The following is a 144,179-nucleotide window of genomic DNA, read 5'->3' on the forward strand; positions in this document are numbered from 1 at the left end:
CAGTGGGGTGTGCATCCTGGCAGTTGGTTCGCATCCATCTTGCTGGTGGCTGAAGAGCCGTCTTCAGAGAATAATCCAGAAGAAGGAGAGAGAATGGAACTTTGAAAAGCTGTTCTTTTCGCCAAAAGCAGAACAGCTCTGTCCTCCCGAGTTCCCGTGAGGGACCGGACCTCGGTCTTGCCAAATAGGGACTTGACCTTCACCTGGGAACCTGGCTGTCATAAGCCGCAGAGGGAATCCTGGGTCCAGGGATGGGAATGGGCTGCAGAAGTCCTGCGCGGTGAGCGGGAAACGGGCAGCTCTTACTCAGCGTCACTCAGCTGCTGTAAGTTGCACTTCCAGTTCTCCCCAAAGCCTCCTCGGACCTTCAAATATGTCCTTTCTGTTCATGCCTCTCGGGCTATCAATTTATTCTAAGTGCAGGGGAGGAGCAAATACTGAATGAAGTGTATTATCAACCAATGGAACCCCCAAAGAGCCTCCACAGATCCGCCAAAGCCTACCCAAGGGAGCGCGTCGCTAGGCTGGCCCCGGGAGCTGCGGTTCTGAGCCGCGAGGCATTCCTGGGCAACGGATGTAACATGCAGGTCTTACTGATTATTTGCATCAACGCTTCATCAAAACGAGTCGTCTGCATCTGTGGGTTTGTTCTGCTCCTGGGTGCTCACTGCGCCCTGGGAATGTTGGGGAATGGACGTGCTATGCTTCCCCTCGTTACTACCGACAGGCTATCCTGTTGTGTTGTCTCCTGGCCCCGCTGCAGAGTCAGTCCTACCGTTTTGGTTACTACCACTACAAGGGACTGATCCTCCCACTGCTCTCCCTCCAAGACCCCAAACCTGAGCTGGAGGAAGTTCTGCTCTCTATGGCCAAGAAAAAAATAGTAAATAAAATAAATCGGCTCAAAGCATTTTCTCATCTGACATACTTTAATATTGTAGAACCTATGCACTGTGGTAAGTAGCTGGACCAAAACCATCCTGTCCGAGTCCTGCAAAAGCACGAAACACTCTGGGGGATAAAACAGCGACTGGGCTAAGAGACTCACAGAGTTACAGAGGCATGACCTAGAGATCAAGCAGTGCTCTCGTTCCCGTGGAGGAAGCAGACCTGCTTCAGTAACTCAGGGAAGTGAATTACTTTGACCACGGTAACAAAACCAGTGGGCAGAACCTGGCCTAAATTATAGTCTCTGGAAAGCGAGCCCAAAGGGGTCATTACTACACCCGCTGTACCAGCAGTCTCTCTTCTCCAAGAGTTCTGAATGGATTACAAGTTGCATGATGATGATACCCATGCCCTTTTTTGCAGAGCTAACCCCTGACCCCTCCGTTCATCACGAAATAGTGGTAGTATTCCCAGCTCACTTGGCTAATTTCATCATGTTTAACTGGAGATGGAAAAATTCCCTTCTTTCTTTTGGTTGGCGGCCATTCCAACCAAAAGACTTTCATCATCAGAGCCCTGCTGGGGAGTGAAGGTGCTTTACCCACTTACATTCATCTCTAAAGGCCACTGGAGACCTGCCGCCCATCACTTTACCTGCTCCTGTCTGGGCTGCTGTGGAGGGACCACCGCTTCCTGTGGAATGCGGACATGGCTTTGTCTCTCAGGATTTCCAAATGTGATGTTACCCGTGCGCCCCCAAAACTGTCAGTGCCAGTGGCTGCCACAGGTCTCTCATTCATTCACAGGCACTGAATAGCTGCTAAGACCCGTATTTGCTATTGAAATCTACAGCACATATGTGATGCCTGCCACCCAGAAGGTGCTCACTCAGTAGTGTTTTTTGAATGAATGTTTTGATGACAAAGCAGGGGGTAAACAATTGGAAACATTGTTTCAACACAGTGCACTCTATCACAAAACATGCCCATTAACTTTCCTGTGCAGTTTGCCTAATTACTGATTGCTTCCAAGAGTTATTTATTACAAAGAGAAAATCATGAAACATAAGACGGGGAAGATAACAGAGATTTCATGTTGTTTAAATAGAAGCAAGAAATGGGGTTGGTTGATTTTACAGAAAAAGTAATAATATTATGGGGCTGTGATAAAAAGAGAATTGATGGCTTGAGGGAAGAAAGAAGGCGGGGAAGCTGTATTTAGAAAATAACCGTGGCTGAAGATATCCTTAGCCAAGAAAATGTGGGAAAATACACAATCCAAATGTCAATCAATGATCTAGAACTTGACGGCAACATAATTTTTAGGTATAAACTCAGCTCCTTTCCGGCTGTGTGTGTGTGTGTGTGTGTGTGTGTGTGTGTCTATTCCAGGAGAGATGAACAAGGCACACAGGAACCGCGGGTGTGATCACAAGGCCGGGAAAGCCAAGTATTTGGAGGGCTGGTTTTTCAGGAGCCACGTTCTGAAGCCGCACAAACAAGTCCCTGTCAGCTCCCTGATAATGCACTGATTACAAATGTGACCAAGTGGAAAAACCTCCCTGCTGCCAAACCAGTCATTGGAACTTTGATAAGAAGGTGACAATTTAGCAGTGGATACAAGTTCAGAGATGCATTAAAATTAAAAGGGGGAAAAACTGAGGAGGAGGAGCAGGTGGTGGCTTGCTCCATCAGTCTCCTTAACACAGTAAGATGGTGCACAAGCTCGAGAGGCTCTGTCCTCTCTCCTCCTCCCACCCTGTGTATATATTCTAATGAGATGCTATCCCCCCTCTGACTCAAGGTACCATTTTTATGCTGGTGACTCTCAAACCTATTTCTAGCCAAGATCTCGCAGCCCTGGAGACCCACGTGCTCGCTGGCTGACTTCACATGAATGAGCACCGGGAACCTACAACCCTACAGCCCAAGCCACTCACCGGCCTCCCTCCACTCCTGCCTGTGTCTGGTCGGGCTTTGCTGTGTGCAGGCAAACGGAGCCCTTCGGTCCGATGACACCTGGTGTCTGAAGACTCCCCTAAGGAACCCAAGCCCCTTCCTCAGCCCAGCACACTGTCCCACACATAATTAGCATGCAGTAGATGTTCCCTGAATGAGTAAGTTGCCCGACGAGGATACAAATAAACTTTTACACGCTATGCATTAAAAAAGATTGCAAGCCTCTACCATCAAATATTAAGCAGCCGAAAAGACCAGCATGGTTAACATTGAGCACCATCCAAGCCTAGATGCAGAAACGCAGCAAAAGGGTATTCCACATTTCCCCCAACTGTTTACTTGACAAAGCAAGGGTAATGCAACCAAACCCATCTGTTTCCTCTTGCCCAGGGATTTTCAACGGTGATTAAAACAAACAAACAAACTTTATGCTGACCTTCTAATGACTCCCGACTTACCTGTTCTTTGTCAGAAACACGTTTAAAGTTTTAATACGTAAGAATAAATTACTAGGACACGACCTGGAATAAGCATCGAGTTCTTATATAAAAGTCAACAGCTTTGAGACAAAGAGATCATCTGTTTTCCTGACATGTGAATAGCTGAGCTGCCTAAAACCCTGTACTTTTATTATGCTTTTAAAGAACTGGATGTTAACCAGGAAATATATAATAGGGTGTAGGGCTAAATAGGACCCAGTAAGTTATTTATTTTATTATCTAGTTTTCAGAAAAGATCTCAAAGACCTGCAATTTTGAAGTTTAAAAACTGGATAAAGATTTACATTTATCTGTTCACAACACTACTGTGGGCCATTTCTGTAAATGACATGGCTTATTCAAGGTCAGCTAGTGTTATCTACCCTGACACTCAAAACCTTCCTATCTCAAGCCTCCTTTTCCAACTTATAGAGATCATTTTATTCCCTTCTGCAAGCTGGGGCAGTCTGTCTTACCTGCACTGCACATAACCACTTCATGACACCTGTACACTCCTATGCATTTATACATTTATCTTGTTATTACCTCAGATAATTCCCACTGGACTAAAACTGTAGGCTTGTCATTATTAAACATCATCATCTTCTAGCAAATCTAGGCCAAAGCTATAAAACTATTTTGCTTCAACAGTTTGCTTAAATAATACATTTTAGAACAACCACGTAACTGAGTTTTTTGTAAAGCGTCCTCTTTCAAAAAGGGTTAGTAAAAAGATGGTCAACATCATTTGTCTTAGGGAAATGCAAATAAAAGCCACAAGACATAAATCCACTCCCACCAATACACCGGCATCAAAAAGGCAGACAGCAACAAGTGCTGGTGAGGATGGGGAGAGATTGGAACCCTCTCACGCTGCCCGTGGGAATGAAAAATGGTACAGTCCTTTGGGAAAACAATTTGGCAGCCCCTTGAAAACTTTAAACAGAGTTACCATGTGACCCTGCCATTCCACTTCTAGGTGTATGTTCAAGAGAAATAAAAATATATATCCATAAAAAAATTTGTATGGAAATGTGAAAACAGTATTATCATAATAGCCAAAAAGTGCAAACAACCCACATACCCACCAGCAGATGGATGGATGAGCAAAATGTGGGATTTTTGAACACTGGAATATTATTGGGCTGTAAAAAGGAATGAAGTACTAAAACGTGCTAAACAGGGGTGAAAGTTGACAACACTGTTAAGTCAAAAAAGTCAATCATAAGAGACCACACGTTATGTTCCATTGATAGGAAATGTCCAGAATAAGTAAATCTATAGTCACAAAGACTAGTTGTTGCCTAAGGAAAGAGGTAGGTTGGTGGAGGGAGGAGAGGGCTAGGAAATACCTAGTAAAGGGTATGGAATTTCTTTTGGGGTGACAAAAGTAACCTAAAATTGATTATGAGGATGGTTGCACAACTCTACATGCTGAAAACCGCTGTACTGCACAATGCGTGACTTGTAAGTTGCGTGAAATTTTACCTCAATAAGGCTATTAAAAAAGTTCGGCACCCTTTCCATGAATAAAAGACACTAATAAAATAATTGGCTCATTCAGCAAAACAGGGATGTGTGGCCTTTATTCCCCTTCCAGATACTGTTGCTTTTAGTTCATTTACAATTTTATCTGCTTATCCCATGGATACGTAATCAGCCCTCAGAGCCACAACAGGAAGTCCAAAACAGTTATTTCAAACAAACTTAAAAAGACAGCTTAATAACATTATCTAACAGTGTATTAAAGCACTGCTTTGATGCCATTTTATGATCTTAAGCTCTTGCTTTCCAATTTGCAATAACAAAAGGGCTTATCCAGATACCAATTTTGACTTTATGAAAATTTTTTCCTCAATAAAAACATCTGTTATATTTAGGACAAAGCAAACAGTGTGCTTAGGTGTTTTTAAACCCCCACGACACCAGGAACAGTGTCGGGCACAGAGTAGCTAATCAGTAAGTAGTACGTTCCCAAAAGAAGGATTCAAATACTCAATGACTGATTTTAGCGACAAATTAAAAGTGAAAGGTTGACCAAAAAGAGAAGTTTATTCTCTAAATTCCTCCTACGCTGAAACATACTTACATACCAGGTATTTCAGTATACCAAAACAATCAGCTGAGTAGTTTCAATATGTTTTATTGTCAGTGATTCCTCTGGAATAAAACCATTTTCATTTGAAGAAAACACAGGAATTTGGAAGCCAAATTCTTGAAGTATAGATGATGCATATTTTTCACTGTTTATTTTGGGTTCATTTACAATTCATTAGAACTGTCTCTGGGCCAGATGGTGAAAAAGGTACTGGGCCATAAAATGAATGCTGCGTGGGCCCTGCCCTGAAAGTGTTTGCAGCGCCCTGGGGTAAGGGTCACAAAGGACTCTGGGTTTTGGTGCTTCAGAAAAACTGGGCCTAATTAGCTTTAGATTGGTGAGTGTGGAAGTTCTTTAAAATGTAGTCTCTTAAATTCAGGTTGTGATAGTTAATGTTTCCACGTACATTAAAACTAAGCTAGAACAGTATTTTATTTAGAAAATCATTTAAATTCACCAAAAGAGAAAAAACCCCAAGACACAATTAGATGTTACGAATCCGGCAGGTACTAGGGTGGGGCAAAAGAGGTTTTATACTCCATAACATATGATTTATAAATTATTTCTGGCTTACCAAAAATGGAGCTGTGAAATCACTGGGGGAATGAGTCACTAGAGAAAGAGATTATGTACACTTTCTGGAGGAAGGGGTGATGCTAAGGGAAAGATGAAACATAATTGGCATATTAAAATGATCACCAAGTTAAAAGCTTCCGACTTTTCAGAATGGAATTCATTCTCATGTCCAAACTGGTCTACTATTATCTATGACCATTAACTTATGATTTTGCTTACTTCAAATAAATTCTTTACTGGAATTTGTCTAAGATCAATACCAAACGAACTGAATGAAAAGTAGTAAGTCCACAAGACAAGCTGCAAGTATCAATACTCATTCAAGACAAATCATTTTGGGGATTAGTACTTGGGGCTGATTCTCTTCTTAGTTCTTTAGTTTAGTTATCGATGGTTATTCAGGACCAAGTAAGAAAATTCTGAATGGATTTGGTTTACAGGAATATAAATCAATAACTGAACAAAGCATTAATTTATCATTCTGAAAACCAGAATGTTAATAAATATAGAGTAAGCGATAAATAATTTAGATCTAAAAGCCACTGACATCAAGTGGAAAATATTTTCCTGTTAAATCCAACTCATGAGAACTTGAAATCCGCCTGTCGTCACTGCACCTGGTAGTTCAATGTTCAATGTCAGATAAGATGGTAAAAAAGCCTTCTGAGAAGTTCCAAATACACACTCACATATAGTAAACCATACTCCCCTATGCTGGCTTACTTCTCCTTTCCCTTCTCGACACACGTTTGGGATGCTCAAGAGCTATCATCTATTCATTTGGTTTTATTTTAAGTAGATTTCTTCTTCCAGTTCATTTTAAAATTGAAAATTTTTACCTATCCAAGCGTCAGGCACTGGAAGTAAAAATTTCATATACCGCACTCAACAGAGCCTAGAGAAGTTTGGCTGTGGTTGCGACTTGTGACTGCCTTACCTACAAAACTACTTGGCGTGGTCCCTAAATGAGGCTTGGTATATTCTTCAGCAATAGCAGCAAAACGAAACATTCTAAGCTGCCCTAAGTAGCTGCTTGTGTGCAACGATGTTTATGTGCTGAATGGAGGCCGCGGCTGCGCCCGTAACTAACAGGCCTGGATCATCAAAGGGAAACATTCAAAATCATTAAAAACCTTTGTACCTACGAAGAAGGATTCATTACTGCTGTGCCCCTGAAAGCTTTTCCTCCCCTGAATGTGACCCCAATGACCCTTACCTCCACAACAAAGTCAAATCCAAGCTCATGAAAACAAAGTTCATGGAGAATACTACCCTTCTGGTGACTGCAATCATTACTGAAAATAACTTTCCATGAAAAAATTTCTGAGAACTCCCCAAATTGATGGCACCACTAGAGGTAATGTAAGCATACAAATCCACACATGTGATGCATATATTCATTATGTTAGCCATTTTCACATTTAAACCCAATCAAGACATTTTTTAACACGCATTAGCCTAAAGTTTTCATTTTGAATCAGTTATTTAATCTGTGTTGGAGAGATCAAGATTCGTAAAAAATAATATAATCTTACTTTCAAAAACACCACAATCTAACATTTTAGTTATCTGGTATCTTCAGTAAACAGTTCAGATAAACATCATTCATGAAAACTTTCCTGTCTTTTATTGGGTGATTATCTAGGCTCCCTGAATCATCTTCTTCAGAGTAAAATGTTGAATTACTTCTACTGAAATTTTATGAAATCGCATGAAAGGCAGTTACAAATCCTAAAAACCAAGACACTGTATAGCAAGTTTAAGATTAATTTTTTATTTACATATATATATAAAAGCTTTATCTCATAAAAATATGCCCCATATTAAATAATTTTAAAGATACATAATTATTTATATATAATGTTTTCCATCTAATTATCTATTATAATGAATCCCTTTGGCCCCTGAATCTGCCTTTACTTCCTTTGTTAAGTCTGGATGCAGAAGATAACTGCCCCCCCCCCGCCCCCCGCTGGGAAGGGCAAGAGCCAGGGGGACCAGGGAAGCCAGCCTCAGTCACCCCTGATGATGCCGAGAGGCAGTCAGCACCATGAGCATGCTGCTCAAATGGAAATAATAAAGTAAACTACATGAGCGACCTTCGTGAGGTTTCTCACATGAAGTGTATTTCCTATCACTAAATATTTAACTATTAACAAACTATAAGCTACTTAACTTCTCCCCAGTCCTTTGAGGTAACGTCAATATCCGGCTTCCAATTTCCATTCTTTAAAGTATTTCTCCATCGTGCTCCTGGATTTCAACGTGCCAACGTTCACGGTAGGTATGATTTTCTGGGGCTTCAGCCACTGAACAAAACGTTTCATTTCGAGGTAGCTGCTGTGTTCACTATAAGGAATTCCTACAATACAGAAGAAAAGGTTGCCTACTAAAAATCAAATTGATAAAAAAAATTCACAAGTGCAAAATAAAAGGAAAGCAATCCAGACTATTTTCTTCAAAAACTCCTTAATGCTTTATTTCTGACAATAAAATTTATCTTTTATGAAAAATAAAGGTTAAGTGACATTAAAATGATACAAAACTTTGAACATTAAAAAGTTCTATTACTCTTCTATGTAGATAATAATATGCATTTCCATAGATTCTTATTTATAATTAGGCTTTTCTTTTTAAATAATTCTTCCCTTTAAGCACTTTGCTCAGCTATGAATTTCAAGAAAATCCTAGAAGAAATATGAGTGAAATTTGAAGAACAAGCAGGAGACATTTGATTTCCAGAGTAAGAAATCAGATTCCAGTCCCCAAGCTTTGCACGCATAAAAAATAAGCAAAAAGAAACCAAATCAAACCCTTTAAAAAATCCCGCCATCCTCTTTACTGAAGATCAAGTACCAGGGGATCGGGGAGAAAGGGCCCTGTGCTGAGCACGGTGGGGTCTTTGGAAAGTAAGTCACTGGACCAGCGACATATCAAAAGTGTTTGCACCAGCCGTGACCGCGCAGCAAGCCCCCTTCTGAGCACAATGGCAAACCTCCTCCAGGGGATGAGCGAAGTTAAGGTCAAGTCTGTGACTCTGACTGCCACCGCATCTGTCCCCACTGTCCTCCAGCTCTGGCTTCACAGCGCCGTCTAAACCCGCAGCACGCAACGTACCACCCTCCCATCTAAACCCGCAGCACGCAACCGCGCCGCCCTCCTTTCAGGCCGTTCTCGAATTTCCTCTCCGCTCACCATCCCACAAACAGCGGGACCGCTGCGGGTCAACGTCTGTTTACTCTGGTCACGCTCCTTTACGTCAGGTAATAACCTGACATAATACACACTGAAGACACGGGTTTAGGGTTCACAGAGCAACCTGAAACTCTTCAGTTGTTAAAAAGTCTTTCATGTCTGTTTTTTTTTTCATCTTTCATTTTACAGCCCTTCTAAAAAATGTAATTACAAACACGAGAAGTGAGCAAATTTAAAAATTATACCATATATTGAGATCTTTCCTTTGGTCTGGGGCACAACATCTGCCATACTTGTTAATTTATTAGAATGTGTCCATCCTGTAGGTCGAAAAGCCAAAATCTGATCGTATCTCCCATCACACATCTTCAAATGACGCTGTAAACCCTGTTAAATAAAAATAGGATATCGACCCAAGGGTCGCGGAAGACCGGTTATGTGGGATAAAACAGTGATTGAAGACGTTACATTGGCACGGTCACAGGAAGTTTGCACTTGGCAAACATTAGTTTGCAACAATCTAGCGTCCTATTTCAAAAACATAAAATCACTGAAAAAAGATATTTTCACCTTTACTTATTTTAAGGTAAGCATGCCTAAGAACAGTCTGAAAAAAAAAAAAAAACCTAGGATGGGACAACTTTACATAAGTAATTATGTATTTCAAAATTACAATTCAGCCCTGGCTAGTGTGGCTCAGTTGGTTCGGTATTGTCCCACAAACCAAAAGGTTACAGGTTCCATTCCTGGTCAGGGTTCATGTCTGGGTTGAGGGTTCAGTCCCCACTCAGGGCACATACAAAAGCCAACCAGTTGGTATTTCTGTCCCTCTCTTCCATTCTCTCTAAAATCAATATGCATGTTTTTGGGTGAGGATTTAAAAAAATATATAATTCGAATGGCTACCAAAACAAACACCCCTTTCCAAATCCTACTCATACCGGGATATTAAAATCTGAGATACTAGTACCTAAGAGTACCTACTGGATACAAATATCCCCGATAAACATCAATCCAAACATATTCCCGTGCAGGTACACCAACCCAGAGGACTAACAGACAAACAGGAAGATGGAAATAATTGTATATACGCGACACAGAATGCATTTTAAAGATGCATAGTGGCGCTCTTCTCAGGCTCCACCTTTAAGTCTGAACTGGCACAATATTAAAACGTTTCATGCTGCTACATTTGGAAGAAATATGCTTCCCTAACAAATCATGAGTAGAATCTAAACTACCCAAACTAAAGTCATTGTTAGTGATGATATTTGGTAAAATTCTTAGAGAATCAATAACCAAAGTTCACTCTTGGAAAGACAAAAGAAAACCAGTTAAAGATAATAATGGCACAAAGGATATTAAAAAGGTCTAATACTCTTGTCTTAACACTAAACCCAGAGTTTCAAATGCTTGTGTAAAGTTATAGTAAAATTCTAGTTTTATTTAAAATAATAAAAAAACTAAACTGCACACAGTATCATCTTGGATTTCCAAAAGTCTCCCTTTTCTTCCTTAATCATACATGCTGTGAACCACTCCAGTGTTCTAAAGGATGCTGGTACCCATTCATCCACCTGCATATTCACTCATCCAATACGTATCTGTCCCAGCATTAGTGTCAGGTGCTGGGTTGGAGTGGTGCTGCGTCTCTCAAGATGCAGCTTCACCTTCTGGAAGCTTACAGCCTAGGCCGGAAGGAGACTGTCAGTAAACCCCGCCTTCAGGGTCTTTTGTAATGGAAACCATCTGCCCTTTCTCAACTTTTCCTAACTCTCTTCATCTAATGCACCACCAGCACCTGGGAGCCTTACAGTTTGACCTTTTCACAAAGAACTCATTTTTTAGTATAAATTCTTTTTTAAAGATTTTATTTATTTATTTTAGAGAGATGAGGAAGGGAGGGAGAAAGAGAGGGAGTGAAACATCAATGCATGGTTGCCTCTAGCACACCCCATACTGGGGATATGGCCTGCAACCCAGGCATGTGCCCTGACTAGGAATCAAACTAGCAATGCTTTGGTTTGCAAGCCTGCACTCAATCCACTGAGCTACACCAGCCAGGGCCCATTTTTTAGTATAAATTCTTAGAAATGGAATTGTTGAGTTCAAGGATTTACCCCTAATTTCTACTACTATCCAATGTCAATTGGGGGTGTCAATTTCTCTGAATGTCAGCATAGAAATATTACCTTTAAAAAATACCGATTTGGTAGAAGACAAACATATCATTGTCATTTCAATTTTATGTTTGATTACTAGTAAGAGGCTGAACATTTATTGTGTTTATCAGACATTTATATCTTACTGATAAATTAATAACAATTCTCTATCTTTTCTATCAATGATCTTTTATTAATTTGAAGTCAATACAAGAATACCATTAAACAATCGTATTTCTAACCAATTACTGCTCCCCTTCAAAGTCTGTTATAGATACATAAGTTTTCATTACACTATCCTTGACTTTGCAAATTTTCAAGTTTTTTGTCTTTAGTCCAGGAACTAGCAAATATAATGTGATTTGCTCAACTGCTAATCCTTTTCCCCTTGTCCTCACAAAGAAAAGGAAATAAGGAAACTGAGGTTTAGAGCAATTACACACGTGACACCATAAGCTGTGAATCCAACTTTCAACATAGGTCATCAAACTTATCCATGCATATTTATCTCTGCAAAAACACTCAGGAGAATTAAATGAGAAGTAATTTTTGCTTTTCTCTCTCTCTTTTTTCAAGATTTCTTTTCTTTTTAGAGAAGGGAAGAGGGGGAGGAAGAGAGGGAGAGATACATCAATGTGTGGTTATCTTTTGAGCATCCCCCACTGGGGACCTGGCCCACAACCCAGGCATGTCCCCTGACTGGGAATCAAACCACTGACCCTTTGGTTTGCAGGCCAACGCTCAATCCACTGAGCCACACCAGGGCTAGCTAATTTTTGCTTTTCAAAAGACAAACTAGCATTACCACAAAAACATCATTAACCTGTGTCACAAACAAAAGCATACACTATGATTATATGAGCCAAACACATAGAAGAGATTGCCCATAGCCACTAGTCATTCATTAACTACAAAAGGAGAACTGCTATCATTAGGGGTTTTATTAAGAATGATTCCGTCAACACAGAGTTCCTGATCTATGACTTCTCTCTGTTTATCGGAACCAGTTTGCGCTCCCTATGTGCCATTAGAATTACCTGTAAGACTCTTACAAGGTTGTACACCACATTCGGTCAGTTGGTTTAAATCAGGGTGGTAGTCGACTCTGCACCATGTACGTGCTGTAAAATTGGGATGTTGAGCTGGACAGCATGAAGGGTATTATTTATAGAGTTTTTAAGGCTTTCAAAGCATGCCTTAGGAACCCTGGAAATTGTATATTTTTACAAAGAGTCATCAGCCCTGATGCAACAAAACTATTTTTGGCTAGTGAAAGAATGGCTTTAAGTACTAACTAAAACACAGCTTCAGGGTAACCACCAGCTTCCGCTCTACCTGTGTTTCGAGGATAAGAAACTGTCAGAATGTTATAAACATCTGGTTCTTTTATTGGAGAAAGAGGAAGGTCTCCTGAAAGCAATACCAACAGATGACAAATACAGAGAAGTAGGCAATGGTAGCAGATCATTCCTTTTTCCAAGACACTTTTAAAAAAAAATGCCAAGCAGAATCAAAAGGAACACTTCTGAGTCATTCAAACCGATTTGCATTCCTGTACTAAAAATGAACTTGAATTTGTAGTTGTTTGAATATCTAATTCTCATTTAAGTTTGGATTTGTAACTACATGATCTCTAAAAGCAGACAATGTGTATCAGCACAAACAGTCTGTAAAAGTCATAGGTTTCAAGGGAACCGTCAAAGACGAAGAGGTGACCCTTTTCCTCTTTAAGGCTAATGGCTCCCTTTAATGGTGCTTCTACATCCTTCTCAGAAACCTTACTTCATTAATTATTCCCTTCTCTCACATATCTCCAGTTTCTCCACGTCCTACACAGTACAAAATCCTCTTCTCTTGCAGCTAACAAACACAACTCCATTTGGTTTACTTCCCCTCTGGCCAGCAACACATCTGGCTCCGCCTCACAGCCACCATCTGTGTGTGCTTCTTGTCTCCCTTTCTTCACTTATTCCTTCCTTCCTTTTTTTTTTTTTTTTTTGGCTTCAAGGCAGATAAATGCCCGTCCAGTCTTTCTCTTGAGTGGACAGTTCAGTGGTTTTCAGTCCATTCACAAAGTTGTATGACCATCACCACTATCTAAATCTAGGACATTTGCATCACCCCAACAAGAAACATCCTACCCACTAACAGGCACACTCCATCCCTCTCCCTCAAGCCCCGACAACTACTGTCTACCTACTGCCTCTACAGGTTTACCTATTCTGGACATTCGTAGAAATGGAATCACACAAAATGCAGCGTTTTGTGTCTGCTTCTTTCATGTGGCGTAACGTTCTCAAGGCTAATTCATACTGTAGCCTATTTGGTACTTCATTACTTTTTATAGCTGAATAATAGCCCTACCTTATGGACATCATATTTTGTTTATCCATTCATCATTTGATGGGCAGTTGAGCTGTTTCTGCTTTTCGGTAGTTATGAATACTGCCACTATAAACAGTCATGTGGAAATTTCTGTGTAGACATGTTTTCAGTTTTCTAGGGCACATGGCTGGGACTGGAATTGCTGGTGATACCGTCCCTCTATATGTTTAACTCATGAAGAAATGATCAAACTGCTCTCCATGGCAGCAGTGCCATTTTACAACCTCACCAGCAATGAATGTGATTCTAATCTCTCTGTATTGATCTTTTATTAATTGGCCTTGCCTGTCTTTTTTATTACAGTCATCCTACTGAGTGTGAGGTGATGTCTCACTATGGTTTTGATTCGCAGTTCCCTGCTGGCCAGTCGTGTTGAGCCTCTTTTCATGTGCTTATGTTGGCGATTTGTGTATCTTCTCATTCATTTGGTCATTTGTACACTTTCTCATTCACTCCCTGGCCCTGGGCCATCCGGCGTTCTCCAGTATCACTTCACCGCAACAGTTCCTGTGCAAGTCACCAAAGAAGTGCCAAACTGCCCTTCTTCTCTTTTAGGACCTCTCTGCAGCACAGGGCACTTCTAAAACACTCTTGTGAAGGTCTGCGCCTTTTATTTCCACAATACTCCTGCATCCCCATTGTCTTCCTAAATGGATAATTTGTTCAAATGGAACAAACTAAGATAATAAAGCTGTTAAATAAAATAACTAAAAAATGCTGTAGCCTCTTCAGGGTATCCGTTCATTTTATGATTAATCACGATCTCATTAGCCTCCACACAAACTGGATGCCTCCCAAATTTAAAATAAGTTTGCACCCTGGCTTGTGTGGCTCAGCAGATTGAATGCCAGCTTATACACCAAAGGGTCTCCAGTTCAATCCCTAGTCATGGCACATGCCTGGGTTGTGGGCCAGGTCCCCAGTTGGGGGCGCACAGGAGGCAACCACACACTGATGTTTCTCTCCCTCTCTTTCTCCCTCCCTTTCCCTCTCTAAAAATAAAGAAATAAAATCTTTAAAAATAAAATAAGTTTGCAAGGCTGGCATAAACACCAATGAACAAACCTCTCACTAGATTACCTCTGAAATTTCTTATGAATTATACACTCATGAAAAAAGGCCATAAAATTTTAACCTTAACCTTGTGACCCAGTTAGAATTTCCTTACTCAAGGGGTAGACCTAAAATGTTCATTTTCTTTACGAAACACAAGCATTATCATGTTTAAGGCAGATTCAGTAATCAGCATCCCAAGCTGGTTCAAAAAGCTCCACAAAAGTATTTCATGAACATTATACCAAAAAAATGAAAATACATCTTTTTGTGTACATGATATTCTGAATCATTTTTAATAGACAGGTTTGATGAATTAAACCTGTGCTAGGTGTGACCCATTGCCAGGTGTTCAAATATCAGCAAATAGACCTTAGTGTATGAATAATTCTGACAACCCTCCCAAACCAAGGTGAGGTCGTATCTTATGCATCTTAATTTACACCTCAGAACGAACACTAGGACTTCCTCTCATAAAGCATTGCCACTATTTTATTTAATCCTCACAAGTAAATTTCCAACATATGTCAATGCTATAAGGGCTTGATGTTAACACAGAATAGGCCTGAGAAAAAGTAAGAACCCCTTGGAATTTTCCACTCACTTCCCCACTGCCCCAGGAAGAAGCGGAGAACCAGCTTAAGACCAGGAGGTCTGAATGCCCAGACGGCCGGATACTTTTCTGCCCGTTTATTTCCTTGTGCCAGTTCTCCGGTCCCTAACCTCCTTGTGGGCGTGTGGATTCCCAAACGGAGCTGCACACGCTGGAAACTAAAAACATTTTCAATTCCCCTTGGAAGATTTTCTAGGGCAAATTTACTATAGGTGATGGCTTCGTTGTCACTGGATTCTTCTACGTGAAATGCAGGTAAATGGAATTCTAGTTTACAATCATCACCTTACCTTTTCTCATTCATCCTAAAAAGATGTATCTCTTGAGTACTTACCTTAAAATTAATCTGCATCATTGGAAGAAGGTGCACGAGTGAGCTGCACATGTCTGTAGTGATGAAGGAATTAACTTCTGGAATATTGAGGCACTGTAGTGTTTTATATTTTTCTCGGGACATGCCCACTTTTGAACCTAAAACTTCAGCAATGGCTATAGGCAAAGAAAAAGGTTAAACATACTAAAATTACAGTTTATGAAAAATAATTACAACGTAAACAAATTTTAAAATAAGAATTTACCAAATAAAAAGAAATTCAAACCGTTCGTACTTTTGCCATAACATCTCAAAAAGGCTGAATAATTTTGTTGGTTAACTGTATGGACTAAGTTGTAAGAACACCAAAGAATTTATATTTAAAAACCTACTCATTAAAAACTGCAAAATATGTAAAGAAAGGGGTAGGAGAAGGGAAGAAACCAAATTTGGAGGAGTTAAAACCCTAGTTTCATCACTTCATATCGTAATGTAAGAAAAAATGGAAAGTACTTTGCAAAACAGTTCAGTACTATTTAGATAAACTACAGTTAAATATCCAGAAATCATTTAGGAACAAAAATTAAAACTATTCTCTAAGATAACTAATTGATGGTTTTCATCAAAGAATGCAGTAACAAAAGGGGAAAAAAGGAAAAAGGAGAAAGAATAGTGTAATAACACAACCATGTATTAGACATCTTTCAAATTTATTAAAATACTAATGGAGCATGGGCATTTGCTATATAAACATTTATAGATATGAAGGCTACCATAAACACATATCAAATGTTCCATTCAGTTAATCCTTTCAAAGTTTAAGTGAATCAAACTATCAAATTTTCCTTCAACTTCAGAGGTAATAATGAACCATTTCAGGAAACGAGTATCAAGCACAAGAAACAGAGACCGAAAGTGCTTTATGCAAAAAGAGCCGATCTTTATAATATATTAATGTAAACTAGATACGGCTAACACCTACCTAGGAAGACTTTCTCTTTTCCAATAGAGTAAGTGCCACAGACAACGAGGGTGCGCGGGTTTAGGGTTACGGCCTCGAAGGCGGTGTTGATGGCGAACTGGATGACCTCCTGCTGAGATGGAAAGCAGTATTCTGGGCTGCAGTACCTGGGATACGGAAATGCGGCACTTATTCAAAGAGCCACAAGAAGGCCATAGCATCACGTGGGACGCCCTTTCAGACCTACAGCTCTAACAAAACGACGTGCGACAGCAGCGTCATGTAACCACCGCTACAGGTTCCCTCGCTCCCTGCGCTTAAAATATTGCTACCGGCTACCAACGACGTATAATGGGATTATGTGCTTTCAGTCTACTTTTTTCATTATGCTTCTTTTATCACCTTCAAATAAAGAAACTGCCGTTTTTTTTCTTCAAAAATATTTCTAGCCAGCCAGCTATTTTAGCTCTGAATTATAAACCTCAGGATCTTCTTTAACCCCAATCACTGTCAAAGATAATCTATTATCCATAGGGATTATTTTCGAACTAAAGAATTCTGCTATAGTAAAAAAAAAATATATTAAAATACAACATGAATATAATGAAGTAGCTTTAAATCAAAAAGTTAATATTCACATGGTTATCTTCTCTTCTTAAAGGATACAGAAAATACATAGCGTTACAGGAATATAACAAATCCAGTTGGGTGCACCCCAAATGGTAACACCCAAGGAACAGCAAACCATAGGACTACTATCTGTACACATTCAAGATGAAAAGTAAGTGTTCTTTCGCTAAAAGACTCAGAAAGTTCAAACACCAAAGGAACGTATTTTTCCCAGTTTTCAAAAATGATTTTTTGCTTATCAGCCATGAGAATAGAAAAAAATCTTAATCCTTTTTCCTATAAAAACCAAAAAGAAATGAAAAATTCTATGTAGAATAGTACTAGTACCAAGAGGGTTTTTAAAAAACTTATTATTGTCTTAATTTACCTGGATTTTAAAGTATACATAAAGGAATGGAAAAACAGCTAGTGTTTGAAGACAGGACGTGGGAAGACTGCCTTTCAGTAAAGGATGCCATCCGAACCCGCTTCTCCCCGAAACGGGTTGAAATAGGTAATTAACTTCTAACAAATTGGTGAGGTATTTTGATAAATAATCAAAAGATGATGGCTCACACCATTCATTATGTTCATGGCTCTTAGGAATTCAAAGTCATCACTCGGGAATGACCCTTTTAAGAATAAGGCACATTCTAACACCACTCGGAAACAGAGTGGTGCCTGGCCTGAGCCTTCCTTCCCTTCACAGCTGCGCCCGGCGGTCCCGGGTACCCAGAGAGGGGAAGAAAAGGGGTGTCTCCCTGAAGTCGGCCCCCAGTGTGATGCTTTCCTGGTTTCAAAAGTAGGACTCACCCAGAAACCTCATTTTCAAAAGGCAATTAATTATAAGAGGAATTAAGCTGCGGTCAGTTAAGATTTGTAATGCCAAATTTGTCCTTACGCAAGTATTTTTTTTCAAACAGCATCCCTCTGATAAAAAGCCTTAAAATGAGAAATGAGAAAAAGCCATAGCTCTGGTTACCTAAGCAAACCCTCAAATTATATTACGTAACACACATGGCCAACGCTGTCTGAGGGAAAAGCAGCACAGACAAAGCTCCTCTTACGTGGTATCTAGATACAGCGTGTGGACGGTCCGGCCAGCGAGGAGGGAGCGCTCCATGGAGGGGTCTGCTCGGAAGTCTCCGGTGTGCAGTATGACGTTACCGTTAGGAAGGTAACAAAGGATCATGACGGCACCTGGACAGCTGAACACAAGCATTTCAAAGGCACAGTCTTAGCGCAGGCAAAGCACCCCAACGAAGAGTGCTCATTTCAATCTCAAGGTAATAATAATACACTTCCTTAGTGGGCCGCAACAACAAAGCATTGTGCTACGGAGAAAATGTAGCTCTGTCGTTAAGGAACCTGACAACAGCAAAACCACCACCGAGTCTGCCCGAAAGGGCTGATTCAGGAGGTCGGGTTTCTCGAGCTCCGCACAAGGCAGGCCTGTCTTTAGGACGAGTCCTTGGGGGACGAGTTCTGAGCCCTTGGAATGTTCTGCTAAGGGCGCACTGTGTATGCCGGAGGCCCGGGCCGTGTCTTGCCAGTGGGACAGCCAGTTCGGGCCGACAACGAGATCTGCCGTGAAATCCTGTTTCTGCTCCGGGGGACTGGAGTCTGGGGGCTGAGGCCAGCCCCAGTCAGGCAGCACTGCTCGCCTGCACGACTGACCCCCGATAAAAACAAGAGCAACAAGCTTCCAGCGAGCTTCCCCGCCTGCCCACGCCCCCTGCGTGCCCTTACGCACTGCTGCTGGGAGAATGACGCACAGCTGTGCCGCTCAGTAGACGAGGACACGTGCAGACTTGTGCCTCGTCTCTCCTGGGCTCAGCCCCGTTTGCCTTTTCCCTCTGCTGATTTCACCTGTTTTTCTTCCCTGTGACAAGCTGCTCAGGATTAACAGCCTTACTGAATTTTGTGAGTCCTAGTGAGCCACTGAGCCCAGACGTGGTCTTGGGGACCCCTGACTCTGTGGGGTTTGGTTTGAAAATTACTGCCAAAACACAGGAACTTTCATTTTGAATTCTAAGAAAACACAAAAATAATCACATTTGTGATTAAAATAATCTCCTTACCTCCTTGCTCCGAAACTTCAGACCCCAGTGATTTTACTGGGAATTCTATCAAATACTTAGGGAAAAAACGATACTAAATACAACACAACCATCTTTCAGAAAACAGAGGAGTGAAACTTCATGATGCCAGCATTACCCTGGTATCAAAACCAGACAAAAGCATTATATAAAAAAAAAAGACTAGTACCTATCATGAAAACAGACATAAAATTCCTTAGCAAAATATTAGCATATCAAATCCACCAATGTGTTTTTTAAAAAGGGTAATGGATGAAGGCCAAGTGGGTTTTATCTCAGCGTTGCAAGGCTGGCTTAACATTAAAAAAAAATCCATCACTGTAATTTACCATGTTAACACTGAAAGGAGCAAAATCATTTGATCACATCGATACCAAAGAGGCACTTGACAAAACTCAACACCCATTCCTGATTACAAACTCTCAGCAGCCTAGGAATAGATGGGACATTCCTCCACCTGGTAAAAGGCACCTGTGAAAAACCTACTGCTCACATCTCGCTTCACGGAGAAAGAACGAAAGCTTCCCCCTTAAGATCAGAAACAAGGTGGTGTGTTTGCTCTCACCATCCCTGTTCAACGTGGTACAGAAGGTCTGAGCCAGCACAGTAAACAAGAGGGAAAAAAGTGAAACTAACAAAATTTCCTTCATTCACAGATGACACGATTGAATACATGGCAAAGTTTCAAGAACTTACAAAAAAAATATTACAACTAATTAGCAAGTTTAGCAAGATCTTCTTGGGACACAAAGTCAATATACAAAAATCAGATGCCCATCAAGAGGTGAGTAGATAAACAAATTGTACTGTATCTATACAATAATAGATACTACTCAGTAATAAAAAAAGGAACACACTACTAATAAATAAAACTGCATGGACCTCAAAAACATGATGAGTGACAGAAACCAGACATAAAAGAGTAGACACTGAATGATTTTATTTAGATAAATCCCTAGGAAAGACAAATACAATCCATAGTGATAGGAAGCAGATCAATGGTGTCCCAGGCCAGAGGTGGGGGTTGGGGATTCATGGAAAGAGCACAAGGAAACCTTTTGAAGTTTCTATATTTTTATTGTGGCGGAAATTATGTGGGTGTGTACTTTTGCCAAAATTCAGCAAACACTGAAAATAAGTCCATTTTATTTATGGAAATTATTTCTCAATATGGTTGACTAAAAAAACTGGAGTTGTCATAACTGGTGATTAAAAAATCAGCAGCAAAGCTAGCAGACAAAAACTTAAGGCAACCTGAGGAGCGAGCACTGGCCTCAGTTTTAGGACACCTCGATTTAGCCTCAATTTTAATTCTCTGAGCATCTATGATTTCTGATGTACACGAGGCTAACACTGTATGAAAAGTAGAAAGAAGCAAAGTTGATAGCTGCGTTTTTGCAACGTAAATAGTGATAGTACTTTACATTTCAAAAAAATGAAGGAAAGAGGAAAACAATTTCCAAAAGACAGTTTTCTAGTTCTTCAGTGTCAAAGCTCTGAAAAATTACTTAAAGGGAAAAGAAAACCTTCTCGTGTTTGGAGTATCAGCTGTTAATTTATATAAGTGATATTAAACAAAATGGCAAAAGGTTATCTCTTAAAGAACAGCAGCGACATGTTAACATATTTTTTTTTAAAAATAAGGAGCTTCATATGTCAAGCACAGTAGTTTAAACTGGATAAAACATGGGTTAGATAATATTTAGGAGATCTCTACATTTACCTATAATAGGGTATATTATTTTTTTCAAAAGGAGAAATATGTTTAAGTCAAATTTTAAGAAATACCAAGCCTACTAGTTCCATCAAAAAAGTTCTTAAGTAACCATACTAATGTGTCTTCCTTTTGAATATTAAAAAAAATAGTCTGTTACTTAGGCAACTTTAATACTTACTGATTGGCATCAAGCAAAACAACTTTGATACCATTCACCATACATTCGGTGTCCATTGGTAATGGGTGGATATATTGTTCTTCCACATGAAGTTTGCTCTTCAACAAATTGCCGGTTATCTGCAAAACCGAATACGCTTATTGCTTGCTGATCCAGTAAAACACGAAATATGTATTTATTTTATATCTAGTTTAGAGCCCAAGCATCTTAATAATCTCCCTGTTCTCCCACTTAGATCCAATGTAAACCCTCCAGAATGCCAGGAGAAACTTCCTATGTTGACTGTGTCACAGCTCTGCTTAAATACTGTCACTGGCTCTCTCTTATCTGTGAAAAGTCCCTCCCTGGCATGACACACAAAAACCTTCAAGTTATGGCCCCTCCCCATTTCTGTGGGTTTATCTCCTCCTATTCCTTATCTTGTTTAGCCATTCTGAAATACCTGAAGTGCCTGTAATGAGTGTATTTCTCAGATGTCTGCCTTTTTATAACAAACTCCCCTCTCTGCCTGGTTCTGGAATCGAACAGACCCGTTTCAAATTCTGGCTTTGCTATTACTAGCGCTGGGATTGGGGAATGTCACTTAACCTCAGTTATTTCATTAATAAAAAGAGGATAATTCAAGAATGCTGTGAGAACTAAGTCAAATTCTAGCCAAAGCTCTTAGCAGTGCGCATTGAAATGTTCACCTTTCAAGATCTCTCTTTCATTGTGAAACTCTGTCTCACCTTAGCCTGGGGCCGAGTAAAGCACTCCCTCTACCCACTGCAGGCACTCTGCTCTCTTCTCCGTTCCAGTACTGATCCCGTCCTGGATCCTGGTATTACTTTGTGAATGTGCCCTCTAAGGCTGTAAGTTCCTTGAAGTTAGGTATTTGCCTTGGACTATTTTTTAGGCACTCAATAAATGTTTACTAAATGAAACTTAGATTGTATTTTTAGTAAATTGGGAAGTAGTTTATCTATTGTTTCCATATACTAAAATAGTGTTAAAAACTTTTATAACAATTGACAATAACTCACTGACTTTTAGACTCTCAATGTGGAATGTGTTTTCCTATATCTTATCTAGCAGGATAAATCTTACCATTGTAATTATTTCTTTTTAACCAAGCTGCGTAGAAATTCACTGCACTCCACAAATTCATAACTTAGAATACTAAAATTTACCTCGCTACAATAAACTGGAAATGTGAAGTTTTTAGACAATCCAGCGTAATGGTCTGAATGAAAATGGGTGAGGAAATAGGCTGTGCAACCTTCCACCGGTCCGTACTGAAAGGCATCCACTGTGAAGCCAGTTCCTGCAATGCAAGTACCAACACAACCGCTTGAGCAAGGGCAACGAAGAAAAACATACTCGGTTGGATTACAAACACCGAACCTTCCAACGTCTTCACATCTCACTTCTAACATCACTTTGTAATTTAAATGAAAACTTACATCAGATTAAGACAGCAAAAGGCGATACTAGAAATGAAAATGAATCTTGTAAGTTTCCACTAAAATATCGCAGTATAGGCTCGTTTAATGAATAATTATACAAAAAATCAAAATATTAAACTACAAACCAATTACTTTTTTATTTTGAATGCTACTGCTTTCAGTATTTTCCCGACACTTACTGGCACCTGAATTCCTTTACTTCTGCAAAAGAGCCGAAGGAGAACGCTAATTTTCTCTAAGACATGAATGCTCAGTGGGGGTGACTGCGACAGGCTTCTAAGGGGGCAAAATGAGTACAGCCCAAATAATCTCACAGATGACAATGGTCTGTGGCCCTGCCAAGGGCCTCAGTACAACAGATAAACAGCGTATCAGTAGTAGTCAAATTTCATTGTATAGGGAGGGAGAGAGGAAAGGAACCAAGAAAAAAATACCTGAAAGTCTCCCTAGGGGAGCAATAATAATAATTTTAAAGAAAGGCTGAGCTGTTCTAAAATGTGTTCATGAAGGAAATTCCCAAGTGTGTTCCTGAAGCATCCAATCATATACAAGTGAAAAAGCAAATGATTCTACTGAGACTTATCAACACACGTCATATTAGTTTTAGACTCACGTAAAGTACATACAATCAATCAAAATAATTACTAAAAACAAAACTCTGCTATCATGTGCAAAAATGCTATTCTCTACATATTCTGAACACAGTATAGCTCTAACCGATCAATAAAGCACTTAAACAAACTTTCTGAAACCACGTATATTTTGGCAGCGTTCTTTTATATTTTCGGAAGAAAAGTTATTGGTTCCTTCAGTAACAAAGTTCATTTCACCGCCCATTTTCCTACTAACTGTGTATGAAGACATGAAAATTACGAGGCTATGAAAAGGCTGAACAATTTCAACTTACCGGGTATTTTCTTATAGAATGGACAAGTCCTTTTTCTTAATCCCTCTGCATGAGCTGTCTGTGGGATTCTCGGGCTGCCTCTCTGCAGCCTGCCACTAGCTGACTTTATGAAAACTTGGTCTTGACTTAAACTGCCTGCTCGAGCTTTTGTCTTGTTAATAATGTAATCTGACCTCTTCTGCTGGGTTTCTTCCGGTAGCGGTAGCGAGTCTGACTTTCTCAGCCTCTTTCTTTGATGCTGTGCTCTCTGACTACAAAGTTCCACAGATTGCCAATTCTCACTTACATTCTTTGCATCATATTCTAAATCACTTAAAGATTTTTCTGCTTTCCTCTTGCGCTGCCCGGCCCTCCTTTTATTAGGACTTACAAGTGGTTTGAAGTTCATCCCTTCTACTGCACTTTCCTCCATTAACTTCTCCTCTTTTCTTTTAGGTGGTAGACCAAAATACACACCTATATCCATTTGCTTCATTACCTTGGTAGAAGGGTCTGCAGCATTGCACTGGGGACTCAATGGCAACATTTTCAAAGACTTGGCAGCAGTAGGTGTACTAGAAAATGTTCCTGTATTTAAAACATCTGTGTGACCATCTAGCATGCCATGGAATGCCTTTCTGCAGAAGCATGCTGAGTTAGTAGTGTTCTTAGCACTGAAACTCTTACTTGATAATTCTCTAATTTGACTTCGGGTTGGATGGAAAGAAAGACACTTTCCTCTCTGGCTTTCCAAAGGTTTTGACATTTTACTCTTAAGTAATGGGAGAGAAATTTGATTGTAAACAGCTGATTCTTCAATGATCTGTTTCTGTTTATTTGATGGAGATGAGTGAAGTTCTGGCTCTTCAGGTTTTGCTTTAGCGGCTTGAGAACTAGAAGCAGCAAGCCCCGCGGCTAATGCAGGTGGAAACGACAAGAAACCATCATCAGTATATGCTGGAGCGTGACCCCAAATAATGCTCTGCTTTTGGAAAAGTTGAGACGAATTGGTCAGAGTGTCGTATTTATACAATTCTTCATTGTATTTATCTTGGGTTAAGATGCCACGCACTGCAGGGCTGCTCTCCTCCAGATCCCTCAGTAAGGGACAGTGGACGTTTCTCAACCAAGTACAGCTGTTGGCACCTTCCTCTAGGCTGCCCTCTTTAGTGCTTTGTGTAAAATATAGTTCCTGCTGTGAACCATCCAGCTTTTCGTCCATATCATAAGTTTCTTCATCACTTTGAAGTGGAGAGTAGGAAATTTCACAGCTGCCAAAGTCATTTTCTGGCAGTGGCAAATGTGTGCGTGCTGAGGTGGGCTGGCCATCGAATTCTCCAGCAAGAGACAAACCGACTCCTAGCAGTTTGTCGTTTTTAACACACTGTGTGAATTGTGGGGCTCGCTGGGACGTTTGGCAATTTGTTGAAGAGGAAGTCTTTTTCTTGGTTTCAGTTGGAGACTGAGATTTTTTTAGATGCTGTGTCACCGACAAGGGATCAACTGAAACATTTTTTAAGTTCTCAGTTTGTTTTTGAGACGGAGACCATCCTTCCTCCAGGTTACAAAGAAAGCCCGAATTAGCCTCAGTGAAACTACCACCTGACCCCTGTGACCCCTGTGATGGGCTCGGAAAGGGACTGCTACCAGCCCTGCTGTGGGCTAGCAGGAGGTGAGTGTATCTCTTGTAATGAGAAGGAATGGTTGAGGTACACAGAAGACCATCAGGACACTCTGAAAATTGTAATAAAGAAAAGAAGTGTTAGAGTACCAAAGTCCGGACTAAGTTTTGACAGTACCAGGGTTATAAATTAACATGGAAGTGTAAAGCCATCATCAGCTCTACTTAGAGGCCTCAGAACAACAGCTATCTTAACGGGAGTCAAAAGACCAGGATAAAACAACCGTAATCCAGTCTCTTTTTGCAAAGTCTAGTTATTATTTTTTAAATCACACAAGTGTAAGCTGCTTCAAAAATCCATGCCCTGCTTACATTACGTCTTTCTTAAAGGGATGCTACAAACTGACGCCAGCAGTTTCGCCCGTTCACTATCGCTTAGGCAATAAATAGTAAACACTGATAGATCTCTCACAGAACTAAAGTTCTACCCCAGTTTTTCTTATGGAGCAACATAGATTTATGACAATTATAGAAGTAAATTAGATTCCACTATTTAATATTCACACTGTATACAATAACAATAATGACACTCGTAATTACTTATAGCTGTTCATACCCTGGACAATTTAGATTCCGCTCTAAGATTTGAAATTCAATTTGATACAGGAATTAATAAGAAGGCCTTAATAATCTGGAAACCATTCCCCATTATATCATTACGATTGAGTAACATTCTGTAAACTACCTTCACCTATGCCCTTGTATGTTTATTTTCTGGTTTACAAAAATAATGATCCCTTCTTGTCTCTTTTCCCTGCCTCCCAAATGTTACATTAAAGTAAAAGACTTCATTGCTTACAACTTAAGATTGCCTCATAAAGTATCTGTTATAGGACAGAGTTCAAATCTGAGACTATACAAAAGAGTTTAGACAGTTTAAAAAAAAAGAAAAATCTCTTTGAGGTGGTTTCATCTATAAGACATTTCACTCTGAAGTGCACGTCATAGGAGTCCAACTTCCATTTCTGATTTTCAAGCCACTTAAAAGCAAATTAGTAACATTTGACGAGGCTTTCCCTCACTATACTTTTATGAGAAAGGCTAATGCCAAATTTTAAGAGGTCTTTTGCGTTTTCATGCAGAACTTTAAAATGACAGAAGCTAAAAACAAAATGTCTTCTGTATCATATTTAATGTAAAAGGCATACTGAGTATTATTTTTACTTTACTGAATTTTAATTCTGTGAGATGTAAAAATCTATGTACTGCACACATGTAACTGTAAAATACACAAATCACAACCCATTCTCCACATACTCCAAATTTTCTACATTTTAAACATGACATTTATTATATATTTTAAAAGATAAAAACATAGCATTACTTCAGTTACCAATTAGCACATTTCCATTATTAGACTCTTAATAAACTGACACTCCTTCCCAGTTCCTCCTCCTGGACATTAGTTTGGTGCACCCAACATAACCACATTTAGGAGACTGGGTTATATTCATAATTCTCTAAACACCTGTTTGATCACAGATAACAAAATGGACACGTTGTTTAACTTTCAAGAGCTCTCATCTAGAAACTGTCCATGCCACCAACCTCGTGCAGTTGTTGTGAGAGCCAAGAAAGTAAACGAAGTGAACGTACCTAGCACAATACGTGTTTAATGAGCATTTACGGAAAATAATTCAGATGGCTAGGGACTTTTATGAAATAAAATGCATTTAGACTGTTGGCTGTTATCTTTTTTCACCAGGTGCAAGCAGGGCAAACACACACTATCTTGTTTGCCTCTAGGGTTAAGTCATTTGTACACAGAGTGTCTCATCTCCCTTTCGGTTGATTGCTTCCTTTGCCTGTTTCACTGGACTGATATGTCTGGCCTACTGCTGGCCTATGTAAAGACCACTACCTTTTTTGTAATCTTACCTGTTTTAGAGACTGGTGGAGAATCCAAACACTCAAACACATGCCATCGAGGTGTCTGACCTAGTAATGAGGAAAAAGGCAGCTGGCAGTTGGGGCAGTATCCATCGTAAACTGGACGTGTCTTTGGAGACGCTTGTTTCTTTTTGCTAGACCTACTGTGCTTTCCTGGGGTGGTCTCCTTGTCTTGGGACTGCTGGATACCATCTTCACAGCTGGAATTCTGACTGGAAACTGCAGAAATCTGACTATTTGTTTCTCCAAGGCACATTTCAGGGTCCTTCACCTTCTCTTGAGCTTCCACAGTTCTTTTCTTTCTCTTTTGTTTTGAGCGATCCTTTCCATCTGCTGCTTTTTTGACAGATTTTGGAACACTCTCAGAGCAATTATTTGTACGGACTGATTTTGGTTTTCTTTTGGATTTGTATTCCCAGACATCTTCTTCTGAAAAGGTGTCTTCTAACATGGTAAAATGATTTTTATCATTAAAGAAGCACTAATTTCAAGTAAATTGAGTCTATTTCTTGCTACAAAATTTCTAAATTATTTTGCTGTTAAAAAATAACAAAATACCCACTAACTTGATGAGAATCTAAAGGTCTGGTAATGTATATTGGCAACTACAAAACTTAGACCTGAGAACACCTACTACAATAAAATTAAACAGAATCTACCACAGGGGTAGCACCTGATAAGTTTTCTATTTTTGTGACTACTATTTTATCCAGTTACTGTGTCTTTTCCGGGACTTGATTCATAAAAATAAGTATCAGTAATAGTTTGAAAAGTAAGCTCCAATGGGAGTCTTTAGAACGAGCTTTGTAAAGTTGTTATAAAGCTCCTATCAGTTCTCTTTCAACTGTCCAACTGTCCAAATAACTCACAAATCCACCCACAGTCCCTGGGTGACTGGCTCAGCAGGTGTTTCAAACTCAGGCTGCCTGAGTTTGCTAATTAACCCTAGTCACTATATAATCGAACAGGTGTGTTGTGATGCCCAATAGACATAATTGCCCTTATCTATGACTCGCGGATATTCAACAACTTCAGTTTCCTGGGTCAATCCACCATCTTCCTCCAGCAGCGAAGAACAAACACTGCACAATAAACAAAATTCAAATATGTTAAGTCGTGCCTGCCCTGAGGCCACATTTCTAATCCAGACAACAGAGGTGGCCCACCCTGCAGGTGGCCAGTCCTCTCTCCACCAGCATCGACACCAAGGTTCGGCTGCCCGTCGCCTCCCGCGGGCTCTGCTTTCTCTTTACACGTTGGAGGCTGCAAGGCTAGAGGAGGGGGCCTTACCCCCTCCAAGGCAGGAAGCGATTGAGCTGCTAGAACACTCCACTCCATAAAAGCAATCACAGCCTCCCTTTCTGAAGACGGAAGCCGGGCCCCCAGGGAGCTTGGCCGCAGGACACCTGCCACCAACAGCACCCCTAGGAGCAGCCCTCAGCGTCCCCTGTCCCCCTGCTCTGCTGACACTCTATTCGCTCCCGCACTTTCAGCACTGCAGGGCGACAAATTACTGAACTTGTGTATAAACCAAAGCCATTGGCCAGTCACCCCCAACTTCTAAAAACGTTTCTCTTGAGGCTTTTACCCTACTCCGTTACCTTTCCAGTCTTGGCGGGAACTGCTTCCTGCTGCCAGAGCTGTGTCGAATCGGCTGATTCCGGTCTAAGAGCCGAACTTCAAAAAGAACTGGAAAAAAATCTGTACCCGATTAAGTCCTGCGGATTCATTTTGTCTTATTTTTTTTTGTCCGAAAAGAGAAACGAGGGGGGAATGGTTTTCTTACAGCTTCTAGAACGCTAAACAGAGGTCCTTTCCTGCTGAATCTGGCGTTCTGAAAGTCCTGGCTCCGCTGTGGCCAGGGGTTGGAAGGGGCGGGGTGGTTTGGGGCGGTAATTTAATTACGCGCCCGGGAATTGGCGGCGATCGGCAGTAACTTTAGCGTTTGAATGCACGCTTGCAAAAGAGAAAAAGTGTCTTTAAAGGGGTTGGTGGAGTGTGAGGTGAATGTGCCGATTTGAAACCAAAGGTTAGAAAGCGCTGCGTCTCCCCGGAGGAGCGTAGCCCGCAGGCCGGGCGGCCGCCTCCGGACTGTCCGGAGACAACATGGCGGCCCCCGGAGCCCGAAGCTGCAACCTGTCGGGCCTGCTCCCGGCTCAGACTTCGCTGGAGTACGCCCTGCTCGATGCCGTCACCCCGGAGGAAAAGGACAGCCTGGTCTACCAGTATCTGCAGAAGGTGGACGGCTGGGAGCAGGACTTGTCAGTGCCCGAGTTTCCGGAAGGTGAGGGGCTGGCTTCGGGGTGGGGACCCCTCCGGAACCTCCCCTTCCTCGGGGACGGCGCCCTCCCCTGAAGCGGTGGGCAAGGCGGGGTGGTGCTGGGCACTTTGCCGGGTGGGAGCCGCGGCTCGGGGGTTCTGTCCTTCCCAGGTGTCCCGAAGCGGCGGCAGACGAGGGTTTCTGGGCGGCGGGGGGCCTATTTGGCCCTGAGCCCCGAGCCCTGTCGGGACTTGATGTTGTTAACTAACCAGACGTTCCATGAATGTTTAGTGGCCCCGATAGGTATTGATTGGCCCGTGCCACCCTGTCCTTTCCTTCTGGTTGCTCGTCGTCTCCATCATCGTCATCTTTCTGCATCCTACTAGCTAGCAAGTAGGAATCACTTACGTGATACACAATTCTAAACACTTCAGGAGTGTTATCTTATTTAATCCTCTCTACAACCCCTGGGGGCGTTCTTCTTATGAGTCCTCTTTCACAGTAGAGAAACTGAGGCGCAGGAAAGCTAAGTTAATTTGACGAGGGCCTCACAACCAGCATCTGTCAGGATCGGATTATAAAGACCCAGGATGGGCTTGGTCTCTTCGCTGGGCCACACTTCTCCGTTCCCAGTCATGAAATGTGTAATTTTCAAAATCGGCATCAAATGTGGCTCATCTCGCAGGTTTGAATCCCAGCGCCAAGAGTGTTTGGAACACGAGGGGCTGGTAGTCCCAGCACTGCTATTTGTGAAGCACATCTTGCTATGATAAGTGAAACCCTGCTTTACCTTCTTTGGTTGGGACTGCCATCGTTTCGCCTGGTGGTGTTGGCATGACTCCTGGCATGACACCGAAACCACATGTATAGTTAATTGGTTGGACGGGGCAGGGTTCGGTGTCTCACGGGAGGGAGGTGTATCGGAACCTTACCTCTGATAACAGTCTTGTGTGTCTCTCCAAGCCTTTTGCGCCCACCTTGAAAAGTGCTTGCTTTTTCTATTAGTCATCCTGTAATGGAATTGAAATATGGTGGAATTCTTACAAAAGAATTGGGAACATGAGTGCTTATCCCGTCAAAGAAGCTTTAAAAGATGATATCTATATGTGCATATTTTTTAAAAACTTGGTGAGAAGTTAGTTATGTAGTACACTGTTACAAAAGGGCAGGCCATCAGCTGGGATTTAGGCCAGTGCTTTTATTTTCTAGACTTGTGTGTATTTACAATGAGTGTATTTTAATACTATGAAATTTGACCTCTCTGACTGGCAAATAACGTAAGAAAATATTCAAGCGTCATGTTTGACATAATCAAATTTTCTGCTGGACCTAGGGTATATAACTGAGAACAGAATACTAGAGATGCGTTTTTTTTTCTTGGTTTCTTTATCAGTAAGCTGTAATCAAGAAGCCATAAACATAACTCTGTCTCAAAAACAGTATGTTTTGTTCATGTCTTGAAAGAAACACATGTGTATGGGAAACAGTGTGGTATGGTGGGTGGGCCGGCAGACCTGGGATTAAATCTCCGTTACTCCATCTGTTAGCTGCATGATTTTGGACGAGTTACTTGACTTCTCCAAGCCTACCTTCTCACAAAACAGAATGAGTATTTACCTTTCATGTTGAATATGTGGACTGAAAGTAATACGTATATCTAAAGTTCTTAGTTCATAGGAGAGCTCAGTAAATGTTAGCATCTCTTAACATTACATTTATTGTAATTATTGTTTTTATAAAATTTATTATTAAGCCTGAGAGGCACCTCGCGCAATAACTGACATGTAATAAATAATACTTTCCCTATCCCCCAGTCTAAGTCACTCTTGACTATTTACAGAAAATACATTTAAAAGATAGATTCATAAATATTTGCAACTAGGATGTAAAATACACATGACTTAAGTTTTATATGGTCAGTTGATCTGGCATACAGTTAACACCTTATTAAAATGGATAATTAAGATTTCGCTGTACCTTAAAACCTCTCTAGGTTGGAGTGATGGGCAAAAAATAGTAATTTGATTTGCAGTTTGGTTTTTCTTTTTTTAGAATTTTGTTATAATTGAGTAACTCCAGTCACTGTTATTAGTCATTAGCTGTTACTGGGCACTTGTTCTCCCGAATTCTAGCTTTCAGTTTCTGTAAAATATTTCCAAATACCTGCTTTAAGGTATAATTAAATATTGTGTGTCAACTGTACTTTAAAAAAGGTACAATTAATAGTTTTAGGAGCAGCATTTATTTATTTATTTATAACCAATAAACTCATTATCTTTGTTTTCATAAGTTAGTTACACGAAGATGCTGTACTTTTAATGTTCATTTAACAAAATCTGTCTTCATAGGACATAGTTAAAACTGTAAATAATGGTCAAGTAATTATAAATTCTGCTTTGCAAAAGTACCAATTAATGAGATTTTTAAAAAAAATCTGGAGTGAAGGGAACACACTCTTCGTCAGTATTAATGTTGCTTCCTTGAAATCTGTAATAACAGTGAGGTTTAACTTTGCATTTAAAATATTTTGTATTTAAGGTCTCATTCAGATCTAGAGCATTTCTGCTCCTGTGAAATTGGTTTAAGCATTTTGTGTGTTTATCCTTTTATTTGAACACTTTGTTCATTTTTGTATTTAGTCATGTCTTGCTGTTCATAGGGTTGACTTTCATTTTCAGTAGCCTATTTGTACCTAATTGTGTGCTTAGGCCCTCTTATTATTTGGTATTTCCTGTTGTCCTTACCTAAATGTTTTGATCTTATTTTCTTGCACACACAGGCTATCATACTATTTCTGAAAGAATTTGGTAGCTTTTCCTTGCTATATATGTAGACTGCCTCAATGGAGCCTCTTTCCCATCTTATTCCCCAGCGTCTCCCTCCCCCATTCTCTCCTTAGGAATAAGTGGTTCATATTTTGGTGGAAAGTTTTAGATATATTGTCTTTTTCTTTAATTATGATCATTTGTTTTGTGTACGTTTCAGGGTTAGAATGGCTGAACACAGAAGGGCCTATTTCTGTCTACAAGGATCTCTGTGGAAAAGTGGTTGTCCTTGATTTCTTCACCTACTGCTGCATAAACTGTATTCACCTCCTGCCTGATCTCCATGCCTTAGAACACACCTACTCTGATAAAGGTAACTGCCCCTCAACGGGTTGCTAACAGACGGTCATGGCATAGGCCCTGGAAGAGTAGCTGACTCATTTGTGCATGGGAGAATGAACACTTGGCAAGACTTCAGTCATTCTGAAAGTAATGTCTAATCTATGAATTAAGGACTCATGTACCTTTTTAATAAGAGTTAAGCGTAGTGATACTGGAACCAGCATTTCGTGTATTTAGTATATTTTCCTCTAATGATAGGACATAAGGTACTTTTTTATGATCAAGTATTTTTTAATGGTCATTTTTTATATCTAGATTTACCTGAAGTTGTTCTATGAAAAAATTAAATGTGTGACTCTGACTTTATACTATTCTCGAGAACTGTGATATAAAGGATTAAAGGTTTTTTTTACCCCACTCCCCCCACAACCAGTGAACAAAGGCACACTTTTTTTTCTTTCCTTAAATTCTCATCTGAGGACATGCTTATTGATTTAGAGAGGGGAAGGGAGGGAGGCACAAAAGGAAGTAAAACATGACGTGAGAGAAACATTGACGGGCTACCTTTCCTGTGCACCCTGACTGGGACGGAACCCACAACGCAGGCCTGTGCCCTGACCAAGAATCGAACCTGCAGCCTTGTGGTTTGCTAGACGACACCCAGCCAACTGAGCCATACCAGCCAGGGCAGCTTTAAAGTTCTTAATTGGAAATGTGTTTATTCTTTCTTTAATTTCAAATGACATGAATAACAGTGGAATACAGAATATTATAATACAGTTTTTCTTTGACCTGCTTATGAAAAATGTCTTCTAAAGCACACTGGGAAATCTTTCTGTTGTATTGCAGATTCTGGAGATGTAAGACGTTATACTTAGTATTTGCTTAGAGGTTTGAAATTTTTCCAGATTTTTTTCTTGTTTACCTCATCCTAAAAGAGAGCATAATAGGGGGGTAAATGAAACTAAAGCTTTTGATTAATCAGGTTGACATTAATTGAAGCTCTACTCTCAGATAAAAAGGAGGGCCACTGATCTTGTGAGTAAAGACGAGAGTAGAATGTACATGCACCAGATGAAGGATGTCTTGAAACTTAAAGGGAGCGATAGATAAAATCTTCAGTGCTAGTGAAGCTTCGGTGGCTTTTCAGTTGTAATAGGTTGTATCTTGAAATTGTTGAACAATGAGATTGATCAAGAACTCAGACATTCCCAGTAGCTAAATCATGTTTTGAAAAATTCATCTGTATTGATTTTAGAAATGAGTATCTCTCCTGTTAGGTTTTGAATGCCTGTATGTCTTCATTAAGTCCACGTCAATAAATACATTTACTGAACATGTATTACGTGTAAGGTACTCTGCTAACTGCTGGGGAAAGATGTATCAAAGTTGAATGAGAAGCATTATGGAACCTGAGGAAAGGGGTAACTGTTTGCCTAGAAGCACTGGAAAAGATTTCTCAGAGAAAGAGACAATTAAGACGGAACTGGGAAAAGGAGCAGCAGTGCAGCTGAGAATGGGAAGGGGGCAGGAGAGACACTGCCGGTGGAGGGAGCGCTGGGCAGAGCAGCAGGAGGGCCCGGAAGAGCAGGTTTCCTGGGGGCTCCTGGGAAAGGTGGGAGGTGGGTCAGGTTTGGACCGCGTTGTGAAGGGCTTTGCATAACGTTCTTAACGGTCTGGACTTGTCCTTTCATTGAAGATACAGAGATATTAAAGGTTTTCAGTTTGTTTGGTTTTTGTTTAACAGAAGGATCTCATAATAAAATTTGAGTTTTAGAGAGACACAACAGTCTGGGTTAAGAAACCCAGGGTTAACTATTTCCACACTTAAGATACCCCTTAAGGACCAGATGCGGTTAACTTTCTTGGTTAACCCCGTACCTGGAACACGTTCAGTGACGTGGTGGAATGGATCTTTGTAGACCCTTACCACTTCACTGGGAACATCATTTTTACAGCACATTGTAACCAAGTCTAAGAGCCAAAAAACTATTTTTACACACACTTCTGAAAAGAAAAATAGTCTGTAAATGTTCTCAACATTATAAATGTCAAAGAAACATGATTTCAGTGATATGCTACTATTTGAAAATGCTGATAACTTAAAAATAAAAGATTTTTATATTGCTCAGAAGATCAGTTCAATTCATAGTCACAAAAGCAGGCATTCCCAGAGATTATTACATCAGGGGTCAGTGAGGTGTCGCTAACTTCATTTGCTTTCTTGCAGCCAGGTGTCTTACCTCACTGCTATCTGCTGTGTTTCTGAACGTATTTGCAACAATGCTAATAGTTCTTGAAAGGGACATGCAGCAGCCTATTTTAAATTCATAGAATATTCAGTTCATTTTTATCAGTAAGCCAGAATTGCTCAGCTTTGTGAGGAAGTCCTTATTAATTCAAACACCTTGAGAGAGGTCCAACCAGTTTCCTTCCTCCGTAAAACAGCTTTTAAAGTCAGGTTTATTATGGGGACCAGCATCACTTTTACAGTAGCACAGGGGAAATTATAATGCTAAAGAGTCTAAAGCAAAAAGTAAACAGATACTGTACTTAATAGTCGTGAATGGTTCTGCTCTTCAAACACGGTTTAAGAATGTAGGTATGGCCATGGCCAGCAAGGCTTAGTTGGTCGGGCACCCGCCTGCGAAGTAGAAGGTTACCACCAGGTCAGTTCCTGCTCAGGGCAACATGCCTGGGTTGCAGCCAGTCCCTGGTCATGGTGCAACTGAGAGGCAACCAGTCGATCCTTCTCTCTCACTAGATGTTTCTCTGCCTTTCTTTCACCCTCTCCTCCCCTCTCTCTAAAGTAACTAAATATATATTTTTTTAATGTAGCTGTGCTCTGAGGTTATTAATTCTTAACAGTTCAGTTCACATATTACACTGACAGGTACTTTGGTGGGGTTTTTTTTCTTTTCTACTCGAGAGTTTCTAAATTTTTCTTCTACCTTTTTATACTAGATACATTAATGGTGTGTTATTATATAATACCCAATTTTAGCACAATGGCTATTATGTAAGGAAAGGCATTCTTGTTTTATAAGAAAACAACTATTAGGAAAACTTAGTATATTTTGAAATGTGATTGCTAGGTGTGTGTTAACATGTAATTAAATTAAACTTTTAAAAACCTAAATGCCATAATACTACTGAATAAATGCTGGTATTCTGATTATGAGCATATCCTCTTTTTCTGTTTCATACTTTATTAAAAATGAGAAAAATGCATTCTTAATTTTATAGTGAAACTAAACCTTTTAAGCAGCCAGTATAGAACTTCATTCTGTGTCAGGGTTCCTACAACCACCACGGGGTTCAGTGATTCTTTAGCAGGACTCACAGGATGAAACACGTAGCCGTGCTGACAACTGTAGCTTACTATAGCAAAAGGATAAAGCAGAGTTGGCACAGGGAAAAGACACACGGGTTAAGTTCTTCCTACAGTTATTCTGTATGATTAACAGAACAAGCAAAATATTTTAAGAAAAATCTCTGTATTCTCACTTTAAGGTTCTTGGCACTGAAAAAAATGGGAGGCGTCGTTCTTTGGCAGTTGTCCTTGCCTGCAGATCAATATAGATGTTCTAGTTAGGCAATATGAGGTAGTTCACGTTGTTGACATAAGAATGTCGAACCTGCAGGGCATTTCATGAGTTTATTGGAGCTAAACCGATGACACGCATGAAACAAGATCTCAGATGTTCCAGAGAATGACAGCTTTGCCGTTTCTTTTATACATTTGGAATTAAGGAGGGAAAGTAAGGAAAATTACCTGAAGGTGGGAGGAAGCAAGGCAGGGACTGTCCTTTAACAGGTGTGTCCAACCTTTTGGTGTCTCTGGGCCACACATTAAATACATTGAGACACGTGATCACAAAGCAGATCCTCATGGTGTTTTACATAAATTTACAATTTTGTGTAGGGCCACATTCGTAGCCATCCCGGGCCGCAGGTTGGACACCCCTGCGAGAAGATCATGTGTGCCCTCGAGGATAGTTACACCTCTCTTCCCATCGATTCTATTTTTTTTTTTTTACACAAGAGGTGACTTACTATACACATATTTGTGTACATTGCTTTTTTCATGTAACAGCTTAAAAAAAGCAAAGTGTATAAAAATCCCGGCAGTCCCTCCATGTAGAAAACTTCCTGATGGTTTTTAGTAGCTGCACAGTTCTTCACTGCGAGTGTATGTGTAACGTCATTTATGCAGCCCCTCTCCTATCCAGTGTATGTGTTGGCTCCTAGGTTGTGTCCAATGTTCAGTAGTTACAAACAGTGGATAATCTAGTGGATCTATTATTGTGTTGCTGGTGGTATATCTTAAGGGTAAATTCCTAGCAGTGGGTTTGCTGGGTCAAAGTGAAATGCATTTAAAGTTGTGTTCGATATTGCCAAATTCTACACCAAGAGAGTGACCCAGTTTGGCTTCCTGCTAGCAATGTATGAATGTGCACATTTTTAATTTTTACTGATTGAAAGTGAGATGAATGGTATCTTGGTGTAGTTTTCCATTGCATTTTAGAGTGGGGTCAGACATCTTTTTGTGTGTTTATGGCTGTTAATTGTAAATGGGGTTTTGTCAACCATTATATTCCCCAACTGGTTATTGTATAGGTGTGTAAAGGCCATTGATTTTCACGTGTTAATTTTATATTCTGCTACTTCCAGTACGGTTTATTATATGCTGTAGTTTTATAATTGATTCTGTGGGGTTTCCCAATCATACTATGGTATCTGCAAAGAAATTTTCCAGTTCTTATGCCTGTAATTGATTTATCTTCTCATTTTTTTCCATTAAGTAGAAGGCTGGTTTTAGGATTTAGTTATATTTGCTTAAGAAATTAACAGAGTGTTAAAGGATAAAATTTAAGAAAATTACATTTCAGTAAGCCTGATGCTAAAAACAAGAATTTACCTGGGTTTGGAGGAAAACAGTGGCCATCTGATTTTGGCTCTTTTTAATTGTTTGCTGCTCCTCTCCAAATATAACAAGGAAAGTAAATAAAGCAGCACTTGATCCTACATTCAGCAATATTAGGAGACAGAGAATATCGTGGCCTTTAAATTACCTGTAAGTTGGGGAATAAACTGAATTTCAGTAAAGGTCCTCCTGCTGCTAGCCTGCAGGTACTGAGAACAGGGAGGGAAAGGCTTAAAAGAGCCAGGAAAAAAGTGGATTAGAGTTCTTAGGCGAAGAAGCACAGAGTACCTTCAGAGAGAGAAACCCCAATAGTAAGTGCAAAACTGAACTCAGGTTTGTATACCAGATCATAGCCCCAGCTCTTGGAAAAGTGTGGGAACAGGAGCAGGAGTCTCCGGGAACCATTGCTTCTGGGAGAGAATCAGATGTACAGGTGTGTGGTTTCTCTCGGAATAGTCTACTGAAGAGATAAAGGACAGTAAGAGTGAAAACTTGAGGATCCTACAGAAACTGAGGAAGAATACACAGCGGCCTGTCCTTCCACCAGGGCCGTCCAAGATGAAGCTGCACAGCACAAGGGACTGTCAGAAGGGGGCACTCTCAAACTGAGAGCCCTGCCCATAAAACGAATGGGAATATTAAAAATATCACATCCATGTAAAACTGTAAAAAGCTGAAAATAGGACTCAAAGTTGAAATGCTGATGAAAATTCTCACTTAAAAAAATCATGAAGTTGGCAAAAACTGTAACACAATTTTTCAGTTGAATTACGTATCTGTTTAGGAATAATGTAAAAACAACTTGAATCAAAAATTCAAAAACCAAGAACAGAAATAGACCAAAAAGGGGAAAAAGGAAAAGGGAGAACTGTGTTGCTTGAACTCAGAAAGGGAATAGAAGAAAAAGGTCAGAATTATATTAGAAATGAAAACTCAATTACAAGGTGCCTAAGGGACAGTAAATTCATATGAAAATGGAATCAGGAGCATCGAAGTAAAGCGGTGGGGGAGAAACTGAGGGAATAAAAACGAGCTGAAGAAAGAAGTAAAAAGAGCTAGGAAACGATTGAATTGGAAAGCAGCAGCAGAGGCCCGACATAAGACCACTTGGAGGCTGAAGACTGAAATCAAAACAACTGGCTGGAGCTCATATCTAAAACTAGAATCCAAGAAAACATTCTAGAAATAAAAGACGCCTTGAATCTAGATATTGAAAGGTGCTACCAGATGCCAGGGAACGTTGACCTAGAACATCCCAAGAGATGTCGTAGTAAAAATATTACACTTTAAAGTTGTTTTTAAAAAATCATCCGAACCTCCAGGAAAAAAAGACTTTTAAAGGCACGTAAATTATCCTGGACAGACTTTTCACAAATATACAAAGGAAGGCAACAAACAGTAGAGCAGTATTTTCAAGAATCTTAAGTAGTGAAATTACAAACCAAGGATAATATATTCAAACGGCTGTCTTTTAAGAATCAGTTAGGGTTATAGGAAAACTTTGAATGTCCAGGAACTTAGAGAACACTGCACACGCGAATCTGCTCTCTGGTGACTCTGCGTGAGGGAGAGCTTCTCGCAACCGGGGGTGACCAAGGAAGCTGCCAAATGGAGGACGATTTCATACTTTTATTTGTAGAGCAACGACCAGAATGAGGACGTCGAGGTTTGGTCTGTCAGTTAGGGTATGCTCAGAGAAGCAGAAATATTAGAAGTAATGAGAAATAATGAAGGATTTATCACAGGCACTTGATCTTTATGTAATTGTGGGAACTGGTTATCTGGCCTACGTGTGACTGTTCTATGTCTTAGTGCCTCAGCTTGCAGTCAGCGGGTCAGGCAACTGAAAAGGAAAGGTGAATACGAAGTAGTAGTGGGGGAGGGAGAGCAAGGGCCGCCTGCAGCCTGCAAGCATGAACGGGACCCATGCAAGTCTCTAACTTAAATATGAGGTGCCCAGCAGGTGCCCTTCTTCATGGAGCTAAACACTCACCTGTCCTAGGATTTAGAGACAGACGCTAAGGGGGTTTGGCAGGAGCTGGTACAGCTGTGGGTCCTGTGCTACCACCTCACCACCATAAGGTGAGCCTGCAGAATGTCTGTGAGGCGTGTGAACCGCACCGGAGCCTGGTGTGTTTTTCCCTCCCCTCCCTCTTCTCCTATCCCCTCTCCTTCCTTTTTTGCTAAGTAACATAATTTACTTGAAAAAAGAAAAGCAAATAGTAATACAGTATATATACTTGGCTTATTATTGTGCCAGGTAGTATGCTAAGGATGTACCATGAATTATCAACGTTAAACTCAAATATTAAATGAGGATGGTACTCATGTCCCCCATTTTTTACAAATTTATTTTTTATTGAGCTACACTGGTGCATAAATTTCAAGTGTACAGCATTGTGAATTGACGTGTGTATGTACCACATGCTCACCACCAGAGGTCTAGTTACCATCCATGATCATACAGTTGAGTCCCTTTCCCGTTTTTACCCTTTTTCCATTCTCCTTCCCGTCTGTGGCCTGCCTCTATAAGTTTGTTTTCATTTTGTTTGTCTATTTGTTTTGTTTTTATTTCTTTATTCCACACACGAGTGAAATCATGCAGTTTCTCTTTTTCCGTCTGACTTAGTTCACTGAGTGTAATACTCTCGGGGTTTATTCATGCTGTCACAAGTGTCAGGATTTCACCTTCTTTATGGCAGGTGGTATTCCGCTGTATGTGTGTGTGTGTATCACAGCACATCTTTTCTATCCACTCATCTCTCAGTAGACACCTAGGTTGTTTGTAAATAATGCTGCTGTAAACACGGGGATGCATATATCTGTATGAATTAGTGTTTTTGTATTCTTTGTATTTTGTATTAGTGTCTTTTGTATTCTGGATAAATATCCAGAAACGGAATAGCTGCATCTTATGGTAGTTCTGTTCTTAAAATGTTGAGGCTGTCCATACTGTTTTCCATAGCTCCTGCACCAATTTACATTCCCACCAACAGCGTACAAGGGTCCCCTTTTCTCCGCATCCTCTCTAACACTGCCCGTTTCTTGTGTCTTGGTAATAGCCATTCTGACAGGTGTGAGGTGATACCTGATTGTGGTTTTGATTTGCATTTCCCTGATTAAGTAGGTTTGCTGAATATCTTTTCTTGTGCCCATTGGCCATCTGTATGTCTTTGGGAATATGTCTATTCGGGTCCTCTGCCCGTTTTTTAATCAGGTTATTTGATTTTTGTTGTTGTTGAGATTGATGAGTTCTTTATATATTTTGGATATTAACCCCTTATAGGATGTGTGATTTGAAAATATTTCTTCCCATTGGTAGGTTGCCTTTTCATTGTGTTGGTAGTTTCCTTTGCTGTGCAGAAGCTTTTCAGTTTGATGTAGTCTTATTTATTTTTGCCTTTATTGCCTTTGCTTTTGGTGTCAAATCCCGCCCCGCCCTCCCCCCCCACCAAAATCATCACCAAGACTGATGCCAGGGAGCCTACTGCCTGTGGTTTCTTCAAGAAGTTTTATGGTTTCAGGTTTTATGTTCCAGTGTTTAGGTTATTTTTTGCATGTAGTGTAAGATAGTGGTCCAGCTGCATTCTTTGGCATGTGGCTGTCCAGTTCAAACCCATCACCATTTATTGAAGAGACTATCCTTTCCTCATTGTAAATTCTTGGCTTCTTTGTCGTAAATGAATTGACCATATATGTGGGGTTTATTTCTGGACTCTCTCTTTGATTTCATTGCTCTGTATGTCTGTTTTTCTACTAGAACCATGTAGTTTTGATTACTCTACCTTTGTAGTAGGGTTTGAAGTCAGTAAGTGTGATGCCTCCGGCTTTGTTCTTTTTTTCTCAGGGTTGCTTTGACTACTTAGGGTCTTTTGTAGTTCCATAAAAGTTTTAGGATATTTTTGTTCTATATCTGTGAAAAACATTATTAGGCTATTAATAGGGATTGCATAGCATCTACAGATTGCTTTAGGTAATGTGGCCATTTTAACAATGCTGTTTCTTCCAGTTTGTGAGGATAGACTATCCTCCCATTTCTTCAGTCTCTTTCATCAATGTCTTACAGTTTTCAGTGTACACATCTTTCACATCCTCAGTTAAATTTATTCCTAGTCATATGTTTTGTTGCAATCATAAATGGGATTTTTTTCTTAATTTCTCTTCTGTTTTTTTTGTTATTAGTGTATAGAAATGCAGCGAGTTTTGTAAATTGATTTTGTATTGGGTGAGCCAGAAAGTTCGTTTGGTTTTTCCCAGATGGCTCTAGTAGCTTTCAGTTGTGTTTAACTTCATTTGAAAAAACTTTCTTAGATTGTGTTATCAGCGTGCATTTAAAAAGGCTTATCAAAATTGGTGAATTTCCTTGTAGCCACTTTAATATTGAAGCTGGAAGGAAATATGCAACATTTTTGGCATATTATGCTTTATTATTTCAGGAAAGGTAAAAGGCAATTGGAACACAAAGTTTTGTGCAGCGTATGGAGAAGGTGCTGTGAGTGATCCAAAGGGTCAAAAGTGGTTTGTGCAGTTTTGTGCTAGAGATTTCGTGCTGGATGATGCTTCACGGTCCGGTAGACCAGTTACAATTGATAGTGATAAAATCCAGACATTGAGAACAATCAATGTTCTAACATGCGGGAGATAGCTGACATAATCAAACTATCCAAATCAGATAAGTTCTTGGTGAAATGAAAATTGTGTTCTATTTTATGGGGGGAGGGAGGGACTCTTTGACCAACCCAATACCCTGCAACTTTACTGTATTTATTTATTATTTCTAATAATTTGGGGTGGAGTATTTAGGGTCTCTATATATAAAGTTATGTCATCTGCAAATACTGACAGCTTTACTTCTTTCCAATCTGAATGCTTTTTATTTCTTTGCTGGTTGCTCTAGCTAGGACTTCAATACTGTGTTAAATAAGAGTGATGAGAGTGGCCATCCTTGTCTTGCTCCTGATCTTAGAGGAAAAGCTTTCAGTTTTTCACTGTTTTGTTTGATATTAACTGTGGGTTTATCATATATGGCCTTCACTGTGTGGAGATAATTTTCTTCTCTACCCATTATGTTGAGAGTTTTTTAAATAAATGTATGTTGAGTCTTAATCAGATCCTTTTCCCGCATCTATTGAGATGCCCCTGTGCTTTTCACCCTTTAATTCGTTAGTGTGGCGTATCCCACGGGTTTGCAGCTGTTGAGCCACCCTCGCAGCTCTTGTATAAACCCCGTCTGATCGTGGCGTGGGATCCTTTTTTGCCTTTGAGTTCATTCAGTGAATTTATTTCAAAGATGGTATTTTTCGGTTCTAACGTTTTTATGTAGTTAGTTCTTTTTTTTTCAGTTCCTGTTTCTGTTTACATTTTATCTTTTCAAGAGTATGTTTATTTACCTCGTGGAGTACAGGTATAGCTCCTTCAAAGACTTGGTGTACGGTCTGAAATAATCTGCCTCATTTTGGTGTCAGTATCTGTCAGTTGTATTTTTTTTCTTGTGCAGCAGGTAATATTACCTTGTTCTTTGAGTGTCAGGTAATTTTGCTTTGTATCCTGGACCTTGAAATGTTATGATATTCAGGCTCTGCGTTTTGTCTGAACCTCTGGGGAATACATTGATAGGTTTGTGTTAGTAGATATTCAAACCTGTTAGTTCAAATGGTAAGGGGGGTTTTTTTGTCGTCTTTCATCATCTCTCTTTCTCCTTTCATCAAACTAGTAATTCCATTCTCGTTCTCCAAGCATTTGCTATATGTTTTGTGTTTGTCTCACACATGAGTAGTTTAGGAGTTAAGCCGAGACTTGTTTGAGTAATCATGCTCTGAAACAGGGAAGCACCTTCTCTAGCTCTCTTTGCCTCGGGGTTTCTCCCATCCTCTCCCTGCTCTTTGGGCCAGAAAGGTGGCGGGGTTGCTATTGGAGTTCTAGCCACATGGGTTGCATCAGAACCTCAGTTTGAAGCCACGAAAAGGGAAGCAAACAAAATAAAACTGGGAACACCCTCAGGTGGTTTGCTTTTCCAAATTTCTAACAGTCTACATGCTTTTGTTCACTTTTTTCAGTCCTTGGGTGGGGTATGGGTACGTGTGTGGAGTTTGGTTTGGAGTTAATAGTTGTAAATGGAAGGGTGAGCTGTTAGGGAATGATGACACATCCCAGTTTGTGTGTTTTTTATTTCTTTTCATTCTGGTTTGTGTAGCTTTGATGGGCGTGTTGGGAAATTGTAATTTACGGAGGTTACTACCTCTGCTACCTTGGTAGTCGGTACTGATTTTCTTCCCTGAATTCAGTTTAACATTTCTTTTCCCCCCATACTGTCTTCTTGACATACGACTGTAGTGAGTAAATAAAAGAAATATACTGTTACTAGTTTTTAGCAGTTTTGCTATCTACAATAAGGTTTGTACTAAAAATTACATAATAAGAATTTTAAGGTTTATACTACAGTAAGGTTTGTACTAAAAATAATAGGAATTTTAAATAAATTAAAGACCTTATATTACGGAAATATCTTGCTCGTGTCATTGTTAACCTATAACATAGGTCAGAAAAATTTAGGATAACGTGACAGTAAATACCAACAAAAAGCATTTTTTCTGCTTTGTAGTTTCAAAGAGGCTTACAACAGCTGGGAGAGAAGTTAACAAAACTTCAACATCTTCATATAAAAAATAGTGTGTTTTTTAAAGCTTTGTCTAGAATAAGGACACAGAGGGTTTTAACTCTGAAATAGCCACATGACTTTGATCAGATGTTTTTCTGTCATTACTAAGGTTGTCCTGAGATTTAAATATTAATTTCTACACACGTGTTGGAGACACTAATTTAATTCTTCCTTTTATCTTTTTATCTCTGGACTGTTTACATTTATTAATGACCGAACAGCTAATGTGTGGGTGATGCTATTCAGACTTTAATACTTCGTAATATTTAACTTGTGATTTCTTTCATTTAGATGGTCTTCTGATCGTTGGTGTTCACTCAGCTAAGTTCCCAAATGAAAAAGTCCTGGATAACATCAGGAGTGCTGTCCTTCGATATGACATCACCCACCCCGTGGTCAATGACGCGGATGCCAGCCTGTGGCAAGAACTAGAGGTGTCCTGCTGGCCCACTCTGCTCATACTTGGGCCCCGTGGGAACATGTTGTTTTCTTTGATTGGGGAGGGACACAAAGATAAATTATTTTTGTATACTTCAATAGCTTTAAAGTATTACAAAGACAGGGGACAGATCAGAGATAACAAAATTGGAATAAAGCTCTATAAAGACACTTTGCCACCCTCGCCACTGCTGTTCCCTGGCAAAGTCACAGTAGACCACGTTTCTAAGAGACTGGTAATAGCAGACACTGGACATCATAGAATTTTGGTCGTCTGGGAGAATGGACAAATTCAGTACAGCATTGGAGGTAAAGTTTGTTTCTAATTATGATATGTAATGTATTTTTAATGAAACAGTTCAAGGAAATGTATTAAAATCGAAATTTATAAACAAGAACTAATCATAGAAGGGCAGTATGCATTGACTTTTAACTTCATGAAATTATATTGGTAATTAATGTGTGGTTTCTGAATTAACCTCTTCTCCCTCAGAAAACAAAGATACCTATAATGCCCTATTCATGTCAAAAGAATGAAGTCTTTAAATCAATACTTTTGAAAGTATATTTGTATATCTTGTTTTTAAGAAACTACCATACTTCTTATATCTTATGAAAGTATCATAGTAAGTCCTCATTTAACATCATCAAAAGGTTCTGCAACTTCACATGAAACGACATAGAACAGAACAAATTTTACAGAGGCTAATGGATATAAAGAAGAGTTCAATTAAGTTCCTATAGAGTGTCATCAGCGTTATAATAAAACAGTGCTGAACATTATTTGAGGATCTACTCTATACTCTATATACATTTTGAATTTTGGACATTTTAAATGGGAGTATTGTATTTAACTTTCCACCAAAATATAGCAATATTTTTATTGTTTTAAGACCAGGACAGTACCCTAGGAACTTCAGACTTAGATTGTAAAATACATAACCTAGGATTTGTATATAATTTTACTTTTCTTTCCTTCCATAAGATTGTAAGCATGCTTCTGGATCATTTACTTAGAGTGTTGCAAAATATAAGTATCATTCAAGCATAGACCATTTAGTTCCACATCTCCCTGGTCATAGATCTGAAAAGAGCTCTTACTTACATCTGCGTAATTAATAAAATCTTAATAATTCTTAATTTATTATTAACATATTAAAGAGAAACGTGATTCATCTCGGCAGTCCTGAGGGTGGTGTTACTCTGTACACCAAGTTATTCCCTTAGCTCTTGAATTTTTTGTTTCTTGGTCATTGCTTTAGTTAGAGTACCTGTGTTTTATGTTGTTTATTTTGTGTAGCAATTTAGTATTTTGGTTTATGACATGCAGTTAGGAGAATTGTTACTCAAAAAGTATCTATTGTAGCAGGTTGAATTTAAATGGTTACAAGAGTTTTTAATAGATTCTATAATTTTCAAAATAGTGTATGCAAATTTTTTTAAACAGAAAGATAATTTCTGTTATTTTGTGGGTCAGATACTATATTTTCCCTCACTTGACAACATGATTATTGATTTTAGAGAGGAAGGGAAGGGGAGAAACATCATTTGGTTGCCTCTCCTATATGCCCCGGCTAGTGACCTAACCCACAACCTAGGCACGTGCCCTGACCAGGAATCGAACCTGTGACCTTTCGGTTAAAATGACAGTGCCCCAACCAACTGAATCACACCAGCAGGGCAAATATTCTTTTTTGTTAAACAGATAACTAGCAGCAAGCTAGCTTTCCCAAATATATTTTTAGGAATGCTCTTATCTTGTAATAAATACATAGTTATTCTAGAATTTTTAAAAAAGAGTTCTGTGGTCAAATATACTCAGGAAACACTGGTCGATGTGATTTAACAGGTTTTTGTTGGTGGTTTCACTGCACGTATTGTGTCCTTTACTCTGCTAATGTACTTCATGAGTAGCAGTACACAGTATCTTTGAATTTTAAGTGACCATAGTTCTGTCCCTTTTTTCCCATGAGAGAACTCTCACCACCAACAATAATAGTATTATTAATAACAATAATAGTAAAACTATTAGTAATAGTAATAATAATAGTAATAATAACATTGGTAATATTAGTAATACATGTATGTCTGGCATTATTCTAAGCACTTTACCTGTGTTAATTTATTTAGACCTTCCAGTGCTGTGAGTTAGGAATATTACCAGTTCCATTTTACAGAAGATAAACTGAGGCACAAAGAACGTTCCCAAGTCATCAGCCTGGAAGATGTAGAGCTGGGATTTAAACCAAGTCTGTTGGGCTTTTGAATTTACATGTTCCTATCCAATACACTATACTGCCTCTCTTAACTAATATCTTGCAGACAAGGGAGTTCTGCAAAGCATAGTTTGGAAATGCTGATCTAGAGGCTTTGAATGGCTTGTCCTCTGGTCAAAGAAATAACAATTGTATTTCATTATGCTCTTGAAACTCCACGTGTATTGCAAAGGCTGAAAAATAGGCCATTAGACCAGAATCACTCTGGCTTGCACAGTGTTTTTGAGATGCTATTTGTGGCAAAGTGAAGTAGTGAATGAAGGATTCCTAACCTAGGGTTCATGGCCTATTAAGAAATGCTTGAGTGGACCTGAGGTCCTAGGTACCCCTTGAGTTATTTGTGACATTTTATGGGTATGTGTATTTTTCTATAAGGAAAATTGATCATTGTACAGTTGAGCCTTCCACAATGTGAGGCTGGGGGTGGCAACCATCCGTGCGGGAGAAAATTCACATGCAACTTTTGACTTCCCCACCAAAAGCCTTACTAATAACATAAACAATCAATGAACACGTGTTTTGTATATTATGTGTTATATACCATGTTCTTACAACAAAGTAAACTAGAGAAATATGTTACTAAGAAAGTCATAAGGAAAATACATTTACAGTATTTATTGAAAAACATTTACACAGGGAACTCCTTTCTATTTATTAGATGGGAATGCTGCCTGATTCATGAATCATTCAAAAAAGCCAATTAGATCTTTAAATTTAAAATAAATGAAAAAAATCCATGTATATACATGGACCCCCCAGTTCAAACCCGTGTTGTTCAAGGGCGATGGCATTATCAAATGAGCATGTCTTCCCAAATTGGTAAATACTGTTCATCTAGATGCTAACAGATTAAAATTATATTTAATTCTCTGGTCTAGGTAAGGGGTAAGAAGATGCTTCTGAGAGGGTTTTCTCCTGATGCGTGCTGGTCGGTTGGGGGCGCTGGTAGCACTGCCCAGGCAGCCCTGCCAGCAGCAGCGTCGTTGCTCTGGGGGAGACAGGAGTCTCGGGAGCATTTTAGTGTTCATTCATGTAGAACGTCACGTTGTTTACATTGAAATCCCAGCTTTACATACAGATTTTATTTTGGGGGCTTTATTAAGTAGAAAAATTTTATCTTACGGTTTATCTTTTAGGACCCAATCCTGGAAGAAAAGATGGAATATTTTCAGAGTCAACTTTTAATTCACCACAGGGCGTAGCCATAAGGAACAATATCATCTATGTGGCAGATACAGAAAACCACCTTATAAGAAAGGTAATTTTCCATTTTAAATAAAGTTTTAGTACTTCTAATCAGAAAGACTGATGCTTGTTGCTACATTAATATTTAATGTGAGGAGGTGATGCTCACATACCTCAGATCTTCCTCGTTCAGCAGTTTTCAGAGGCACTGGGTTTAGATCATTCTTGGGTGTCGTGTTTTGCTGTGTGTCAGCCTGGAGTGGTCTCAGAGAAGAAACTCAATCAAGTCTCTTTTTATGGTCCTTGTTTTCAGAGTCATGTGCCTAATTACCCAAAAGCTCCTCATTTTGTGATTTTTTCCAAACCACTATTTATAAAATGGTGATTTGTCCTTTTTAGTTAAATTTTCTAAAACTGAGAGAAAAAAAAATCATACCATTCCCTGCCTTCCTTCAGTTCTTTTGCTTTGCCTACGGATACTTATCAATTAAAATTTGTTCTATCCTGTGATCAAAGTAATATGTGATCTTGTTTTTAAAAGGTGAATTAACACATAAAGGTAAAAAGTCCCTGATCATTCATTCCAGCACCCCACAGATAACCAACCATTATTAAAATTTGTGTGTTTTCAGAAATTTTGGACTCGTGTGCAAATAAACTTATAGTAAAAAGACTTGACTCTAGACAATCCTTTTTTAAGCAAATGGTGGAATCTTGTGTTCCTAGAGAACCTTCTGCAGTCCTTTTTTAACTTATTTTTTCCATATTAGTCACATGAATGATAGGACTGCATCATATCCATTATAGAAGTATGTAGTTAAACAGTCCTTCGTGATGAGCATTTTAACACTTGACCGTCATCCAATGGTCTTTAAGTGTCCTTTCTGAAAATAAGTAAGTTTATCTAACCCATTCTGCCTAAACATGTTGTTTCAGATACTTCCTTGCTTTTCTTGCTGTTTCTCTATTGACATTTCTGCCCATTTAACAAGGATACCATGTATTATATACGTAATATTCACAGTTCTGTAAATCTCCATGAGAGCACAAAAGCTGTGTTCCTGACCCCTGAACTCCATAGCACCTAGCACTGGTCCTGGCCCAAAGTGAGTGTTCAGTAGATACTTTAGCTGAATGAGTTTCTGAGCAAAGAACATCTTTTTAACGAAGCATTTTCTAAAGTGTATAGATTTTTTTTAATATGAAAGGTGTTACATGGAAAGAGGATTTTTTGGGATTTATTAATTAAAACACATTTAGTTCTTTGAAAGTCTTGGAGACTGTCTTCTCGGAGACTGTAGTATGCTAATACTGTATTGTGAACACACTCGGCTGGGGATGTGTGTGCAGTGGTGTTTCTGAACTTAATTGACCAAGGATCACGTTTTAGGTAGAACTTCTCGTAGGACTAATGCTTTCATGGTATGTACTTTGAGAAAAAGTGGTTTTCTGCTCTTACAAAGTCCTCAGAGGTCAGTATGTATAATGATCTTTTGGGGGTTGTATGCTTCTTTAATTGATCATTGCCTCATAGGTTTCTCCCAGGGTATTGAAGTAGTGAATGTTCACCCTGTAACACTGAGGGAGGACTTGTCTGTTTTCAGTTGTATGTTATTTCTCTTGCTGTGGACCTTACCAGATTTTGAAGTATTGACCACATTTCAAATACTTTTTAACTAGCATAATCACAAATTTAGGTTACCTGAAGTGATTTTTATATTATGTGACTTAGTTCAGTTTCTGCAAAAATTGGAAGTGAAATGAAATTATTATTTCTTGCCCTTTTTAAAATATTTATTGTATTTTACTTTTTAAGACCTCATTTACGAGGATTGATCATAAGCTTACATTTACAGCTCACTTTTCCATGTTGACCTGCCTCTTGTTTAGAATAATTCATTTATTAACTTATTCCTCTTCTTCCTCATTCCCATTTTTTTCTGCACAAACACATCTGCAGGCAGCCATTCTGATGTGTGTAATTCATCTTTTTGTTTATATGACTGTGTAAAACATGCAGTGTTTTGTGTACTTTTTTTTTCCAAAAATTATATATTTTACATAACATTAAATTTCAAGTATAGAAGTCAGGAATTTTTAGTAAATTTAGCAAGTTGAGCGATCATAACCATAAATCATCTTTAGAACATTTTCATGCTCCCAGTAAGAACCTTCACTCCCATTACAGTTAATCCCCGTTCCCACCCACGGCGCTAACCTTAAAGAGACAGAAAGTCTCTTGAACATTTCATACAAATGGAGTCATAACAACATATGGCCTTTTGTGTCTGGCTTCTTTCGTTCTACGTAATATTTTTGAGGTTCACCTATAATTTATTCCTTTGTATTGCTGACTAGCATTCCATTGTATGGATATGTCTCATTGTATTTGTTTATTTGCCAGTTGAAGAACATTTAGGCTGTTTTCTGTTTTTTACTATTATGAATAAATAATTCATGTACAAGATTTGTGTGGACATACTTTTTTATTTTTCTTGGGTCGATACTTAAGTACTCAGATTGTTGAGTCATATGTTTTATATTTTTATTTTAACTTTTTGGGAAACTGCTAAACTGTTTTCCACAGTGGTTACACAATTTTACATTTCTACTCACAATATAGATGGGTTCTAATCTCTCCATATCTTCACCATTACTTGTAAATTGTCCATTTTTTAAATGCTAGCCATCCTATACTAGGAATGAAGGGGTTGCTTGTGCTTTTGACATGCATTTCCCTGAGCGATGATGTCGAGCATCTTCTCCTCTACTTATGGACCACTTGCATGTCCTCCTTGGAGAAGTGTCTATTCAGATTCTTTGCCAATTTTTAAATTGGGTTATTTGTGTTTTTTATTATTGGATTGTAAGAGTTGTTTATATATTCCAGTTACAAATCCCTTATCAAATATATAATTGTCAAATACTTTTTCACATTCTGTGGTTTGCCTTGTTACTTCCTTAATCATGTCTTTGATGCACAAAAAGTTTAAATTTTGGTGATTCCCCAACTTACTGTTTTTTTCTTTCATTGCTTATGCTTTTGGTATCACGTGTAAAACCCATTGCCAGATTCAAGTTCACAGAAATTTACTCATGTTTCTTCCTAAGAGTTTTATAGTTCTGACTCTTACAGTTAGGTCTTTGATGCATTTCGAGGTAATCGTTGTATGTGGTGTGAGGTATGGATCCAGTTCATTCTCCTGCATGTGGATATCCAGTTCTCCCAGAGCCGTTTTTTGAAGAGACTGCTCTTTCTCCACTTGAATAATCATGGCAGACTTGCAGAAAATCAATTAGTCATACATCCATGGTTTTATTTCTGGACTTTCAAGTCTAGTCCCTTGATCTCGACCACACTGCTTTGATTGCTGTAACTTTTAGTAAGTTTTGAAATCATTTAAGCATGTCTTCCCACAGTCTTCTTGTTCAACATTGGCTGGCTATTCTGGGTCCCTTATAATGAATTCCCTATGGATTTTAGGGTCAGCTTATCCATTTCTGCAAGAAACAAATGGCAGCTTTATATTTTCCCTTCTTATTTATATACTTTTTTTTATTATATTGCTGGATTGAATCTTTGTTGTTTTTTAATTATTAGCAATGACAGTGGGTGTTTTGTCATGCTCATAATCATGATGGGAGTGTGTGTGCATTTTCTGCAGTGTTTAATATTTTCTGTAGCTTTGGGGAGAATATTCATGAAGTAAAGAAACTTTATATTCCTAGTCACTAAAGATTATTGTATAATTTTATAAAATAAATTTTCTGCATTTATTGAAGTAGTTGTGTAAATTTTTTGACCTCAGTTTGTTGATATGATGAATTATATTAATAGAGATTCATATGTGAAACCACCATTTTATTCCTAAGGTAAACCTTACCTAATGATAAATTTTTTAAAAGTCAAGTTGGAATTAATTATCTAAAATTATATTTAGTATAAAAATTTATGTATATTAATTAAATGGCCTTATATTTTCTTGTACTATTGTGATCTGTTTTGGAATCAAGGTCACATCTAATCAAATGAGCTAGTTTTCTTTCTTCTTTTTTTCATTTTACTTTTAGAAAAATTTGTCTAGCATAGTAATTAATGTTTCTGAACATTCAGTAGAATGCTCCAGTAACATCACCTGGACCTGGGGCTTTTTGCAAGAGGAATTCTTTGATTATTACATCAATTTCTATGATATATTTCTTTTTTTTTTTTAAGATTTTATTTATTTATTTTTAGAGAGGGAAGGGAGGGGGGAGAGAGAGAGAGAGAGAAACATCCATGTGCGGTTGCTGGGGGTTCTGGCCTGCAACCCAGGAATGTACCCTGGCTGGGAATCGAACCTGGGACACTTTGATTCCCAGCCCGTGCTCAATCCACTGAGCTATGCCAGCCAGGGCAATTTCTATGATATATTTCTTAAATCCGGATTATTTCAAGGGCCTATTCCTAGATGCCTATTGCATTTTTGCAGATTTGAGTTCAGTAAAAATATAGATAATATTACATTAATAATATTCTTTATAATTTCAAGAGATTTTAGAGATGCCACTAAAAATAATGCTAGAGCATATTGCTAAGCTAAATCAGTGTAATTCACCATTGTAAAGGAATCAAAGATAATAACTATGATTACTATATATAGTCAGAAAAATTTAAAACATTTAATACCTATTCATGATAACAATTAGCAAACTTTGCAAGGAATTGGATGTTATGAATATGATAAAGGGCATCTACAATTATAGCTACACTTAATGCAAAACACTGAATGCTTTTCCTCTAAGGTTGGGAATAAGGCAAGGATCCCCACTCTCACCACGCTTACTAAACATTGTACTGGCAGTACTAGCCATTGTAATAAGACAACAGAGGAATAAAAGGTATACAGGCTGCAAAGGAAGAACTGTCTTTATTTGCCAATGGCATGTCATATACGTAGAAAATTCTAAGAAATCTATTGAAAAGCTACTTGAACTAATAAGGGAATTTAGGAAGGTTGCACAATGCAAAGTCAATATAAAAAGATCAACTGTGTTTTTATAAACTACTAATAGTCAATTGGAAATGAAAATTTTAAAATTCTAGTTATAGTAGCAATAAAAACAAAATATTTAGAGTAAGTTTAGATTTAATGAAATACATATAAGACTTGTATAATTTAAACTATAAAGATTGCTGAGAAAAATTAATTCAGTATTGGATTAGAAGGTTCAGTATTAAGATATCAGCTCTCTCCAAATTGATCTTTAAACTCAGTGCAATCCCAGTCAGAACTCCATCAGGCTTTTTTATAGAAAATGGCAAGTGGGTTCCAAAATGCATGAAAATGCAAAGTCAAGGATTTATTACATCTAAGATAATCTTGAAGATAAACAGAGTGAACAGACTTACAGCATTTGATTTCAAGATTTACTGTAACATTACACTAATCAAGACTGTTACTTTCTTAAGAATATATAGATCAATAAGGAAAAAAATGAAGTACCTAGAAGAAATGTCATGCCAAATAACAAAGTTATCTGATTTTCCAAAAAGCATCAAATCTGCCAAGGGGGAAAGAAAAATCATTTTAGCAAATTGTGCTTGAACAACTGGATACCCATATGGGGGTGGGGGGAAGAAACATGACCTCTACCTCACACACAGTATACAAATTCAAGATGTATCACACAGCTAAATTTAAGCACTGAAATCCTAAAGCTTTTAGACAAAAACAGTATCATTATGACTTGCAGGTGGGCAAAGGTTTCCAAAGACAGGACATAAACAAAACCATAAAAGAAAAAAAAAGATAAATTCTAATTTATCAAAATTTAAATTTATCATTAAAATCACTGTTAAAAAAGTGGAAAAACAAGCCACGGGCTATGAAAAATTTCACAAAACATACCTTTGAAGAGATTAGTATCTATGAAATATAAAGGTCCCTACAATTAAAAAATGTGAAGACAACCCAATAAAAAAATGGGTCAAAGATTTGAACAGACATTTTTCAAAAGAAGATGGAAGAATGACCTGTGGTCATTCATATTTCTTTTGTAAATGTATTTCAATTATGCTTGGTGGTAATTGACACACACAGAGCTTAATTACCGATAGAGGTATCATCCATCCACTCATTTTCATAATGACTGATTTTCATTCTTTTACAGGAAAGTGAGGCACAGATCATTATGTAACTTTCTTAAGATCCCACAGCTAGTGAGTCCAGGATCTGGGATTTGAACGCAGGCAGTCCTAGCTCTGCTACACTGTCTTGCCTCTAACGCATAAACTGAAAGCCAGTGCATTCTACTGGAAAAGGGGTTCTTGTTTCACCTCCTGAAACCCTTCCCCCAACATTTCACCATGACAATTTTTAACACAAAAAGTTAAAAGAATTTCGCAGCAAAGACACACACACAGTGCCTGTTGTCAACATTTTACATGCTTGCTTTACCACATACTTCATGCCACTATCACTTTGTCCACCAGCAATGTACGGGAGTCCCAGCTGCACTTACCCTTAGCACAGTTCATACTTAAGATGAGATCAACACCACTTCTGGTAGAAGCATGATGAGGTAGGAGGAGAGTGCAATTTTAAAGCTTTTTTTTTTTTTAAAGTTTTTTTTAAAAAGCTTTTTAAAGCTTTTTTTTAAGAAAGAGTATTTATGTTGCAAATAATTGCTATGTATTCTATTGAAAATCTTCATGTACCAAAAGAAAGGAGCATGTATTACATAAAGCATGTATTGATCGCTGCAGATCGACCTGGAAGCTGAGACAGTGAGCACTGTGGCTGGCATCGGGATTCAAGGCACAGACAAAGAAGGCGGGGCCAGAGGGGAGGAGCAGCCCATCAGTTCCCCCTGGGATGTCGTTTGGGGATCATCAGGTATGTAAACTTTTAATATAAAATATAAGTTAACTTTGCTTACTAACAGTAAGATTTTTAAAATATTCTGGGTCGGTTCATTTGGATTACTTCTGTTGCTAGTGATTTTATACTTTTATGCCTATGGCTTGGGATTTGTTGGTTGTGTGAAAGTAAAGCCAGCAGTAACGTAAACAAGATAGAGTATGTATTATTATATACGTGTACTACTAAATATTATATTTTATTCACATGATGAGTATATACTACTCTAAATTAATGTTAAAGAATCTCAGCTTAGCCACAGCTTCCAATTAATGTAGTTCTGAATATTCTTAATTTAGAAGTATTATAGTTTCAGAAGTTCAAAAGATTATTTGTGAACTATACCATTTAACAATGCCCTTTTAATTTTAGTTTGAAAAGAAGTTTATAAAATGACAGTTGTTTTTTAGATTATTAAAATTTGTATTGAAACATGATAGCTTCTTTTGAACAATTAAAAAAATATCACTTTACCCTACTGAATTTTGTAGATGCTAATAATGAATAAGATTGACGTTATCTTTACAATCTTTATTACCTACATTAATTGACTATAAGGTGACCCGGGGCATAAGTACTTAGTTTTTTACTGGCCCCCAGTGATATTGAGATGGTTATCTACATGTCTAAAGCCAGAGTAATGAATAAAGTAAGTTGGTCAGATATACTGGGAATGGAATTTGGAACTGAATGGTTTGTATGGTCTTAATATATTTATAGAGTAAATAAGTATCAGTTTAGTTGAATGGCTTTACATTTGAGATAATTTTCTATTATGATGCCAATTTGCTTATAATTCAAAGACCTTAATTTTTTCATTGTAATTAATATTCATAAAATAACTGAACTTTTGGTACTACCTGTACTTAAGATATATAACTTAGGTAATTTTGCAGAAGTTTTTTATTAGATTTTTGTTTCTGGAGTTCTGTGTTTTAATCATCGTAGTGGGAAGGGGCTGGGGAGATGAGCTTAGAGTATGTCCCAAGTGCAGTCACCCAGGGAGTAGATTACACACAGACAGTCTGAACCAGTGGGGAAACTAACCACAACTCAGTCGTCTTTTTATCACCAAGCACCAGCAATTCTAAGTAATTTCAGTTTCAGTGTAAAAGTATTCATCCCCACTAGGACTTAACCATTCCTGCCTCCCTGCTGCTGAGCTATTTCAACATAAATCTTAGAGATGGAAAAATAATCCGAAGCATTCCTATCAGTAAAATAGTCAAAGTGGATGAGAATTGTTACTTTGATGTGCTGTTACCTTCCCCACGGAAAAAAAATGTCTGCCCTTAGTGTGTGAGCCCTCAGTGATCCATAGCTACAAGTCCATATAGAATTCAGTTATTGATTTTTACATTTTGCAACTTACTGCATCTGTCAGTAACAGCTACAGTCATGCCTCATAAGAAATCTTCCCCAAATTCATACAAACCTAAACCTTTATTTCTCAATCACATATGGGCTTGGGGTTCAGCTGACCCAGGCAGAGCCTGGGCTTGGTTTCAAGGTGTTTCTTGGGTACACATCTGCTCCACTGGGTTCTCCTCCTCCTTGGACCAGTAGCCTCCTGAGCATATTCTTTGGCAAAAGTCAGGAGCATAAGAGAGTAAGCCGAGTTACACATTGTAAGCCTTCGCTATGTCGTATCTGCTGACCTGCCGTTATTAAAGCAAGTCACATAACCAAGCTCAGAGTGATGGAGCAGGGATAGGCATCTTGCCTGCAGTGAGGCCGTGTCAAAGGTGTGGATATTAATACTGCTACACAGCAGTAAAGAATTGAGACCAGTAATTCAGTTTGTCACATATATCAGAATTTACATTGTTAGTAAATTGGATGCTTTTCTAAGTTTTATTTAATGGCCAAGGAATGCTTATTTTTCTAGGCTAAAAGTTTTTCAGTCATACTTTATAGCATGGGATTTCTGGCTGTTTGTCTTGTATTGAGAATGCACCCAAATTGCTTTCCAAGGAAAATCTTGGCTCTATTGACAAGCAGTCCCTCAGCTTCCAGCTGGAGCATGACATGCTATCTGAGGCTTGTGTCATTATAAAGCTCAGTTTTCAGTACAGGAAACGAGTCCTGCCTTACTTAGCTTAGCAGATCATTATAAGCATGTGGCTCTTCTTTAACTTACAGCTTAAAATAGCTTCACTTCAGGTACTTGGCAAGAGGATGAGTAATCTTGAATGCACTTAAGCTCAACACCTTTCAAAATGTTGGCTCAGAAAAAGTTTTCCAAGCACTGTATGAAGGACTTAAAATCACAATGATTACTCTAGCCCAAGGGTTTGTACCCTTGATGGTTAGGCTTTGTAAGTTCCTTAAACTTCCCAGAAATTCTTTTTAAGGTTTAGAGGAATTGGTCAGGTTCTCATCCGAGTTTCAAAGCATTATGTTACCCAAAAATATTTTAAGAGCTACTAATTTAAATTACCTTAAAATCTATTGTATTTTGAATCCATTGCATTATAAATCTGTTGAATTAATGTATTGTCAGAGTACGAGAAAATTAGATCAGAATATTTGCTCTCCTTACAGCTGTTTTTACTCAAGTATATTTTGGCAACTTGTTATTCATTGAAGAATATATGAACACATAAAATCACATTCACTTATATTTATATGTTTGTATATATGTTTCATAGTATGTATTTCATCAAAACATAGCCCTTGGGACTTGTTCCTGTTTTTACTATAAGATTTGCTGGCGATTTCAGTTATTGCCTTATAAATAACCTCTCTGATTACTGACTGGAGACATTTTTTTCTGATCTCAGTATTATAGATAGTTAGACCTTTTCCTCACTGTCAAGTTTTGTTTTTAAGCTCCTAGAAAATTTAAATGTCATAAATGATTGTGTTTTCATTGTTGTATCGAAGGCTAGGAAACTGAGACAAATGTATCTTTAGAGACTGGTAATGGAAACATGACATTCAGTTTTTAATAATAGTATAACTTCGTCTCTGTTTTCTACCTTGTTTACCTATTGCTTCGATTTTCATACTGATGTCAAATGCATTTATCTTATTAGGGTTTATTTCTTGATCAGTTAACTGAATCCTTTGTGTAATAAAAGCAGAAGTAAATAGCCCTGGCTGATGTGACTCAGTTGGAGCATCATTCCGTAGACCAAAAGGTCGCAGGTTCGGTTCCCAGTCCGGGCATGTGCCCCGGTTGTGGATTTGAACCAACAAATGAGAACCAGCCAGTCACTGTTTCTCACATCAATGTTTCTCTCTCCCTCCCTCCCTGCCCCTCTTACTAAAATCAATAAGCATGTCCTTGGGTGATGATTTAAAAAAAAGTAGAACTAAATAAATACAGTAGAACTCCTACTGAAGTGATTAGCTATGATAATTGATATGTTAGGGAAAAAATCTATTAAATCAAAGTCATAAAACTAAAAATGTTTAAGAACTAGAAGTGTACAATTTTTAGCCAATCTTTGATGTAGGATAACCCCTAATACAAGTTTGACTTAGCTACATTTCTTTGAGTCTTTCCAAAGTTTTCGACTTCATTTTCATAGAAACAACTTCCTTTTTGCATTCATGTTGGGCTGGTTCATACAAATTTAAGTTGCATAACTGTATAACTGGTTTGAACATGTGGGATTAAACCCAATTTGAAGGGGGTTATGGCTGAGAAAAACTGTTCTTGTAACTACTTAAGTTTTTTAATGTTTTAAGAATTTGATAAAATGTTTCTGAAATTCTACCATAGTTGGGAATTTAAGAGTGGCATTATCAGGAATAAAACATGAAAACATAGGTCAGGTATTGTGATAGCTTCATACATTAGGCTGTCCTACAATGCAAATAATGAACCATAGCTGTACCTAGCAGCATGGACAAGTACCAGGAGGAATCCACTGCGTTATAAAAGCAAGTTCCAGAAGGTACCTACAACAGGATTTCCTTTATAGAAAGTTTAGTAGCAAGCAAGACTAGTTATACATTGAGAGATCAATCCAGATATAGTGAAACTAAAAGAATAAGAAAGTGGAAAAAAAGTTCAACTGGTGGTTCCTTCTGATAAGTCAGAGAGATGCACAAATGTTTTCTTTCTTGGGATAAGTGGTGTACATGCAGATGTTTAGCAATTATTTAAACTTTATAACATGTATCCATTTATATGCATATTTAATTAAAATTGAACCGTAAAAGGAAGCAAAATAGATTAAAGAGAACAAAAAATAACAAGCACTAATGCATAGTTAAATATATACCCTAAGAGACCCAGTTACTAAACAAAGGGACTTGAAATACCTCTGATTATTTGAAACATACATGTAATATATAAATGCATTTGTGTATGTATTTTAAATAGTGTCTGAATATTTAACCTAATTATGCCATTATAATGATAAAAGCATAAAAATAACAAAGTGATCTTTACAAAAGTGATTATTTCATCTTTGTTGATTTTGATTATCACTCAAAATATGGTAAGAACTACATAATGCACTGAAAGTAATTACCAACTACAGTAAATTCATTTTTTCAATAGAAACCCTGTCATGTTTCTAAAATGCATGACTCCACTCATGCCAGACAATAACCTGAGAGATTTTGTTTCATAAAGTTCAAAACCCCCACTATTCTCTAGGTAGACTTCACCTGATTTAGAATCATTTATAGAAAGGATAGTGTGCCCGGATCCCATTAACCTTCACTGGCCTTTTAATCAGTATTTCCCCTAGACAGATATTTAGCTGTTCTTATACAACCTTTTATGATCGAAACTCAACCATTTCATAGGCTAGTCTTACAGTCTACAGTGTTGGTGCTTATGTGCTTAGATGATGTTTCACAGGGTTCCATTAATATGCTATAAGATACCATAAAAACATCCTCTAAAAATCAGATGGTACAGAATTTTTGAGGAATAATTTATACAGTGTGACCGATGTATTTTTATTTAATTAAAATAAAAGCAGTTGTATTTTTATGTCTAAAATTTGAGAGATAATTTTTACATTGACTTGGTGTTTATAAGTTTTTTTAAAGATGTCTTTTAATCAGGTTAATGAGGTATGATTTACAGAAAGTAATATTCACCCTTGTTAGGTATAAGTTATATGAATTTTGACAAACATATTCAGTCTTATAACCATTACTGCAATCAAGATGTGGCATATTTCCATCATCCCAAAATTCTCTCCCGACCCTTTGCTCTCCCTCCCATCACCTCCAACACCCTCTCCAGCCACTGACAACCACGTATTTCTTGTTCCCCAGTGTGGTCTTTCATGTCTGGCATATGCTGTTTAGCATAATGCTTTTGAGATCCAATCCTGCTGCTGCATGTATCAATAGTTGTTTCTTTTTTATTGTCTAGTAGCATTTCACCCTTCGGCTGTGCCACAGTTCATTCATCAGTCGGTAAACATCTCGGGTGCCTCTAGTTTACGGCAATTATTATTAAAGTCCCTGTGAGCACATGTACAGACAGGCTTTTATGTGAACGTAAGTATTGACTTCTATTGGGAAAATGCTTAGGAATGAAATTGCTGGGTCATATGACAAATGTGTAATTTTGTAAGAAACTGCCAAAGTGCTTTCCAAAGTAGCAGAGGTTTATCTTTTGTTTTTGTCCCGAGTGTCCTTGAAAAATAGTGTTTCTGCCTAAAGAACTTCCTTTAACATATCTGGTAGCGGATGGCCGCTGGCAGTGATTTCTCTTGGCCTGTTTTGGGGAAGAGAGGGGCGTCAGCAAAAGTATTCAGCCTTCATTTTTGGGAGATATATGTACCCCATATATGTCTGGATTGACTCTTTTTTTTCTTTGCTGCTTTAAAGATGTCATTCCATTGTCTTATAGTTTACATAGTATTAAGAGGTCTGATTGATTTATTTTCCTAGTTCCTGTGTATATAAAATGTGTTTCTTTTTTTTTTCTGACTGACTTCAAGGTTTTCTCTTTGGTTGCAGCAGTTTGACTGATACAGTTCAGAATTATTCTGCTTAGAATTCTTGAGTCCGTGTTTGATGTCCTTTATTATCTGGGAAAAAATTCTTATTTTGCCTTTGTTTTCCTCTCTGTGTTTCAGTGTGGATGATTTTTATTGGTTTGTCTTTATGGTCATTGTTTCCTCAGTTGTGTCTAGTCAACTGATGAGACTGTTGAAGGAATTTTTCATCAAGTTTTATGGGAGGTCAGTCAGTGCAGTGAGAAGCCGGGCTGGGTTTGGGTCCATTATTGTTCTGAGCTCTGTAGCTGTCCAAGTCTCCCAGCTGTGCACTGGAGTGGCCTGTGGACGGGGCCTTTTCTTGGGGCCAGCTCTCCGCCTAGGCGAGCCCCAGAGCGGTTCTGTCTCTATCTCTGTCTCTGTCTCTGTCTCCCTCTCCGCACCCTTGCAGCTCCCCGAGGGGTAAACTGCCGCTGCTGGTCATTCTGTAGGAGGTTGCATGGGCGCTGAGGGAGTGTTGTCAGTTGTTCTAATTGGCCTCTGTCTCCTCCGGGAGGCCCTGTGCGCCTGGGTTCCCTGAAAGGCGGTGGGGAGTTTATTCTTCCTTGTTCCTGTTCCTTCTCTCTGGCAGCTCCACTCTGCCTTGAACCTGGGAGCGGTTTCTAAGAGCTTCCTGCTTTTCTCCCAGCGGTGGGGAACCTCTGCTTGGGGTCAGTAGGAGTCTTTAGCTAAAGACAGTTCCCTGCCCCACCCCCAGAGGTAGAGAGATTTTCTTCTACCCTTCTTCCGTTTCTCTAGTAGGCCTTTTCCTGTGTCCGGGGGTGGGGGTGGGGGGGTGGACAGGCTTTGCTGCTTTTTCCTAGTGGCTGGAGGCTTTGCTTCAGGAGAAGTTTAGAGACTGGAGAAAAACTATTTATACTGATGGACGATGTCACAGACACTTTTGAGGGTTCCAGTCAGTGGCCTCTATTTTCATCACAGTTGCTTAAAATAATACAGAATATTTAAAAGCTAGATTGCAGGTCATTTTGTTCATTTTTATATTTTGTTTGCTGACTTTATTCTTGTTTCTGAAACTTTTATTAATCCTTACTGTTACAATAATTATGAGCATTTTACCTTTAAAAATACTCCCCAAACTTTTTTAGCTTTTGGGATTGTCCTTTTTTATTTTTAATTTGTGACTGTTAAAGTCAGTGATATTAAGTGTACTCTTAATTTAAAATTGAAATGTTCATGATTGTCCACTCATGTTACAAGGAACGAAACTAACACCCATTCTCAACAAAACAGCTTTGTACTTTAGATTTTAAAATCCAGGATGAACAGTATAAATTATTAGTACAACTCTTTAGTTTGATAGACATTATAAATGCCAGACTACCTTTTTTTTTTTTTAACTCCCATTCTATTTGTAAGGACAAATTTGCCAGCCCTCAGTGAAGGGAGCAGGCAGGTGAACGCGTCCTCAAGGACGGTGTGGCACGGTGGTTAGGGCTCCGGATCCAGACTGCCCGGGTGCTGATTAGTTCCACATCTTAGCAGTTGTGTGACTCTGGACTAGTTACTTAGACTTTTTATACCCCAGTTATATGTCTCATCTGAATTGAAGATACGGACAGTACCTGTGTCAAAGGCTTATTGTGGGAATTACGAGGATACGCGGAAAGCACTTAGAACAATGCTTGGCACACATCATGTTTCACATATAAATGTTTGTTATTATCATTGTTTGTGGTAATAATGGAGTCTCATCATAAAATTCACAAAAAGATGCTGATGAGCTGAACCAAACCAAAACTGGAAAGACAAGGGACTGGAAAAACTCGTAAAAGATTCGTCAGCCGGGAGCTACAGGGAGAGGAGGGCATCGGGAGTGGACCTGGAGTAGAAAGCCTGGGCTTATTTGACCGGGGCGCTGTTTCTGATCACCCAGGACCCGGCGGTCGGATACCGGAGGCCAGAGCTGAGTCCCTGGGGCAGGGGCAGGGGCAGGGGCCAAGGGAGGGAGAAGAGGACGGGTCCAGCGGGAACTGGCCAGAGGGCACAGGCTCGCTCCTGTGTTCCTTCTTTCTGAGGGGAACACTGAGAATCTGTAGTCAGAGTTACCAATGCATTATTATTCAGGGTGTAGCAATGTGGGTTTCAGTGATTTACTTCTTTGAATTTCACTTTAAAAAAATATAATAAAATAGAGATGATACTAGACGTCCTAAGGTTGGAAAGAAATATGAAATTATTAAAGGAAACACCTCATGTAAAGTGTGTATTATCTCGGTACCTTAAACACAGGAAGTGTTTGCATGGTTGTCGTTTTCACCACCACCACCACCACCGCCACCCCCCGATATGTAGAATCCCAGACGCCTGAGTCCTGACCTGACACAGCCTGCTCACTTCTTCTCATTCCTTGAGCCTTCAAAGGAAGTGAGCACACCGAGACCTTGACGGGGACGCTCCTGTCCTCCTCCAGTAGGCCCCAGCTGCCCGAGACCGGCCTGTTTGGAGAGCTGGGTGAGGAGGCCCGATTGGTCTTTCCCGTATTACCAACACGGCTCTTTCTTGGCAAGGTGGTGGCTTTAAAAGCCTGTTGCCATTAATAATTATACCTTTATGTCTAATCTTTACTTTTCCCTTTTCTTGACGCACATAGTAGGACCTTCATATGGCGCTAAGCAAGCGTTTATAGCAGACATCCTCGTCTCATTTCTGTTCTCAAGGGAGTGTCTTAGCCCGGGCGGCCATGACAAAACACCACAGACTGGGTTGTTTAAACAACAGAAATTGGTTTTCTCACAGATCTGAACGCTCGAAGTCCAAGGTCAGGGTGCCAGCAGTTTCCGGTGCGGGCTCTCTTTTGGCTTATAGTCACCTTCCCGCTTTGTCATTCCATGGAAGGAGCAAAATAAAATAATTATGAAAATCTTTGATTTAGTTTTAAAATAGCTAAACAAAGACTGAATCCCCAGAATATATGGATGCCATTGTTACTTTTAATACAATTTATGTTTATAAAAATGCTTGACTATAAAAAATTAAATTGAAATAAACTGTTTTCCTTTATATTTTATAGGTTGGCAACTAAAAATACAGGGGGAAAAGCATGTGAAATAGCTTTGAGAAAACTTACCGTATTTTTCAGACTATAAGACACACCTGCCCCCCAATTTGGGAGGAATAATGGTTGTTAATGTTGCTGTTGAGTTGTTTACACTTACATTGGTGAGATACTATGTTATTTATGTTATTAAATATTTTACCACATTTTTTGCTTCAAAATTTTTTCCCGTATTTTTCTCCTCTGAAACTTAGGTGCGTCTTATGGTCTGAACATGTGGTAAATGGCAATCTCTGTAAAGTGCTTGGCACTAGCAGCCACAGTTTGAGAACCATCATCATCCTTTTTTTTGTTGTCAAATTGAAAGGCACTTGAAAGTAATGCAAGTTAAGGAAGAAAGGTTCCTTTTGAATACAAACTACTTTAAGTTAAAGAAAGGATAAATAAAATAGCCTTGCTAAGATCATTTCTTAGAGTATACGCCTGAACAAGTTATTTTAGTTAAAATGTCTCAGATACATGTAAAAGTAACCTCAGAATACATCTAAAATTAAAATATTTAAATATTGTAACAGTAAAATTAATTTGAGAAATAGAGCCTCATCACATTGATAATAGGTAGTAAATTAATTTTTATAACTATTATTCATTTTAATTATTTAATTTTAGTAAACATTTCTTAATTTTCATAAATTAAGTAATATTATATTTATTACTGTATTACAATATACTAGTAATATATTGTACTCTTAGCTTTTTTGCACATTAGCTGTATCTTTTAGAAAAAGTTTCCTAGCAGATGCGCAGCTGATACTTAAATAGCAGTTGTGCTGTCTCAGTCTGAAAGCTGACGCTGCGGCAGAAAGACGCAGTTCTTATCTATTAAAAGAGACAGTTTTTTCCTGAGAAGTTGTTCAAAGAACTTGTTCTAAGTATATAATTTAGGTGGTTACTGCTAAGTATTTGAGTGCCAGCTTCTTTGGAAAGTATATGTCAACCCATTTATTTTATCACATAAAATAGAAAATCAAATGTTTAAAAACATTGTGCCCACAGATGCAGGGACATATTACTATTAATAATACTTTGGGTTTCTGTGAATTTACAGGTAAATTTATAAGTCTAAAGAAGTATATTTGTGATAAGGGAAATAGAAAATCTTCAAAAACAACTTAAAACATTGTAATATTTTTATTTTTTCTATCAGATTTATAGACATATTGCTATCTTTCCTTAAATTTCTCAAAAAACTGATGTTTTTGTATTAACTGAATACATATATAAGATTTACTGTTTATCTTTATAAAGATTCAGAGGTCCAAAGAGATGACGTCCTGTGGATAGCCATGGCAGGGACTCACCAGATCTGGGCACTTCTGCTGGACTGTGGCCGACTCCCAAAGAAAAGGTAAGTGGCAACATCTCTTTTTGGGCAAACTGCACTACTGGGAGTTCACAGAATTCCCTTCCCCATGTCTCCATCCTCTCGACGCCCAGGACTCGTCTGGATGTGCCAGGACACGTCCTGTTGTAACGAAGCGCTCGGACGCTTGGTGGGTAAAGACAGGTTTGCTTTCTTGCTCACCCCCATGGGCTCCCCGGGAGCGCCGCTCTGCCACACAGGCCGACACAGCAGCCGCGGTCTAGAGCGCTGCCGGTCGTCCTGGCAGAGAGCGAGGGCGCTGACTCGCTTTCTAGCTCTTCAGGCTCCTAGGCAGAAGTGACACATCACTTCTCACCTTTCATCAGCCAGAGTGAGTCTCACGACCACACCCACCTCACTTCAAGGAACCTGGGACAGCAGTCCCACCAAGCATCCAGAGAGCGGGCTGGAGACATCTGGTGGGCACTCGTCTTCAGCACGCAGTTCAGGCAGCCTGACTGTTAGCAGGTATTGGAGCACCGTGAAGTTCAGCGGTTAATAGCGCAGGCTTTGTAGTCAGGGCTGATGGATGCCGGCTCTGCCGTTTCCTATCAGTGTGAGCTTAGGAGAGCTACTCGAACTTTCTGAGCTCAGTTTCCTCATTTATACCTCCCTTTGGGCTTGTTTGAAAATTAATAATATGTGTGAAGAGCTCACTTAGCTTAATGCCTGGCATATTCAGTAAATGTTCATAGCTTTGTTGCCACTGATGGGGATATAAAGGTGGAAAATGTCCCTACAAAGTACTTAACGCCTTTTTAATAGAGCCTTTCCCCTTCCTGACACTCCAGGTGGAACTGACCGTGCTCTTTACATAACTGATTGTCTTACTAGGTTGCCTCTTAAAGGAGGGGATCCCTTATCATTCATTTGTGTGTCCGCTGTACCTCGCACAGTATCTGGTACATAATGGGAGTCCAGTAAGGGTTTGCAGAGTAAATAAATAAATGAAAGTCATAGACCAGAAAGACTGTCGAGTCAGCGTAGAAGGTGCCTGTCATCTCAGTTTCCTTTGTTAGTAGAAAAGAGTAGTTGTATAGATGATCCAAAATATCAGATGTATTCCAAATAGTATATATGTGTGTGTGTTTCACTGTGTGATGTTTTGCATCATTCATCTAACAGCTGTTCATTAAACATACTATAATCATTCATCCAGCAGCTGTTTATTAAACATACTGTATACTAGGCACCATGCAAGGCAATAGGGATGAAGTGTGTTCACTAATTAAGAATAAAATTAGAAAGCCCTGGCTGGCGTAGCTCAGTGGATTGAGCGCGGGCTGGGAACCAGTGTCCCAGGTTCGATTCCCAGCCAAGGTACATGCCTGGGTTGCGGGCCATAACCCCCAGCAACCACACATTGATGTCTCTCTCTCTGTGTCTCCCTCCCTTCCCTCTCTAGAAATGGATAAATAAAATCTTTAAAAAAACAAAAAATAAAAAAAATTGTTAAAAAAAAGAATAAAATTAGAAAATGTGGTTGCTGTCCTCAGTGGACTTACAGAGGAGGAATCAAAACAAAAACAACCCATAGTTGGGAAGTACAGGTGCTGTGTGTGAAAGGAATCACTGTAGAAGTCCTTCACATTGAAATTGTCCCTTATGTAAATAAGGACACCTGAAATCCATCAAGGAAGGCTTCCTGGAAGAATCTTCTAAATTAAAACCTGATAGAGGAGTAGGAGTTAGACTGGGAGAGGGGAGGTTTTCCAGGCAAGAATGACTCTAGTGATGTCAGTAGAAGCCAGATCACAAAATTCCTTGTGAGCCCTTTTAAGAGATTTGAACATTATTCTGTATACCTTTCTAGAAAATTTTAAGCTGGGAAGTGACATAAGATTTGTGTTTTTGAAAGAACACGGGCAGCATTTGGCGAGAGACGAGACTAGAGACACAGATACCAGTGAGGAGGCTGTTGCTATATCCAGGCGAGAGATGACAGTAGCCTGAACAGAGAAGTGACCAACAGCATTGCACGTGAGACATAATTATACAAAGAAATGAGATGACCAGAGTGTTCTGAGGGATGGCTGTGTGGAGCAGGGTTGGATGCCTGCTGCGATCTCCCTTTGTATGTGCTGCTGGTGAAGCTTATTGGATTCTTCTCTGTTGTTGTCTGACGCCGGCCACTGGGTGTGTTGGTTTGGGCCACTTGGGGGGAAATCCGGTGCAGACCAATGTCAGGTGCTGCCTGTGACTGGCCCTGGGCAACCTTTTCAGAGCTACCAGCAATCCACAGTTTGTGGCTGCCTCTGCTGGGCTTGGGTATGCATGGGAAGGACTAAGCTGCATGCCAAGGCCAGCTTTTACCAGCACTGGGCCCAGGGCAGGTCAGCCAAAGCCCTAAAGCACCCTGAGATGTGTCTGCCTGCCAGCGGCCTGTTAGGCTTGAGTCACTGAAAGGGCCTCTGGCTGCAGTCACACCTCAGCAGCGTGTAACTCTACCTGGTGAGGCTGTTGCTTTCCCCCACACCGATTCCCTAAGGAGGGGGTTGCGCCACCTAAGAAAGATGGCGTCTGCAGTGTGGGCGAATAACTCAGCACAGGGATCCTGGCAGCTGACCCGCCAGCTCTCTCCCCAGAGCCACAAACCCCAGACTCCTCACGCCCTCTCTGCGCCAGAGTCCAAGGTGAGTGGCTGCAAATGAAATGTTATATGTTGGCCTTTTAAGGGGCTGCCTGCGTCTCTAGCCATTTCTCCCTGGTGGACAGAAACCCCACTCCTTTTCACAGCCAGATGTTATGTGAGTGCCTCTCCCTGGCCCTGGTGCTCTGGGCTGTGGGGCCTGGCTTGGGACTGACTTGGGGGTTAGACCCACGCTTCTCAGGTACAACCCCCGCCTCTGAGACGTCCCTCTGGAGCCTCCGCCACCGCCCCTGGGAGAGCGGGCCAGCCCTTTTCACGTCTCTGCCCTTCCTGCCAGTCTCCATGTGGCTTCTTCTGTAAATCCTTGGTCATATGGCTTCTCTTCTGCTACTCTTCACCTGGTTATTCAGGATGACTGTTCTATAATTTAGTTGTAATTCCAATTTGGTCCTGGGAGCGGGTGAGTGTAGCGCCCACCTACTCCACCACGATCTTGGATCTCTGAAAATCTTAATTCCCTTTCAGAACCTAACATTGTATGAAACTAAGCAGTTGTCAAAGTGGTATCTAGCTGTACCTATCTCTGCATATTTGGAGGAAAAAAAGTGTGTCCCATCAATGATGTGCTCAGTAGTCTTACAAGTTTCACCTCACCAGGGATTTCCTCTTTGACCATTGAGAATAGTTTCAGTATGTCAGAAAAGTATAAAGGTCCCTACGCTGTAGATAAATAAGTTAATGATTAGAAAAACTGCAGTGAAATCTGGCTCGCACACAGTTTTACTAAGCGAAGATCACTGGATTTTTAATTTTACAACGCTTAACCACCACTGATTTAATCACTTACATTCATTTGTTTAATAACTAAATTGGATACGATATAACAGTGCTGCTCTTGTCTTTCTCTTCCAGTGAGTTGAAAAAAGGGACCTGCCTGCGGTTTGCCGGCAGTGGGAACGAAGAGAACCGAAATAACGCGTACCCTCACAAGGCGGGCTTTGCCCAGCCGTCAGGCCTCTCCCTGGCCGCGGAGGCCCCCTGGAGCTGCCTGTTCGTAGCCGACAGTGAGAGCAGCACGGTGAGGACGGTCTCGCTGAAAGACGGCGCCGTGAAGCCCCTCGTGGGAGGAGAGAGGGACCCCGTGGTAAGGAAAGTCCCTCCCGCGCACGCGCCCGACCCTCACCGAGTCTGCAGCTTTCTGCGTTTTGAGTCGTTCTCAGAATTTGGGGGAGAGTTCTTGGCCTATCCATAGGTTAAAGTGGAAGTCAAATCAAAAGGAAATGTGAATATAAAGAAACACAAACAAAGCCATCTAAGAAAAGTAAACTTACTGTACTTGATTATACATAAATGTCAAGGACCAGAGAGGAAAGAAAGGGTAAAATACTGATTAATGAGAGAAGAGGAAAACGTAAAGTACACATTTGACAGGGTGGTGGGAGGAGCACCAGGCTGGGAGACCTGGCCTTTCCTGACCAGATGTGTGGTTACTGTCGGTGAAACGAAGCACCACAACTGAGTGGAGGTTCAACATTCTGTCCTGTTTTTCTTGTCCAAAACAAATGCCCGGCTCTGTCTGTATGCAGTCAGACCTTTTCCCCTTTGACTTAAGTAGCACATACAGTCATCTTAATTTTCACTTTATATGCTAACAGAACACTGTAAAAATTTTAATACGTGCTGTATTTTTCTTTTTTAAAACAAAGAATCTCTTTGCTTTTGGTGATGTTGATGGAGTAGGAATCAGTGCAAAGCTTCAGCACCCACTCGGAGTAACGTGGGACAAGAAAAGGCATTTGCTTTATGTGGCAGACTCTTACAATCACAAGGTGAGTCCTGACAGAATTATGTAATACTTTGCTTTTCATCTGTGGTATTTAAAACGCTGAAAACCCTGTGAGCCTCCTACAATTGCCACTCCAAAATATAAAGGGGAATAACAGTCTTTGACAACTATAGCCTTTGTTCTTTTCTTGGTCCTTTCTTTGCAAAGAGGTTATGATAGCACTCCGAGCTTGGGAAAGGACTAATAGACACATTCCTAAGGCTCTTGCCAAAATTGTGACTTGCCACCCATCAGAGCTGCTTAGTAACAAATGCAGTAGATAAGGAGAAGGCAGGTGACACAGAAATTACTATGTCGTTTAACAAATGAGCATTTTGGATCTGTTGCATAGTTGCAGCACCTATTAGCAAATAACTCCATGAAAATGGAATTAAAAGGAGCATTTCATTAACTGTCCAACTATTTCTATTTTTATTTTTTATAGAAGTAGAAAATATCTTGTGATGAGAGACTATTCATTTAATACGGTTGAAACAGTGGAAATCATGAAGTTTAACCTAAGTAGCAAATCCTCAGCCAGTATTAAATGCCCGGGAGAAGAAAAGTCAGTTCAGCTGTGTCCCATTGTGAGAAAAAAGAATAACATTTTGAAAATTCTTCAATTCCATAAATAATTGTATCACACATTGCTTCCAGAGGACAGACCGTAACTCGGGATATCACATAGTGTTCGGCCCTCAGAACGGAGCATCTCCCCTTGGACCAGGCGTGTCAGACTCATTGTCACGGGGGCCCCCGCAGCCCTGCGGTTGCCCTCAAAGGTGGAATGTCATTTAGGGCTGTGTGAATGCAGCTACTCCCTGCCTGGGGGCAAGGAGCTCGGCGCTGCCGCCGGGGAGAAACAAGGTGGAGGGCCGGATTCGGCCCGCGGGCCTTGTGTTTGCCACCTGTGTGCGCCTTAGACTATAGTTTGAATGTTTGACTTTTTCAAGAAAATACAGAAATGTCTATTTTTCTGTGATTTTTTTTTATGAATACTAACGAGAAGCAGAATTCTCTGGCTTGCTTGGTACTGTACTTTGCCATACAACAAACATGAGATTGAGCTTTAGGCATATAACTTTTTTTTTTTAGATTAAAGTTGTGGATCCAAAAACAAAAAGCTGTATAACATTAGCAGGAACTGGAGATGCAAGTAATGTCAGTTCCAGTTTCACCGAGTCAACTTTTAATGAACCAGGAGGCTTGTGTATTGGAGAGAATGGCCAGTTATTGTATGTAGCAGACACGAATAATCATCAAATTAAAGTGATGGATTTAGAAACAAAAACAATTTCTGTGGTGAGTAATCTTGAAGGGTAAGTTGAAGGGTATCATTTTACGAATGATGCTAAGATCCTCACAGTGCTGACCGGCACTTCTGGTCAGCTGATCTCCAGGGGTGCAGGTGGACGTAGGCAGCGTAGTAAGTGCGTGTCTGTTCAAGGATATCATTAGTCTTAAAGTAAAAAACTCCATCTGGGTCGTGAGTGTTTGAGAAAGACACTGGAAGTTGGAAAGAACTTGGTGAACTATCAGAAAAGAAAAAGGAGGACTCGTCTGTTTTTAAATACATGCATAACCATAGGCACAGACCGCGGTGATGTCCAAAGGGAAGCCGGGGGTGGGGGGGCAAAAGGGGGGAAACGGGACATCTGTAATAGTGTAAACAGTAAATGTAAAAAATAAGTAAAACATGAATTATTTAAATAAATATGTACACATACTGATACACACTGCATACTGTGTACTGTATGGGTGGGGTTGTTCAGTCTTATTTTTAATGATGGTTAGATTAATGTGTAATCTTTGTTTCCTATGGTGAATTCATTACCAAATAATCTTCCAAAGAAATCTAGAACCCACATGTCTCAAAACATTGAAAATAAGATTGAAATAAAAATAAGTTCTAATGAATTTTTAAAGATATAGTCATGATCTCTAATACAATTTAAGTTCCTTCTTGATGTATCACATTTGCCTGAAAAAAATGCACGAGTTTTTTTCCCCCTAAAATGCTAGGAATTTCCAGGGTACATTTTAAAATAAAAACAGATTGTCATCGTAATGTGTCATTTCTCCTGTCACAGGTCTTTGTTACAACATCAGTGACATCATATAGTTGACAATGAAAATGTTAAGAGGATTATATTATATCCACTACATTGAAATTGATAGTTTTACTTTACTTTCCTGTCATTTACACACATGCTGAACAATTAATTTGTTTCATTCCTAAGTGTTGGTAATCTTTTTGCCAGAATGAAATGTATTTCTGAACCTCATTTTAGACTGAAGTCTAAAAATAAACTCTCTCACTTTATAATCAGGTACTTTCAAGTACCTGTGCTTTAATAAACAAATGTTCTTATTTCCTAGCTCCCAGTCTTCAAGGCTGGAACTGCTGTGGTAGATGGCCCGTCCCCAGGGGCAACCCAGAGGACAGTACCCACACTACCCAGGTCAGCTCCCAGCATCACACTTGCCCCGGTGGCTGCCTCTCCAGGACAGACCCTCCAGTTCAAGCTCCGACTAGACTTCCCCCCAGGAGCAAAGCTGACTGAAGGAGCACCCAGTCGCTGGTTTCTGACAGCTGAAGGTATGAGCCTAGTCTTGCACATACAAATATTTCATAAATTCTTAATGATTAGTAATCTTTCTCATTTGTGTATGCTGTTTTTACTCTGTAGTTGGGCAGGATTTGAGGGAAGTCTTGTGGCAAAATAGATCCAGACCTAACCCCATTTTATCAGTTTTCTTTAGTCTTATAAATTCTTTTCCGTCTTTTATTAAGCAACAGTGTAACTCGCCCAAAATTACTCAATCATAATTGCCCCCCCATTCCCTACTGGGCAAGTCCATCGCATGCGACAAACTTCTCTAGTCTCAGAGTGATGGGTCCTTGGATCTTCGAGCTGTGACAGCACACACTGTCTGTTATGGGGACACGAAGGGCTCAGAGAGACAGTGACTCCACTAAATGCTTATTATGCTGATTACCGTAAATGCTTAAGAGCATATGTTGAATTAGGTCAAAAAGTGTAATTTGAACCCAGTTCCACCTTTAGTTTAGTGTCTTTTCCATTGTGTTACTCCCTCTCAAACTAGTTCTAGGACAATTAGCCCTAAAAATGAATTCTATTTATTTAAAAAGACAAAGTTCAAAGCCACCAATTACACATTTGGGCATTATGAACGTTTCTAAACCTTACCCTAAACTTCTGTGTTTACCTCACCCTGGTCTCTGGGTGAGCCCGGTCCACGGGCTGGCCTTGGGGCCGCCCTGTCCGGGGCGCTCTACCAGAGAGCGCAGAGGGACGAGGAGGGGCCGGGAAAGGAGACGTTCGAGTGAACAGCAAGTGGGAGCAAATCCGAGAGAGCAGTTTCCTGCAGCCAGGTGGTTTAGGGGGAGAGCGACCAGCCATGTCAAGTGCTGCTGATAGGCCAGGTGAGATAAGGACGGAGAATCGATCGTTGATTTAATGTTACAGAGTTAGCTGGTGTCCTCACCCTCAGCCGTTTCAGAATGATGAAGAAGGAGATGCTAGATGATAAAAAAAGAATAGAAATTCTGAGAACTACTAGACAAAGCAAATACAGAGAACTCAGGAGTTTAGCTACAAAATTAAGAGGAAATAGAGCAGTTGTTAGAAGAGGGGATGTTGTTGAGAGAACAGCATGATTATTGGTGGCGAAGATCCAGTAGAGAAGAGTTTCTGATATGTGGTGGGTGGGTGTGCTTTAGGATTTGAGAGGGGGTGGGACCGAGTGTGCGAGGAGAAAGCTGGCCTTCCCCAGGAGTGTGGACATGTGCACCGTGAGGAGACAAGGCCCCTCGTGTGACCCGGAGGTCTAGATGGTAGCAGTGGAGGAAGCTGCTCGTGGAAGCTCTTTTCTGATGCTGCTGTTTTCTGAGTACATTGGGGGCACAGGCCATCAGCTGAGAGAGAGTGGGGGGAGGTGTGGAGGCTCGAAGAGAGAAGCGGGTCACGCAGGAGGGTGAGTGCAGCAGGGAAACACAGTGTGAGTGCTGACCAGCTTGACACTGGCTGTGATGGGGGAAGGCCAGGCCAGGCCAGTCCACATGGAGGCTGTTTCTGCTGGGCCGAGTTGAGCCCAGGGTGCAGGCAGGACAGGGGAGTGCAGGCTGAGTCGTGTTCACAACTCAGGTTCCGCACCATCAACTTAGGTCTCCGGAGTCCTGGGCCAGTGTTGATTGTGTTTACGCTGTACCTTCAGTAACATGGTAATAGAATCTCACAGAGTCTAAAGAATTAAATTGATTTCCCCCCGCAGTATGAGGTTTTTAAAAAACATATGCTTTCTTTTTGCTGAAGTGGCTTGACATAAGTTCCTTCCAGTTCAGTTCTTTGGTTACTTACTGTCTTTCACTTTTCCAGACAGCGTCTGTCAGGTGTTTTAGAGCTTTCCATTGCTGTTTCTTTTATTTCAACATAATAGTATCATTAAGACTTGACTTTCCAGTTATTAAGCCTGAAGCTGCATTTTCTGCTTTAGAGATGCCAGAGGTAGAATTTACACGCCATTCAAGTAGAAGAATACACGCTGTTGGAAGGTGTGTAACTGAACACACATGAATTGCTGCGATCAGAATCCAGGCAGAGCCTTTGTCCTCACTGTCTAGTAATCTGTGATCTTTTAATCTAAGAACACTTCCTATTTGGGTCTGTTCTCACAGTATTTAATTACTGTAAATTATGTAAAGATTTGAATGTGTGTTTCAATCACTATGAACTTACTAATTTATATGAGGAATCAGTATCCTGCCTGCCTTACAGTGGTGCTTTCCAGCATGTCTGACGGTCTGGACACTAATTTGACAATAAGACATTAGTCAGCTAGAACTAAACTCTAACTTCTTGTCTCTCACGATCTTCCTCTGTCCTAGCCTCCCACATTCTTTCTCATGTTCTCACCCAGTCTTCCATTTCCTCCCCCACCCCTCCTCCCTCCTGCCCTCTCACACACTTCCCTTATGTACAGTGCCCAGGCCCAGGCTCTGTGCCTCCTCACCTTGGTGCCTTCTCAGGGTGGCAGCTTGTCCTGCAACAGCCCACTTGTATTCACACCAAGAGTTCAGAGAGATCTTGCTGGGCTAGCCAGGAGGAGCTGCTGGCTTCGAACTCGGGAGTCTGGTTCTGGAGTGACTGGACCCGGGGGGAAACTACCCGCCCCACACCATTCTGCACGCGGGAGAGGGCAGAGCCCTGCTAGCCCTGTGGACAGAAGAGTACTCACACCCAGACCATTCCTCTCTCTTCCGCAGGTTTAGACCAAGTTCCCGGCTGCCCGTTTATCCTGCCTGGGTCCGTTAGTCTAAACTCATTGCATCAGTTGGGGATCACTGTCAATTTCATTTCCCCGTGTAAAATTAAAGAGCAGTATATTGATTTTTAAAATAGGATATGACACATTAGCATGTTTACTGTAACTCCACTTTGTCAAACACACACATTAATATTGAGTCATTGGAAAATAAATATGGATAGTATTAAAGGAAAGGGAAGGAGTCTGCAGAGCAAATTCTTGGCTGTTGTATCACGTGTCCATTTTTACTGTATGGGAGCAAATAAAGTTTCATGCAAGAATCCCAGTAACTTAGGATTTTTGAAAATTAATTTATAGGGTATATTTGTACACCTATGATAAAGGGCTTTTTTTGTTTTCTTGGCCAGTTACTGAGAGACGGAATCACTTATTTTTTTTAATGTATTTTATTGATTATGCTATTACAGTTGTCCCATTTCCCCCCTTTTCTCCCCTCCACCCTGTACCCGCTCCCACCCACGTTCCCCCGCTTTAGTTCATGTCCATGTGTCATACTTATGAGTTCTTTAGCTTCTACCTTTCCCGTACTATGCTTGCCCTCCCCCCATCTATTTTCAACCTACATTCTATGCTACTTATTCTCTATACCTTTTACCCCTCTCTCCTCCTCCCACCCCCCTGCTGCTAGCCCTCCATGTGCCCTCCATTTCTGTGGTTCTGTTCCTGTTCTAGTTGTTTACTTAGTTTCTTTTGGTTTTGCTTTAGGTGTGGTTGTTAATAATTGTGAGTTTGCTGTCCTTTTACTATACATGTCTTTTCTTTATCTTCTTTTCTTAGATAAGTCCCTTTAGCATTTCATAAAATACGGGCTTGGTGATGATGAACTCCTTTAACTTGACCTTATCTGAAAAGCATTTTATCTTCCCTTCCATTCTAAATGAGAGCTGTGCTGGATAGAGCAATCTGGGATGTAGGTCCTTGTCTTTCATGACTTGGAATATTTCTTTCCAGCCCCTTCTTGCCTGTAAGGTCTCTTTGGAGAAATCAGCTGACAGTCTGATGGGAACTCCTTTGTAGGTTACTGTCCCCCTTATCTCTTGCTGCTTCTAGGATTCTCTCCTTCGTTTTTACCTTGGCTAATGTAATTATGATGTGCCTTGGTGTGTTTCTTCTTGGGTCCAACTTCTTTGGGGCTCTCTGAGCTTCTTGGATTTCTTGGAAGACTGTTCCCTTTGCCAGATTGGGGAAGTTTTCCTTTATTATTTGTTCAAATACGTGCTCAATTTGTTGCTTTTCCCCTTCCCATTCTGGTACCCCTATAATTCGGATGTTGGAACGTTTAAAGGTGTCCTGGATGCTCTTAAGCTTTTCCTCGATTTTTTGAATTCTTATTTCATCATGCTTGGTTGATTCTATCTTACTTCTGGTCCACTGTATTGTTTTGAGACTCAGATTCCTTCCTTTCACTATTGGCTTTCCTCCGCGTATCTTCCTGCATGTCTTTTATGGTAACCTGCATCTTTTCATCTAAATTGCACCCAAAATCAACCAATTCCATGAGCTTTCTGATCACCAGTGTTTTGAACTGTGCATCTGATAGATTGGCTATTTCTTGGTCGCTCAAAAGGATGAGTCCTGGGGAACTGATCTGTTCTATTGGAAACATGTCTTATGTCTTTCCCTGTCTCTCCTTTTTTTTTTTTTTTCGGTCTGGTCGCTCTTGTTACGGTGGGGGGGCGGAGCCTTAGGTGTTCACCGGGGCTGGGCACCCGGGTCGCTAGATTGTGACGTTACATGTGGAGGCAGGGGCGGGAGCAGGGACGGGAGGGAACAATGGCGGTAGTTCCGTTCTCCTGGGCTCAGACCCTTCTTTGGTATCCTGGGCCGCGAGCTCTGCCCTGGTCCAGAATCGCTGCCCCACTGGGTCCGCCAGCCGCTGCTTGCGTACTCAGGGAGCACCGCTGCGTTCTTGCGCCCCAGATGGCTGTTGTGCCGATTTTGCGCCAAATTTCCCCAACCTCCGTGCACCGCTGCAAACCCGCGCCAGCCCCGCGCCCGCCCGGCTCGTCGTCCCCTACCGGTCTGGATGTATGGGTCTACTTCAACTTCTTGGCTGTCTGACTTCCTTTCAGATAAATCCTCTGACAGTTCTGAGTGTTATTCTGTCTGTAAATTATTGTTGTTCTAATCTTGGTTGTGCGAGGAGGTACGGTGCGTCCACCTATTCCTCCATCTTGCCAGAAGTCCCGAAATCACTTATTTTTAACTAAATTTTGGCCTGCATAATCTTAGTTTTCAGCACATGTGAAGGTTTTAAGCCACACACAAAAAAAACGCAGCATAAAAGCCTCACTAACACACAATAACTTCACAAATCCCATGTGAAATGCACCTGAAAAATACTTAACGAAACATTCTGTGTTTTATCTAGAATTAGACATTAAAATAGCCCAGTTTACTTTGCTGTTTGATTTAAAACATAAGAAGTTCCCCACCAACCTGCTGTTTTGCAAGCTCAAACATTCAATAAAATAAAACATACTCCTCAGTCCAGAAATAAAGAAGACCAAAGAATTTTAAAGATAATTTCTAAATTGTTTAAAAACTCTGGACTTCATTTAACCCTTTAGATTCTCACCTTCCACCATCTCCTTACTCTCATTTGACATGTTTTTCTCAAATTTTATTTCTCGGTCAACAGAAGGTTAGAAGCAGTAAACTAAAAATAAACTAAAAAGCTGGAGAGGACGAGCGGAGACAGGTGCTCTGGGTGTTGTGGGCTCCCCCTGAGGCCAGAGGAGACAGGGAAGCTGAAGAGTAGGCGTAGCGTCTCCTCACGCCCCAGTAGCAGGTTCGGTCTGGGTGCAGACGGCCCGAGTGGTCGGCACGTCATTATGTGTGTCCAGTGCGTTCCCTGCGAGACGGCAGGAAGCGTGTCCTGCGGCTCCCAAATGCTGGCCCCGGACATCTGCCCCTCTGCGCTGCGTGTCTGCAAGTGTGTGCGTCTGCAGCACGGTACCTGCTCTCCTTCTGACAGAAGGCTCCAGATGAATACAGACATTAAAGACTTTAAACACTAAAAGGTTAACGTTTTTAGTGGTTTGTTAGACTGTTGTTATATAATCTATGTATTTACGTCTTAAAAGAATTTGTGTGTTAAAAAGAGGTAGACAAAATCTTCTAGTTTTTACATTGTTTGAGTCCATTAGAATAATATATGCAGTGTTACTTATTTCTAAAAGTCAGTGTTATCTTTTGGTTATTACCTTTTGATAGTCAATGATTTATTATAATCTTACTTTGCAAGTAAGTCACTGCAGAGTTATACAGACATTTGTAGGTCCTGGCTTGTTTTGTAGTTTTCATATTATGTTCCTGAATACTTTATCTTTCTTACACAGTCTGAACAATTTACCTTCTTATTTTTTAGACAACGAATGGCTCCTTCAAGGACAGGTGCCATCTGGAGAAATAGAGAGTGTCTCCAACCAACCAACCATCTCACTGCAGATTCCTGGGGACTGCTTGTCCCCCGAAGCCGTCGTGTCTGTCCGCGTGTTCCTCTACTACTGCAGCGCGGACAGCAGTGCCTGCATGATGAAGGGGCTTCTGTTTAGTCAGCCCTTACGGATAACCGGTGCGCAGCCAGGTGGCGTGGCTCCGGTGGAGCTCAAGTACGTGTTTTAGCACGCTAGCTAGCAGCCAGCCTCCACCGCCACCTGTGCTCCGCCCGCGCAGCACTGTAACTCACGACGAGGAACCTGATTTCTGCCTCCGAATACCGAGAAGCCCACTGCTCAGTTCAAGCACCTGACGTTCAAGTACAGCTATGCTCCTTATTTAATTATTTATTGTAAACAAATTCCTTCCTTCTGGCTGGGCACCAGCTAAGTCGCTGACCATCATCTGAACCTCGGACGCTGCAATCTATGCTGCTGTTGCCACATGACGTAGTCCACACTGACAGTAGGGAACATTATCCTGAGATAATTTGCAGTGATTACTGAGAACAACGACACCAAATATTTTAACTAACTTTTTCTACCTTGAACATTGAGCAGCGCATTTGAACGTGTAGATTTCACAATAACTTGAAAGGGAACCCAACATTCGGTTTTCACGTTGGTTATGAGGACACCTGACATTCCAGGCGGGAGGTCTTTTCTAAGCCCCCTCCCCCGAAAGTCTTTGTCACGGTAGCAGCTCTCGGAGTACCTGGGTGGTGAAGGTGTTCTGTGTGCTCTTCTGCAGCTTTCTCAGTTGACATACACTGAAAAGAGAATTTGTATCTATTTTCATCATGTTACTTGTTATTCTAAATGACCATCATTAATGCCTTATAACTCTATACAGAAAAGTGTCTAAGGACATACAGACTCGCTCCTTACCTGCTTTCGGAGCAAACAGCCTTACCAGGTAACAAAGGAAGTAGGGCTCCCGAGGACCGAGGGACTTGGGGACGCGGTACTGGGATAAACTGATGACAAAGAACCATGGCAGCTCAGTCTGGTGTCAGTGGGCATGTGTGTTTCAGAAATTTACATTTCACTCATAAGCATTAAATGCAGATTTGTTGGATTTTGGTATTTTTGATTCCCATAATCAGAATTTAAGTTACGACCATTTATTGTGATATGTTTTTTTTAAATCACTTTTAAACCTTTCAATTGAACATTTCATTGTGTTGCACTTTTATGCTATTGATACGTATAGAATACCCTAATGTGTTACTCTTTAAAATATTAAGGCTGAAATATACAGGGATTTGATAACATTGGGGTTTTTTTAGCCCCAGATATGTTGAAAGTTTTTATTATAATTTCCCTATATAACTATTTAAAAGCCGAGTCTTGTTTTTACTAAAACTGATTCAACATGTTTGTGATTTAATCGGCTTACAAGGTTTTTAAAAAAAAAATCAGGTGAACCATATTCAGTAAATATAGATAATGTGGCACATGCCTTCCCCCTTCCAAAGCAGTAAGTTGGGAGTATAATCTTTTAAGCACCATCACCTGCCTGTTTTCTTACATGTTCTGAAACACAGTTTTGTACGTACTCCCTCTTTCATTCAGGTCGCCTACATCTCTGAAGCCCAGAAATGCGCAGATCATGACTTTCGACTAAATTGTAACCTGCTCAAGCTATCGAAAGAGAGGTATAATGTAGAGAATTCTGTTTAAAATGATATGTAATTACCTCATAAGCCTTTTCTCTCCAAAAAAAAAGTTTTGTAATAAAATTACTTACAACATTAATATTCTCTTTTATGGCAAATAGGCCATAGTCATTTTTCTAATAACTTTCGATTATACTTCTCATTTCAAACTGGTCAGGATGAGAATATTTTGGCTTTATCTTTTCCTGTGTAAGGACATAAACAGTTTCCCTCTCTAAAGGAGTTTATAAAATTTTAACTTGCTAATTCAGATAATTCCGATAATTAATTTTTCAACATTGTCCACAAAGACACCGGTGGTGAGCATTTTTAAAAATCCGAAAATATTTCTTAGAATCTGTTAATGTTTCCTTTGTCTGGACCAGGGGTGTCAAACTCATTTCCACCCGGGGCCACCATCGGCCTCACGGTTGCCTTCAGAGGGCCGAATGTGACCTTAGGACTGTGTACATGTGACTGCTCCTTGCAGTGAAGCGAGAGCTCAGTGCCCCTCCAGGCAGAAACGAGGCGGAGGCCGCATTCGGCCCGCGGGCCTCGTGTTTGCCACCGAGGTCTGGGCGGCGTTTTATGTTCCTACTCTTACCCACCCGCCAGTCTGCATTGTTTTCTACAGTCGGAATATTATTTATGTAATTAGTGTAACTTTTTGTAAATTATACTAAAGCAATATAAATAGGTTCCTGGAATTTATGACTAACATATCTGTTACATAAGAGGAAGTACAAGAAAGATTACTTTTAAAAATTTCTTGATCCTGTCTGCCTTCTGTTTTCCATAGGAACGTCTGTATTTTTAACTTTCGCTATTTTCCGTGCATAAATTATGATACCCAATAATAGTAGAGTAAGTTGCCTAATCAAAGTGCCAGGAGTGTGGCATTACAGACGCTTGGATGTAATACCTACAATCCTTGCCCTAAATTATATGTTACTGCTTTGTCACTATTCTTTCTGCCACTCTCGGTGATACCATTCCACAATTTTTCTTTCTGCACTTATGCTCTGGATTGATATGATCCCTGAAAAGAATTTTACTTATCTTGAATATGCTGTCTCAAGCAAGTATTTAACAACTGTGCACAAGGGAATACTTTACAGTTTAATAACCCATAAGTGTAACTTTGGCAAAGTTCAGTGACTAAAAAAAAACAGTTTTCTCCTTAATGTTCTAATATATTTGTTATCAGGCCTGTAGAAAGCTATAAATCTTACAGCTAAAAAGGGGGATTTATTATGTGTGGGTGAGTGTGTGTGTGTACATACATAGATACAAAGATCAACTCAGGAATTTCTCACACAAGTTTCTCTTATGGCCAATAAGCTTTTTTGAGCTAACACCACTGAAATAAGTTACTCTCTGCTTGTTTCTCTATAGTTGAAAAATTTGGGAAGATGTTGATAATACTGTCTCTGTAATATTTTTCTGCTTGTACAGAATTTACTGTTGGTTTATATCTGCCATTTACAGCAAGTTTGGTCTGGCTGTTGTACCCGGCGTCGTTTTTAAGGGCAGTTATCAGGAACCAGCTAAGCTCCATCGTTCACAACTGCATCAAAGTACATGCAGAAGGGCTGCGTCAACGGTGCTTCTCCTGAACGGTGGAATTACGAATATTTTTATTTTAATTCTGCTTTATTCTTTTTTCAGTGAGTGATGTGTTATTTTTGAAAAACCAACAGGAAATTTTTTAACAAGTTTCAATGAACTGAATAGTAAGCACTTATTATATAATAACTTTTCTAAAGTCACTTTTACTACCAAAGATCAAAACATAGTTTAGAGCTCTTAGCTCTACCAGTTTTAAGTGTGTGCTTTGGTGAAGATAGAGATGTTTATGGCTGCTGCTGCTCCTGGGGTTTTTATTGTGTGATGGAATGTGGTGGCTGAGGGCGGACTGGGCCGTCCTGAGGGTTCTAACCGTGTAAAATGGGGCTGCTGTACGGATGCCATGAAATAGTGTTTGTGAAGCATTTAGTAATCAATGAAAATGCTAATCATTGGCTTAGTTGATGATAATTTATGACCATAACCACATGGCTTGACATCTCTGCAACCACAGTTTCTAAAGGAAGCTGTTTCTCTATCTGCTGTTTGATACGTTAATGTTCTCCACGGAGCTGGGATTCAATAGAAGAAATACGGTTTTATAAAGCATATAGTAAAGCATATTACTGTTTTATGAGTGATACATACTTACAAAAAAGTATACTTGCAGTTCTAGTTTTAAAATGTTTTGTAGACCTTCTACAACTACGAGCAATAAGCTTCCTTCGAGAGGGTCTAGACATCCTCACTCCAAACCACACTCTGATGGTGCTTTACAAAAGCTTCGGAGTACTTTTACGCATCTTGCCTCATTTGAGCTTCGGGATAACCCGATGAATTAGACAAGTAGCTGCTACATCCATTCTGCAGAGTAGGAAACGGCTTTGGAATGCCACCGCCCTGCCAGGATCAGAGCTCCCAGCATAAGCCCGCCTGCTGCTGGAGCGGCGTCCGGCGCGGGCAGTGGTTCGGCCAGTGCTGCTGAATGACTGGAGGGCAGCGAGTGATGGATGGATCGTGTCTTTGAGTCTTTGATCGTAGGTCTCCTCCCGCCTTGCGCTTCTCTTAGAACTAGAGTGAAAACAACCTGAGAAATTAAGAGGACTGACTTCCTTTTGTGAATGCTCTTTTAAGCCTTTGCAGTATTTCAATAAAAACGATAAGGATGATAGCTAAGTTCACTGGGTGCTTCCTACTTGCTGGCACTTTCCTACGTGCTTTACATGTATTAACTCCTTAATGAACTCTCACAGCCACCCTAGGAGGGAGGCACCATTTCTCCGCATTTCCCTGGTGAGGGAGCGGAGCAGTGAGTCGGAGGCAGTCGCAGAAGCGCACAGGTCCCACGTGCCCATCTGCCCTGCTGTCCGCCTCGCAGGGCAGTTTCCTCCAGACCCGCCCTCCGTGGTTACGTATAGTAACTGAACAGCCCCGGGGAACCCAGAAAGCCCTAGTGATAACTGGCTTTGAAATTTAAATCCGTTTAATTATATTAGCTTTTTGGATTTTTCATTCTACACTCTTATCTGTCAGGGTTTGAAACAGTCTGTGTAATTGTTGTTTCCCAAAAGATTTTCTGTACCATTCTTTCTTAAATTCAGATGTTATCCAGAGTTTTTCTTGGCAGATGGATGTATTAATGAATTAAATAGCTTTTTAGTATTGGTTCCAACAATGCTATTTTAATTGGTCTTCAACAGGCAGTCATAAATAGACCTTACCATAAAGTTTAACTGTGCTCTCAGCACTGAACTGACTCAAACGCCCCAAACTCCTCTATATGTAAGAAAACTTTGTTTTAATAGGGCAAGTGAGCTCTAGAAACATAGTATTTGGCCAGTCTGTTAACACACGTAAGACCCAGCGGTGACTCAAATGCAGGGTCCGGCAGAAGTCATGCCTGTGAGTGTGGTCGGTAGGGTAATGATATGGGTGTCATTATTCATAGTTTTAATTTGGACATTTCACCTAAAATGTCCTATGGTGTGCTTGAGTGTGATAATATGTTACAGAATTCCATGCTTAGGATTTTGTAATAAGAGATTCTGTAATAAAAAGGGGTGTTATTTGTGCGAGACCCTGTATATGCAATGCTATTATAGTAAAATGTTCCCCAGGTCAACCTGTTATTCCAGCTTTAGCTACTCTTAGAAGGAGTGAAACCAAATACTGTATACCACTGGACTGTGAACATCTTTTCATTGTTAGTTTTGTAATTTAAGTAATATTAAAATCCGTTAGTTTTGTTTTAAAATCTCATTTCTGAAATGCATACGGAATTGCACACCAACCTAAAGGGTAATGATAATGTACTTTAGAAGTAGCACTCACATAACATCATTTCAATAAAGAATTCACATTCACCATAAGTCACTCTTTTGGCCTGAATTAAAAGTTTGCATTTTCGGATTCCTTGCAATAGGGTAATATAAACAGTGGTGTTAAAAGTCAGAGAGTCTCGGCTCATCTGCTGGCATGTGCTCCCTGTCCGCCAGGCCTGGCCCTTCCACACACAGGACTGCCGGAGGGGCTGGCGCTGCGGGCTTTCTGCAGCTCTGGCTGCAGGGAGCCTGGGTGATGGGCTGGAGGTGGCGCTTGGCAGCCCCTCCGACTGCGCCCCTTCCACTGCTGATTTGCTTTGACTGCAAGCTTAGAGTTGGAAAGTCAAAACCCTAGACGCTTGTTGTGGAATGTTTGCTAGTTATTCATTGCTTGGTGTGTCTCTCTTTGCTGGCATGTCGTTCTCAAGTGTACGACCAAAGGATGTTTCATTCCATTGAAACCTCCACAACCAGAAAAAAAGAATGAAGTATTTCCAAATACGCTTCCCAGCCTTTGCCAGCAACCACACACTGCAAAGCCCGGCACAAGCACCCAGAGAGTTTTATAGCTGTCAGGGCGCGGCAGGAGTTCCTTCCTCTAAGCAGCGACTTACATCCTGGGCGTTCCTCAGTAATACACAGTTAAGCAAAATTGTCAGATTTTTTTAATGTGGAAAACTTGAAACTGGACAAATAGAAAATAAGACCTTTTGTTCTTAATACATTTCATTACATATATGTGAAATAAAGGAAGATGAGGCTTCGTAATACTGAGAAGTAGAGAAAAAAATTAGCTCTCCGATTTAATACACCCGGGTTAAACAGATTTACGATTCTTACTCTAATGTGGTGTGCTCGGGAGAATGTTAAGGTGCACAGGATAAAACATCAGTTGATAAGTTATGGTACTGGAGAGTGAAAATAGAATGTTCTTTCCTGAAAACGTAGGACTCTGCCACAGAACCATCTGCTGTTTTTAGAATTTGTAGTCATTATTTTTAGTCCCGCCAGAAACATGTTCGTTCTGTGAGTGTTGCACGCGGCATTCATTGTGTCCATTACCGTATCAGCACTGCTCACTGGTGTGGCCGAAATGTTTTGTTCCCGTGTGCCTCTGATGTTCATCATCCAAATGTATCTGTAAAAACCGTGTACCACCACTGCCTCTCGCGCCGCAGGCTCTCCCCAACAACAGTGGCGCCTGTGGCGGTTTGGCTCAGGAAGTCTGATTGCTCCCATGCCAGACACAGCACAATGATTTTGTTGGGGTACATTTTTTTTCTAAAATTCCTAGTACCAGACTGCAAGGGAAGAGAAAAATACCTTATGTGACTTTGAAATCAATTTCTCTCTGTTTGGAAGTATTCCTTCCTAATTTTATTTTAGGTAGGTTAATATAAAAAAATTTTTAATTCTCACTGTTAGGACCCATGCAGAGCTGGTTTCGAAATATTTTAGTTGTTTGTCATTACTTTACATGTGGGTTATGGACAAAGTTTTGTGTGTGACGTGCATTTATATGATTTCAAATTGTTAACAGTTCATAAATTTGTCAAATGTTAAAGACAAATTCTTTTGTGTTGATAAGGTTGTGGTTTTACTTCTGAGACTAGAGTTGGTCTGCTGTGCTGACTTCATGCCTGTCCTTCCAAAGGTTTGGTTGTGTTTTTCTCCAAATATGAAAAAGATGCAATGAAAATCCAATTTACAAGGATATATATTGATATTTCTAGACATGGTCTAGCTCTAAAAACAATTTATTTGATTTGTATTTTTAAGCGTTTCCTGTAGACAGATTAATATATTTTTATACAATGCTGTATTTCTACATTTATTTCTGGACTATTTTCTGTGACTTTCTCAATGGTGCGTTAACAGAAGACTGTTTGGGATTAGTGCGCGGTGGCTTTCCTGCCGAATCTAAGGAAGTCAGGACGTGGGGCGCCGGGAAGCAAGAGTGTGCTCATACTGTACGCTGAAACCTACTCACTCTTTTCTAAGGCTTTGTACACTTTTTCGTGGAACATTAAATATTTTCTCTCTAAAGCCATGTTTCTGGAGATGATTTTACTGCTTACGAACCTGAAAGCCATGATTTCTCGTTGGAACTTCTGGAGCAGTGAGCATCATACTTGGTTTAAAAAAACAAAACAAAACAAAACAGCTCCCAAGCAAATAATTCCAAATGAAATGCCATCATAATTACAATAGATTTTTCTAAATACATTTGGAAAGGTACTCTATTCAGTAAACAAGAATATTTGAAAAGAAAAAAGGAGGCCTCTACTCAACACTGTGCACAGCCTTGCAGAGGAATTCATGACAATGTGATAAATACACTAAAATGCTGGAAGAAATGAAGGAGCCTGTAGGGTTGGGGGTGGGGGTCTAAAAAAACTAGGAGCTCATAGACACAGAGAACAGACTGGTGGTTGCCAGAGGTCAGGGAGACGCCCAAAATGGGTGAAGAGGGTCAAAAGATACAAACTTCCAGTTTAAAAATAAAACACCTCTAACCTGTGCATATTTGTTTACACACACACACACACACACACACACACACACACACACACACACACAGATGGTCCCCGCTTCCCACAGTAAAAGACCATAAAAATGACTGTGCGAGGGGAATCGCTGGAGAAGCAATCTTAGTCAGTGGGGATGATGGGATTATTCCATGGCCTTTAAAGATGTTTTGTTAAAGTATTAAAAATTCGGTGTCAATTGTAAATGTATGGAAAGTGAGAAAGTAAAGCTAATATATAGTACACTGTAATTTAAAACATTACAGATACTGAGAATTAAAATTTTCACATCATTGTGAGAAAACTCACCAAGAGTGTTTGAACAAAGCTTGCTTGTCTCATACAATTCATGACACAGAGCAAGCATCTTTTCTCTGCCCTGGCACACTGTCATGCTTCTGAGTTTGGATCCACCAACCTTTTCATCCTTGTGCTTTCAGTGTCATGCTGTATTTCCGAGAGCTCCTTTAGGGTGACATTTTTTTTGCCAGAGTCACTTCCTCTAGGATAGCATCGTCATTTTTATCACAGCCACTTTGCTGATGTGCGTGAGTGAGATCACCTTCACTAAGTTACTCTGCTCGCGTACCTGGAGTCCACCAGACACTCATGGTCGGCTGTTTTCTCTGCAACTCTGTTTGCATCCCATGCAAATTTCCCTTCCAGTGTTTTCACTTTCCATTTCTTTGCTGTACTTTTTGTCTTGTAGGCCAATTTCCTCTTTTGATGATCAGTTTTTGTAAAATTGTCACAGCTCTATCACTAAGTGGGACACAAGAAGGCAGCACAGCTACACAATTTGCACTGAGTAACCTGCAGTAACCTGTCACCAACAGACTTTGAGAGGGGTGACATTACTTGTTGGCTGATCGTGGGTCACACGACCTGTTACCACATAGTGATTGTGGGCTGAAGAGCTAACAGTGAAATCGTACTTAGGTAATTGCTTCTAAGTTAATATCCTGTGGCTGCTGAACTTGGAGTTGTGTTGATTTAAACTGTAGTAACTGAAATTGTGCACAAAATCAATCTGTGGAAATATACAACAAATACCTAATAACTGCAGATGTGAAAATGGGGGGTAGGGAGGGACTGGCCTTTACTCACTATATATACTTGTTTGATTTTTTACCAATGCATACTGTGACTTTTTTTTTTTAGAGCATACGAAAGCAAAAGAGATTATTTATTTCCCACAATGGCATTGCATGCTGTGTGCTGGGAACAGGGAACCAGAAGAGTAAAGAGGAACAGACTGTGTTGAATAAGTGAATGTTTGTTGTGGGAGCCTATGCTGGTTGTCTTAGAATATATAAAATCATGTCAAATGATAGTAAATTTGTCACCCAGCAAAATAGCATATCCCAAACCCCAATTCCGTGCCAGCTGAGCTGACGCCACCACTTGAGGACAGAAGGCCCTCGAGAGAGCGAGTTACTCCACCCCCTTGAGTTTCTCACCTCTGAACACTGAGTATTAACACCTCCTGGGTCGTTTCATGAGAATGTGAGAAAAGCACATGGCGCTGCGACTAGCAACTAGTAAGCGCTCCACACACTAAGCCCTGAGTTCTCTGCCCGCGGGTGTCTCCGAAGAGAGGTGGTGACGTGATTGATCCGCGTGTGTATCACAGTGAGTGGGAGCCGGAACCAGACGACCTCAGGTTCTGCACCATTCTGAGATTCTGAGGTCTGGGATATATATGGAAAAACCATTGTTCAGTTTCACTTCAAAATAATAATTTGTCATTTACTCCTTCGGACTTTGTAACATTTTTTAGAATGAAACACATTAGAAACCAACAGAAATATTGGTTAAGTTCACAGATTTTTAATAAGACTCAGAAAAGTATTTAAAACACTTAGCTAATCGAGTCCAACCTTGTTAGGGTAAATAATTTTGTGTAAAGAAAAAAATCCCATTTGGAATAGCAAAAAGAAAAATAAAATACCTAGAAATAAACTTAACCAAAGAGGTAAAAGACCTGTATTCAGAAAACTACATAACACTGAGGAAAGAAATCAAGGAAGACACAAACAAATGGAAACACATACTGTGTTCATGGATTGGAAGAATTAATATCATCAAAATGTCCATACTACCCAAAGCAATTTACACATTCAATGCAATACCTATTAAAGTACCAATGGCTTATTTCACAGACATAGAACAAACACTTCAAAAATTTATATGGAACCATAAACGACCCCGAATAGCTGCTGCAATTTTGAGAAAGAAGAGTAAAAGTAGGAGGGATCACAATACCTGACACTAAACTATACTACAAGGCCACTGTAATCAAAACAGCCTGGTACTGGCATAAAAACAGGCACATGGACCAATGGAACAGAACAGAGAGCCCAGAAATAAACCCAAGTCTCTATGGTCAATTAATATTTGACAAAGGAGGCAGCAACATAAAATGGAGTAAAAATACCCTCTTCAACAAATGGTGTTGAGAGAACTGGACAGCTATGTGCAGAAAAAAATGAAATTAGAGCACCAACTTACACCTTATATAAAAATAAATTCAGGGTGGACAAAAGACATAATATAAACTGTGACACCATTAAAGCCCTAGAGAATGTAGGTAGGAAAACCTCAGATATTTCATGCAGAAACTTCTTCACTGACATGTCCCCTAGAGCAAGGGACATAAAGGAAAGAATAAACAAATGGGACCTCATCAAAATAAAAAGCTTCTGCACAGTTAAAGAAAATAGTATCAAAACAAAAAGAGAATCAACTGTATGGGAAAGCATATTTGCCAATGATACCTCAGACAAGGGTTTAATCTCCAAAATATATAAAGAACATACACGACTCCACTCTAAGAAGACAAGGAATCCAATTAAAAAATGGACAAAGGACTTGAATAGACACTTCTCCAAGGAGGACATACAGAGGATCCAAAGACACATGAAACAATGTTCAATATCGCTAGCTATTAGAGAGATGCAAATTAAAACCACAATGAGATACCACTTCACACCGGTCAGAATGGCCATCATAAACAAAGCAACAAACAACAAGTGTTGGAGAGGTTGTGGAGAAAAGGGGTCCCTAGTGCACTGTTGGTGGGACTGCAGACTGGTACAACCACTATGGAAAACAATATGGAACTTCCTCAGAAAACTAAAAATGGATCTGCCTTTTGACTCAGCAATTCCACTACTGGGACTATATCCTAAGAACACTAAAACACCAATCCAAAAGAACCTTTGCACCTCGATGTTCATAGCAGCACAATTTACAGTAGCTAAGTGCTGGAAGCAACTTAGGTGCCCATCAGTAAATGAATGGATCAAAAAGACATGGTACATCAACACAATGGAATTCTATGCAGCAGAAAGAAAGAAGGAGCTCCTACCCTTTGCAACAGGATGGATGGAGCTGGAAAGCATTATGCTAAGCGAAATAAGCCAGGCAGTGAAAGACAAATACCATATGATCTCACCTTTAACAGGAACCTAAACAACAAAACAAAGAAACAAGCAAAATATAGTCAAAGACACTGAAATAGAGGACAGGCTGACAGGGACCACAGGGGAGAGAAGAGGGAATTTCAGGGGAGAATGGGAAGGGTTTACAGGAACAAATTTAAAGGACACATGGACAAAAACTAGGGGGAGGGTGGTAATGGGAGGGAAGTGGGGAGGGATGGGTGGGTGGGCTGGAATGGGAGTAAAAGGGAGAAAACTGTACTTGAACAATGATTAAAATAATAAAAAAATAATAATTTTGTATAACTCCAATCTTCAATTCGATTACATCTTTTAATTCCTAACTAGGAAAGACACTTCTAAGAAAAGGATCTTGAGAAGGAAAAAATGGAATATTTATCCCCCATGCCTTTTTTTCTTTATGAATATACCACAAAAAAAAAAAAGATTTCAGATATCCTTTATGTATATAAAACCTTACCGAGAATATTTTTGAACTCTATTAAAGTGTTTATAAAAAACCATGGGCTCTCCCACTCATCACTGTGCTAGTTTACAGATGCGTGGCCTTGATCTTAAAGCTTTCTAAAGAGTATATTGTTCTTTATTATGTAATTTGACTCATCACACATGGAATACATCTAGATATTGGTGATATCTGTGCTCAATTCTTATCTTGTCAGCTGTTAAGGAGCAGATAAAATCAAGGAACTTGGAAAACTGAAATGACAGGCAGATGAATTTCCAAACTCCGGCAAATCTGAAATTCACCCTTCAGTCTGTGGAGCAACCCCTCACCAGTGGTCAATGCTGGCTCATTATCTTCCCAGGGGTAGAAATCCCCCAAATGAACAGGACTGCTTCAACTCAGTTACTATAGGCATCAACCCATCAGTCTATATACAACATAAATAGATATTGGCATACAGACATAATTTAGCGTGCACAATTTGTACATTTGACCAGCTGTAGCTTCTAATGTCCCCTTTTGTCCCAAAATTCAAATTCTAGTCCATCTTAGATCACAATTTTCATGAGTAGCAACTTCGATCATACTTTGCAAATCACAATTTAAATATAGGTCCAGCATATTTTAATTCTGTTGCTAAGAGAAGCTGAAAGTATCACAGTATCTGTGGTTACTTTCTCTCGCTGAGGAAGTCACTGCACTGCCATGAGAAGAACGGGGCCCCTGGGAAAGGCCAACCTCTGCAATCCTGCTGGCGATGAGAGCGTTTATGTCCCCTAATATTTTTAAGATTTTAATTTGAAAAGAAGAAGCTCCTTAAATAATAACTATCTCTTTAAGCTGAAATTGTTCTGGATTTGGCATTTCATTGGAAGCGACACCACAACCTTATTGGAATAAGCCAGATATGGAGGATAAATATTTGAAGTATAGTTTATCTCCGCATCCTGAAAAGGGAAAAACAATAGCTTGTCCATGTTCAGGAAACCGATGTGCCCGAAGAATCCACGCACTGCGAGCAATGAGGCTGTTTACCCAGTCCGGGCAGCAGCACACCTAAGCCAGCCTTGGGGAGAGTCGAGTGGGAAGACAGCTGCTTTTGTTGGTTTGCCTTCCTGGAGGAAGAGCAAAATAAACATCCGCAGGGCCCAGAACCTTGTTTGGTTTACTTGCACCTTGCTGTTACTTTAAAGTGTTTTTTTGGGCATTTAGCTCTGGTGCAAGGTGAAAGCGACAAAACTGAAGTTTATCTTAATAATTTATGTTAATAAAGTGCCAAATTCTGTAACAAATAAGCTGATAGAGAAGCTGCATTTTACTCACAGGAGCTCAGCCATCGAAAGGATCTAGCGTGTTTTAAAGTGCTGTTCTGCATCCTTCACTCGCAGTGCATCCTATTATTGAACAGCCTGGCAAAGGGATTGTTTCTTGCGTCTAATCTATGACCCTTGTGCTGCATGTAAGCTTTCCATTTGTTGCTCAGTGAGCACGTATCCTAGCTCTTCATAACCTTAACCTGCTCTAATCAGATTTAACCATTTCATATGTTAACATTTTCTTCAATGTTAATTCCTCGCCTCTATGCCTTCTAAGTCCCTTTTCTCAGGCTGCTGTCCTCTGTCGGCCCTCCCTCAACTGTTCGTGGCCACCCAAAGTTAGAAAGCCAAGAGTTACGAACGCATTCTGTGGGGGGAGAAACTAATGCCAGAGAATAAGTGTTGCTTCCAGACCATCACATGAGGGGCTTGGAGGACCCGCTTTCCCGTGAACAACCATAACTGATGAAAATTATTTATAAATTGTTCACTGTCCCAAGGGCATAGAGCAAATGAAGAAACATTCACTCAAGATAGGCTATGAAAACCTTGAGAATCTGGCCCTGGAGCCAGGACCCACTCCCTTGGTCCCTCTGCCCCCATCAGTACAACAGGCTTTCCTGCAGGTAGGTGGGTGTGGCCAAGAAGACTAGATTCCCTCTCCCTTCCCAGTGAAGAGCTACAGCAGTTCCTCAGGAGGGCACGCTGCCAGGACTCTCATTCTCCCTTGCACCCTGTTGTGTTGAACAGGCTAAATTCCAGGTGCCCACAGCCAAGAGGTCACAGGCCAAGAATACTGGGGCCCCGGACACCCTTATCTCACCTCGCTCATAGGGCAGAGGTTCCATTGCAGAAAACACAAGCCAAAACAACCAGAGGCCGTTGCTCCTGCCCAGTGTCACACTCACAAAGCAGGAGTTCTGTCCAGAGAAAGCAAGGCACTATCCTCACTCCCATCCTCAGAACAATGCTACGGAGAAGCAGAAATGAAAGAGGAAACATTATTACTGAACTTACAGAAATAAAAATGATTTTGAATAAATAGATGAAATGGAAAAATTTCTACAAAAACAAAAATGATTGAAACTGACTTGGTAAGAATGAGAAAATGTTAACGTATTTTTAAAAATAAGTAGATTGAACTAGTAATTTAAAAACTTCCTCCACAAAAATAAAAATCCCAGTAACAAATGGTTTCACTAATAAATTCTACCAAATGTTTAAAGAGGAATTAATACCAATTCTTCACAAAACTCTCTCAAAAAGTAGGATGCTTCCCAACTCACTCCAGGAACCTGATGCCAAAACAAGACAAAGACATCACAAGAAAACTACAAATTAATACCTCTTAACAAAAATAATAGGAAACTAAATCTAGCAACACATAAAAAGAATGACATGCCATAGAGTTTTGTGTAACGAATTTGTCTGGTCATTACCCAAAGTTCCTACCACGGAGTTTCCAAAACCCTTGGAATTCCTGAAGTGACTTTGCTATTTATAAACCCCTTGGATCTCACTTAATTTTATTATGCTAATAAGGTGACTCACAGAGAGCCATTAGGTAGCATTAGGATGGGGTTGGTCATGCTGTAAAGACCAACCATGTGATTAGAGAGCTGGAAATTTGAGCCACATATCAGCCTATCCTCCTGACCTCCAGGGATGGGAAGAGAGAGAAGGGGAGAGATAGAGATAGAGCTCAACCATATGGCCAATGTTAAATAAACCATGCCTATGTAATGAAATCCTACTACAAACTCTGGACATAACTGGTGGAGCTTCCTGGGTAATATACAACTCAGTGTGCCAGGAGGGTGACATACTCCATGGGGAGAAGTCAGTGAACCTCTGTATTTAGGATCCTCCCTGACCTCATGCTAAATTTCATTGTAAGTATAATGTTTTCCTGAGTTCTGTGAATTATTAAACACAAAAGGATCACAGAAACCCCCTGGGCACGTGGCCAGTTGACCTGAGATCAGTCTCATTGTGAACTGTGCCCTTTAACTTATGGAGTCTATACTATCAACTGTCTGGTTGGTAGTGTTGGTTGTTGAGTACTTTGAATGTTATTCCACTGTCTTTGGCCTCAATTGTTTCTTTTGAGAAGTTGGCTGTTAATCTTATGAGAATACCCTGGTATGTTACAAGTTATTTTTCTCTTGCTGCTTTTAAGATTTTATCTTGTCTTTGACATTCATCATTTTTATCATGATGTGTCCATTTGTGGATCTCTTTGCATTTATACTATTTAGAGTTCATTGAATTTCCTGGATGTATAGGTTATTGTTTTTCAATAAATTTGGTTTCTATTTAGTGTTATTTTTTTCTGCTTTCTCTCCTCCACTTCCAGTGTCCTATGATGTATGTTGATGTAATTGACAGTGTCTCCTCTTTCTCAGAAGCTCTGTTTATTTTTTACATTCTTTTTTCTATCTGTACTTCAGTTGGCATAATTTATATTAATTTATCTTGAAGTTCACTCATTTTTTCTTCTGCTAGTTGATTTTATAAATGACTCTTTAGAGAAGTTTTAAATTCACAGGAAAATTGGCCAGAGAGTACAGGCAGTGCCCATATATCCCGTCCCAACACAAGTACAGCCTCACCAACTACCAGCATCCTCTACTGAGTGTGTACATTTGCTACAACCAATGAACCTACATTAACACATCATCATCACCCGAGTCCATAGCTGACACTAGGTTCACTCTTGGTGGTGTACCTCCTATAGGTATGTACAAAGGCATAATAATATGTATCCACATTATAGTATCACACAAAATAATACTTCTCTAAAGCTTTCTCTGATCTGCCTATTCATTCTTTTCTCCTGCCTAACCCTTGGGAATGGCTTATCTTTTCACTGTCTCTATGATTTTCTCTTTTCCAGAATGTCATATGGTTGGAATCACACAGTATATAGCCTTTCTGAATGGTTTAGTTTAAAATTTTTCCATGTCTTTTTATGGTTTGATACCCCATTTGTTTCAGTGACAAATACTATTCTGTTGTCTAGATGTTTCACCGTTTATCCATTCACCTACTGAAGGACATCTTGTTTGCTTCCAAATGTGGGCAATTGTGAATAAACCTACTATAAACATTTGTGTGCAGGTTTTTAAATAGACATAAGGTTTCAACACATTTGGGTAAATAGCAAGGAGTGCAATTGCTGGATCATATGGCAAGAGTATGTTTAGTTATGTAAGGAACTGCCAGACTGTCTTCCAAAGTGTCTGTACCATTTTGCATTCCCACTAGCAATGAATGAGAGTTCCTATTGCTCCACCTCTTCATCAGCATTTGGTGTTATTGGTGTTCTAGATTTTGGCCATTCTAATAGTTGTGTAGTGGTATTGTGTTCTTTTAATTTGCATTTCCCTGGTGGCATGTGATGATAAGCATATTTTCATATGCTTATTTACCATCTGCATTTCTTCTTTGGTGAGGTGACTGTTCAGATGTTTTACCCTTTTTAAAATCGGGGTGCTCATTTTCTTCTACTTGTGTTCTTAGACAATAGCGCTTTATCAGAGGTGTCTTCTGCAAATATTTGCTCCCAGTCAGTGGTTTGTCTTCGCATTATCTTGAAATATTTTATTTTCAATTATTGTATTTTTAAACTCCAGAACTTCCATTTGCTTTTTTATAATTTTCTCTCTTCATCGACATTCTCTATTTAATGCAATATTGTCATCATACCTTCCTTTAGTCCTTTAACCATGCTTCTGTAAAAATATTTACAGTGGCTATTTTGAAGTCTTGTCTTAGTTAAATTCAACATCTGGCTGCTCTCACAGACAGTTTCTGTTGCCTACTTATTTCCTGGGGTATGGGCCATACTTCCCTGTTTCACTGCATTCCTTTTGCTGGGAAATGAACATTTTAGATAACATTGTAGCAACTCTGGATACTGGCACTCCACTTATTTCCTGAATTTTAGTGATTGGCTGTTATTATTTTATTGAAGTCACACATGCACATACAGACTTAAGCCTCTGATGTTGTTTCTCAAAGAGGCACAGTTTTGTGTGTGTGTTGGGGGGGGTTTGCCTATAGTCACCCTGGGTTGACTGTGATTAGGGGTTTCTTCCTCTTCCACTAATGACAACCAGCTAAAAAATGGTACTAACTTCCAGCTGATTGCTCTATTGTCAAGTACCCCAGGGAATAAATTACTCTACAAAGGAACCCAATCAAATTGTGGCTCCTTTGAAGGAATAGTTTCTTAGGTGTTTGAAATTTGTCCTGACCTCAGGTGAGCTTCTCCCAGCTGTCTAATTCCTCAGTTCTCTCCTGAAAACTAACCAGCCTACATACAGCCCAGGCTAAATTTTTTTTAAAAATCCAGGCTTGTCCATTAAATCCACAAATCACCTCTCCACTGCCTTTAACCACAACCTCCACCGCTGTTGAGAGTGCCCTTGCATTTGGACTCTTTCACTCTCTGTTGTAAATGAAATCAATTCCTTTGAGGAGCGATTAGGAGCTGTTTTTACATCCTGCTTGGACTGAGGGCTCTGGAACTGGGAAAGGCACACTGGCCAGCTTCTCTCTGAGCCACATCCCTGTTCTGGTTGCCAGCTGCACAAGGCAAGGTGGGGAGGCTGCAGACTGAGGTCCTCCTGGCTTGCCTCTCCCAGCAAGGAGCTACCGCCCCATCAGCCAGGGCAGGGGTAGGTAGGGAGGCCCAGGGTTCCCAGTGCACTTTACCCAAGATAGAGTCTTCACTCCATCAGCTAGCGTGGGGCAGAAGGGAGCCCCCACCTCCCAACCACACTTGCCCACAGCTAAGCCTCAGCAACAGGTAGTTGGGGGAACACTGAAGTCCCGTTCCTCTGGGGAAGAAGGACCCCCTATTGGGAGCTGAGGGTGAGGGAGTCCTTTGTTCTCAGCTGCCAGTCAGGAGTGGGGGCCTCACCTTGCTGAGCTGGAGGGATGAGGGAGAGCGCAATCCTGTTTCAAATGCCACGGGCTCTCAACTTTTTATCAATTTTTTGTAGAGTTTTCCTCACTGCTTGATCTCAGGACCATTTTCAGAGGCTTTAACTGGTTGCTTTTTTTTTATAATTTTGCCATTTGTATGAGGGAACACATCAGCAGAGTTCCGCACAGTCCTTCCGGAAGTCAGTCTCCTCCTCCGGGATGGCGATTTTAGTGTAATGGATGCCTGTGTTGTGCTCCAGGCGAGGGCCTCCATTCCCTGCCATGCATTCATGAGACCCTCACATCCTTTATGGTTGTCCTTTGCAGCCATCTCTAAAGTCATCCTGGGTCTTCTATTTATTTATTTTTATTTAATCTTTATTGTATTTTATTTCCATTACCATTTAGTCCCCTTATACCACCCTCCCCCCAGCAATCACCACACTGTTGTCCATGTCCATGAGTCCTTTCTCCTTTTTGCTCAGTCCCTCCACCCCATAACTGGCCCGACCACCACCCCCGCCACCACCACTAGCTGTCATCTGCATCCTGGGTCTTTTAATATCAAAGAAAAGGAGGCTTTTATCCAACCACTAATGAAAAGTCAGGCTGCACGGTAGAAATCCCAAAACAGCCGCCCCGCATGCAAAGACTCATGCAGGGTTCAGTGGCTCCTGGTGCACACGTAAAGGACAAAGACTTGGAGACAAGGTTTTTACTTACGGTTTTAGCCTGTTCAGGCTGCTATAAGACAGTATCACAGGCTGGACAACATGAGTTTCTTTTTCAATGTTCTGGAGGCTGAAAGTCCAAGATCAAGGTGCCAGCACAGTCAAAGGCCAGTGAAAACCCCCTTCAGGGTTGTGGAATGCCAGTTTCTCCCCGGATCCTCGAGTGGTGGAGAGGTGGAGCTATTGCCCTGGGGTCTCTTTCACAAGGGGACTAATCCCATTGGTGAGGGCTGCACCATCACGCTCTAAGCATCCACCTAAGGCCCCACCTCCTACCACTCCCATTGGGGGTTAGAATTTCAATAGATGAATTTGCGGGGGGTGCGCGTGTGCATCAGGACCCAAACAGTCAGACCACAGCAACTGCGTCTCTAGTTTCATTATTTTTACTGGACACATAGGCCTGATTATTAAATAGATGTTTCCCCCTGTGTGTTCCAGGAAATGCTAGTCTAAAGAGATTACAGGAAAAACAAACAAAAAAGAGTTCCTTGCTTAATAATTTTCAGTTTGCATAAGAATAATTCCATTCTTACTAGATCTCAGGAGTAAGGCTCAAAAGCCTTACTGAAGAATGACTCATAACTTACCCACTACACTAAAACCAAACATGAGCAAGTGATGCGATTCCCATTTTATGGATGGAGAAGCTGAGCCAGTGAAATGGTAACTGTACCGGGCTGAACAGCATCTCTGCAAATTCATGGCCACCTGGAACTTCAGATATGACCTTACTTGGAAATAGGGTTTTTGCAAATATAATGAATTAAGATGATGTCATAATGCATTAGGGTGGTCCTAAACCAATGACCAGTGTCCTTATAAAAAGAGGGAAATTTGGACAGAGACACACATGTGAGGAGGCCGTGTGAAGACACAGAGACACACAGAGGGAGAAGACTATACAAAGACAGAGGCAAAGACTGAGAGATACAAGATTAGGCAAAAATAAATAAATTATATTTATGACACACAGAGACAGACAACAGCATGGTGGTAGCCAGAGGGAAAGGCGGGTGGAAGGAGGAGGGCAAAGGGGGGATGAATGGGGTGGGAAGAGACTTGACTTTGGGTGATGAGCGCAGGGTGCAGTGTGTGTGGTAGAATGGTGTACCTGAAACCTGTGTGGTTTATCAACCAATGTTACCCTGATAAATTCAATTAAAAATGCTGACCTTAAACGAGTTAGTAAAGGATATATTAATGGGGGGGTGGGGGGGTGGGAGCGAAAGAATACCAAAGATTTCCAGAAGCCCCCAGAAGCTAGGAGAAAGAAGTGAACAATCGCCTGGAGCTTCACAGGAGGTGTGGCCCTGTCGATGTGTGGTGTTCACACTCATAGCCTCAGGTCAGTGACAGAAACATTTCTGTTGTTCTAAGCCACCAAGTCTGTGGCACTTAGCTACCTCAGCCTCAGGAAACAACTACAGACTCTATTTAAAATAACTCTATGCAAATATTTACCATTGTTTTAAAAAATAACAATAAAGCAAGACTGGTTTAGAGGTGTCCCAAGCCTACCATGGGCACTGCTTTTATTATTGCCACTAGATAATCACGTTCTTTGAAAAAATTGTATTTGTTTCACAATGGGTTAAATTTGTAAGTTAAAATACTCCTGAATTTGGAGTAAATTCTGTATTCTCTTCCCAGACCAGATTAATTTTTAAATTTTTTTAATTTATAAAAAACATTATCAAGCATTTTTCAGACTTCCGCAGTTGACAAGCCTACTTGTTTTTTTTTCTCATCTTTTTCTGGAATATTGCTAATGTGAATCCAGCTTGTTCTGAAAATAAGGTCCTTTCATTAACTAATCCTTTAGAGACGACATATGGTCAACCAGATTAAAGATTAAAACAAGGACACAGAATAGGTCTGCCCGGGGACAATTAGCGAGCCTCCACCGTGATTACATAATCTCACTGGCGGTGGGTGGCTGGCCCTCAGGAAAGGGAGGGAGGCCTGGAGGAAGTTTCAGAAGTATTTATCTCTCCTACCTCCTTCTTTTAGAATATTCTTTTGGAGATTGTCATGCTGATGCAAGGGGAAAGGGAAGGCATTTTTTTAAAAAATAACTTGAGGTTCCCCCCACCAAACACTTTCTCTAAAAATGTAAATTGTCCCAGAGGCATAGGAACATTGCTATTGCCCTTGCTCTCTCCAGCAGTGGCGGCTATTTGTTTGAAGGAGTAAATGCATCAAGGTCTCTGCTTAAAGAAACATCGGACTTGATTTCCTGCAGGGTAACAACAGCGGCAGACGGTGGCAAATAAGGGCAGGGCCAGAGTAATTGCCACCTGGGGAGAAACTCCATTTACTCCCTTGGAAAGCATGCTGGGGTTGTCCACGGCTTCTACTGCAGCCACAACCCCCTCCCTAAACTCTCACCTGAAAGACCTGCCTACCAGGGAGGGCAAGAGCTGAGTTAAACTGAAAATCTTTTCCTTTTGTCTTCCGGGTGCCTTGACATTTGTTAAACGTGCTGGAGAACTGTTTTAAATATTGATATACGCCGGTCTCTGCCATGTCAGTCGAGTGCGTGTTTTGGTCAAATGCACAGTGAGCTCTGTGGTTCTGGGAGAAAGAAGCCAGAATGACAGGTTTGGTCTGAATCCATTCCAGAAGTTCTGGACTCCTAGCTTATTCCGGCAGATGAAGGAGAGTGACAGGAACCTCACCACCACGGACAGCCACTGCCCTGTCCCCGCCACCCTCCACCCCCCACCCCACAACATGCAGCAATCAGACAGAATAATGCCCCCACCCCCGCAGATGGTCGCATCCTAACCCTGGAGCCTGTGAACATGCCACCAGGGAAGAGGGTGGCCTTTGGAACGGGGGCTAGGGCGAGGACACGTTCTTTCCTGGAGCTCCAGGCGGAAGGCAGGCCGGCCGCTGACACCACTTTAGCTCCCTGAGACATTTGGCTTCCGACCTCTAGGCCTGTGAGATAACCCATTTACATTGTTTTAAGCCACTGGGTTGGTGGTAATTTATTACAACAAAAAACTAATACAGGTAGGAAGTTCTAGTTGGTTTTTTAAAGATTTTATCTATTTATTTTTAGAGAGGGAAGGGAGGGAGAAAGAGAGAGAAAGAGAGAAAAACATCAATGTGCAGTTGCTGGGGGCCGTGGCCTGCAACCCAGGCATGTGCCCTGACTGGGAATCGAACCTGCGATGCTTTGGTTCACAGCCCGTGCTCAATTCACTGAGCTACGCCAGCCAGGGCGGAAGTTCTAGTTTTTAAAAAAAGAAAGAAAGGAGGAGGAAGGAAAAAGAAAAGCAGGCCTCAGAGTCCCTTCCGCCTTAGTCCCGCAAAAGTGTTAGTATGGAAGCAACCTACTGTATTTTTCGGGCCATAAGATGCACCTAGGTTTTAGAGGAGGAAAATAGAAAAAAAAATTCAAAGCAAAAATGTGGTGAAATATTTAATAACACAAATAACATCATAATGTTTCACCAATGTAAATGTAAAGCTACATTCAGACTATAAGATGCACCCCCATCTTCCTCCCAAGTTTGGGGGGAACATGCATCTTACAGTCTGAAAAGTATGGTACTTTATAAAAAGTCACTGTCCTTGAAAAGGCTGGGAAGGTGAGTCTGAAGGCCAAGGCCACACGCTCCATGGACAGCGTCAGGCCTGGGCCGAAGGCTCATTGATTCTTGAATGCTTTGTCGCAGTTACCAAGTTCAGTGTTTTCTCTCTTACCATCCCCCTGCATTCACTCTCGCCCAGTACAGATGCTCCTCCACTTACAAGGGGGTCACGTCCCAGTAAACACTCTGTAGCTTGAAAATGTCATTAAGTCGAAATTGCATTTAATGCACCTAGCCTACCAGACACTGTAGTTTGCCTAGCCGCCCTTACACATGCTCAGGACACTCTCCTCAGTCTTCCCTCGGGCAAAGTCAGCGAACGTGGAGCGCGCACCGGAGGGTGTTGGTTGTGTGTCCCCGTGGCCGCCCGGCTGGGAGCTGTGGCTCCGGCCCAGCATCGCGTGAGAGTAGGGTCCTACAATTGGGTAGCCCCGGAAAAGATCAGAATTCCGAGTATGGTTCCCACTGAATGCTTTTCACTTTCACACTATTGTCAAGTCAAAACAGCTTAAGTTGAACTATTGAGACAGTTTACATACAAGTGTGCGGCTTGTAAACTGCACATTTAATGTGGCGTCAATACAGACCTAACTCGGCACAAAACCAGCTCGAAAAGGTCCTATCCCGTTGAATAAGACACTAAGCCGCCTTTCAGAGACAGCAGACCAAGTCATGCAGCCAAAGCATGTGTAGAACTGTGACCTCCAGCTGCCCTGGAACCAAAGGCTCACCCCTCCCCTTTCCCCCATACAAATGAAACCAAAGTACCAGGACAAGACCAGAGGTTGAACCCTGGAACCCTTTCAGAAGCAAAAGGTCTATTGTCCAGGAAGATCCGGTATTAATACCCTTTACCATGAATGGCCAAGCGCCAAGGTCCTGCAATTGAACCTTGCCCCCCAGGACTTCTGCCCACCTGTTCCCTCTGACCCCTTAAAAACCCTTAATCTAGTTCAATGAGCAAGATGGTTTTGAGGTACCATTAGGTCTCCCATCTTCTCCCTCTTCTTTCTTTCTTTCTTTATTTGTAGGGGGAGAGTAACATTGATCTGTTGTTCCACTTATTGATGCATTCATTGGGTGAGTCTTGCATGTGCCCTGACTGGGGATCAAACCTGCAACCTTGGCATAAGGGTGACGGGGCTGGGGGGTGGGGGGGGGGGGCGGGCAACTGAGCTACCCAGCCAGAGTCAGGTCTCTCATCTTCGTGATCAATAAACCTCACTCCAAACTCTGATGTTTTCAGTTTTAGCCTTTTAAAGCGCCAGACACACAAACTTGGGTTCGATAACACAGCCTTTGCTTTCAGTAAGTGGTGGATTACAAACACCCATCCTTCTTTGAACTCCAGTCTTTATGTAGAGCAGCAAATACAATGACAACTGAGAGAACAGCAAGAGCATCACCCATTTTGTGGAAAGCAAGCCCATCACGGCGACAGTGCCTGAGCTTCCTGTGGCTTCCTCACCACAGGTGTCATGGTGGCCGGCGAGCCAGGGGAAGGAAGCAGCATGCGTGGGGACCAAATCGGGGGGAACACGCATTCTTTGTGTTAGTTCTCGCGGTCTGTTTCCAAGCTTGTGTTCTGCTCATGTGTCCCTCTGCAATATGTCTGACTGCACGAATTATGAGCAGTTAAACCTGACGCACGACTGAAGGGGTGGCCCATTTCCCAGCAAAAGACAGCTTCCTCCTCTAAAAGCAACAGCGACCTGCGTCGGATTTTCCCGGTGGGGCGGGGGGGGGGGAGCCAGTGGGCTGTGTTTTCAAAGGGAGTGCGCACGACTGTGTCAAAGAAACCCACGTGGGGGTGAAACAGCAGCGTGCACGCCCACCTGGAGACAGCTGGCCCGCCGGCCACGCGGAGACGAGGACGTGCAGTGTGGAACTAAATAAGGAAGGCCCTGAAGCTCCCTGGGAAGAGCTCCTGCTGGTCTGAAGAGGCACCGGGTAAGCCCTGGGGGCCATCTGGGTAAACCTCTCCACAGACATCGTTTCTTCTCCAAACGGAGGGCCTGCCCCCCACCCCCGTTTAACCACGGACGGCTCCCACCCACCTGATACTAGGCAGCGGCCCTGAAGGAGCATCCCCAAACAAATCCCCGTGATAGGAGGTGGCTGCCACTGCGTGTCACCTCAGAGCTCAGTCACATGGGGGTCTTGCCGCTGGGCGGAGGAAAAGCACATCCTGCCGTGGGCCCTGCTGTAAGGTAGGTTTGACTCGATGGTCCTGCTGCTGTCATAAAATGCCTTTACCATCTCCCGCAGTGGGAGAGGACAGCCGGCAAGAGCCGACTGGAGGACTCAGAAGGTCACAGGCCTCTGGGGACCGACTAGCTGATCCTTCGCATCCTCAGGGAAATCCAGCCCAGGGAGCCTGTGACTCACCCACAGTCCCATTGTTAACGGCAGAACGGGGCTTAGGACCCCGGCACCCAGAAAGGCCCGTGCTGGGCCCTCACTGTGCAGTGAAACCCTGATGGTCTTATGTATTGTGCCCCCGAGGCTGCTGAGAAACTCACACTGCCGCTTCCTGGCCCTACATGTTAGAAAAATTGGGAGAGCGACATCCTTTCATCTGCTGTTTACTTTGTCTGAACACTGATAAAATGTTTTTGTGCCCATAACAAAATGCGCTTGTTTCCCATGAGATTAAATCTGGTATTTACTTAGGGCTTAAACCTGGGCACACAGAGGGTGTCCTCGCTGTCTCGTTTCCTCCTAGGAAGGGTGGTGGAGGGTGGGGATCTCTGCAGATGGAGGCACTTGCTAATGAAGAGACCCCCTGTCACTGTTCCCAGAAATCCCTGGACACCGGCTAATGCTCTTTGCGCGTGTGTCCAACCCTGGTGGAAGCGGCCGTGCTAACCGTGCTATCTTATCTTCACAACAGCACCAGGAAGCGAGGACTGTCATTATCCCATTTACCGAAGAGGAAACGGAACCAAGGGGCGCTTAAATGATGTGCCCGAGGTCACCCAGACAGTCCTGTGGAGCCAAGGCTCAACCTGGGGTCCCTGTAACTCCAGAGCCGCCTGCACTGCTTCACAGTGGGTGACGAACCCCTTTTTTTACCAAGGCGTCAATTTAGAATCTGACACATTTTAAATAGACATAAATCAAAGTATAAAAAGATCTCAGGAGGTAGTGTTAAAATTACATATGAGAACAAATTCAAAACACCTCAAAGTCCATAAAAAAGACAAGTGGCATATTCATTACAAACATTTGCTATTTTTCCATTTGAACAAACTGTCAAAAGACCTCCCTCGACTAAGCAGTCTTCTGTTTCTCCTGGTTGAAAGTAAGGGAAGGGCATTCCCTTCTTAAAATTGCCTGACCCCGACTTCCCGAGCATTCGGGTTGGGCTTGGCTTGTTATCTGAAAGATGGTTTTTCTTTATTAAGATACAAGAAAGAATTTTTAAAGAGTAACAGACAGGACAATCAATACACCTGTTCTCCCTGGAAATAGGGTTTAATAACAGGCTCACGGCCCAGCCAGAGCACAGGCAAAGCCACACCCAGCTCCATTCACGCTGCTCACTGTCCTCACCTAAGAAGCAAACAGCAGGCTCCAGAAAAGGCCAGGTGTCTTCGGTGTCTGCGCCCGGCGCTCATGTCTGTGTGCCGGCCAAATGGATTTTCTCTTTGATGTCCCTTTCTCTCGCATGCGCAAGGACAATGTAATTTAATTGGAAGCACCATCAACCTAGTTTTTAAAACCAACTTCAATCACACTGCTCTCGTCCGCAATTAGGGCAGGGCCCTGGAAAAAGTACTTATATTTCATTTGAAAACTGATCTCTGAAGCGCTTGTGCATGAGCCTCACTACAATCACGGGGACTTTTCAAGGGTGGAACTGCTTTGTCCCGTGGAGGAAAGGGTAAGCGGCTTCTCGTGAAGCTGTCTCCCCAAGCAGGGCACTGCGGCTGCGGCTGAGCGCGAGGCCCTCACTGAGCCTGGGTGTGTGAGGAAGACAGGGGAAGGGGAAGTTCCCTGGAGAACTAGAAGATGGAACTGTGCCATAGGGACAGTTCAGTTCGAGGGCCTGTGACTCTTTCTGCTGATGCAGTTCCCATTCAGGGCAGGGCGGGTGAGAAAGTGGACAGCGCAGCGGACACTGGGAAGAACTCTGAAACCTCACGGATGCTCAAGAGTTGCAGGAGGCTTAGAAATCAGCGGGGTGCTTGGGTGTGTCCGCCTCAGAGGATGAGAAGGGAGCGGCGGTGTGAGGAGGCCGCACGCACGGAGAGGCCCGACAGCCACAAGGAAGCCCCGCACCAGGCCTAGTCATCGCATGTCTTTCTTAAAATTGCTCCTCCAAAGGCCGTGTGACCTGGGGCCATGTCGATACTGGCCCCTGAAGCAACCAGAGAGGAGCCCATTTAGGATTAGGAGGTGGGTCCACAGGACCACAAAGAGGCTGCCCGCCAAATGAAAAAAACTAGAACACGCTCCTTGATCCCATCTACGGAACCCAGAGGATCTGAATTCTTCGTGTCGATACGCAAATGCAAGTAGCTTTAATATTTTTTAAAGCCTTTTTAAAGAAATGCTTAAGAGTCTATAAACCCCCTTGAACCATGGTGTGGAACGCAACCTAATAACTGGAACCACTGGACCAGGCCACGGCTTAAGGAAACCTGAGTGTTTATGTGGTGCCTGCCCTTGGGTCTACTCCCTATCAGAACCCCAGGCTGGAGTGTGGACGGCTGAAAATGAACACTTTCTCTGGGTTTAGAGAATCAAAACTTCTGCTTCCTCGCCAGGTTAAGAGAATAAAAACCGCATAGAATGGAAATGTCAAAACCAATTACACATGCAACTTGGAATGTCATTTTTCTCTTTTTCAGGACCCCCTGGCATTAGCATTAATCGAGGCAAAGTTTGCAGCATTGCAGCTCTGCAAAACTTTCATAAAACCGCTCAATCCCTGATTTTGTCTTTGTTGCTTTTCCGTTCACTTCAAGAAAAAAATTTTTCCACCAACCATCTCCTACTTCAGGAATGACTTTGACAACCCCTCATAAGCCTGCATATTTTGTGACAGATCTATGATTACATTTAAGCAGCCTTGTGGGGGGGAGCACGCTCACGCTTTCTCTGCCACCCTGATTTTAAAGCCAGCGCTGAACTCATTGAAGTTCTAATGAGAGCCTTCCGCATCTGCAAAGGAGCGGGGAGGTGGTTGGGACTTAGAGAAAGGGACAGTTGTCATTTATAAATCAAAGCAAATTAAATAAGCCACACTAAGCAAGTCAGTCGGTATGGACCTCACCCTTCTGGAAAACTAAGGCAGGGCGAGCTGAATGGTCTAGTTGGGTGCGAAGATCCGTGGGGAGAGACACTCTCCCGGGATGCAGAAGGCTCTGATTTTGTTCTGGGGGTTCTGAAAGGTCGCCAGTGGATGCGGCAGGGAATCAGGTTCCCTCCGATTATAGGGAAGAGCTGGACAACCATCAGTCACAGCTGTAAACAGAGTGGCCAGAAACAATCATCACTCCCTATTACCCAACGTTTTCGAGTGGAGACTCGGAGCTCAACTGGCAAAGAGCACGTGGAAAGTGTTGTTTCCTCCGAGTTAGAGAGGAAACCAGCAAACGCAAGGCTAAAGGCACCTTCCCACTCCAGGAATCCAGGATTCCCTGATGTGGGACAATCAATAACGCACTCCAGGGCTCGCTTTCCTCATCTGGAAAGTGAGGACCCTGACACGAGATAGGTAGGTATCTGAGGTCTCTTCCAGCCTGAGACGGTACACACCGGCACTGCTCAGGCATCCCAACTCACTGTCCAACCTGGAAGAGGCCCGGGAGCGCCTCTGGGCCTCGCTCTGAGGTCTTCCCTGTAATCCGGGCGGAGTGCGGGCTGAGGGCGTGAGCCTGCCAAGTTCTTCCTGCCAAGTTCTTGAAGCACCGCTGCAAAAGGCAATCGGTCATATACCTGAAGTCAAAACACTGATCAAAGAGCGGTTTTCTGAACCTTATTCCAGAAAATGTCCATCAACAAGAGCCTTGGGAAAATGCCTTAGAGTCCTTTTTGTGGATTTGAAGGGTGCTCACGGGGAAGCTCATGTTGAACTTGGCTGAGAGAGTACATTTCAGGTCTCAACAGGAAACTCCTGAGCAGGGAGGAAGCACAACTTTCCCAGAAGGCCGCTACGTCATGCCTCATCCCAGTGACTGGGTTTCTCGGCCCCTTTAGTGTTTAGTACACAGTAGGTGCTCGAAAATGTCTGAATGAACAAAATAAGTTTTATAGAGGGGAGACGTCTGTTTTTAACAAATCTACTCCATGTTAATATATTCACTTCAGATGTACATTATATAACATCTTTTAAAATTACCTTGACAACTGGAGTTGAAACAGCAGCAAGGTAAATTCTTTTGGTGGGGGGCATCGGACATCCGGAACAGCACAGGGACATGTGTCAGGGCTACCAGGCTGGGTAAGACCCCGGATGCCCCGAGGCCACCCCCTGACCCGCTCCCTAATCACTAACTGAGTCTGTCCCTGGCTGAGCGAACGCCTGCCGCTCAGGAAAGCCAGCAGCCCCCATGCACAGGGTAAAGGTGTTTGCACTAATCTGAAAGGCTCTGTTGTCTTGTTGTCCCCTCTCGGCTTTGGGGGAAAGTGAGAACAGGGCTCCCTTGACTTATAAAACTGAAATGCAAAGACTTTCAAAACTCTGCTTGCAAAAGTTTGGGGCTCTGGGCCCCAGCCAGGGAGTTCCTGCCTGGTGAGCTGACACTGGGTAAAGTGACGAACTGGCTGGGAGAATCTCTCCAATTCCGCCCCACTGCCCAGGGTATCTTCCCACTCGTCCCCAATACTTGCTGCAAGTGCCAGTGGTTCATCCCCCAAGCATGGTGCGCTTGGTGCGCATGCTCATGGTAGTCATGAGATGCAGCCTCCCATTCAGCTCCACAGCCCACTGCTCCCTCTGCAGCCTCCCGTCCTAAGTGGGGCTCCACGTGGTTGATGAAGATGTAGCTGATAGAGGGCTGAGGGTGTTACCCTTCCAAGGACAGAGCCTTTGCAATAACAATGACTCCGTCTGAGGCAGAGGCGGCAGGTGGCAGAGAACATGGACTGGGTGCAGACCACCAGACTGCACGGCACTCAGTGTTTCCCGACCAGCAGTCAGGACACGTCAACTGAAGAGGCAATGGAATCTTTTAAATCAGAGAGATTTTGAAAAATTCAGGATGTGTGGTTAACAAATACATGTTTCGCTAACTTTTACTTGTAAGGCTAACCATGTCCTCTGCTAAAACAATTTTTTTTTAAATTCTCCAATTTGCCAGATGGGGAGCTAGTCTGTACCCCATTGAAGGAGTGGTTGGAGTCTAGTTACTCGCATGCAAGTTTTGTCTCTCGGATTAGACTGTACATTCATTGACAGCAAGGATCTTGCCCTAATAATCTCCACAGCCATAGTTCATAGTGGCAGACCCACCGCAGTTTGCGTGATAAATATGGGATGGATGGATGGATACATCCTAGTGGTGCCCACAACCTAAATTATAGGTGCTGTAGGGACTGAGATTATACAGAAAAGAATGGATATTTAAAAAGAAGACAGTAGAGAAGCAAGTAGGGAGGGAAGTGGAGAGCAGAGAGCCCTTGGGTCACCTGGTTTGGAGGGAAGACCAAGAAGGTTCTAGGCAGACAGGAGGGATTCTCTGCGCCATTGCTTCTGCCAAAGGCGTGTGTTTAGGTCATCTGTAAGGTTCTTTCCAGCTCGAAACCCTCTTGAACTACACATTGTGAACCTGCAGTTGTTGGGCCCAGGTGAACACAGGTGGTCAGCTGCCTTCATCAGGAGATCAGCTGCAGAGTGGCAGGGGTTTCTGAGCACTATTTTAAGGACAATCTTTCAAGTTTTCATCATAATTTGCATGAGGAGCTATTTGTCCTGCTACAAGAGGAAATACTTGTATTTAAAAAACTCTGCAAACACGAGCCAGAGCCCCGTGCCATCGCACTGAATCTGAACATTCTTTTAGCCTCCCTCTCCTTTGGAACAATGCTGCCGATTCCTCTGTGTGAACCTGCCAACGTGGAGGCAGGGAACAATGTGTCCCACAGCCATCCCACCACACCCAGCCAGCCCTTTTCCAGCTGAAACCTGACCTCTGCTTCTTGTTCTAAGCCATTATGATTGCAAGGTGCAGAGATTACCAAAAACTCTATCTGTACACATACACAGAGTTGCCGCGAGCAAATTGCTTTAAGTGCATTCGAGTTCAAGAGCATGAGAGAAGAAAACCTCACACAGCATGCTCGTGTCTTGTAATGTTTATCATCTGAGACCCCAGCCAATACATCTAGCCTCCGGGTCCCTTTTCCTCTCCCAGCCCTGGGTTAGGGCAACCGGCTTGGAATTAGAGCCGCAACACTGTGCTGACCAGGAGGGGAAACAGGAGACCGAAGTCTGGATGGGACTAGAGGGATGAAGACTGTGGAGGCTGTGGTGTGGGAATTGCCTTGATGCAGTGGCAGCCTCCACGTCGACTTCTAGGCTGGCTAAATCGGAAGTCACAGAACGTCAGGTGGTAGGCAGCTCCTAAGGCAGTCAGTCGCAGTGCTTCCTGCGTCCTGGTCTTCACACTTTTCTTGAGTAGTGACTGGACCTAGTGACTTACTTCTAAGGAATCTGGCAAAAGTGATGGGCTGTCACTCCTGAGATCAGGCTATGAAAGGACTCTGGCTCTGTCTTGCTACCCTCTCTCTCGTGTTCTCACTCCCTCGCTGCCGTGTGGTAACCTGCCTTATGGAGAGGCCCGTGTGGCCAAGAACTGAGGGAGACCTCTGGCCAGCAGCCCATGAGAAGCTGGAGGATCCTGCCAAGCCCACAGAAGTGAGCTGAGAAGCAGCACCTCCCCCAGTCAGCCTCGAGAGGCCTGCAGGCCGGCCAACACCTTGATCACAGCTTGTGACAGGCCACATTCCCAGCCCGCAGAAATTATAAGAGAATGAACCTTTTTTATTTCAAGCCACTGGTTTGGAAGTAATTTTTTTTCACACAGCCATAGATAATTAATTGCTCTACACTGAATGTGTCTGACCACCCCCACCAAAGTCTTAAGTTGAAACCTAATCCCTAATGAGATAGTATTGATTAGGAGGTGAGGCCTTGGGAGGTGGTTAGGTCATGAGGGTGAAACCTCATGAAGGGGGTTAATGATTGTTCTTATAAGAGACCCCAGAGAGCTCTCTTGCTCCTTCCACCATGTGAGGACACAGAGAGACAAGAGTCATCTATAAACAAGGAAGTGGGACCTCATCAGACACCCGGCAGCACCTTGATCTTGGACTTCCCAGTCCCCAGAGCTGTGAGAAATACATTTCTGTTGTTTCTAAGCCGCCTAGTCTAAGATACTCTGTTATAGCAGCTCAAATGGACTAAAACATTAATATAGTTTCTAAACCAATTAAAAAATGGAGAAAGAAGAGGAAAGAGATGCACAGGGTACAAGTGGGGCAAAGGACCACACTACCTGAGTACCCGAGCCCTGATTAGGCAGCATTTTCACATGTCCAGTTTCTCTCTCGGCCACATCAGCCTTCCTGACTGATGGTTTGATTCTGGGGACCAGAGTTGGGGCCTGAGCAAAGGGACTCACAGGCCGAAGGCACCTGCACCGATAACACTCACTTGCTCCACGGAGAACGTGCGGGCTCAAGTTCTCACGGCCACAGCTACAGCTTGTCAATTACCCTGCTGAGCAGTGTGATTTTTTTTTCTGCCTGGGGACACATGGAACCATAGTGGATAACAGCAATGTATGGCTATATTAAGACCTTGTAAATACCGAATGCCTCATATAACTCATGCATATTTAATATGACTATCTGGTGCCTTGTATGCATTGTGTATGTTATGAATATTTAATACCTATTTGTTTTTTTCTTCCTTTTTGATTGTTCTTGTTAAAAAAGTAATTTCTTAACCTATTTTTACTCATGCCACCTGCTTTACTGGTCACATCTGTGCCACATTCTTACCTTGCCCCGAATGCCTTCTGCATAGCCTGTCAAACTCCTACCCATCCTCCAAAGCCCAGCTTTAGTCCCACCCTCTTCAGAAAGCCTGTCCTGACACTCCAGCCTGTGGTGTGCTCAAGTTGGCTCACACCAGCTCCAAAAAGCAAATTGGTCATTTTTCAGGAATTTTGAGAGCTGGTTATTGAAAACAGACATTATTAAAAATCATATTATATAACTTACAATGAAAGGTTACAACCTTACATTGAAATAAACTGTATTAGAGATAAAGGTAGTAAAGGCTCAGAACTTACCCCTTCCGAACTGTTACAATACATTTGACTATAATCTACGCTTGGGTTTATTTATAGCATCTTGCACCACTGTGGTGGAAGTACTCCATTTACACCACGGAAAGTGGAGCTTTCATTTTCTTCCCAGGAAGATAGTTGTTAAACATTTCCCAGCAGCGCCACCGACTCTAGCCAAAGGAATCTCTCTACATTCTGAACTCTCAGAGCACTTCCTGTCCTTCCTGCTCCATAAATGGGCATTTTCACATTTGCTGCCTTAGACACCAGGTAATTTCCGGTGCATGTGTACACGTGTGTGTACACATTTTCTCTCCCTAACTAGGTTGTTGCCACCTTTAGGGGCAGAGACAGTGTCCCCTTTAGCCTTCCTGAACCCTGTTCTCCTGTAATGACGGAACACAACGCTCCCCCCGCTACAGTGCGGGGGCCAGTCTCCCGGCTTCCTGGCTCTCCCACGGCTCTCACTTGCACCGTCGCCCCTATTCCCACTCTGGCTCTTGGCCTCTCCCTGCAGCTGCTCTCCTGTTCCTGCCCCACATTAGCCCCCACTGCTCCTCCCGCCCACACTCCCCACCAACAGCACCATGGATGCAACAGTGTATCTTTACCAAGGGTTTGAAGCTCATGGACTGAAGAACAGAACTGGCAATGATTCAACATCAGGAATCACTTCCCCCAAAATATCCATTCTCATCATTAAGGCTCTCTCCATGTCCTTTTTTTTTTTATTTTTAATTAATTTATTTTTAGAGAAAGACAGGGAGAAAGAGAGGGAAAGAAACATCCATGTGTGGTTGCCTCTCATGCCCGCAGCCCAGGCATGTGCCCTGACTGGGAATTGAACCGGTGACCCTTTGGTTCACAGGCCAGTGCTCAATCCACTGAGCCACACCAGCCAGGGCTCTCCATGTCCTTTCTCCTTGGTCCCTTTTTTCTTGGCCCCTCTCCACCAGGACCCTATCTCTATGAGTAAGGGTTCCCGAGCTGCTGTTGCCTTATCCACCAAGGGAAAAACCACAGTCATCTACTTTTATGATGCCAAGAGATTTTTTCTGAATCCCTCCCCAACTACAGATTCATCTTTGTATATTAAGATAAAAAAAGATTATAATAAAAACTCTTGACAAAGTGGGTATAGAAGAAATATACCTTAACATGAAGGCCATATATAACAACCCCATAAGTAATGTTATAGTCAATGATGAGAAGCTGAGCGCTCTTCTTCTAAGATCAGGAAAAAGACAAGGATGCCCACTGTTGCCACTTCCATTTAACATAGTACTGGAAGGTCCAGCCAGAGCAAGTAGGCAAGAAAGACAATAAAAGGTAGACAAGTCAAAAGGAAAGAAGTCTTTAGAAACCGTCTCTATTTGCAGATGGCATGGTATCATAGTTAGAAAATGCTAAAGATGCCATTAAAAAAAACTTGTAGCTAATAAATACAGTGAAGTTGCAGGATACAAAATCAATACACAAAAGTCACTTGTGTTTCTATGTATGCATAATAAACTTTCAGAAAGAGAATGTTTTTAAAAATCCCATTTACAATTATACTTTAAAAATATCTGGGAATAAATTTAATCAAGGAGGTACATTTTATCACTGAAAACTGTAAGACACTGATAAAAGAAACTGAAGAAGGCACAAAGAAATGGAAAGATATTTCATGCTCATAAATTGGAACAATAAATATTGTTAAAATGCCTGAAGTAACCTATAGATTCAATGCAATCCCTATCAAAATTCCAAAGGCATTTTCCACAGAAAGAGAAAAAAAACAACACTTTTATGAAACCACAAAATACTTTGCATAACTAAAGCAATCTTGAGAAAGAAGAACAAAGTTGAAGGCATCCTACTTCCTGATTTTCAACTATATTACAAAGCCATAATACCCAGAACAGTGACGTACTGGCAGAAAATCAGATGCAAAGAGCAATGGAACAGACTACAGAGCCCAGAAATAAACCCACGCAAATATGGTCAATTAGTTTATGACAAAGGAGCCAAGAATATACAATGGGGAAAACATAGTCTCTTCAGCAAATGGCATTAGAAAACTGGACAGCCACATGCAAGGGAATGCAACCAGACCACTATCTTACACCATTCACAAAATTAACCCCAAATAAAGACTTGGACAGCAGATCCCAAACCATAAAACTCCTAGAAGAAAACATAGGCAATAAAGCTCCTTGGTGTGAATCTTGGCAATGATTTTTTGGATTTGGTAACAAAAGCAAAGGCAATGAAAGCAAAAATAAACAAGAGGGACTACATCAAACTACAAAACTTTTGCAAAGAAAAAAAATAATAAAAGCATCAACCAAATTAAAAGGCAGCCTACACAATGGGAAAAAATATTTGTACATTATATACTTGATAAAGCATTCATATCCAAAATATATAAATAACTTATGCAACTCAATAGCAAGAAAGACCAAAAACAAGCTGATTAAAAAATGGGCAGAGATGTGGACTTTTTCCCCAAGAAGACGAACCAATGGTCACCAGGTACAAGAAAAGGTGTTCAACGTCACCAGTCGTCAGGAAAATGCAGATCAAAACCACAGTGAGACATCACCTCCCACCTGTTAGAATGGCTCTTATTGAAAAGACAAAAAATAAATGTTGGTGATGATACACAGAAAAGGGAACCCTCAAGCACTGTCAGTGGGAGTGTAAATAACTGGCACAGCTCTATGAAAACCAGTATGAAGGTTCCTCAAAAATTAAGAACTACCATATGACCCAGCAATTCCACTTGTTAGTAATTATCCAAAAGAAGAACAGGATCTTGAAGAGATATTTGCACACCCACATTGACCACAGCATTATTTATAGTAGCCGGGAGGTGGAAACAACCTGAATTTTCCTCAACAGATGAATGGAGAAACCAAATGTGGTATATATGCACAATGGAATATTATTCAGCCTTAAAAAAACTGTTAAAAAGGTAAATTTGTTAGTTTTTAATCAAAAAATTTTTAAAGGAAGGGAACAATCTTCCCATTCTAAAAATACATGACTCTAGCATAGGACTCTAGACACAATACGAGACAATCACACGTGAGCTTGATATAAATTATTTTTGGACTCTGTGATTTTGAAATATCTGGGTCACTCTTCACCGCCATCACTGTGGGATGAGAGGTATGTTGAATGACGTGTCCACGTGTTGCCGTGAGCCCACTTGTAGCTCCAGGACATTCTGTGCACTGGATGACCTTCTCACGACCGGAAGAAGTCTCCTCCCGTGTCGCAAGTGCACACGTACACAGGAGGCACAGCAAAGGGGTAGGGTGTGTGGAAAGGAGCCAGTCACCTCCAACTGCCGCTTGCCACACTCAGGCAGATGATGGGCTTCCTTTCTGCCTTGAGCAGCCTGTTGGGAAACCTCACCCTACGTAAATGAACTCACAGTACACCCTTTAGGAGAGAGGAAAATTTCCTTTTATTCTTTATTTTGTGAACAGTTTTCTTAAAGCAGGTTTCTCTTTATAATCACACTAGACTGTCTGTCAAAGGCTCAACAAAAGGATGGCCACCCACTATCACGGCTGCTTTGATGCTCCCCTATGAGAAAAACATTTCTTCACCCTACCTCCTTTAAAAAAAAAAAAAAAAAGGAGAGCAGCAGATATTGATCAGACACTGCTAGAGACCAGTCTCTCTGCAAGATAGGTCCCACGTAGCCTGGTCCTGCCCTTCCCTGATGTCTCTGAGCAGGGCCTCAGAGTCCATGTGACAGCTCAGACTCAGACTCGGGCCCGGGCCAGTGCGGTTCGGGGTCTGGAGCATCCCTCAGAGGAGTTTTATTGTTTTTGACAGACTGACTGTTAAAATACTTGTTTTGTGTTCTCACTTGGAGTTTCCAGTCTGTGTTTGCTCTGAGCCCCATCCAGCTCAGAAGGGAAATAAAACACAGGATATGTTCTTTACTGCGAGATCCAGCCAGATACGGGCCAACTTTTCTTGTCAGTGGCACCAAAGGCTGCACCATCTGCCCAACCCGGACACTCCCGATGGCTCCCCACAGCCACGCGCCTTGTGCAGACGTGGGGCTTGGAAGAGGTCAATTTGGATCTGGCAGATGCACCTTTGGCCACCTCTCAAGCCTGAAAACATTTATCAGAATGATTTTAAGTCCAAATTAAGATCAGATGATTTTATCCATGGTGCCTCTGTTTGTCATAAAATCAGCATTTTTAGAGCTAGAAAGGATCTTGGAGATCTTCTAGGTCAACACCCTCAACCCATTGAGGAGGAAACTGGGAGGAGGCTGTGGCAGTGAGTCGAAGAGGGTCATCCGAGGACAGAGTCCACTGGGGCCTCCTGACTCCCTATGATCGTCTCTTCCCACTAGCACCTGTCCGAGTTTCCCAAGAACCAAACACTGGCGAGACCCTGCCAGGAGCCCACCAACGTCAGTCAATATTTGCTACGACAAAATTCCAGCAGAACCTAGAGATCTGGAAATTCGCATTCACGTGGTTTGATGTGTTCGACTGGAAAAAGATTTTTGACTTATCAATAAGTGACCTGTTGATTTAACGTGCCCTGGTTGAGTGTTTTGTACTCCGATACCAGCTTTGTGCTCAGTAAATGTTCCACAAACACCCAGGCCATTTCTCCTCTTTCTGCACCCCCAGAAAGAACCCGTGTAACAAACACCTTCCGGTCTCAGATCGGAGGCTGACTGGGTAGCAGATCGGAACTAGTTATTTTCTGGTATTTGGTCCTGGGGAGCCTCATTTAATGGAGCCACTGAGCCAAACTCAGGAGACCTGGGTTCGAGTGTGGATCCGTTCAATCCCCGCCTGGCTCCCTCAGAAAGGCTCAGTCCTGGTCTGGTCTTCAGAAGCCAGGAGGGATTTAGCTCCCAGTCTGAACTCACGCCAATGGCCCATCTCCTAGGCTGGTATCCATGCTTTGCTCTTCCACACCTAAGGGCTAACCTCCAACAGAACTGTGTATCAGGTTTCCTGCTTGTTCTCTTCTGCCCATTCACTCACTGTCCCCCATAATGCTGAGACCTCTATCATGCTGAGTTCTGGATTCCCTGTGTCCTACCCACTTCCTGGGACCAGCAAAATCTTGGGCGAGGCCTCTCCACTGCTGGGGGCTCTCCTGGCTGGGCTGGGGTGGAGGGCGTGGGGGTTCTGGTTCTCTACACCCGTGTGCATTCAGATCCCCAAGCTGTTGCCCTATCAAGACTGAGGACCACTGAACTAAATAGCTCTCTGGTTTCCCTCCCAGTCTCAGGTAGGTCGGCCCTCCTGCCTCCCCCCGTGTTACCCCCATTCCTCTTTCAACCCTTGATTGAGTCCAGTTCCAGATGAAGCCTATCCTACTTTTTGAAAGTCGGGTGGGAGGGGCAGGCTGGACACACATGATTTAAAGAACTGCAGTGCACAGATCTGCAAGCACACGCATTGATTCTCTGGTGGTCAGCACGAGAAGTACACAGGACAGGGTGTAGACAATCGAACATTAGAAAACAAGGCAGCTGGGCCTCATAGGTGAGTTTGATTATTTACTGATGTCTTAAAGGGACCTGGTTTCAAAAGGGAGTTGAAAGGTGCCCACTACGTGAGGAAGAAGAAAACGGAGGGTCTGAACATGGTGATGGGTCCACCCCATCCCTGGGCTCCCATGGGCGTCACTAAAACATGGAAATCATCAGCTGGATGAGGGAGATCAAAACAGGACTTTGAATTTTGAGGACCTATTTTTAAAGCATGCGTGTTTCTCGTTAAAAATACTAAATCTGGTGATGTAACAAATGGCCTTAGTTTCTATTTAAGTTTTGTTGATCAAAAATGTGGGTTCATGATTTGCCCCCTTGACAATTTCTGAAAGCATGAGCCTTCTGCACTCAGCTCTTAGAACTGACTCTCGCCTGGGCCCCTGGCCTAGCCTCAGGACTTCGGCTTTCTCCCGGAGCCCTGAGAAAGGTCACGTAGGCAGTGCAGTGGGAATAAGCTGAAGACCCCTGGGTGGAGCACAGTGCAGCCTGAGCAGTGGTGGAGGCCCCCAGAGACCCTGGGAGATGAAGGCTCCCAGTTGATTCGGTGACGAGGCGGCTCTCCCAAAGCTGGGAGTGCGCTAGTCATGGAGGCCGATTGTGGTTAAGTTCCTGAACAGCTCGCTTTAGCTCTCCTTTTGACCTCTTGTTCTGTCCCGAACCCCATAATTCATAGATGTAGGATCTGTACAGTCAGTCCTGCAGTGACTTCAAATGGTAATTCCATACAAGCATGTTTCATTTGCAAATTTTCAAAATGCTTTTGTAAACTGTTTTCAGCTGGGTTTCCCGGAAGGCGATTTATGGGTGAGTGATTTACAGTGGAGGTGCCTCAGTGAGAAGTAGGGTGGGGGCGGGGGGAGGAGAAGCAGCATCAGTGGCCTAAAGACCATCCCCAAAGGAGGGGTCAGGTGGGAGCCTCTGGAAGCAAAGCACTCAGAAACTGGGGGGCAGGCACACAGACCCGTAGGAGGTCTGGGTGCAGCAGCGACAGTGTCTGCTACGCTCCGGCTGGCTCAGCTGGTCCCTGAACACCTTGGGAGGCAGGAGGCCTTACCTTACAAGGCCTCCTCCATGTACAGAATGGAGAAGCTAAGATGAAGACAAGCTGTACCCAATATAGTCACCGGGGTGTTAGTTCCAGCATAGGAAATACAGTCAATAGTACAGTGATAACTATGTACGGTGCCAGGTGGGCACTGGAATTCCAGGGGGGAGCACTTTGTAAGGTATATGATTGTCCAGCCACTAAGCTGGACATCTGAAACCAATACAAGATAATATTGAAAATAAACTAATTGAAAAAAATAAAACACACCCACACAAAGGCAAGCTGTACCCAAGGTCACGCACTCAGTATAAATAACGAGGTGTGCAGAGCTCACCTGGCGGGGCTCCGACCCCCGGCTCCCCTCCTCTGCCGCGGAGATGGATCCCTCTCGCCGTCCAGGGGGCTTTCCCACCTGGCCGAGCTGACGGGCGTCCAGGGAGGCACTGCGACTGGAAGTCAAATCAGCTGCGTCGCCACACCAGCTGGATTTACTTTGGGATTTGCTGGTGTTGTTGATTCTGTAGTTTCTTAGCCCCTAAAACAGAGCAGACGATCAGGACTGGGGGGCAGTTTTGTACTTGTTAACCTTGAGGTCTCTAGGAACAGACTTCGGAATAGGGTTGTCTGGATAAACAAACTCATCTTGCATGGTCCCCCCGCCCGCCACCCTACTGTGCTGTCCCCAGCTGTGACACCCTTCCTTCTACTCATATCCTCCTGGCAGTCGAGAACCTTCCCCCTCCCCAAGCCGCTAGGCAAGGCTTGCCGGCCCCTGCTGCCCCATGGGACTGACCGCCGTGGGCATTCGCTGTACAGCCCCTTCCTTGGTGGTTTCCCATCCTGCCTGCCTTCTTAATGGGCCGGCTTCTTTCTGCCCAAAGCGGAGATCTGTTTCTTAGGCCTAGCTTGTGGGGACAGATGCCACGTTTATGTGTCCTCTGCAAAGTTCCACAGGATGCTTCAGAAACAACAGATGTTTGGACAGCATGGAGTCACTTGATTTTGGAGATAGAAAAATGGAAACACCGAAGCACCGAGAGCAACCTGCCCAGGTAAATCCTGAGCTTCGGGCAACACTCAGCTCGGAAACGCTTCCTCTCCACTTGCCTTGTCGTAGCTCGGAAGGACCTAATGTTACAGTCTACAGGGGGTTCCTCCCCGCCTATTTGGGTTGGGTTCGTTTTGCCTGCTGCCTGAGGAAAGATGTCTCAATACCAGAGATCAGTGAAAAGGAATTTATTATTTATTTGAAATAACACAAACTAAAGTTCCCAAGTGCACACAGTCCTCCCGGCACCCTCCACGTGGCAAAAGGGAGCACTTCCAAAGCCTCGTGGTCTTGACTCTCACCCGAGCCTCATGGACCCAACCAAGACGCCAAAGCCACGTGGTGCTAAACAGACACGTGGTCTCAAAAAGAGAGACCCCCCCAATGGCTACTGTGCCTCCGTTTAAATCCCAGCGCTAATCTTCCTCTGCAGCCCCATTTCCGGCTCCTCTCGCAATTGGCCACAGCTGCCAGCATTCTGGGCAGGTGTGGCCCTGTGGTGTGGAGCCAATGATCTCCAAGCTTTTCTGGACCCTATTACAAATCCCTATTTGGGGCTCCCCTCTTGGCTGCACCCTGTTACACTAAGAGATCTTGGTTGGAGATCACCCCCTTCTAGGGCCAGAGGAGAAAGGGGTGGGCTCTGGAGTCAACCTGCCCCCCTGAGCTATTAACTGTGTGATCTCAGGCTGACTCACTTCACTTGTTTCTGCCTCGGTTTTCTACTCTGTAAAATGGGGTTAATAATGCACCTGTCTCATGGGATTATGGAGATTAAATTGAGTTTCATGAACATAAGAACTTTGAAGGGTGGAGAGTAAGCATTCTAAATGCATTTATTATTATTATTACTATTATTATTCATTATTATTATTACTACTGTTGTTCTGAGAGTCCAGACAAGCAAGGAGTTTGCCTAAACACTCCATATCCAGGGAGGCTGTGCTCACGTGTCACCTGCTGGGTGGGGCCCTCCCTCACCGCAGCCCTCCCTCACCGCAGCCCTCCCTCACCGCAGCCCTCCCCCACCGCAGCCCTCCCCCACCGCAGCCCTCCCTCTCTAGAAGCCCCCACTCCCAACAACCACAAATACGCAGTGACGCTTCCGCAGCAAACCACAGGAAAGGTTCTGCTTCCACGTGCAGGCGCTGCATGGATTTGAAGGCACGCCACCTGGGCCGCCAGGCAGAGAGCCACGTTTCATCCCCGGGCTCGGCTGTTAAGCAGCTGTGTGACCTGGGCAAGGCCTTCTGCCTCTCTGGACCCTTCTCTTGGGCATGGGGCTCTCCAGGCATCTCCGAGCTCCCTGGGTCCTGGCTTCAAGGCTTCCTCACTTGCAGAATCCAAGAGGATCGAGGTCCCTCTGGCCTTCCTGGTTATCCCTGGTCCAAACCAGCAAGGGCAGCTCTGGGGACCCCACCGCTCTCCAGGCAGCCCTGGCCCATGGGTGAGCAAGTGAAGGGAACAGCCTCCCTGGCCGGGCCAGTCCTCCCGGGACCCGCCCTTGTGCAGCCGGGCCTGGACACTTACTGAATGCTTGGAAGCTGAGACCCTTGCTCGGGTGGGGCCTGTGTCTGCACTGGGCAGTGTTTTTTCTCATTGCCAAGAATTTCCGCTTCCATTGGCATTCATCTTTCCCAGGAACTCCCTTCAGCTGAAAGAGAAACGGAGCAGCACATAAAAGACACCCTCCCTGGACAGGGACACTTTCTTTTTCTGACTGTGAGTCCTTGATAAGAAAAACATCCTGGCAATTGCGGCATCCTGTCCGAGACCAGCCCCGATACTCCTCTCCCTGGAAAATCCTCAGGGTTTCTGTGGGTGTGATTAAAGGCAGAGAGGGCTGCGTGGCCTTCTGGGTGGCTGCTGCAAGGTCATCAGTAGATGAACTTTTGGGCTCGGGGACAGGAATTCAAGCTTCAGCCAAGTGTGCAAAATTTGCCCAGCTGAAACTGATGAACTTTGATTAACTTCTCTCTTTCCCCCATACCCACTTCTTAATAACAACTTATGCACATTGCCTGCTAGACAGTTTAAGAAGATAAAAACGATCATATCATCCTTTTTTATTTTAAGACACCTCTTTTACTTCAGTGACAAAACTCACAGCCACGGCCCCACTGGAGACTGAACTGTTCTGTACACGGCTCTGCTGTCGTGTGGGAGCCACTTACCACCAGTGGCTGCTGAGCACTTGAAACGCGGCTAGTTCAAACTGAGATGGGTTAGGGAAGTAAATAAATGCACACTGGATTTCACAGATAGTATGACATGAAATGCCAAATAGCTCAATAATGTTTATATCGGTTAGGTGTTGAAATGATAATGTTTGGGATGTACTGGGTTAAAGAAAATATATTACAAAAAATTAATTTTTACTTTTTTAATGACATCCAGTAAATTTAAAATTACATTTATGACTCGCATGACATTCTATTGGATTGTGCTGATATAAAACTTAGTTTTCTTGGAATTATTTCTAAGTCTCTAAATTCAAACAAGGAAGACCAAGATTTCGCCTTCCCCGCCTTACTTGGATATCCAATCCGTTTTTCTCAGGTTGCAGGATAGGCAAGAGCAATCGGTTACTTCTCACTCGTTGTCCATCCCAGGAGCTCTGAGAAGGGGGGGGGGGGGAGCACAGGGCTTTCACCAGCCTGTCAAGAGCTTCGAAAGCAGTATGGCACTTCCTCAGAAAACTAAAAATGGATCTGCCTTTTGACCCTGCAATTCCACTGCTGGGACTCTATCCTAAGAATACTAAAACACCAATTCAAAAGAACCTATGCATCCCAATGTTCATAGCAGCACAATTTACAATAGCTAGATGCTGGAAGCAACCAAGATGCCCATCAGTAAATGAATGGATCCAAAAACTATGGTACATTTACACAATGGAATTCTATGCAGCAGAAAGAAAGAAGGAGCTCCTACCCTTTGCAACAGTGTGGATGGAGCTGGAAAACATTATGCTAAGTGAAACAAGCCAGGCAGTGAAAGACAAATACCATATGATCTCACCTTTAACAGGAACCTAAACAACAAAACAAAGAAACAAGCAAAATATAACCAAAGACACTGAAATAGAGGCCAGGCTGACAGTGCCCACAGAAGAGAGTAGAGGGAATTTAAGGGGACAGTGGGAAGGGTTCACAGCAACAAACTTAAAGGACACATGGTCATAAACTAAGGGGAGGGTGGTAATGGGAGGGAAGTGGAGAGGGGTGGGAGGGGGGATTGGATTGGGAGTAAAAAGGAGAAAACTGTATTTGAACAATGATTAAAATAAAATAAAAAAAAGAAAAAGAATTAAGTATTCATTTTCCTCTGCGGGCAAGCCATGGTAGCTCCTATGGTGGGTGATTTTCATTCCCAACTCTGCCTTTTACTTGGGAACGTTCGTTATTTCAGAATCCTCTTTGTAAAACCACTGTTCTCCTAATTAACCCATTAAGAGAAGGTATTGGGAAAGCAGCTGAGTTAGGGATAGCTCTGATAGAAACGCTTCAGAATAAGTCACATCCTTAGTTCTGTGTGCTGCCCGAACTTGAATCTGCTGAGAGGAATTTCTGTGACTGGTCCTCAGGAGACGTGAATGCCGACGCCAGGTGTTTGACTAGCAACTGCGCGACCTTCAGAAATCCACTCCCCGGGCCTGCAATTTTGTCATCTGTAAAGTTGGTAGGGGGCTTCTAAAATTCCTTTTACCTTTTGTTCTAGATTGAAAATTCTAGACTTAAAAAAAAACACTGGATTTTTCAGTATTGCATCTTCATTATGATAAGCTTAATGATGATAACACTTAATAATGTCATAATGAAGGTGCAATAACAAGAAGTTGAACATTTTGTACTCAACTTCCTGGTATTATGTAGGGGGTTTCTGACTCCCTTGAACAGATTTTTCCTCTTTTTTTAAGTTTCGTGTTATCACATCTCAGCCCTGCAAGGGCTCGTGGCATGTACCTGATTGTTATAACTCAAACCACCTCTGGTTTGTGCGACCGCCCCAGGGTAGCAGTTTGGTTACATCGATTAAGAACTGTAAAGTTCATCTCCCATGAGCCTGTGGTTCCCTCCCTGGAATCCATCAGAAGGAAATTAGCAGAAGCCTGAACAAAGATTCATTTGGAGTATTAATAAGCCAAGCTATTCTCCTCCCCTCCCCCCGCTCCTCCTCCTTCTTCTTCTCCTTCCTCATCATCATCACTGGGAGAAGTCAGACATCCAGTAATAGGTGAATGGTAAAACAGATAGCTAGGTAGATAGATAGAGTAAATCCAGACAATAAAATATTGTCACAGCATTGAAAATTCCTCTAAACAGCTACGTCACAACATAAGTATTCCCAGTCTCTGTTTCTTAAACTGGAAAAAAAATTCTTTAAAACGTTAACAGTAGTTTTTCCCAAGTAGTGGCATTTATGTGTGATTTTTATTTCACAGTCGTACTTTTTCTATGTATTTTCTAAATTCTTTAGTAATTCCAGTTACTTTAATAAGAATCAGAAAAAGGATGACTTTTCCAAAAAGGAACTCATTGCATTTGCTAGGCCCTGCGGGGGGCCAGCTTTCTCTGGCTCTGCGGCGGACGCCCAGCTGAACTGGAGGCTGGCACACCCCCTGCTTGAGGACAGGACATCCTAGTGCCCGGGAAAGACGTGGCTGATGGCTGAATGAAGAACTGGAGAGAAAAAAACACAGTTAAATAAAATAATATCAAAGCCTCAGGCTTCATTTTCAAATTGGTGCAGAAAATAATTACGATGATTTGAGAGGAAGGATAATTACAATGAACTTCAGCTGAAAAGCAAGTCTTTGTGGGGGACGCCTATATTAGTCAGCTTAGATAATACCACAGCGAAATACCACAGACTGTGTGGCTTAAACGCCAGACATTTATTTTCTCACGGTTCTGGAGGCTGGAAGTCCAAGATCAAGGTGTCAGCGGGTCTGGTTTCTCCTGAGACCTCACTTCTCATTGTGACCTCCCATGGTCTTACCTCCGTATGTGCGGCCATGTCACTTTCTGTGCGTCCCAATCTGCTCTTCTAAGGACACAGTTCATATGGGATTGGACCTAAGGACCTCATTTTAGTTTAATACCCTCTTTAAAGATCTGTCTCCAAATACTGTACACTCCTAGGTACTGGGGGTTAGGGCTCTGATGCATGAATTTTGGTTTGGGAGGGTTGGGGAGGATACAGTTCAGCTCAAGTGACGACCTAAAACCTCCCAAGTGGTTCTAACTGCTCCCAGCAGAGGAGCAGGGAGAGGCGCTGCTGTTTCTCTGGTTCTTCCTGCCACCTCACACACCCCCACCCCCAGCCTCCGCCGGCTGACTGGGGGCCTGAGGGCCAGGGCCTGGATCTAAGACACCAAGGACTTTTAAATGGAGCCAAGGATCCCTTTGGGGGAAAGTTTCTGGAGAAAATATGAGGTACCAAATTCGAAGAGTCAGAATACAGCAAATCTTTTCATCTGTGGCTAAGAAATTGAACTTGATCCTGTAGATAATGAGGGATCATTAGACAGTACTGATAAACTTTTGTAACGTCCTTGTTTCTTATTTGTTTTGCTTTTAAATTCTGGAGGCTAAAAATAACTTCTGTGTGAGACTACAGAGCTGTTGCTTATTAATACGGAGCATTTAAATAAAGATAATCTTAGCAAACAAGTCTTGAGGTTAAAAAAAAAAGATAGCCTTTGTTCCACCAAATAAAAATATCCCAGAATTGAATAAACACTACCCAGCTTCGCTGTGCCTACACAGCCAAAGCAAAAAGTCAAGTCAATTATTCAGATAATCCTGTTTTATTTGTGGAGCTTCTAGCTCCCGTGGAGGTGGCCTGCCTCGTCTTACTTCCTCTTGGAAAATAATTAAATCCTGAGCCATCTAAATGCAAGAGGTGAAATGAATGTTCCTTCCAGAATTTTCGTTTCTGAGTTCCTGTATTGTACAGTCCTTCCGACTCCTTCTTAACCTCTGACCTCCTCTGCTACCCTTAGGAGTGGCCCAGTTCCTCACCCAAAAACTCCCAGAGGAAGGCACTTACAAGAAAACTGTCAACAGCCTGTGATGGAGCCTGATTTTCTCATTGAAATGGAGATTTAAGGTCAGGGAACCAAACAAAATGAAAACTGAACAAACTCATCAAAATGCAGGTCCCTAAATCCAGACTCACACTGCTTACTCTTAATTTAAAAGAGACGGAACAGAATGCCGCTGGCTTCCCAGAAAACATGGCACTTTTCCCTGCTGAAGCAAAATAGCTTTAATTTCCCTTCTATTTTAAGGCTTGGCCCTGCATCTTGTCCCTATTTTCGTTGTCTTTTTACCTCATCTCTCTCACTGACTTCTAATGTTTTTTATCTTTGCAAGCCACCTTAAATCATTTTTGGAACGAGATACATACAGACCAGACACACTCGCCCCGGCAGACAGTATTTGAAAGCCCGCCTGGATCACGCCCCAGTTTGGGCGTTTTCCTTCCTCCCACCTTGTTTCCCGAAAGCCTGGAGTGTGTGAAAGGTGATGGCTCAGCCTTAGCCTCCTCACCACCCGTGTTCTCCACCAAGTGGAATACGGAGAACATCCGACAGGAGGTCCGTTATCTGTGCCCCCCAGGAAAGTTTCCACAGACTGAATTTTTCTGCCCACCCCTGCCCCACAACGCATACAAATTCCTATAGTGAAGCCCTGACCCCCCAGTACGTTGGTATGTGGAGGTGGGGCCTTTTGGAGGAAGTCAGGTTTAGAGGAGGTCGTGGGAGCCAGCCCCCACAGTCGGACTGGCGGCCTGATAAGGACAGGGAGAGACACCAGAGCTTCCTCTTTCCACCCTGTGAGAACACAGCGAGAAGCTGGCTGTCTGCAAGCTAGAAAGAGGGCCCACGCCAAGACGCACATCTGCTGGCACCTTGATCTTGGACTTGCCTGCCTCCAGGACTGAGAGAAATAAATGTGTGTTGCTTAAGCCACCTGGTCTGTGGTATTTCGCTGTAGCTGCCTGAGCTGACGAAGACGTCATCATCACACTGGCCAGGCCTCGAAGGTCTAACCTCCCAGTGGGTCTTGCCTCCCAGCCCCCTGGAAAGTCATGTGCATGGACCACAGACAGCTCCTTGCTGAGCGCCTGTCGTTAACGTAGCCCTTTTCAGCCCTGAGCATCTCAGAGTCTTCGCTGTGTCATTTCTTTCTCCCCTAGACATGCTAGAACCACCAGTCCTTGCACCCCCGAAGCTCACGCCAGCATTTCTTATGCTCACGGGATTTGGGGGAGCGTCACAGGAAGTAAGTTTTCCCCGTGTGTTTCCGGGAGCTGGCCTTTTCTCTCACTGCCCATCGCGCGGTCTCCATCAAGCCTCTCACCATGTGCCATCTCTCTAAATTTGTGGCTAATTTACTTTTTTTCTATTTCATTCAATGAAAACCGGTCACAATAAATTACACGTTGCATTTTCAGCTCGGGCAGACGTTCTGGTTGACGACAATATGTTAATTACAGAAGCTGGCACTGGATTAGGGGCCGGGGGTGGGGGGTGATTCTAAAAGCTGTGTCATTGCCAAAGTCTCTGCAGCCTACTAAGCAAGCTGGTCATGTTTCCATGTGGAGGAGCACAGTAGGGTGGGGTTAGGACAATCATTCTGAACTTAATCTACATAAAACCTGCTTATAAACTCGTGACATTGGATTGTGATCTAAACACAATTTATACTTTGCATTTCTGAATTGTATGTAGTGAGGGTAGCCTTCGCCTGCAGCTGGGCGCAAGCTCCAGCAGCCGCTCAGCACTTTCCACATCCTTCAGTGCCCTGGGGACCCACGCACAGACCTGACCTGGCCAACAGAATGTTCTCCCTTCTTCTCCACTGTGGAATTATTTTTTGATCAGGAAACCTGATGGGGCTGGGGGAATGATTCTTCTGATCTTTCCTCTCTCCCCACTCACCTGCCAGGTGGAGAGTGAGAAGGGGAGCAGAGGCAGAAGACAGTTCCGATTACAATGGGGGCCCCTCAGCAGGGTCCTGCCCTTGGACCTGGCTGACGCTCCTGCAGCACCCTCGCTGGCCCTTCTCCTCTGCGGCTCCCAGGCCTGGGCTGATACGTCCTTATTCCCAGTGGCCTTCTTCATCAGGCCACGCCCTCCTCCTCCAGGTCACACCTCCAGTCTGCCCTGCTGCTCCCTGAGCCCTCACTGCATCATATCTGATCCCCTCTTTTTCATTTTCTGACTTTGGGATGTAAGCATCGTGGGGCAGTTCCCAGGGTCATGTGCTTTGGAGAGCTACCCATGGGGAAGGAGCTGTGCCTGCCCCAGGGTCCAGTGGTTCCCTCAGGCAGCACCCCTCCCTAGGAAGCACACTGAAATGTGCGAGGACCTTGTGAAGGGCTGCTGAAACAACAGGCTGAGGGGGAGTGCCTAGCATGTGGTGCGTGGGCGCAGGCTTGCTCAATGTCCTGAAATGCGGAGACACTCTCTACGGGAGAAACATCGGTCATCAAAACCAGAGCACAAGAGCCCCATTTTAACAAGTGGATAGATCCTGGAGACCCCCTTTCTGCTCAGTGAGAGCTTTTACTGAGGCTGAGTCACCAGGCTAAATGTGACTTGGGAAGAATCCTCAGTTTACCATCTGTGTCCTTTTGCCCAGCCCATCGACAGCTTGAGGGCAGGTGCCATTCATGACCCTTTCAACGACACCCTGGAAGTGAGGGGTTCCAGCAAATTCTGCTGGATTTGTTGAGCTGAGTTGCATTCTACTCCTTCAAGGGTCCAAACACATAAAATCTGAGAAATAAAGGGTAACAGCCCTGACTGGACAGGAAGAAAAACAAACAAACCTGTATAGGAAGTGTCCTGTCGTTTAGAAACCGTTCACTATCCTTCCTCCAGTGACCTCTGTTTCCACCCCGACACATCGGATCCCCATTGGCCTGGCCCAGAAGTACCCAGCAGATTCCCCCAAACCCACGTCTGGGCCTCCTGCTGCTCACATAATGAGAGCAATGAACAAGATGGGCTTGGGGGGAAAAGCAAAGGTTAACATCCTAGAAAGCGAAAGGGGAACCTGAAGGGAGGGGACAAGACAGACGACACACAGTGGGCAGAGCCACGGTGGGCGAGAATGTGGAGAGAGAGGAGAGACTGGCCTCCGTCTGCCATCCTAAGCTGCCTGGACCAACTGTTCCACTGGACTCTGGAACAAACTAACTCAACATGAAGAACTAACTAGTAGTGGAATTTCAGGTGACAGCCTGCGAGAGAGTGAATGCTGATGTCCCCCCAAATTCCTATGTTGAAACGTAAATTCCAATGGGGTGGTATTTGGAGGTGGGGCCCTTGGGAGGTGGTTAGGTCATGAGGATGGAGCCCTTGTGAATGGCTCCATCTAAATTGTGCATTAGTGCCCTTCTAAAAGAGACCCCACAGAGTTCTCCGGTCCCTTCTGCCATGTGAGAAGATGGCCATCTACAAACTTCACCAGACACAGATTCTGCTAGCACTTTGCCTGTGGACTTCCCAGCATCCGGAATGGTGAGAAATGACCTTCTGTTGTTTATAACCCACACAGTCTATGGCATTGTTAGCGCAGACCAAAGGGACTAAGACACAATTGGAGCCTGGTATGGGAGATGCCATTCACAGCAGCCCTTCAGGTGTCTGCAAGAGAGCATCGGGGTTCATCTCTGTCCATCTCCATAGGCCTGTGGGCTTCAGATCCGAAACACTTGGCCTTGTGGATGCCTCCAGGAAAGAGTCCATCTACTGAAGTGGAAGTCAACTGGCTGAGCACTTTCTGGTGATGCGATCTGCTGTCCCCTGCTCCGTGCTGGAGTGGAGTCACTGTGATCACCCTCTGTTGCCCAGGCAACATTCTAAAGGGGACTAGAGGAACCAGTCTGGCTTGAGGCAGCTGCCTAGGACACTAGGTAAGCCCTTGGCATGCCAGGCTCTTCAGGGCCATGGATATAGAGACTCACTGTCTTAGTTCAGGTTCCAAAAGCAGAGCCCGAGATGGAATTTGAGGCATGTCATTTCTGGAAGGAGTGCCTTTCTGGAAAACCCCTAAAGGGGTGAGAGAAGGAAGGCTAAGCAAGGGTAGAGTCAGGTAAAGCTGAGCTGTGCGCTGAGACATGAGGGCCACTAGAGCATTTCCCTGTGGTGGCCACACTGGCCTTTGAGTGGCTTTGTGACCCCTGCAGTGGCAGGGCTAATCTTCCTGGCCCAGAGCTTGGAGGTGAAGCTCCTCACCTGGTAAAAGGATGTGGCTGGCTCTTCAGGGGCGACATCGCATCTGCATGACTCATGTGTGCAAACCACCCACGTGCTAGCGATCTGAAGTGGTTGCCCCTGGAAACAGAAATAAACTGTGGTCCAATTGTGAAGAGATTTCCCTAGCAAAGAGACAGCTGCCGCAATGAGCGTTCCAGCGCGAGAGCTAAGGCTGAGGTTGGAGGCAGCCGATGATTTACATAAGGGGGACGGAGCTATTAACCTGCTACATGGGAAAATATGGACACAGCACTTTTTAAGAGAGAGGAAAACATAACTCAGAACACAAGCTCTCTGCCTGTACAACCCAATGTCAAAAATTCCCTCTAATAAGAATCAGCAGCAGGCATGCATTTAAATATTTAGCATCTTCTTCTGAGATGTAATTACCATCCTGCTTTGTACATCTGTGTTTGCTGCACCCTGCGAATGGCGCAGGGTGCCATTTCACTGATTTGGCAGATTTATCCACCTGGCTTTTGAGTGGTTGGTCATTTTTCAGCCTGGTGGTGAATGCTTCACCCCACCCCCTCCAGCAAAACAGGTAGCTCCCCAGCCCAGCAAAAAAGCCCAGAGAGAATCCAACGGGGAGGGTTGGTTTTTCCATCGGTTGTCTGCTTTCTGATCCTTCCAGAACATGCAGTGGGTGGCCAATCCACTTGTGACATGAGAGGGGAAGTTCCGGAGCCCAGAAGTGACAGACGCCTAAATGACATACCCTCAGGGATAATGTCTGCTTGTTGACAAAGTGGGTGGGTCACGGCGAGATGTGGAAGGGCAGAGCTGGGCTGGACCAGCTGGGAGGCCTCGCACACAAAACAGTCTGCTGGCAGTACAGCTCAGCCTGCGACATCTGACGGAGCTGGCACCCTGCCTTCTCACCAGATGAGTCATCTCATCTGGGTCTCCCCTCGGGGTTCTGTGGAATTTGTAATCGTTCAGGTAGCAATGACTTCAAGGAAATCACTTCTCTGTTTGTGTATGGCCTGATACTCTGTAGACTAAAGGTTTGCCCTGCCCAGAAATTCCAAAGCCCCAAGACTGTGCCCTTCGGGGTGGGGGCACAGCCTTTAACCTCCTCCAGCGGGTGTCCAGCTGTGCCTTAGTCCCAAGGAATCAGCTTCTATGGGTGCATTTCCTGCATTGGGGACCAGCCAAGAAGAGTCTAACTCCCTAATCAAGTGAATAAGCGAGTCTGTTCCCCTTGCCAAAGTTCACTGCCAATTCTGTCTCAGGGTCCCAAAAGTGTCCCCCACCCACTTGCTTTCCCTTGGTAGTAGGAAGGTGAGTCATAGGAGTTGGGATGGTGACATCATCCATCTCAGGGTGGCAAAATGGACTTCACACTTGTTTTTGCTTAGCAGCCCTCACACAGAAGTGTAAACTTGACCTAGGTCGGTGCAGGGGAGAGATCTGACACCCTGCTCACTTGCCCACCACTGCCCACAGACCCTGAGGGAGCGCCGGGGAATCCCCAGAGGCATCGGGAAGCCACTGACCCAGGCAACTCCTCCTTCAGTGCATGAAAAACACCCAGGCCTAAACGGGAGACCCTCACTTCCAACTGGCACAGTGACCTGTGACAGCGCTGGGCCTTCGTCCCTCCTGAGTCCCCAAGCAGATGGTCTGCCCCACAGGCTTGAGAAGGCCCCTGCAGGGTCACATGCCTTCCCAGTCAATTTCTCTCCCGCTTCACAGCTCAGGGCCAGGCGCCCAACTGGGCTTTCGTTTCGGTCTCAGACAAAGACTCCTGCCGCCTCAGCCCCACAGGCCCGGCCTCGCCTGTGTAGCCTGGGAGCGCCCCCCCGGGCTGGGGCGGCCACTGCCGGCCTTGCTGGGGCGGAGGGCAAGTATGACTTCCTGTGTTTGACGTTGCTAAGTCCTAGGAAAAAATGAAACCATGGGCTCCACACTGAGATTTTAGGTATGACTGGGCAGCAGTGTCTCCCGTGGGAGTGGACCTGGGTGGCAAGAACAGCCAGCATATGAAGACAGCAACAGTGTCACAAGGAGGCAGACAAATGGCAGGGGAATGACATTGCTCTTCCGAGAGCTTTGGAGTCTGCCACCCTCCCCTCAGGGTCATTTCAATCTATCTATCTATCTATCTATCTATCTATCTATCTATCTATTTATATTGTTGTTCAATTACATTTGTCTGCATTTTCTCCCCACCCCGCCCCCCAGCCCAGCCAAATCGCACCTCCCTATCTTGCTTCCACCCTCCCTCTTGGTTTTGTCCATGTGTCCTTTTTAGTAGTTCCTGAAAACCTTCTCCCTACAGTCCCCTCATCCCTCCCCTCTGGCTATTGTTAGATTGTTCTTAATTTCAATGTCTCTGGTTATATTTTGTTTGCTTTTTTTCTTTTGTTGATTAGATTCCAGTTAAAGGTGAGATCATGTGGTATTTGTCCCTCATCAACTGGCTTATTTCACTTAGCATAGTGCTCTCCAGTTCCATCCATGTTGTCGCAAAGGGTAGGAGCTCCTTTTTTCTCTCTGCTGCGTAGAATTCCATTGTGTAAGTGTACCACAGTTTTTTGATCCATTCATTTACTGATCAAAAAACTATGGCACATTCACACAATGGAATTCTTAACCCTGGAAATGACACAGGACTAGCACCTCTAGTTGATTCTTTTCTGTATCTTGTTCTCTGCCTTTGCCGGGTCACTTGTATCCCCTTGCTTCTCTCACTCACTCACTCACTCTCTCTGTCCTTGTAAGTCCCTACTTCTCCGCCCTTTTTGTTGGCTCTCTCTTCCTTCTGTGCGTCTATCTCTTCTCTTGATTGCATGCATGAAAACATGCATATATGCCATACACACATGCACACACACGACCCCACACAGCTTACACTGACACTGAGTCACACACTCATACACAGAAACATGTGCCCATGAGCACACACATGCACAACCACACTCTCTAGGCCTAAGTTGCCCTCGGATAGCTTGTTGACGGCTCTTTGTATTAACAGTGACCCATAAGAATAGGGGCATCTCAGTTAATCAAATAGGTCTGAGGTTCAGGGCCAAGACCCCGGGCGGGCCTCATGTACAAAACGGGTTCCAGCCACGTCACGTCCTGAAAGGCCTCCTGTATCAGTCAGTGGAGCCAGTGGTGACTTCGGCAGCCAGACCGCTAAAAAACGGAACATCTCATATCTCAGATGGTTGCGGCTGGAGTTTGGAGGCATGTATTGGGCTAGATTTTCTGAGACTGGGTTTAGAAAGGAAGCATTATTTTGAGGGGGGAGATCATAATCACACCGGCTTGTTTCTAATCTCATTTAAAGGCCTTTTTAGGAGAGACGGAGGCTTTGCAGCTAATGTCTAAAGCAAGATGGTAGATGCACCAGGCTGAAGACCAGAGGGAGGCCTGAGGGATTCTGAGTGTCCTCGGTAGCCCTGCTGCAGACCTGCTGCTCGGCTCCAGCGCCAGTGAACCTTCCGGGCCTCGGTCACCGACTCTCACCAGGCCGGCGGCCCCGTAGGATGATACAACCAACTCAAGAACTGTGCCAAAGAGTTTTGTCAGGGTTGAAAGGGAACAAACAGGAAACTGAAAATTACTTGTAAAAATGTACTCAAGGCAAATACATGGCTTAGGATGATGCCCTGTCGCACAGCGGCTGGGGCCCTTCACTGGGAAGCCAGGCGGGCGGACAGCCACAGCGACGGCGGTAGCTGAGCTGAAAATCGGGAAAGGCAATCTGACAGGGACAGGGAAAGTAAGGCAGCATATCTAATAGTAGGATCATTCCAGAAAGTCGGCAACATAGGGACGTTTTCCAGTACTTAGTCATCCCCAAAGGCAATGCTATATACTGGCTAATAATTAATACTTAACGTTAACAAATACCATACATCATGAAAATGTTAAATGAAGTTTAATGTATTTCATTTAAATAGAAAGGAATATATATGTATGTGTACCTATATATGAAGGAATATATATGGAGATTTTGTATATGTGTGTATGTGTACATATGTGTATGTGTGTATAAATGTATAGGATTATAAAGGATTTCATCTTTCTACAGGTTAAAGTGTTAAACTTGAATGTTTCGTTTAAAATATTGAAATTCAAGCTTCCTAAAAGTTAAAAATATTATCTTACAAAATGTTTAAAATAAAAAATGCTTCACATCCTAAGTGAATAAGTCCTCAGCTGCTCAGAAAAACTCAGTTACGTCCACAGCATATTTTGCAAGAGGCCGGGATGACTGAGACTGCTCCATACACGACTTACAAACCACTCCCAAGCACCTAGTCATTACGAAGAGGTGGTTACACTCATGTATTTTGAGGGCATGCTAATCTGGACTAGGGCAGGGTACTGTCTAATGCTGCTAAAACAAATGAAAATAAACTGAGTCATTTAAAACAACACTCACTTATCTTATAGTTCTGTAGGTCAGAAGTCCCAAACAGGTCACACTGAATTCAAGGTGCTGGCAGACCTGTGTTCTTTTCTGCAGACTCCAGGGGAGAAGCCATTTCCATGCCTTCTCCAACGTTTGGAAGCCACCACACTCCTTGGCTCATGGCCTCCATCCATCTGGGAAGCCGGCAGTAGCTGGCTGAGTCCTTCCCACGGTGCGTCAATCTGACCCTTTCCTGCCAAAGTCTCATTCCCTCCAGAGTCAGGAAAGGTGCCCATTTTTAAGGATTCATGTGATTAGATTGTATTTACCTGAATAATCCAGAAAAATCTCCCTATGTCAAAGTTTTCAACCTTAAACTACATTTGAAAGACCCCTGTGGCTTGTTCAATAACATTCACAGCTTCCGGGGATTCAGAGGTGGATACTATTGGGGGTAGACAGAGGCCAGAATTCTAGACTTGGAATCAACAGCGGTCAATGCACGCCTTAGAAAGGTCAGCAAACTTGCATGCCTAGAGATAGGTGTGGAATTGCCCTGGACTTGCTCCTTTGGTCAAATATGGAAAAGAGGAGGTATTCCCTAGCTCATTCACCATGTCGGACGGCAATCTGAGGCCGTCACATCATGTGAACATTACAGGGAATGCTGGGACGAGCAGCTTGCAGTGTCCTGGGGGCAAATGGCGCAGGGAGGCTGGTGCATGTCAGGAACCATCATAAACAACCTGCTCCTGAAAAAACAGCTCCCGGATCAACACGGTGGGTTTGACATCATCAAGCAAGGTCGTAGAGAGAACTTGCCTGCATTCCAGGAGACTCAGGCTCTAGCGTAGCGACAGTAAGAGAATGAAGAAGGGGGGAGGGGAAGACATAGATACTTGAAACCCTTGAATCCCTGGATTCGAGCTATACATAACTTAGTGACAGCATCAGCACGTGCGTGACGTAAATTCATGGCAGGATGAAATGGGGCTGCAGTTTCAGGAGTAATGTACTACGGGGCTCGTGCCTCAGTCTGTCCAGATCGCTCTAGGTCTCTCATAAAGACACAATGAAACAGTTTGAGGGACAGCTCAGACAAACTGAGGACCTCCCTCAAACTTGCCCAGTTGCTCTAATAGTCCATGATGGTTCTATCTTCCTTTGATTTATTTAATCTCACTTTCAAAAACCTAATGCAGTTATACAGACCTTTCAGAACCCTGAAAGGATGCGGAGTAGATGTTCAAATAACACAGAAAGAAGTTTGTGAACTGCCTTTTGTCTGGATCATGAAGAACTGGCTGTCTGCCTCCCAGGGGTAAGGAGGCTATGGTGAGGCCTCTGTTTTATGAGCTCAGTGTTGGCAAACACGACCACCACCCAACTGCCCAGGTGTTCGTAAAGTGCCTACTACATTCTTAGCAGTGTGCTTCTTCACCAGTTGGAAGCAACTTTCAACATGGAGTTGTTGCGGGGTTTGGGTTTTGGTTAACCCACTCAAAGTGATGTAATGATACAAGAGTAAAGGCGTGGTGAACGATCTGAGGCATGGAAGGTGAGAGGGAGGAGCAGAATGGGGGGATGGGAACATAAAAAGTCCACCTTACAGACTCTCAAGAGACAATAGGGGAGGCTGATGGCACAAGAAATGGAGGCCTAGGTATACATTTGAAGTTTCGGAGCTAACCGGAGGAGGGCCCGAGGGGGGATGCAACTGGCAGGGGAGGAAGAAGAGGAGGGAGGTAGTGGTGCAGGGGGCGGAGCGGGTGGGGGCTGGGGAATGGAGATCCTGTGCGGGAGCCAAGTCCCCGTCTCTCAGGGCAGGAAGTCAACAGACAGTGTCTAAAGTTGATAGAGAAATTTTGATGTAGGCATTTTAGTTAAAGATAGGGAAATAACCACAAGAAAAAACCAGAAGTGAGGAAACCCACTTAGCTCTGGGGAGCTGGACTGGGGGTGCAGAGACTTGAACCCAAGTCAGTGAGTATTCACTCTAAGGGCCTTTTTAACCCTAACTGACTTTCTAAAAACCAATGTGTTTGTGTTATCTGATGAAAAAATGTTAAGCAAATTTATGTCATACAGAGTCCCTCTTTTATTTTTGTAATAGTCTACTCTTTCAGAGAGGTTTAATTATTTTTAAGAAAAATGTGCCACAATTAAAAATATTAGCTACATATATATAGTATATGTATCATACGTAGAGTGAATGTACATAAATTTTAATTACTCATTGATTTTTTCATTCTTTTCCAATATTTCCTTATAAAAAATTTCAAACATACAAAATAGTTGGAGAAGTTTTACAAAAAATACCTATATACCCATCACCTGGATTTTACAATTAACATTTTATTATAGTGGCTTTATCACCTATCTATCCATTTCTTCATCCATCAATTTATCTTAGCTTTTTGAGGCATCTATTACATTGAGGTTAAGAAGAGTATAGAAAATGTAGAAGCCAAAGAACTTACATGTACGACCCATGGACATGAACTAAGGGGGGAGGGGAATGGAGATGGGAGGGGGTATAGGGCAGAGGGGAATAAAGGGGGGAAATGGGACCACTGTACTAGTATAATCAATAAAATATATTAAAAAGAGGAAAAAACACACACAACATAAAATGTATTAACCATTTTGAAGTGGACAGTTCAGTGGTGTTAGGTCTGTTCACACTGCGGTAAAACAGAACTCCAGAACTTTTTCATCTCAAATAGACTGTATACCCACTGAACAGTAACTTTTCTCTCTCCTCTCTCTTGGGCCCTGGCAACAAGCATTCTACTTTTTATCTTCACAATTTTGACTACTCTAGATACTTCATATAAGTAGAATCATACAGTATATGTCTTTTGGTGACTGATTTATTTCACTTAGCGTAATGTCCTCAGGGCTCATCCATATTGTAGCATGTCACGGTTCCTTTCTTTTTAAAGCTGAGCTATGTCCCATCACATGTATGCACCATGTTTTGTTTATCCTTTCATCCGATGATGGACATATGGGTTGCTTTCGCATTTTAACGATTGTGAATGGTGCTGCTATGAACAGGGGCATGCAAATATCTCTTTGAGAACCGGCTTTCAATTCTTTAGGGTATGTACCCAGAAGTAGAATTCCTAGGCCACACGGTGGTTCTATTTTTAGTTTATGGAGGACGCTCACACTGGTTTCCACAGCAGCTAAATCATTTTACAGTCCCAACAAGAATTCTGACATCTCCCCATCCTCACAGACACTTGTTATTCTCTGTTTTTTTACAGTAGCCATCCTAATGGATGTGAACTAATTATTGTACATTGATTTTTTTTAAGTTACCACTATTCCAGGTAACTGAGAAAACAGGACTCCTAGGGGAAATTGCAATGCTAATGACTAGAAACAGCTAGACCATTCTAAGTAAAAACTTTTCTCAGAAGTGGAAGGTTAAGTCTGGAAGCTCTCCGGACAAATCCAGAGATGGAATTTCTCTCCACAGTAAATTTCATTCTTATTTCTTTGTTAAGTCAGTGTCGGTTTGTAGGTGGGTTTAAAGGGCCACAGGCTTGTCACCGTTACAGGTGCTGAGAGAGCTGTAAGTTCCTTCTCTGTATTCATGGTCAGACTCTGGGCCTAACCACACCGAAGTTCAATTGTTTCATATCCTGAATTTGTAATCGATTCTGAACCGTGGGGTTTCTTGTAGTGCTGACACCAGATGGAGGCTTTGTTCTCTGGTGAGAACATCTTCTCAAGACATATTGGCCTTTGAGTCAGTTACATCCTCAGGCTTCTGGAACTCTTGACCCCATTTTCCTGATATGGAAATGTTTGTCCCTGGACTAGGCAGGCAGGCGTTCTCTTTCTGGTTCCCTTAGTGCGGGTACCCTGGTGACTGCCTTTTTAATGAACTCATGAAGAACACAGGGAGAACGGTGCACGATGGCCTCCTGATAACACAACTGCCCCGGAGTCGTATTATAATAGACGGGTCCAGAACTACATGTGACCTTGGGTGTTTGTGAAGCTGGTGAAGAGATGGGCAAACAGAAACCTTAAGAACAATTAGTATATTTCTACATAGCTGTGTGGCAGTTGCTCTACAGACAACTCGGAAAACAGACTTCTTGGTCACTTCTAGCTCTGCGCTTGCGTTTGCAGCTGATTGACAAGCTGACTGACAGGCTGATTGACAGGCCGCAGGGGAAGTGTGTGGGGAAAGCAGGTGACCACTACTCCCCAGATACTGTGTGACACTCAGTCAGCCCTGACAAAGCAGTGGCCATGTAATCCACCATAATTAGCTGACCCTTGACTAATCCTGTTTTAAGATTATGTTTACTTGGCAAGCCATTTCAGTCATTTAATTAGCATTCTTCAAGGTTACTCCACTGCCTGGTGGACTCCCGTGGAGTACCATATGCACTGGAACACTCGATCAAGGAGCGAGGTGTATGCTTACAGAACCCCTCCCTCTCTTTTTTGATTATTAAATAAATTCATTCATTCATATTAATTAGCCGAGAGGGCCTTTACCATGTTGTCCAGCTCTACACAAAGCATTTTAGCAGGCAAGATCTTATTTAATTTTCAGTGTATGTAAGAGGCAGTTATTCTTCCTGTGTGGTTAGGCAGAGTGAGGCTTAGAAAGCGTAGGTGGCTTGCCGGAGGAGTGCTGGGATTTGAACCAGGCCTGTGAGTCTGGAGTAGACGTTTAACCACCATCTGAATGACCATTCTGTGTGCCCCTGCTTTCCCAGAGCTATCCCACCCCGGTGAGCTAGTTCATTGCTGTTTCCCATGGCTGCCCACGATGGTCATCAGCCCCCAACCAGGGAGTGAACTCTCCAGGGAAGGGACTGTGTCATTTCTTATTTCTCTGGTTCCCTAAACTGTAGAGCGAATGCCTGGTGATGGATCAATGTGCTCCCACACCATCCCTGCACCCTGTCCTTGGGCGCCCTTGAGGCAAATGCAGAACTACTCTCCTGGCAAGTTTCGGCCACCTGCTTAGGCATCATCAAGATTCCTATATTAGAGGCCAAACAACTGAATTGGATCTTAGGTTCAAAAGGCAATCCAAAAAGAATAGGCTGTTGAACTTGCTGGGTTTTTTGTTTGTTTGTTTGTTTTTGTTTTTGTTTTAGAGAGAGGGAAGGGAGGGAGAAAGAGAGAGAGAGAGAAACATCAATGTGCCATTGCTGGGGGCCATGGCCTGCAACCCAGGCATGTGCCCTGACTGGGAATTGAACCTGTGATGCTTTGGTTTGCAGCCCGTGCTCAATCTACTGAGCTACACCAGCCAGGGCTGAACTTGCTGGGTTTTTATCTAAGCAAGGGCAGAGGTGCCTCTACACCATTTCTAACCAATCAATTCACATAGCTTGAACATTGCTTATTTTACCAATATAAAAATTACATCTAAAAATCCTTATGCCAATTAGTAAACTCTTTGGTATTGATTGGACATAAGAGTATTTTTACCTGTCAAAGTCCTAGCAGAAAACAGACAGCATGTTCAAAGGAGGCAGTGGAGGAAGGTTTGAGGAAGGGGCAAATGCCCAGGCACGGTCAGGGTTAAGAGGAACTCACAAAGGATGGTGCTGCACCCAGGGCTAGCCATGGTGACAGGCTTGGCTACTGTCCTCCAAGAACCTGCAGGAAGCTGTAGCTGAAGCAGAAGGTTCCCCAACAGCAGCTGCAGCCTTCAGTAGAAGAATGCACCCACTGCCAGAGGGCAGCCCCAAAGGGCTTGCTTGGGTTGTAGGTGGGGAGGAAGGATAAATACCACAGCCTCTCTCTCCCCTTCCAGCCTCCAGCCTCCTGCTGTGCCTCCCACTGGCTGAATCCTTCAGGAAGGAGGAGGCAAGGGGGCCATGTGAATGCAGGTCCTAAAGGCCCATATACAGCAGTGTGGAGGGCAGAAAAGGGGTCTGGAGGTCAGCCGGCATGATAGTGGGAGGCCTGTAGTGACGTTTAGAGTTTTCGCATGCAAATGGACCATCCCTAGACTGTGGGTTCCTAGTTCATGTGCTCTGAATGTTGACTAGCTTCCCAGAGTTTAACACTAATACCCTTGTACTACCATACTGCACATGATAGAGTAGTTTAAAGTAAATTACAGCTAATATAACACCTTCCCTGAAGTCAAGCAAATCACTCTTGAAAGTTGGGGGCAGGGTACCGGCAAGATGGAGGGACAGGCATGCCACTCTCCAGGAACAGGACATCTGCTTGGACAGCTGACCCGGTGATTTGTATTCATCAGGTAGACCTGGTGAACGGTCTACCTCCCAGGAGGCAGAAACAGCCTTCCAAAGGTGCAGCTGAAGTCCCATCCCAGAGGACATGCTCAGAAATGATGGGGCGCATTTTCCCAAATGCCGTGTGTTTAAGCCAGAGGCACCTTTATGGCACTTTGTCTCCAGGAGGAAGGACACATGATTTTGGAAACCAAGGGGTGGAAGCCAACAGTGGCTGCACTTATCATTACTCCCAGCAACTCTCTGGGCATCCTGTGACTCCTGTCCCTCCAACACTGGACTCTGCCTGGCTGAAAGTCCTGGTCTCCCAGAGGAGCTCACTCATGGCAGAGGGCACAGCACGGGGCCCACTGGACTATAATCTACAGCTGCCAACAGCATACTTTGAACTGCTTGTGCCCAAGGGTCAGCAGGCAAGGAGAAAAATCATTAAATTGGCAGGGGCTTTTGACCTTGATAACCCAGAAAACACAGAGATGGTGTTTGACACGATAAAGGCAGAGAAAAATTATGTGCGAATCCAGTTGATCCACCTGGTCCTCCTGGTTGATTCTCCCTCGCCTCTCTGTGACTATGAGCAGTAACCCCAACCTGAAAAGGGCAAGTTACCGAGCGTTCAGACGCCCCCAGGAAGGAAGGCTTGGCTCTACCGCCACGTGAGACACCAAGACCTGCTGCAGTGGAGCTGAGGGCGAGAGAAATTTAGAGTGGACAGTGGAGGAAGACTGGGATGAGTACCAGTGTGACTCCGAGATCACCTGCGTTGAGTTGGCTATGGGGATGAGTCAGTAGACCTCCAACCACAGGGAGCGTAATCAACCAAGGGCCCCAGCTGCTGCCCCTTGTATGGAAGCCACATATCCCCTGGATCCCATGGGTTTCTCCTGGCCAGTAAATGGCATGGTAGGATTATAAGGGAGTTCCCTTCCTAGGAAACACAAGGCTCCTCTCTCAGCCAACTCTGGCTGGAGGACAACCCACCCCCAGCCTTGCCAAACCTTCCTTGGAGTGCACAGCAATCTAACATGTTCCTGCTCAACCTTCTGCTCAGATCAGACTCACGGTGTGGTCTTCTCCCGCTCCTTCCTCATTTCCCACACTCGGGTATTTTTTTCTAATAGAATCCCTACATGTTGAATTCTATCTTGGTGTCTGCTTATTAGAGAACTGGACTAACACAGTGACCACAAAGCCATGGGTAAAACACTTCTGCTTTCCAAGTCGCACTGCGCCCTATTGTGAAATAAGGGCAGTGACTCAGATGCGCTCTCTCAAGTTCCATTCAGCTCTCCGCTGACTTTCCAGGTGAGGCTGGGGCCGACCCTCTGCTATCCTGCTCTCTTGGGCCTTCTTCTGAAGATCCAGAGCAGGGTCAGCACTTAGAATCCCCTTCGTCTCGTCATAGGACCTGTGCAGAGACCGTGGCTGGGCTCTTTTCTGTGCTTCCTGTTTCACTCTTTTGCACGTGACCATTCCAAGTGCCACTGGACCACAAGTTAACCCACAGCCATCAGTGGTCACTGACGGAGTCTAGATGGAGTCTAGAAAACTCCAAGTAAAGCCTACAGGTACCATCCCTGGAGACACTTTCACCCTTAAAAATGTGCCTTCCAAGGTCTAATGTCTTCCCTGACCCAAGATAAAGAACCAAAATAAGCCTTGGGAAAACTATGTTTTTTGCTCAATTGGAGCCTTAATTTTTTTTTCACTCTGGGAAATGTAGACTATTCCTTTCTGCTTCCAGAACAAAGGGTAACTGGTTCTTTGGAAGAGAAAAGACTTACGTTCGGCTCTATATCAAAATGTCTCCTAATCTTGAGATTCTATCTAGGACAGTCTATATTTTCAAACTTTAGTTCAAGTTCATGTCCTTTGGTTGCCTTCAACTCAGTGTTTGCCCTGCTTGCTGACGCAGGGGAAAACATGTGCTTTGCTCTCAAAAATAAAAAGGGAAAAAAGAAGAAGGAGAAGAAAGTTCACATCTCAAGGATGGGGTTTGTTATGGATTAGGTACTAAATTCAGAAATGTTTTACCTCAAAATGCTTTACCTTGATTAACAAAGGCAATTTGGATTTTTTTTTTTAACTTTGCTCTCTCTTCCCTTGGAACTTACATAATTTTCAGAATTTTGCTCATTTAACAAATGTTTATTTAGTTTAAATGACCAAATTTAGCATTTGTTTTAATTCAGGACTATCTTGGTTGCAAAAGAGAAAAAGCCCACTTAATTAGCTTAAGCGGTGAGAGAAAGGAGGAAGGGAGGCAGAATTTATTGGACTTCTGAACTGAAAAATGGGAAGAACAAAAAACAGAACAAGGATGGGATTCATCTTAAGATTGTTAGGAGTAAGGACCGTCAAGAATGACTCTCCCTGCCTCAGCGTCTTTTCCCCACTTCTGACTTTTTTTTCCCCCTCCACGTGATCGAGCACACAGCTGCTGGCAGTCCAGCCTCATAACCCAGCATAATCAGAGACAAGGAAAAAGGAATGCTCTCCTCCAGATTCATTGCTAAAAGTTTCAAGAAAGAGCTCATGGATTTGTTTGTGTCCTGTGCCCACCCCTGACCAACTCACTCCAGCTAGGGAGTTGAGATTTAATAACTAGCCTATCCTGAGTCACCTGAATGCTGCTGTGGCCAGAGGAGATGTCTCTTCAAAGAAACGAGAAAGGGTTGCTAGATGGACAACAAGACCAGATTCTGTATTCATTTGCATTGATCTGCCTTTAAGTCATCTCTCTGTCGATAATAAACTCTTCATGAAGTTCATTTTATTTTGCAAGAGAAGTCAAAAACTGCCTTTTACTCCATTCCCCGAGAAACTACCTTGTCCACTGACCCTGTGGCCTAGGCCCCTGTGTTTCGAGCTAGTTAGCACTTGATCTGTCCTCCACCTCAGCTGATGAGCAAAGTGGACATCAGGCTCAAGGACCATCCATCTCCTGGTTGGCTCATGACCTCTGACCTGGTACAAACAGATGACCTGGATCACTGGTTTACTCTCTCTTCCTATTACTCTCCCTCTCAAGAATTGGAACTAATAAATCAGGACAGAATCAGTCAGTTAGTGGTCAAAGCTGAAACAAAAAGGTTGTGATGGAGAAGAGGTTGAAAACATCATGATGGGTCAGCTGCAGTTGGAGTTAGGAGCAGCAGCTGGGCCAGGAGAGGGACTGGAGAAATCAACTGAGATCAGACCTGATAGAAGCAGACCCAGAGTTAGCTGGTCATTTCAATGGCGGAGCCTGAGGTGACAATCCATGAGCTCATGGACTAAAAATATACAAGGAGCACTTCCTTTGTGCCACCTAGCTGGGAACAGAACTGGGAAAAGGATGAACACCTTTCTTGTAGCCTAGCAAGAGTGCAGAGCTAAACAAACACAACAGAAGAAGAGGCTAAGTGTTTTTGTTTGGTGCCTGATTGCACGGAACACGAGCCTACTCAAGTGAGCTCAGGTACTGATGCCTATGGTACAGTTTCATGGAGCTCCAAGAATGGGGCTGCATGCGATGCTACATTGGGCATCACAGAGGATGGGGGTGGGAGGTGACTCTCAATTTATTCCAGGCATGTCAGTAGTAGGTTTCTTCCTCTTCATACCACTCCTGGAAGAGTGTGTGTGTGCGTGTGTGTGTATGCGTGCTGATGTCAATCAGCACAGGAAGCAGTCAGTAATTATTGGGTATGGAATGATTGAAAGCAATGTAAACTGACTCTAGTCAAAAGCCCACTTCTTGGGATCTTGGGAAAAGGCAATTTTACTGAGATGGAAAGGGAAGAACTTTTGGTTGCATGTGCTTGCTGGCACCAACTTCAGCTCTGGTGCATGATTCTAATACTGCAGGCTTCTATCCATTCAGTACCCTTGGGTCATTACGAGTCCAAAACTATTTGAAGAGCTTTGGTCTTCTTAGAATACACATTAAAAAGACCAGGGTTTTCAGTGGGATGTATACCATGTGCTCAAACAGGGAAAAAAGGAGTTCAGATCAAAAAAGAGCACCTGAGTGGGGGATGGATGGCCCAGTGACAACAGATAAGCAGCAGCATCTCGAGTTGGGGGGAATGGAGGAGGCTGCTGCTAAGGTTGTGGTGGGTGACTAGTATTCCAATTTTGGTCCATATTGCTCCTCTTTCCCTTCTGGAAACAAAAATTTGGGTGGGGAGAGGGAGCTGCACCTTCCCAACTACTTGATCTAATCAATTTCAAGCTCCCCATCCCGCCCCCTCTTCC

General features: G+C 42.4%; 2 protein-coding genes across 4 annotated transcripts; one reads left to right on the forward strand and one right to left on the reverse strand.

The window, feature by feature from the left end:
- Positions 1–7,758: 7,758 nt before the first annotated feature.
- DCLRE1A (DNA cross-link repair 1A) lies at positions 7,759–29,010 on the reverse strand. Of its 3 annotated transcripts, XM_045854418.1 has the most exons (11): positions 28,788–29,010; positions 28,209–28,268; positions 27,175–27,647; positions 23,637–25,349; positions 22,454–22,587; positions 21,285–21,403; positions 18,358–18,498; positions 16,703–16,848; positions 15,742–15,896; positions 9,440–9,581; positions 7,759–8,361 (listed from the first exon to the last, which is right to left on the reverse strand). In XM_045854418.1, exons 3-11 carry the CDS (start codon positions 27,635–27,637, stop codon positions 8,201–8,203), a joined length of 3,174 nt encoding a protein of 1,057 aa, XP_045710374.1. In that variant the 5' UTR covers positions 27,638–27,647; positions 28,209–28,268; positions 28,788–29,010; the 3' UTR covers positions 7,759–8,200. The 3 variants fall into 3 exon arrangements, with proteins under 3 accessions (XP_045710374.1, XP_045710371.1, XP_045710372.1); XM_045854415.1 differs by having other exon boundaries at positions 27,175–28,268; XM_045854416.1 differs by lacking the exon at positions 28,788–29,010 and adding an exon at positions 28,477–28,625 and having other exon boundaries at positions 27,175–28,268.
- A 72-nt stretch (positions 29,011–29,082) lies between these two features.
- Positions 29,083–86,133, forward strand: NHLRC2 (NHL repeat containing 2). The gene is made up of 11 exons (XM_045854419.1): positions 29,083–29,470; positions 32,432–32,584; positions 44,430–44,885; positions 47,989–48,110; positions 54,786–54,915; positions 65,224–65,323; positions 68,841–69,072; positions 69,635–69,757; positions 70,849–71,055; positions 72,133–72,352; positions 78,473–86,133. The coding sequence occupies exons 1-11, from the start codon at positions 29,293–29,295 to the stop codon at positions 78,727–78,729; spliced, it is 2,178 nt and encodes a 725-aa protein (XP_045710375.1). The 5' UTR covers positions 29,083–29,292; the 3' UTR covers positions 78,730–86,133.
- The last annotated feature ends 58,046 nt before the right edge of the window (positions 86,134–144,179 follow it).

Source organism: Phyllostomus hastatus, unplaced genomic scaffold (assembly GCF_019186645.2).
Source record: "Phyllostomus hastatus isolate PE091 unplaced genomic scaffold, TTU_PhHast_1.1 phas_scaffold_1066, whole genome shotgun sequence".
Classification (NCBI taxonomy): Eukaryota; Metazoa; Chordata; class Mammalia; order Chiroptera; family Phyllostomidae; genus Phyllostomus; species Phyllostomus hastatus.

What these genes read in the sequence shown, in the direction of transcription:
- DCLRE1A (XM_045854418.1), bottom strand. Translation starts at nt 27,637, where the DNA reads ATGTTAGAAGACACCTTTTCAGAAGAAGATGTCTGGGAATACAAATCC. An exon ending in ATTCTATAAGAAAATACCCG is followed by an intron (nt 22,588 to 23,636) that starts GTAAGTTGAAAT and finishes CTTGCATTGCAG; the next exon opens with GAACTGGCTTCACAGTGGAT. An exon ending in ACGCTGTATCTAGATACCAC is followed by an intron (nt 16,849 to 18,357) that starts GTAAGAGGAGCT and finishes TCCGTATCCCAG; the next exon opens with GTACTGCAGCCCAGAATACT.
- NHLRC2 (XM_045854419.1), top strand. Translation starts at nt 29,293, where the DNA reads ATGGCGGCCCCCGGAGCCCGAAGCTGCAACCTGTCGGGCCTGCTCCCG. An exon ending in GGCCGACTCCCAAAGAAAAG is followed by an intron (nt 65,324 to 68,840) that starts GTAAGTGGCAAC and finishes TTTCTCTTCCAG; the next exon opens with TGAGTTGAAAAAAGGGACCT. An exon ending in CTGGTTTCTGACAGCTGAAG is followed by an intron (nt 72,353 to 78,472) that starts GTATGAGCCTAG and finishes CTTATTTTTTAG; the next exon opens with ACAACGAATGGCTCCTTCAA.